General features: G+C 37.2%; 4 protein-coding genes and 2 long non-coding RNA genes across 50 annotated transcripts in view; 5 read left to right on the top strand and 1 right to left on the bottom strand.

Annotated features, from left to right (window-relative positions):
- Positions 1 to 1,178, bottom strand: part of dennd1b (DENN/MADD domain containing 1B) — a 90,567-nt gene extending 89,389 nt beyond the window's left edge. Inside the window, exons 1-2 of one of the 3 annotated variants that reach the window (XM_052539278.1) lie at positions 870 to 1,178; positions 223 to 287 (exon numbers count right to left, since the gene is read on the bottom strand). In XM_052539278.1, the coding sequence (XP_052395238.1) occupies positions 223 to 228 (6 nt within the window). In that variant the 5' untranslated portion in view covers positions 229 to 287; positions 870 to 1,178. The remainder of the gene's footprint in view (positions 1 to 222; positions 288 to 869) is intronic. The other 2 variants (XM_052539276.1, XM_052539277.1) reach the window with 2 other exon arrangements.
- A 1,734-nt stretch (positions 1,179 to 2,912) lies between these two features.
- Positions 2,913 to 3,903, top strand: LOC127943094 (uncharacterized). The gene is made up of 3 exons (XR_008149542.1): positions 2,913 to 3,062; positions 3,341 to 3,564; positions 3,802 to 3,903. It is a non-coding gene; the product is annotated as an uncharacterized LOC127943094 (long non-coding RNA).
- Positions 3,904 to 12,434: 8,531 nt separating this feature from the next.
- lhx9 (LIM homeobox 9) lies at positions 12,435 to 21,308 on the top strand. 3 transcript variants are annotated; one of them, XM_052539281.1, is made up of 5 exons: positions 12,435 to 13,010; positions 14,029 to 14,231; positions 14,881 to 15,236; positions 17,942 to 18,144; positions 20,431 to 21,308. In XM_052539281.1, exons 1-5 carry the CDS (start codon positions 12,837 to 12,839, stop codon positions 20,485 to 20,487), a joined length of 993 nt encoding a protein of 330 aa, XP_052395241.1. In that variant the 5' UTR covers positions 12,435 to 12,836; the 3' UTR covers positions 20,488 to 21,308. The 3 variants fall into 3 exon arrangements, with proteins under 3 accessions (XP_052395241.1, XP_052395240.1, XP_052395239.1); XM_052539280.1 differs by lacking the exon at positions 20,431 to 21,308 and adding an exon at positions 18,530 to 20,096 and having other exon boundaries at positions 14,884 to 15,236; XM_052539279.1 differs by lacking the exon at positions 20,431 to 21,308 and adding an exon at positions 18,530 to 20,096.
- Positions 21,309 to 27,931: 6,623 nt separating this feature from the next.
- Positions 27,932 to 92,914, top strand: nek7 (NIMA-related kinase 7). 2 transcript variants are annotated; one of them, XM_052539283.1, is made up of 11 exons: positions 27,932 to 28,087; positions 28,349 to 28,513; positions 45,532 to 45,622; positions 53,389 to 53,526; positions 56,535 to 56,597; positions 59,987 to 60,097; positions 62,671 to 62,779; positions 68,557 to 68,664; positions 75,316 to 75,410; positions 87,775 to 87,888; positions 91,104 to 92,914. In XM_052539283.1, exons 3-11 carry the CDS (start codon positions 45,569 to 45,571, stop codon positions 91,212 to 91,214), a joined length of 903 nt encoding a protein of 300 aa, XP_052395243.1. In that variant the 5' UTR covers positions 27,932 to 28,087; positions 28,349 to 28,513; positions 45,532 to 45,568; the 3' UTR covers positions 91,215 to 92,914. The 2 variants fall into 2 exon arrangements, with proteins under 2 accessions (XP_052395243.1, XP_052395242.1); XM_052539282.1 differs by lacking the exon at positions 27,932 to 28,087 and having other exon boundaries at positions 28,231 to 28,513.
- Positions 92,915 to 104,253: 11,339 nt separating this feature from the next.
- Positions 104,254 to 105,551, top strand: LOC127943095 (uncharacterized). Its single transcript, XR_008149543.1, has 2 exons — positions 104,254 to 104,512; positions 104,612 to 105,551. It is a non-coding gene; the product is annotated as an uncharacterized LOC127943095 (long non-coding RNA).
- A 6,759-nt stretch (positions 105,552 to 112,310) lies between these two features.
- Positions 112,311 to 143,723, top strand: ptprc (protein tyrosine phosphatase receptor type C). 40 transcript variants are annotated; one of them, XM_052539233.1, is made up of 39 exons: positions 112,311 to 112,476; positions 112,565 to 112,659; positions 117,954 to 118,010; positions 120,361 to 120,381; positions 120,506 to 120,568; positions 124,156 to 124,245; positions 125,114 to 125,134; positions 125,259 to 125,321; positions 126,221 to 126,286; positions 126,509 to 126,583; positions 126,840 to 126,929; positions 130,108 to 130,170; positions 131,331 to 131,348; positions 131,459 to 131,689; positions 131,832 to 132,026; positions 132,441 to 132,545; positions 132,681 to 132,812; positions 133,466 to 133,600; positions 133,721 to 133,867; positions 134,491 to 134,705; positions 134,821 to 134,881; positions 136,353 to 136,455; positions 136,555 to 136,586; positions 136,675 to 136,778; positions 136,853 to 136,943; positions 137,050 to 137,117; positions 137,325 to 137,361; positions 137,567 to 137,664; positions 137,950 to 138,075; positions 138,152 to 138,309; positions 138,554 to 138,689; positions 139,261 to 139,407; positions 139,528 to 139,618; positions 141,349 to 141,479; positions 141,636 to 141,770; positions 141,863 to 141,985; positions 142,081 to 142,247; positions 142,332 to 142,467; positions 142,880 to 143,723. In XM_052539233.1, the coding sequence occupies exons 2-39, from the start codon at positions 112,605 to 112,607 to the stop codon at positions 143,162 to 143,164; spliced, it is 4,071 nt and encodes a 1,356-aa protein (XP_052395193.1). In that variant the 5' UTR covers positions 112,311 to 112,476; positions 112,565 to 112,604; the 3' UTR covers positions 143,165 to 143,723. The 40 variants fall into 40 exon arrangements, with proteins under 40 accessions (XP_052395193.1, XP_052395194.1, XP_052395195.1 ...); XM_052539234.1 differs by lacking the exon at positions 126,509 to 126,583; XM_052539235.1 differs by lacking the exons at positions 126,221 to 126,286; positions 126,509 to 126,583.
- The last annotated feature ends 456 nt before the right edge of the window (positions 143,724 to 144,179 follow it).

Genomic DNA, 144,179 nt, shown 5'->3' with positions numbered 1-144,179 from the left:
TGGCAAAACCGGTCATACATCTTTGTACAATACAAACACACGATATTATCACTTAAAAGCCATGAAATATGAGCAGTGTTACATAAGCATATATAAACATGCCCTTTCAAAGCATACAGACAACAAGTTAGTTACTAAAAGAGAGGTCTCTCTAACTTAACAGCTTATGAGTTTTGAATTTATACAAAAAGTCAAACAAAACATTGAGAGATGAAGGCTCACCTTCATGTTCAGATGATGGACATGCGACCTGAAGAGCCAAATCAAACGTTCTCGCAGGATTCTCGCTGAAAGAGGAAATACAAGTAGAACTCACTAACTAATCAACTTAAACAACAATCATATGAGACTGTTCAAGCAACAGAAAAACAAACATTTTGTTTTTCTTTACTCTGTAATAACAAAAAAAAAAAAACACTAAACAAGATGTTGAGCAAAGTGACGGTCTCTGTCCTAATTCACTCTCATTGCTTATTTTCCACACAACAACAGCGAATGGTGACCAGGCACCTGCTGCAGAAAAACATAAGTTTGAATGCTAATATTTGGCGTGAACTCCTACGTTAAAAGCTCGACATGTCATATGTCAGATTAAAGTAGTCAGTTTGCTTTATGAGATATTCTTTTCAGTGTGCTACATTCATAAATGCTAACGTCGTCTAATAAAAAATTTGCAAGCTGTCAAGTTTAAATGGCTGTAGAGGAATGCGGCTAAGCTAGTTAGCATGTCTGAGGTAAACAGCTAACTGATCAGCTGTACCAGCTCCCAAATGAGCTCACTAACGGATTTACTATGAGACTAAGCCGACAGATAACGCATAGCGCGTCAAACTAGAGCACCGTGCAAGATAAACAAAGTGTGGACTTACTTTATCCTGCTGTCCATGGCTAAAGCATCGCGTCAGCACCAGCTCGCGCCGACAGCGAGGAAATAAAAACACCGTCGCGCACTCCGAGCCGCGCGCGCTGCCTGCGAACCTTCTAGTTCCGCGGCTGCCAGACCGAGAGTCGCAGACACTGCTGCATTCCTCTGTCTGTCGGTGTGCGCGCTCCCCGGTGACGCTTCCTGGAAGCCCTGCTGACCGTTTCGGTTCCCCTGGCTGTGATCCTGAAATAAAGCACCAGGAAGCACTCGGGCGCTCGCGCGCGTTTATTTAAGTAGCACAGAAATTAAAACGTAGTCATCATTTATTCGCCCTCATGTTGTATGAGTTGCTTTTTGCTGAAATGACAGACAGAATGACAGTCCCAGTCTCCATTCAGTTTTTATTGAATGGCATACGATTCTGTGGGAGTGAATGTTGATTGATAATATTCTCTTTCTCTCTCTGTGTGTGTGTGTGTGGGTGTGTGTGTGTGTGTGTGTGTGTTTCACAGGTGAAACAAAGTCATTCAGGTTTGGAAAGACCTGAGGATGACTAAATGTCATTTTTGAGTGAACTGTCCCTTTAATTGCATCCTTCAGAGCATGCACAGTCATGTCTACTGATGCTGGCTTGCCTGCTTTCATTGTTACACAGACCTTTTTTAAATATTATTACAACTGCAAACATTTCTGAGGAATTTGAACACAGCTTTTGTGTTTTGAAATAGGCCTGTAAAAAAAAAGCAAGGCCTGTTTAGAAGATAAACAGTTTCTAGTGGTAATGCAAAGGAAGTATAAATTCACACCGCCCACTTGTTTAAAAAATAGCTTGTGTTTCTTATGGGTCAACGCCTAGTCATTAAAACCTGTTGCAATAACCTGCCCTATACGGACATGCATTTGTATTTGTTTCCTGCGGAAAAATACTACAAGCTTTGTGTGAATGTGGTAAATGAAGAGAACTCTCGGTACTTTACGTGTCACTGGTTTGTCATTTCAAAGTGAAAAGAACCTCTGTTGTTTTGCAGTGTTGTTACTCCTTCTTGAGAATCCTCTCAAAACCACTTCAGTAAGTTGCACATGAGTAATTTATTATATTCTACACCGAGGATTCGAAAATGCTAGTCTGTAGGTTAAAATGCACAGGAGAGTCAGCTATATAATGAAGGCAGATGAACTGTAATTACCTGAATTATTTACAAAGATGCTTTTAGAAATGTCAGGGCAGCACAAGTTATCACATTATTGGGGCAAGCTGTCATGTGTTTTAAATGTTATAAATATATTATTTATATAGTATGCAATTTTTAAATGAAATTATTGATCATTCATTTTATGTATACAATTAATAATTGCGACATTGTATGGTTTTTGTATTTTACCTTTACATTTGCTATGTCAGGAATTGTTTTATATATTATATTTTATTATATATATATATTATATTATATTTATTGATTTATTTCATGATTATTTAATGTATGCAATGTTTAACTTTATTTTAAAAAGTTATAAGAGGAAAGATTTCATTGAGACATCTTACCCTATATGGGGCATGTTGTCACACAAGATCGATATATATATATATATATATATATATATATATATATATATATATATATATATATATATATATATATATATATATATAGTTAAAAGTGTGCAAACTACTCCTCTGCCATTAAAATGCATTTTCCCCACTACTGCAATTCCACAGTCCAAAAGAGGGGGCGCTGAAATGCATCTTGAACATGAAACAGAACACGAAAAGCACAATGAGGAAGTAAACAGCGGCGATTTTTAACATTAATGATAGCATAGGGCGAATATAATTAGAAATCATTATAAAACATCTACAGCTTTTTGTTATGTAGGCAGTGGTGGTGTGAACTGTTTATAAACGTCAGAAGTGTGCAAGGAACGTCGTGACAGGACTTTTTCGTTTTTTTTAGCATGAATTATGCTGCTGCTCGGTTCAGTTAGGCTTTTAACATTAACGCGTTTTAAACGCAGTCCAACTAATATAATAATGTCAAATGAGACGTATAATACGAGGACGCCGCGTCCACATTGCAGCGCGCGAGACGTCGAACCAAATTCGAATTCTCTCGATAAAAACACAACCGCGTCGCCTGACACGAGCACGCTTTCAGATGAAGACAGATTAATTCATAAACTCCATCTGGACGCATGCAAGGTAAGAGCAAAATCAAACGCTTATAAACTGTAGGTTTAGCAGATGGTGTTGCACTTAAGAGACTCGTGTGAAAACGCCGGAGTCTGAATCGGTGATCTATGTGAGGAAAACTAGCCAACACAGATTGTTCAGTATTAGGCATCAATACACTTCTAAGGACATTTTTACATTCTAAGTTAACTAAAAAGAACACACTAGACATCTTACTTGCAGACTAGTCAGGCTACTTATGTATATGGAAGACTGGCTCATTTTTGTAAGTTTTTTTTGGCTGTCAGGAGCGATGTAGTTTGATGACCGAGGGAAAGCAAAGTAAACCGTCTCTGGGGAAAGTTATGGAAGACACGTAGAGTTGGAGGATGCAGTGTCTGCTTCACTATGGAGCCATAGGATGGCATCTGAAATGGCATGCCACAAAAAGTGCCCCGAGCCTTTTTGGCATCGAAGGCTGTCATAAATGTAGCCCCCACTCTTTGAGGAAGAGTCAGGATCAGAAATTATTGTACGTTTGTATTGTGTTTCTGCTGTATTACCATTCATTCCAAAAGCTTGTTAAATATCCAACTTTTAAAAAGCAATTGCCATTATAAAATGTGTGTATTTATGTGATAATCACATAGAAATTGGATATTTTATCCATGTAATATGTTCTGTATGGAAAACTGATCCTTATGAACAGTCTTGTCATATTTGAACATTAAAAAGCAGATGATTCTTTGCAAATTGCATCTGTTCACAGAATCAGAAAAGAACATACGTTGACCCTATAACCGGCTACAATGTGTTTACTGAGTTTGCCCATAGGAAAAGAGGAAGATGTTGCGGGACTGCCTGCAGACATGTAAGCTTATTTTCTTCTGATGTATATCTTTTACACGAGAGCTGGAAGCAAATGTCAGCCAGTATTGTAGCCTATATATTTTGTAGTAAGCTTTTTTTATTATTAAGAGTAAAATGTAGTTATATGTCCATGTGTTCACATAAAAAAAAAAAATGTACTTTACTGTACCCATATGTTAACTCTAAACTTTGTGTTTTTCCTGACAGTGTCCGTACGGGCAAATTAATGTGGAGGATCCTTCTAAGAAGAAAACGTTCAACTCTTTGTTTTATGTATAGCTGTAAATGTTAAGATGGGCTGAACAACTCATTTTGTGTGCTCTCGTACTGAATTTGGACTTCACTGAATGCACATTCTTCTTACACTCTGTTTAAAATGATGAAATGCGCTACAGCAGATGTGCAACCCACACTCCAGGAAACGGTTTGAATCCCATCTATCCACTGTGGGTTGACTTACAGGAGTTGGTGTGCTCCTCTGTCAGATGGATTCCACAATCGGGAATTTTCGCTGTGTTTGAATATTCATACGATTACAGGCAATCTTAATTTTGACAGCTGTCAATTCAGACTACATGCTTCCTCCCTGGTACATTTTCGACCAAGAAAAAACCATGGAAAATAAAGTCGTCTAGTAAATGTGTGTCGATGTAAAATACATAGGCTTCTTTCTGTATTTAAAAAATGTTCACAGGAGTATTTATTATTATCATTATTATAATTTGTCCTTTTAACTAATTAAAAACACATTTGTAAAAGTTCAAAAATGCAAATTGGCTTTTTGTTGTTTTGACAAGTCTTTACATTTTTTGGTAGCATATTATTTTTTTCATAAACAACAGGGTTGTTGTCGAGGCCCTGTTTGCAATGGTCTTTTACCTTACATGTTGACCCATAAGCGTGCAGGGGATTTACCATAAAAAAATGTTCTTGTTCCCTTTTAATCTTGGCGATGATCTTGTTTTTTAGGATTTTTGTGTAAGTTTGTGTATTGCGTCATAAAGGATTGTTTAATTGCATGTAAAGATTAAGTTATTATTCATAAAAAGAGTACATTGTATTCAAAGTACATCATAATCAGTTTAGTATTTAGTGTCTGCTGCCTCTTAGCCATTATTTGCACTTTCATATTTTCCTGTCTGATTCATATCGCCCTGTGGTTAACTGAGATTGATATTCTTGTCTTTTTTTTTTTAAAACATTGTAAGTCCACAGATCACATACTGATTTTTAGAAATCTCTTCATTTATAATCATGTGCAGTCTTTGTATTTACATGATGCTTTGTAGATATGCAAAGCCAAGTAGGATTTTGCCCCTAGGCACTGGCCATCCGACCTGTCACACAGCATCGCAGGGCAGGAACAAGGAAACGGTCTCTGAATTCGGGAATGTGTATGTAGCAGAGCCCTGTCCTAGCTTTGCCGACAGGCGCCGAGCACAATATCAGGTGCCGGGAGGGTCCCAAGGTGGGCGCACATTTATCAGGAGCAAGTCCCTGTGAACATCATCAAGGAGATTCATGATTTCAACTGTTTTTTGGGGGGGACAGGCAGGCAAAGGGGTTGTGGCATCGTCAGTCCGGATGAGAGGCAAATTTATTTGGGTAAAACCTAAGATGAGGCAGCGGAGCGTACGGCAACAACATTTCCAGTGGAATGGGGAAGGTGTCACACTTATCAAGTACCTGGGCCCGCCTGCCACGGGTCTGCTTGTTTTGCCTAGGGACTTGTCTGTCACATTAAAGTAGATGCATTGCCATTCAAGACCCTTCCCAGTCCTAGTGCCTGACCATGAAATAGGCCAACTTTCAAGTCTGCCTTATTACTCTGCATCATATGATTTCAGAGATAGCATAGTGTTGTCATTCCTTTTTTTTTTTTTCTTTCTGTCCTTCCTTTCTCTGTTTCTCAGTATTTGGTGACTGAGACGCAAATGCTACACAACGCTCAGTCCCTCAAAGCACAGACAAATTTCAAGAAAACTTGCTTTAGGAAACAACTCACAAGCCATGTGCTCGCTAGTCTTGTCATGCACCGCGATCAGGTGTGGGAATCATATCTGAACTGAACAAGAAAACATGTGAGTGAGGAAAGGGAAAATGAGTTTAAAACCTCAAGGGACTACCTTGGAAAAGAGAGGAAACTGGTTATGCTTGAGTAGCATCTCCATCCAGGAGATTCCTTTGGTATCGAAACTGAGCATCTGGTGAGATCCGTTTATTTCCTCTGTCAGTTAATTATGCATACAAGCCAGCCGAAGGTTACAGATTTTATGTAAAAGCATTGGTTTATTGCATGAATCTTTCTGCCTATGTTAGCCATCTTGTTTTTCAGATTGTCTTTCTGTGCTTATCAAATTTACCTTTGTTTCATCTGCAGGTCATTAAGGTCAGACACACCTATAAGTTCTGGCTTCAGTCACACTAAGCTGTCTCACCTATAATTCCCTCTGAATTGAAACCCACCCAAGCTGCCATGGGGGCAACAGTTCCTGCATCTGGAGAGCTTTGGAGTCCATCACCTGACCTTCAGCCAGAGCATATGCTACAGCAGAGTCCATGCACTGCCACTTCTCTAGAGGCAGAGGGACAGTGTGCCTGGTCCAGCATTCAAATGTATCACTGGTCCAGGCAAACCATACTCTCCAGCTCATGGGGACTGGGGGTAAACCCTTGCCCCCTCAGCAGCATCATGGACTGCTGCCGTTCCTACCATTCAAGTGCCCAGGCCAGGCAGAGGATGACATGCATTGGCTGCAAGGAACGGATGTCAACCGAGTGATGGCTGGAAAATCAGTTTCAGCATCTGGGCTGTCCCTCTGAGTGGGTGTGGGTGTGTGGTCCATAACGCCGATGTTGGCAATGTTTGTGTGTGTGTTGAATCAAGCTGTAGCCGAGCAGCCTGTCTGGTCATGCAACAAAGACAATGTCATTCAGCCTTGGGGCTGAAGCGTTACCAAAGTGGTCAGATGGACAACCGGCTTCCCTGTGGTTGCACCAGTGCTCCTGAAAAAGCTCACCACATCTGACTGACAGTCACAGGGCCAGATTCCTTTGGACAGGGCTGTAAATAGCTGCACAAAACAGTAGGGCATCTCCCCAAGACCTGTTCCAGTGTTCCAGCCAGACCGTCTGGCCATATCATGCCATATGTGGCACTGTTCAGGATGGATCAGGTGGTCAACTCATTCAATGAGAAACCTTTACTTTGCCTGTTGCGAAAGGGTAAGGAATGGTCTCAGGATCAGCCAGCGTGATCTCAGCAATGTGGTGTGAACCCCTTAAATTCCCATTATAGATAGATTGCCAGTTGTCCGGATGGCCCAATCCAATTGAAACCACTAAAAAACACCAAAATGTAGTGTGATGTGCTAAATGGTTTATGCCAACAGGTAACTACCAAAAGAACTGGTAGTAAATGTTTACTCTGATTGTAATCATTCCACAACAAATTAAAATGTATTTTTTTGGTTAAAGTTCCTATTCAATTTAATGTAAATTAATACAATTTATTCAGGTCTTGGAGTCTTTATAATAAGCTGATGACCTGGATTTGATTAGGGAGACATTTAAAATGTGCAGTGTTGATGAGACTCCAAAAACAGGGTTTAGAACCAGACTAGTACATGATTTAGATCACTGCTTCCCAGACATGTTCTTGGAGTAACCCCAACAGTACACATTTTGGATGTGTTCCTTATCTGACACACATTTCAGTTATTGGAGCCTTTGCTAATGAGCTGGTGAGTTGAATCAGGTGTGTTAGATTAGGGAAAGTTCCAAAATTTCCAGCGTTGGGAATCATGGTTCCCTGTCCTGAATTAGTATATTGTGAAAATATTCAGCCAATAGCGAGAGTCTTGATCCACTAAACATTAGAATGTGCTGACTCAATCGCCTGGTAACGATTAAACGTACATGAAAATATCGCTCATTTTATTCATCAACAAAATCACTGTATAATGCATCAGAACTGATATCCTACTGGTATCATTTTTGTTTAGCGCATGTACAGTGATGTCATGAAATTTACTTAGCCTTCATTTCTGTCTGCTTTAGAGACTGAAGAAAACATCAACATTACCGGAAAGGGTATTAAGTACTTACTGCTCACTGGTTTTTACAGTGCATTATGGGAAATTCTAGAAAGCAATAATTTCATTATACTGGAGCGATTTTGACAATTGGACCGGTTTTGAAATGCCTGACTCACTGGCAATTGCATTGACTACTAAACTAGCTAGCTAACTGAGATGTTAAAATTAATAATTTGACTGTCCTGAAGGAAGTGCTTTTAAGGTAGCAAAATTATGTTTTTGTTTTTGAGAATAGATGGGTTGTTTTAACACTTATGGTCTGGGATTTGGAAGCAAACCAAACCAGAATGTTTGAGGAATTTAAATACCTTCCTGCCTGCAAGCACTGTAATGGAGGTGGATAACTTCATTGGGTTGAGTAAATTCAGAATAGTGGTGCAGGAAGGAAAAAAAGGGAAAAAACTGTTGGTTAGGCAGCAGTTGGGATGGGCTATGTGCTGTGGAGCCATCCTCCATCTGTCAACACAGGGAGTTGTGATTCTTGCATCAGCAGAGCAGGGCTCAGCATCAAGATAAAAGGGGTGAGGAGGGAGGGAAAGTGAGAGAGAGAGATTTTAACAACAGCTAAATTCTCATCAGGCATGTAGACTGAACGTCCCCTCTTCGAAGCACAAAACACCAGTGAGCAGCATCTGCTCTGTGGCTTTGTTGCCTTTTAAAAAGTGCACAGCGCCAGCTCTGGAGAAATCGTTGTCCATCTTCAGTTTGTAAACATTTGTTTTGTGGTTCAGCCATCACATATGGTTCATAAATGGACATGGTTACTGTGTAATTGTCTGTATCCCACCACCATAGTTTTTTTTTAAACATTATGAATGAGACATGCTAATGTACTATGATTATTCTAGATGATATTGGCTGGGGTATTTTTTACATTTGATTGTTGTTGCAACGTAACGGATTTGGCCAAAGTGGTCAACAGCAACTGAGCCTGGGAAATGTAGTAGTGCCACTTTTTCTCTTACACCGATAGCTCATTTAAAGAAATCAAAATGCTTTCCATTCTTCAGTCAGCCATGTTTCTGAATCAGTGGACAGAGTTGCGATGTTTAGGACGTTATGGCATTTATGGCTTTGTGTGTTTCAAAGTGTTGGCGAGCAGATTTATGATCTTTCACACTTTTTAAAGTTTAAATGTGTTTCCACAAAACAGAGCAAACAATTCCCTACTAAAGCTTAGTGTACTAACTCCATAAAAAAAGAACAAGTCACAGAGGGCCTTGAGCATGTAGGGGTGTACCTTAGATACTTTAGTCTTTTTTAACAGCAGATTTCAGAGTCAGCAAGATGTTTTCAGCTGTTAAATTAAATGACTCAAATCTGTGCATTATATTACATTTGTGTTGTTGTCTTTGGTTGATCTATATGCTCTTCCAGTTGTGCATTTTAAAATACATTTCAATTTAATTACAGTTGGCGCTCTTATAAATGTTCTGTTTTTGTGCTATGCATCAAGACTGGGAGTGCTGTAACATATTTTGTTTCATCTGTAACTGTAACCTCTTTTTTTTTTGTGCTGTTTGCTCAAAATGTGATATAATATTCCCATATTTGTCTTATCCAAATTAAAGCAGTTCAGAAATCATATACTTCTTCTTAAACAGTGTAAATTAATGTCTGATCCAGATGGGCTGTACTGAAAACATTGACATTGCTTGTTAAATTTTGTGGCTGAATTCATGACCATCAAATTTGCTTGTTTGCTTCTGCACTACCCAATTTAATGCAAAACATTTTCATTCAAAATGGCCAATGTAATTCAAAAGGCCAAAAAAATTAGAAAGTGTTACAACACTCTCTGGCTATTTAGCCATGCTTTATTTTTCTTTTCTTTTCTTTTTTTCCTTTTTCTTTTTTTTAGACAAAAAGCTGGCATGGATCTTGCATATCAATTTAATGGGGATCCTGCTGATTCAGATGATATCAGTTCTGTCATTTCACATTCATTAGCATGAACACAAACAACCACATTATAAATCAGATGTGAAATTATATTTCCTCACCTCAGAATTCTGTGAAAATATAAAAGAATTAAAGGATAAAAACAGTCTTACAACTTCTACTGTCACTTCAGAGGTTGGTGATCATGTATGATGATGATGATGTCACCCGTAGCTCATTTCTAATTGGTTAAACTGATGTTGTTACAACTAACCCGTTTTAGAACACTAGAATTGTGCTCAATCTATCTATCTATCTATCTAGCAGAGAAAATTATTAACCTAGCTTCCTCTAACAACTTTCGAAAGGGGCCAAGTGCATTTGACAACTGATGTATTTTCAGTGCACGCGCTGGATTTGTCGTAATTGACACTCACGCGAGAAACAAGGAACAGCCCCCATCTGCTGGTAGGATCGCTCGTGTCTCGCCCTCGTCATCCCTCTCTCACCGCAGCACTGCTGGGGCTTCAGGACGGCGCTCTGCGGCTCACGGTAAAATACCACTATATTGCTTATGCACATGAATACACTGTTTTACCATTAGAAACGATCAACTGAGTTGCTTTGCAGAGATTCGAGAAGATTATTTATGCATAATTGACGAGGAGAGACCTTCAGTTTGCACATGTATATGGCAGGTGAGACAGGTAAAAGTTCTTGCAGATGTCGATTGAAAATCGAATTAAAGATTAACGTTTATATTGAAGCTTGATCCAGTATGAACAGTATTTAGCCGTTTCGCTAGGCTATTCAATTAAAATGCTATAAATAAACCTAAATATCACAAAAGGCTAATTATTAAACTGATTTTCGATTGTTATAGACAAATTTGATGGTCTTGGAAAAGAGCAAAAAAAAAAAAAAGAATTGGTAGAAATGATTACAACCAGATTCGATTTAGCTTGTAATAAATAATTTGCTCGCGTAGAGCTGTCTACAGAGTAAAACAATTAGATGGTTAAACATATAAAAAGTGAAAAACACTTTTTTAGTATAAGAGTTTAATATAATAATAGCCTATTACTTTTTTTTAAAGCAAAATAAATGTTTAATATAGCAATTGCAAGGCATTATACAAACAAACCCAATAAGCTGCCTCGTAGCCAAAAGCAGCAGCTATATTGCATTTTAAATCATCACCTTTTTATAAGATTTCTAAGATTTCGTTTGAACCAAATGAACTCACATAAAGCTCATTTGGTGACTTTACAGACATGAAGTTATTAATCTTTTCCGTCGATTTTATGAAGTTAACCGCGCGACTGTTAAATAGCCTTACATAGCCTATCTCCAAATCGGGACAAATTCATGAAATATTGTCTAATGGGTGAAATAATTCATGGAAATTGTTTGAGAATAGGGCATGGAAAAGACAAATATATTCCGAAGCTAATAAAAACAATTAACTAATTGGACTGAGGAGAAAAATAAAATGACACAAGAAAGCGGCTGTCTGTCTGAACTATAGACTTATTACTGTACTAATAAAAACGAGAAAGATGCTCACTCATTCCTAATTTAAAAATATATCAATTAATTAATTTAACGCAAGGTGTGTGTACATTTAAAATTCAACCCTTGAGCAACAATTCATAAAATTAATGAACGAAAGGAGTGAGTGAGTAAATAAAGAGATGCATAAATATCGCCTACATAAACCATGCTGCCTTTGATACCATTACTTTCACGACTAATTGGATTTAGGCTGCTACCAAGGAGGTAAGCCTAATTGTTATCATTTTCCAATTTATTTCTAGACCATTCCTCGCATGTCTTGGTAGACTACAGATAAAGAAACGGTGGCAATGAGATGCATTTGGCGTTTGACATCTGAAAATCAAAGCATGTAAACAACTGCTTATTCCTCCTCCCAACAGCATCGCTCCCCCTTCCCTCGCTCGCTCGACGAGAAAGAGACCCTCACACACACACACACACACACACACCTTGATAAAGCAGTCTGACAACTTTTTAAATTATACCACCACTTTAGTCCACTTTCATTTTATATGTGTCATACATGACTCAAATAGTGTTACATGTTCTACAAGGTGCAGAGTGATGCATGCAAATATATAATAGCCTATATAAGCGAGAAAATTAACAACAAAATATAAAATACTGTATTTAAGGTTTTAATTGTAAATAACATAAACAGGCTTTCAAGTGCACATATTGGCTGTAATTTGCAATAATAAACTAAACCAAACCAACTCTATGAAACAATTTCCCAATTGCAATTTTCCACCAAAACTCGAAACTACAGAGAGATCAGATGAATTTCAATGTGAATCACAAATTACAAAGTAATTCACTTACACTTTGACTATTCCGTTACACGCATTTGTAGAAGCGTACGCTGAAAACTACAAGAAAGCCTCACAAAAAAAGTGTCAAAACACCAGCTAAACAGAAGTAAAAGGTCTGTACCAAGTGCTTTCCGAGCTCGGGTTGCCCATCAGCATCGGTTTGAAGAGAAAGTGACAGGTCTTTGTTGGTGAATAGAAATCAGTGGCATTGGAGAGAGGGAGGACTCCTCCTACCCAATTACCCAAGCTGGGCAGGCGTTTGCTCTCTTCACAAATAGGACACAGGATCTCTAACACACACAGTCCCAAACCTGACTTTCAAGCATTCGGATCCCCAGTAGGAGATTGGGACTATCTGAAAATATACGTTTAAAACATCCTCCAGACTTCAACTTTGCCTTTTATCGTCCGGACTATACTTTTTTTGCACCAGCCCAACAAGACCGTGGAGAAGTGGACTGGTTCTCCTGCTGTTCCTGCGCCACCCATCAAATCCAACCGGCTTGATTTTTAAAACATTGATTGCATCTGTGTGAATTTGTTGGTGTAGATCCATTCGGATGCTTTAAGGATCCGGAAAGCTGTATATGGAAGTTGTGGGACGCAAGGCGAAAGAAAGCAGTTGCATATTGCGTCCAGCAGCCATGCTTTTCCACGGCATCTCTGGGGATCATATTCAAGGGATCATGGAGGAGATGGAGAGGAGATCTAAAACGGAGTCTCGGCTGGCTAAAACCGTTCAGGTGAACGGACGAGAGACGGTAAGATCTTGTATTTTAGCGTGCATTTTCAAAGCAGATCTCAGCACGCCAAAAACTCTCTCGTCGCACACTTCAGTTTGTAACCCACTTAAAAACACAGCGACGAAAATTAGGTTTAATGTACGATCCTCGTTTTGAAATATTAGCAGGCCTCGAGAAACACAAGAAGTCATATTCAGAGAGATTTCAAAAGTAGACTATAATTAGGCTATCAGGCTACAATTACAATTTAAAGGCCTAAGTAAAATGCATGCTATTTGATTCAAATGTAAAGGGAGGAATACATATGAAATCGTTTGTATGCCAACATTATATTTTATATTTTATAACTAGCTTACATCTTTTTTTTTTTTACACAAATATTTGACATTTTATTTTAGCAGTTCCAACACAACAGGATAATTGTTAAATGAATAGGGCCACGAAGGAAAACTATAAAATAAATAGTATCTGTATAATTTAAGCATGCATTTGAAAATACATTAAACTGGCAAAAACTAATATAATAATAATAATAATTTTTGTTGTTGCTGTTAGTACTATTATTTTTGCATGCACATTTTAATGTGTAAAAGTAACATTTTTAGAATAGTCTACACTGTTTTATTGTTGTTATTAATACAGTTATTATATTTGCATAGCATTTATTGTGCAAATTATATTTTATAGAATAGACCACAGAGATACACTGTTACATCTAAGGAAAAACAAAACAAACGGTTATGTACTATATATATAGAGAGAGAGAGAGAGAGAGAGAGGGAGGCTGTAACTTAACTTAAATAACAAAGCATTATAACTAATTTTGTCTTAATAATTCAGCTCGCACTCAGATAACAATTGCACTTTTTTAAAAATACATAGGCCTATAGACTTTAATTCAACAACAACAACAAAAATTATTCAGGCGATGTTTTTTTTTTTTTATTTACTTGTAGTTATTTATTGTGGCATCAAAAGCTGAGAGCAAAAACCGTCCACTCACTCCATCCATCTGTCGCTGTTTTATTTTTTGAAGAGCATGCCCTCTATGAGCCCAGAGAAGCCTGCGCTGTGCGCCGGCTGCGGGGGGAAGATCTCCGACAGATACTACTTACTCGCCGTGGATAAACAGTGGCATTTAAGGTGTCTCAAGTGTTGTGAATGTAAACTGGCCCTTGAATCCGAGCTGACGTGTTTCGCGAAGGATGGCAGCATTTACTGCAAAGAGGATTACTACAGGTAAGCTTTCACGCATCGTGCATTAGGCCTGTTTAGTAGGCCCAGCATAATAAAAAGAGCTAATTCCACCTGATTTAGCTCCTAAAAAATAGTTTTGTTGGTAATAAATTGATGTAGGCTATATAATCTGGTTCAGTAATGTAAAAATAATATTTTTAATTTGAATAAAACCAGTTGGTTTACATGCTACAATTTATTCAGTTCGGTTAGTAACTTTTTAAACTGGTGGTGACATCACAGGCAGCCATTGACCAATTAACTGACACGCTTAAATCAGTCTAATAAGTCTAATTAATTCATGCTGAATGCATGTCTATGCATTGTGTTTTTGTTTCTCAGCTTAAATCTTAGCCGTTTTTTTATTGTCACCTAAATGTTAAACTAGCATTTTATATATATTTTTATATATAGGTTATATATAGGCTAATGAAAAATCCGATATAATTGTGTTCTGGTTTCAGTAAAAACACATTCAACTTTGTTTATAAAGTTAAATAATATATTTTTGCTTAACTAGGCCTACCTTGATTTGTTAACCGATGATTCTAAAGTAATAGCCTATCTTCAGTGAATATTCCATTATGCACGTTCACGAGTTATTTCTAATCTAAGTGATTGGTTTGATTATAAATGGCGTGTGCTGTTCCAGAAGGTTCTCCGTGCAGAGATGTGCCCGCTGCCACCTCGGCATCTCCGCGTCGGAAATGGTGATGCGCGCCAGGGACTCCGTGTACCATCTGAGCTGCTTCACCTGCACCACATGCAACAAAACACTGACCACGGGCGACCATTTCGGCATGAAAGACAGCTTGGTTTACTGCCGGGTCCACTTTGAGACGCTTATTCAGGGAGAGTATCACCCTCAATTAAACTACGCTGAATTAGCGGCCAAAGGCGGAGGGCTCGCGCTGCCTTACTTCAATGGCACCGGCTCGGTGCAGAAAGGAAGGCCCAGGAAGAGGAAGAGTCAGGCGATGGGGATAGATATCGGCTCGTACAACTCAGGTGAGATATGCATTAAGATGCTCAAATGGAAGCCTGACATTTACATTGGTTGCACTTTGATTTTGCAGTTTAATTAGCTACATAATGTGAATAATTGAGCTTTCGATAAACATTGCTTTGATTTCTACTAGCTATTAGAATTAGGGGGGAAATTGACTTTAATTTAACTGGCGTTTTAATATCAGCAGACAACCAAATGCACGAATCAACAAAAATCAGAAGAATCCCTTAACAATAATAAAATGCATTCTCGAAGGTATTCTTATTGATTTTACATATTGCAAAATACTGCAATGTTGCATTGCATAATTTGTGAGAATCTAAAGTGCCCTAAAGGCGTTTCCGTAGCGATGCAATAGCAGAACAATTTTAAGTTCCCCAAAGAACCTTTTTATTTTCTTAGTGTGAAGAATTTTAATTTATGTTTGAAGGTTTTTGTGGAACCATCAATGCCAATGAAGAACATTTATTAAGAGCATATGAACGGGGTCTTTCAGAGAAAGCGGGACACTTTTAAAACTTGTCCTGCGAGATTATGATTATTACTCTTCACACTGTTATAGGCTAACATAGCATAAACCATCATACAAGTATAGGAGCCTGTCTATTTTCTATAATAGCCTTCAGAATGGCATAGACATGGGAATACACACGCGTTACTTCTCTTTTTGTTTCACGTTGGACCATGGCCCATTAGTTGGTCAAAGATGGTCTAGATATGGAGTCAGATGGATTATCAGATGACAGGGCCTTGGTCAAGATTGCAGATCATCTTGGACTATAGTAACAAACCTGCTATGACGTTCTAATAACCATTTGAAAAAGATTTAGCTTAGGTTTTTTTTCTTTCTTTTTTTTAAACTATAGCCCACACTTAATGTACACTTTCGATTTAAGTGAAAAGTCTCCTTTTCCGTGTGTTCAGACGCATATTACAGACATTAAATATCGTTTTATTATATTTAGCCTGGATGCGTGTAGCAAAATACGCGCTGTATCGCAAATTTACCGAAAAATGTACATCTGCATTGTTTATAATATAGTAGCTATAATTGTATTATAGGCTAATAAACTAAACGGGATTCTTGTAATATAGACAGTGTAAGCTAATGTAAAGTGTTACCTTAATTTTATCTCGTCACTGTGTGATATTAATTTTGTGTTCGGGTTTTATTTTGGAGAGAGAGAAAAAATATTGCTCCTGTGTCTTGTTGACGATTGGATCTGATTAATTATGCATCGCTCATTAGCGCGTCATCAAACATCTCATTTGAAAATCTCAAAGGAGTGAACCCGTAACCCAGCCCCACGTGCAATGTAGATCCCTCACCTACAGGCCTGTATCTGTACTCAGATTACCAGTAATTTTTTCTTTCATTTTTATACTTTTTTAATTCATACCTACGTCATAATGCATCCCCGCTGTGCCTGTTTTGTTTTGGCTGTTACAATTACTCTCTGTTTGGAAAAATGTGGCTCTGTGTGCCAAGTTTCTGCCGGTTCTTCATGAATGCAGAGAAATAAGGGTAATCTGCCTGTTAATTGTCCTCTGTTAATTGAATGTGACGTCGGAATCTCTGGCTCTCGACCAGTTCCACTTCAGCCACTTCAAGGTCATAGCCGTTCTCAGGACACGAGCACGCGCACGCTTGGATCACTTAATCAGAACGCGTTGTGAACGTTGTAATATTTTACTGTAGCTAGTTTGTCTGAAAATGAAATGGTTGTCAGTTGTAATCATTCTCAAATTATTATTGATGTTTTTTTTGTTGTTGTTGTTTTTTAGATTATTATTATTTAATTTTTCGGTCATTTCAGCATCATTATTTTTGGTGTAAAAGTTATTCTTTCTTTTTTACTTTAGCCTACTTATCTTTAGTCTTCCGTTTTATCCCTTTTTATTTTTCTTCTGCTATTGTTTTACAATACGGGCTCGAATTATTTCTTTATATACAAACAGTTTTTTATTTTGTATTTCAAAATGTCATCTCATTTTAAATGGCACCGTAAATTTTTGCATTCGTTAAAAAACCCCAATTCAACAGTAGACTTGTTGCATAGACATTTGTAGATAGAGACCTCTAGTGGCAAAAAGAAAGAAATCTTGCCTCTCGAAGCAAACGCGTGAGAACATTTTGTTCTCCTCACAGCTGAATAAATTCAGATTATTCCTATTAATTAATGCTTTTGTTGATATTTTACGATGTAAATACAAAAGTAAACGGTTAGATGAAACGAGCATCGATTGAATCAATTACCAAATATATTTTACATTTTAGCTTTTTTTTCTTTTTTGTGCACGTAGTTTGCTGTTATTAGTGTTTATACATTTAAACGCAATAAATTAAAGAAGTTGCTTTGAATTTAGTTATTATACGTAAACGCTTTTTGGTGGTGAATTGCCCATTTATTTACATATTAATTTAATTTAGTCTTGTGTCATGTAATTGTAATGTTTTTTTTTGTTTTTATTTCATTGTAAATATTAATATGAAGTTAAATTTGCCTAAAATCACATTTCCACCAGATGATCTATTTTTATTGCAGTTAGGCTGTGTATTATTATATCATACCTTGTACTGCACTGTATTTTAATCACCAGTTTAGAGTTTGACCGTGTCATATCCAAGTCAAATGTCATCCTCACCTGTGTGAACTCTTTCAGAAATGTCTCATAATTCTCAATGCCTTTTTCTCCCTCTCAGGTTGTAACGAGAACGATGCGGACCATTTGGATCGGGATCAACAGCCCTACCCTCCGTCCCAGAAGACCAAGCGCATGCGTACATCATTCAAACACCATCAGCTTCGCACCATGAAGTCCTACTTCGCCATAAACCACAACCCCGATGCCAAGGACTTAAAACAGCTCGCCCAAAAGACAGGACTGACCAAAAGAGTTCTTCAGGTGAGCGTCGCCAAACAGTAAACTTCATTCCACATCCACACCGACACCTTCTCATCACCTTGCTTTTCGTTTCAATCCATCAATCTTTTTTTTGTTGTGTAATGTCATGTAGTTTTTACTAAATAGAAGCATAATTCAAGGGGCATTACTTATGCACCAAAAAAAAAAAAAAAAAATCCATTAGGGAAGCTTGACATGGTCCATGTTTTCCAGTAGAATCCCTAGTAAAAGTTAAGCCCTGTTACTGGCTTTCGGTTCTCTTTGGCATTGTTTAGTAGTGATTAAGTATGTGATGGTAAATGATATGACTTATAACTAGGCAAAAATATGGCAATAATTCGAAGCAAAGCTCAAAAAGAGTAAAGACACTGGGATTGGTTTGCAGGTTTGGTTCCAAAACGCACGGGCCAAATTCAGAAGGAACGTTTTGCGGCAGGAGAATGGGGGTGTTGATAAGGCTGACGGCACGTCACTTCCGCCGCCCTCGTCCGACAGCGGTGCTCTGACCCCACCCGGCACGGCCACCACACTAACAGACCTGACCAATCCCTCAATCACCGTAGTAACATCAGTCACCTCTAGTTTGGACAGCCACGAATCCGGGAGCCCCCCACAAACTACCTTGACAAACCTTTTCTAACACAGATTTGCTTCTTTTTTTTCTTTCTTTTTTTGTCTCCACCCCCTTTATTTTCAGATTCTATTTTTATTTTCCAAAACGGAAAACCCTTTGGCGACCACAGAAAGACTTTTGGAAATGGAAGACGACACCTACTATCTATAGCATTTGTAACCGCGTGGCAGCTGAGTTTGTAGAAACTTGTCACCTGATTTGTTTTTGTGATCAGTTGCGATTCATTTTATTTATATAATTTAAGTTTTTACCCGCCATGTTTATTAAAATAAAGTGTGTCAGCATACAGCACATGCTATGTTGGCTACATATTTCGGAAGTGGAATTTAAATATATTTGAGGATACTTCCAGAAATATGTTCAGGAGGCACATTGGGAATGTTTCCCATGCCAAGTGGATGCTGTAACCTCAATTTAGATCTGTTTTGTCACTGACGCTGTACTCTAATGACAATTTGAAACATTAAATTTGCCACGATGTGGTGCGAATCAATATTGTTCCCAGTAGGAAGCATTATTAAATTGAAATGTATGCTTTTAGCAGACGCTTTTATCCAAAGCGACTAACAGTGCATTCAGGCTAACATTTTTTACCTATGTGCTGCCTGGGAATCGAACCCACAACCTTGCGCTGCTAACGCAAAGCTCTACCACAGGAACACTATTATTACTGATTTGTGAATGCTAAGCAGTAAGTTAATTAGGGACGACACACATCACCCCGTTTTGATTTTTTTTACGTTTTGCCACCAAACAGACCAAAAAAAAGAAGAAAAAAAATCGGTTGAGGCTCCTCGCTAGGGTGAAACATTTCCTTCTGTGATGACAAATTTGTTCTGTTGTGGAGCAAAGTGGTCCACTTGATCTACTTCATGAAGTAGATGCTTAACTCAGTTCTACTATGTGCCTTATGCGACTTGGACGAGAGTTTGTGAAATTCAGGAGATACACGTTTGTTTGTTTGTTTGTTTGTTAAATGATTTCCATCTTCTGAAAGCCTCACTAGTTTTGTACTGTTCTGTCTTTCATCTGATTTCTTTGCTGAAGATCTTTTGAATGGTGTATTCCGTTACGGGGGGGGCGGCGATGTCATAGACGGCAGTTGTGCACTCTTTCAGAACTAGTTGGGAAATCCGAGAATCATATATATTGATCTTCGTGTTAATAGTACAGTACGTGTTCTATCAAGATTGTCCATGTTTCCTTGTTTCTTGAAAAAAAGATGGTGTATAGAAACTATTTCCCCTTAAATATTTATGGACCAAACAGTTGTTATATCTTATTAAATTTGTGTGAATAAAACTACTTTGCTTTACAAGCGTTTTCTTTTTCATTACACCAACCATTTTTGTGTTGCTTTCAGACTTCAACTTCTGCTCACACAGACAACAACCCGATTTGACAGATCAAACGTTGTCTTGCTTTCATTCTGACATCGATTTCAGACTTGATTCTGTTATTAAAGTAATGCCCCATGGATTTGAACCAAAGCCCTGTAGTCAAGAAAAAAAAATGCTTTTTAATGCATGAACATGGCTATTTTATACAGAAATACCAAGCACGGGAATGCTAGAACAACTAGTAAACATAAACCTCTCGAAGCAAGGTTGCTCTGTAGTTTAATATATTGTTACTTTATGATTTTCTTTCAGGGAGAACAAATCTTGGGGCATTACAGCCAAACTTCACGACGTTTGAAAATTCCCTAAGTATTAAAAGAAGCTTTGATCGGAATTCTTCACCATTGAAGACAAAGACAGTATTAGGATCAGATTTTAGAGTGATTTAAACAACAACAACAACAACAAATATCGACCAAAAATGTATTCCAAAATGTCTTTCTCTTTACCTTCAAACAAAAACAAAAAACTGTCCTGACTGTTTAAAAACCAGACAATCCACAACAAACCGGATTTTTTTTCTTACCACCCAAATGAGGCAGAAAGGCAAAGAAAAATCAACTGTACAGTACTGTAGATACAAAACAGAGCAACCTTGCTCCAAGAGGCGACTGCAGGAGACGGGATCTACACACGCATGCATGTCTACACACACACACACACAACCTTGTAATTCTGCTTGCTGTAAAACATTCCTGTGCAACAAATGTCACTTATTATGAACACACAGCCTTCCTAAAACCTGGCAGCAAAATGTCCGACCAAGAAAAGCTGGAAAGGAACACCATATGGCTGTATTTAAAATGAAAACAAGTAAAAGAAAAAAAAAATGTGCATGCACTTCAAGTTGTTTTTTGATGACAATTTCAGATGGATGTTATTTCATATTGATGTATCATTTGTTGTCTCTTGTATACTATAAACTTTAAGGGATTTTCCTTGTGAATCCAAAATCTTAACACAAAACAACAGTGAAAAAAAAAAAAACAGAAATCAGTAAAAGCATGCTTGATTTGACAATAAAAGCTGGTTATCCTAGAAAACAATATATATATAGTTTTTTTGAGTTCTCTAATTTTCCTAGTAACACATTCTTTTACTGTGGTGTTAGTTAATAAAATAAACGAATGAAATACTCCCTCATTTTTAATTGTAAGTTTGATGCAGTGGTAAATGTTTTAAAACATTATGTAGAATTTTTCTTTACTGTATCCAAAAAGTACGCTTTATTAAACGAAGCTTGTGTTATACTCTGTTAAGTGTTGCGGGAAAAAGCATCGGGCCACATGGGGGCCTATAGTAAACAGTAAAGTGTAGAATTCCTGCGATGCCAGACATGTCAATGAAGCTCCGAGCTCCATCAGTGATCTACACATGCTGGATGACCACAAAAACAGAAGTCCTTTTAGTCCGTGCACAATTTCTGAGCTTCCTTTGTAAAAATGTTCAGTCAGGCAAGCTGAAATGTGCTTTATGGGGTAACATCTAAATCAACCGAGATGCATTAGGTCACATCAATTGAAGGTACATTTTCCGATTTTATAAGCTTATATGGTTATTATGCACTATAGGCATTTAAAAATATAGATTGCTCACGTTCATATGTCACATTCAGTAGTCGGCTGACTACTGTGACCGCAGGGGATTCTTGGGAATCGAGGGACCTTGAGAGTTCAAAAAGAGGCGCTGATGAGTCCCGCTGGAGGATTTGTTACACACTCGGAGGAGTGGACGGTCACCATAACCTGAAGCAAACAGGAAGCTGGATGCCATCCTCCCTGCATGCAGACTGCGATTATATGGAAATCACTCACACACACACACACACACACATAAGGAACTGCATGAGGAATCCGGAAGGTTTGTGGTTATGATGTTTACATACTGAGCAAGCTGTACTATTGTTTTTATGTTGCAAAAACGTATGACATGTCTTTTTCTTTTTTTAAATAGACTACATCACTACCAAAAAAAAACAAAACAAAAAAAAAACATCACACTATTAAAGAGACAGTACACCCAAAAATGAAAATGATGTCATCATTTACTCACCCTCATGTTGTTTCCAACCTATAACTTACTTCTGTGGATCATAAAAGAAGATTTTCTTCTGTGTTCCACATTGGACACTTATGATGTGCAAAAATGATGGACGTAAACACAGATGAAATAAAAACATATCTGGATAGCTTCTCCTAGAAATGAAATTGAGAGAAACTGCCTGTCAAATAGAATTCAGACATCTCAATATGAGCTGAACTGTTTATCAAATTCTTCCATGAATTTATGCTTAAGCTACACTAGTGTGACGGCATCCCTTGTGTAGAAGATAAACTACTTTTAAAAATAGCACTTAACTTAATACTTAAGTGTGAAATCAATGTAATCTTTTCAGACACTTCATTGCATGTTATTTACAATTAAATAAATGTATTATTAAAAGCAGTTTTGGAGTGCATTTTGTCCTTGAAATATGGTTAAACTATACTTCAGAATGTACTGACAAGCATTTATGATAAACTAAAATATACTTCATTATAATTTCTATTGACACTAGTATTTACATACAGTATTGGCCATCACACATTTTTAATGAAGTCACAATGTAATAGATTTAAAATATATACACTTTAAATTAAATATCAAATAACACACTACAGTTAAAACGTAACAAATACTTTACATGCTTATATGTTAATCAACACGTCAAATTAAGTGTATTTCTTTAATTAAATCATAAGAAAGGTAATCAAAACATACTTTACATTTTTGATTTGCTTTTATTGTCCTCGTTTGTAAGTCACTTTCGATAAAAGCATCTGCTAAATGATTTAATGTAAATATAAAATGCACTTTAAACTTTGAATTTGCCATTATCATAAAGTGGATACACTTTTTAAAAGTGTAGTTAAATGTTTTTAAGAAACATGAAAGTGTCTATTTCTAACTACTTTACACTTAAGTGACCATTTATTTAATTAATATTACATTATCTGCAATGAAAGTTTAAAAAATATAAAAAATTTAAATTTTTTAAATTATAAGTGGACTACAAGAACCCTTTTGTCACAAGTAATGCAATTCATATCATGTTAGACCTCTGTATTCTTACTGTATGTCTCATTATTTAAATTTGTTTTTCTTTTAAGTAATTTTAGGCAAAACATCTGAGTCAAAGTTGATGCTTAAGTGAATCTTAACTCCATTAAGTCTCCTGAGCCATGAAAGAGAAACCTCTGAGAAATAAAATATTCCTCTGGGGATTCTCAATGGTGTCTCTCTGTGGTTCAGAACACAGGATGGTGTGTAAACAGCTGATGTGTGTGATGTGGACTCAGGTGCTCGTGTGACTGACACGGCAGAGTAAGCCTGAGAGGGACACACACACACACACACACACACACACACACACACACACACAGACAGGTACATTGCACATACAGTACACTGCTGAGACGAGAAAGCAAGAAGCCTGGTGTCAGATGATGTGTACAGTCAACTTGGTGCTCTGTGTATGTGTGTGTGTGTTTGTGTGTGTGTGTGTGTTTCCAGACAGTGGCAGTTCCACACCAGCACCTTTTATCCCAGGAAAATATGCATATCACTGCCTTCTACTCTGTCAAAAGTACATGCTCATGTAGCGGTCTGCACTGAACACACACACACGCACACACACACACAGACTCTGTGCCCCTGCAGCAACCGATGCAGAAAACATAGATTTGTGGATTTGTGAGTAGAAGGGTCAGAGGTCATTGACTTACATGCAGGTCAGGTAAGTCACATGTACATCAATCCACATTTAGACAGGTGCTATCAATCTATCTATCTATCTATCTATCTATCTATCTATCTCTCTGTCTGTCTGTCTGTCAATAGCTTTTTTTATTTAGTATTTGGCCTTTAAAATAGGCTCTTGTTGTTGTTTATGTTTTACATTTTGTAAGTTGAATATACTGTTCATGAACAAATTACCTAAAATGCTATAATTCTGAAATCACACAGCAGGTTAAGTGGCAAAACTTCTTGAAATAACATGATCAAATTCATATAAAGTCTGTATTATACATACAGAAATTATACACAATTCCAATTCAATTTTAATCAGGACATCTTAAATCATATAAATTATTAGTATTAGTGTTTTATTTTAGCAACTGCACATTTCTAACAAATTTGACATTTATTTTAAAGCTTTGCATATGTTTTAGTCAATGCTGAATTTTGCTTAAAATTAAACAATGGATGATTAAATATTTAAGGAAAATGTTGTAATTAAGAAAAAATGCACAATATCTAAGAGCTGGCCCTCAAGTGATGATGAATAACTAGATGTATATATGTGTACATTTAAGAAAACATAGAAAACAAAATTCCACAACTGCAGACACACAAGCAAACAGAAGCAGACAAAAGGTCACACATGTAACAGTATGTGTGTGTTTACATACATAAAGATGTGAAGACTTGATTTGAATAACTGTTTTTTTTTTTATTGACAGTCACATTAATAAATCAAATCAAGCTGGCTGTTTTTTTTCTACTATGCACGACCCTTTCGTGCAGTGCCAAAAAAGCTCATCGTCTGGGGCTAAAGACAAACAAGACCCGAAAAAAGACACATGGAAGCTCATCTACATTCCAGAAAAATATGAAATCAAACAAGGTTTTTGGCAAAACAAATATCTAAAAAAATAAAAAGTTAATATTACGGAACCGCCGCGGTTCTACTTTTAGAACAGTCGACACAATCTGATTATTACACAGATTTCAAGACAACAGACTGCGGTGTTGAACCAGAGCTCCCGTGTGCAGTCACAAGAGCTGCCTCTTATCCATCGATCTAATTATTCCCTCAGAAACCAGAAATTTGAAGATACTAAAGACAGTCCCTATCTGTCATGGAGCAGCATTGATCTCATTGAGAGCAAAATGTGGGTGTTGAGGGAGCCCAATATAACTCATGCCATTAAATTCCAACTTGCCGTTATTCGCCAACAGAATTGACAGATTTTGCGCAGACGTTTCTTTTAATCTTCACCGCTTGTTCAAGAAGAGGGGAAAACACACAGTGTGTGCTTTACCTTTCTCATATGGTATTTGTGAGGAGGTTAGCAGAACTGCTATTGAAGTGTCAAGACAGAAAAAAAAGAAAGAAATGCGGCGCACAACACTTGTTGATTATCAACTGTCAAAATGTAGGAGAAAACATAGTTACTTTCCTCATAAGGAAGAGAAAATGCTCCCCTCAAATGCTCTGACTGAATGAAATACTACTGTATAGTATCATGATGAAATTTTACTGCTGACAATACGTAATTTTGTTTATATGAAGTGTTTATGCTGTAAGAGATGTAAACAACAATCTTTTTTAATTTATTTGACACTAAACAAGTTCATATATATTGTAGATATGCTGATATGATGAATCTTTTGAACCTAAATACAAAGTTATGTTGTCTAGCATGGTTCACAAACAATCTTTGACCGTGCACTCAAGGTAATACAGGCCTATCAATATCAAAATCAAGGAAAGTTGGTGGATAAATAAGGGTGAACTGTGGCTTTGGGTATAATTAAGGAAATCACAATACATCGTGAGGTTTATGCTGTTTGTTCTTATAAGATGAGATCATATTAGGTCTGATATGATCCAGCTGTAATGACTTTGGGGAAAACTGAGGGTGTTTTAGAGCGAGACATTTATAAATGAAACAAACAACACAAAATGAGTTCATATCTACACATATTTAAAGACTATATGTATTGGGAAACCTTTGATGACTTTGCATTCCAAATACATAGACATTAATATGGAGTTGGTTCTCCTTTGCAGCAATAATAGCTTCCACTCACAAGATTTTGGAGTGTTTCTGTGGGAATTTTTGGCCATTAATTCCATAGAGCATTTGTTAGATCAGGCGCAGATCTTGGACGAATCTCCAATGCAGTTCAAAGGGATTCAGTGGGGTTAAGGTCAGGGCTCTGCGTGGGCCAGTCATGGAAGACCTTGCTTTGTGCATGGGGCACAGTCATGCTGGAATAGAAAAGGGCCGTCCCCAAACTGTTCCCATAAAGTTGGAAGCGTAGCATTGTGCAAAATGTCTTGGTATGCTGAAGCATTCAGATTTTCCTTTACTGGAAGTAAAGGGCCCAGCCCAACCCCTGAAAAACAACCCCATACCATATCTCGCTTCCATCAAACTTTACAGCTGGCACAATGCAGTCAGGCAAGTAGCATTCTCCTGGCATTTGCAAAAAACAGACACACCCATCAGGCTACTGATTCATCACTCCACAGAACAGGTTTCCACTGCTCCAGAGTCCAGTGGTGGCTTGACATCACTTTACACCCCTCCATCTGAAACTAGGCATTGTACTTGGTGATGTGAGGCTGGCATGAAGCTCCTCAGCCAAGGAAACCCACTCCATGAAGCTCCCGCTGATATTAATGCCTGTGGAAGTATGCAACTCTTCAGCTATGGAATCAGCAGAGCGTTGCTGACTTTTACACACCATGCACATCCGCATTTGTGACCCTGCTTTGTGATTTTTTTTTTTGTGGTCTTCCACTTCATGGATAAGTTGCTGCTTCTCCTAAAAGCTTTCCAATAATACCACTTCCAACTGACTGTGGAATATCTATCAGGGATGAAGTTTCACAAACGGATTCATCCTGCAGTACCACACTTGAATTCCCTGAGCCTGAAACATTGCAGTTTTAAATGAAAGTGAGTGTTTCTGGATGTGCATTGTTGTATTTGCACCATGACAGCAGAGGGACGGCAAAACTAAGCAATGTGCTGCTAAAGGTGCTCTGCTGGGCAGTAAAAGTCTTATGGACCTCTTTAGATGTGTTATTTACCTTTATACTTACCTTGACAGTATGTCCATGTTCCCATATATATATATATATATATATATATATATATATATATATATATATATATATATATATATATATATATATATATATATATATATTACTGTGTGCTGTATGAAACTTCTCCTTCAACAAGTCTTGCATTAGATGTGTAGGATAATGTTTCTGCAGGGTCAGTATTTAAGATGTTAATTCCAATAAATGTGTCTGTTTTATCTACAGAATATCCACATCTCAGCATGAAACTTAGATTGGAACAGATTAATTGAAACAGAAATAAAACAGTCCTGGAGTAAAACTTGAATAGAAGTGAGGTGAGCATAGCCTTTAATAAAATAGAAGTGAAGTGAAACTTACAGGACAGAATAGAATAGATGTCAAGTGCAACATACATGAAGTGATGTGGAAAAGAATAGAATATTAGTGAAGTGAAACAGAATAGAATAAGAAAACAACAAAACCAACTGATTTACGATAGAGATGTGGTTACATGAAAATGAACAGAAATGAAATTAAGTGAATCTTGTAAAATTGAACAACATTGAAGTGAAACAATAGAGCTGTGACTGGGGCAACTCTTCTGTTACCATTGCACCTCATCTAACCCATAAATTAGTACCTCACATAAAGTGAACATATTAGTTCCCAAACAATACACAGTAGGCCTATACTTTTTGAAAAGAATTGTCCCAAACACAGCTTTATTTCCGAGAGTGCAGGACAGAAGTGAAAATAAAAGAACACTGAAGCATGGCCATAACCACGTCTTGATTATTGGTGGGGGACTTGGTGGTTACGGCCCTGCACTGAAGTGAAACTCACAAAATAGAACGGAAGCGGAAAGAACAGAGTACAGAAAAGTGCAGTGAATTTAGAAACGGATTCAAATAAAAATGAGGTGATGCGAAACAGAATAGCAGTGCTTCCAAAATATAATAGAACACTGGTGGAGTGCAACAGAACCGAATAAAATAGAAATCATGTGAACTTTCCCTGGAGAATGGTGCAGAAGCGTACAGAAGTGAGGTAAAAGTTGTAGAATGAAGTAGATTAGAGGAGTGTGAAGGGAGATAAAACAGAATTGAATAGCATCCTTCCGTGCTTCTTTGCTCTTTCTCTGTGAATGTTAAAGTTACTGGCCTGTGTGGAGTTTCCCGCCCCTCTCCAGCGAGCATGCTGGGACTGGGATGTGTGTTTAACTCAACACTGGTCAGGAATGGCGTGTTAAGGAGCGCCACACACACACACACACACACATACACACACTCACTCCCTCTCTCTCTGTAGGCGCGTCAACAGCTCGCGTGTGTGTCGCGGCGTAGCTCAGGAACTCAACAGGAGCCCGACCTTGACAGACTGAGAGACCGTCCTCCTCATCCTCATCCTCAGCGCGAGGTCCAGTTCAGCGCGCGGTCCAGTTCAGCGCGCGTCAAGCTCAGCTGGCACTTCCTGGTAAGAGTTTAGCTTCATTCCCTCCTGTCAACTTCAAAAACTTCACTTTTACAGTTTACTGTCACGCGACAAGGACTTTCTGCGTCGACGAGGAGTTGTGTATCCGACTAACATGTTCTGACAGCAGAAAGTGCTGAGGAAAAAGTTGACATAACTTTGGGCTAGTTTGTGTTAGCGCGCTAGGCTAATGCAGCTGTGGCGGTAGTTCACCCAAGACAAACATCTAAATGATTTGATTTCACGCTCAAAGAAGCGTTATTCACTCGGACGGTAACTTACACCGTTGAGAACGTTAGTTTGAAGCTGTTTTAGAGGGTGTCGGTTGTGGTTTTAGCAGTGACATGGCACTGTGCGTTGTGTTGTGGCTAAGCTAACGTCTGTCAGTGTGACACATGCGCTAGAAATGTGAGTAGAAATTCATTTTTAATTTTTAATTACTCTGACACTGACCAAATAACTTTAAACCCAGATAGCAAAGGTATTTAATAATGGTTTTCTCTAGAAATGTCACAAAAAAAGCTGTTTATTTGAGAGTGAGGCATTTCGTACTTTGGCAACACTTTGCAGCTGTTGACAGCAACGCGTTGGTACTTGTTTGCGATCTTGATGAACCCTGGTTATAATAGTAACTAACAATGACATAAGTGAATTAGGAGGAAAGTTCATCATTACGTCTTTTTGGCACTCACGTTTTATGTTAGAAGTGGATATTGTAAGTTTAAGCAATATTCTACCTCAAAAACCCAGTGGAAGGACAGTGGCTTGCTGTTTGGTGAATTCTGGGTTTGTCAGATTCACATTGGACATGAATCAGCACAAAAATTTGAAATAATCATGGCTGTGGCTTAGCTTGTTATAGCATATCATTCACTCTGAAAGTTATCATTTACTCACTCTCATGTCTTTTCAAACACGTGTTATAAATTTGATATTAGAATGGGAGACTGAGTCATCTTTTGGTTATCGTTGTTTGACGGATGCAATGAAAGTAAATGGGGACCACAGCTGTCAGTCACAACATTAATATTTCATGTCTAATTATTTACTTATGTGACAAGTAGCCATGTATTAAGTGGTATAATGTACATCCAGGTGGTTGTTATCTCAGAATAAACCCCTACAGGTTTATTCTGAGATAACACCTGGCTGGATGTACTATATCCCTTACTTATACTACAAAATGATTGATACACAATTGATTCCATATTCCTTTGCAAAATTGTAATTTGTGTAAATTTATAATCTTGGTGTTGCTAGACAGTGGGTCTTAAATTCTTTTTAAAAGTCTTAATGTCTTAAATTGAATTTCCTTATTTTATAAAAATACTTTTTAAAATGATGATTGTGTAAAGAAATTATTAAATTAATCGATTCTCACTCAACATATAAATTGCATTTTTTATGATATATCAGCCATTCAACCCTCTAGATATCGATTAGGCCATGGCAAAACTCATTTTGGTCGAATGCTAGATATTTCAAGGTCAAGGATAGATATTGTATGGTCTTAATCATTGAAGATTATGATGATATTTGAAAATATCCATTCATTTTAGATTTAGTTGACTCACATATTTGGCCTTGTATGCATTTTCTTGATATTGTCTTTATCAGCATGTAATTACAACTTATTTTAGGCTGATCTGGCACAATTTGAGTTTTCTTCTATGCACATTTTCCCGACCTTTTTCGCCTCTCTCATTGCTTTAGATTTCCCAGGGGAATGAAGTCTTTCGTGGGATAATTACACGATGCATATGCCACTGTAGACACAGTAATAGAGATGCTGACAGACTGCATTTATCACAAAATATGTGAAAACTGGAGTAAATATGCACTGTGATCCAAAAGAACAACCTCAGTGTCTTCGTACGGACTGCTGTCGGCATTTCTTATGTCCTCGCTGCAAACGACACTTAATATTTCACACAGGATGACACCGAGAGAAGGCAAGAGGATGTTTGTTTTGAAAGCCTGTCTCTCTTAATACGTAATACCCAGAGTGTTGCAAATAGCCAGGCACGCCAGCTTGGCATACTAACACTCATCAGCTTTCTGCCGAGTTTCTTTGGCTCAAGGGATGTCGTGGTCTGTGGCTGGAGTGAGACGTAACACCCCCTTGTTCTGGGATCTTGCGCGACAGGACCCTGCTCTCTGCACTTAATCAGTCAGGGAAACAAACAGCTGGCTCGAGAGCCGCAGGAGGAAGCTGTGGCGCTTCTTTTTTTTTTCGTGCTTTTTTTCAGAAGTCATGCCAAGTTAGAACTTGAAAACCTTTGGTGGTGTCTTTGCAGGGCAGTGGAAAAAAAAAAAAAACTTTACACGTGTCTGAAGCCAAGCCTGGAAGCTCGCGGGGTGTTTGAACTGCTCTGGAAGGTCTGGAGATGTGGGCCGGTTCTTGGGCCCCGCCGCGAGCAGGCAATGGTGGGGGGCCAAGGGGGCGTAAACCGAGGGCAAGTGCCACCATACTGTGAAGGCTGGGCTAGTGGCCAACATTGTTGACAGTTTAACAGTGAATATTTTACAGCACAGCATACTGCATGCTGTAAACAGTGGTGAGCTACATAAGGCTCTTTATCGTACTTGGGAATCCTTGAAAAAACCAGCATCTTTAAGCCCCGTATTAGAATAAAGCAGATGGCTTGGGCCAGTGCGGCTCGGGAAAAAGCAGGAGATGAAAGCAGGCCAGTTTCTTTGAACAAGGAGTCTGTCACGTTACTATCTCCAGGTCTCCGGGTCAAACAGTGTACTGTGCCATGCATTTTTTTCCCCACATCGGCTTTGGCCAAAAATATCCCAGGGAATCTCATTAATATTGATGTGTGATGTTGCAAGCATTTTAACAGGCCAAATGTGTTTTTAATGGTTAAGATCTTTTGTTATCTTCGAAGTGTTTTTTTTTTTAACTGTGTCATTTGTCTTGACCATTTGTCATCTTTGACCATGAAAAGTACAACAGTAGTAGAAACAAAAGACAGTATCTGCTGACTTTACTGGTGGAATTGGGTAGAATTTAAATGACTTTTAAATAAGTAAATACAAAATAAAAATACTTTTTATTTTCTAAAAACCTGAACAAAATTCAGCAAAAATAAGCATAAAGGACTGGCATTTTGGCAAAACTGTTGCACTTTGTTTTTATTTATATATATATATATATATATATAAGGTAACAGCTTAAATCATTTGTGGATTAATGCGTATTACAGATGCGAACCGTTTAAAACGATTCAGTTCGATTTGGTGAACTGAATGATTCGTTTGCGAACCGGATATCCAGTCTGCTTTGATTTGAACTCTCTCTCACAACAGACACGGAAGAGAAGACAATGATGAATAAAGTCGTAGTTTTTGCTATTTTTGGACCAAAATGTATTTTCGATGCTTCAAAAAATTCTAACGGACCCTCTGATGTCACATGGACTACTTTGATGATGTTTTTCTTACCTTTCTGGACATGGTCAGTAGACCGTACACACAGCTTCAATGGAGGGACTGAGAGCTCTCGGACTAAATCTAAAATATCTTAAACTGTGTCCCGAAGATGAACGGAGTCTCACGGGTTTGAAACAACATGAGGGTAAGTTATTAATTACATAATTTTGCTATCTGGCTGAACTAACCCTAATCCAGATTTTTAAAAACAAATAGGCTAGGCCTACTGGAACGCAAAAATTCAAAATCTGACATTTTCTAGAACAGAATCCAGCAGGATCAAATTAATGTGAGCAACAGTGTTTTGCTGCAGCATTGCCGATGGATGCGGTTCACTCACTGCGCAGTGCAGTCACATGCGCGCCACAGTTACATTTGGGATAATTTTATTTTAAATGCCATAATGTCAGTTGAAAACATTGTAATTGTGTTTTAAAATACAACAACGAACACCAAAAAAACATTTAAAGAGGCCCGTTCAGCTGTCAACAAAGTAAAATGTGTGTGTGTGGCTTTTGAACATCCTGTCATGCCGGTGACTGCTGCCTGCAATAGATGCATTTTGCAGCATTATAGTTAACGATTAACCGATTAATTGATTGTTAATTTAATCGATATTTTACATCCCTAATATATATTATTTAAAGCTTTTTGTATCAACATACAGAACAAACTATTACAGTTGCCATACACCTTGGAATCGACAATGTAGTTTGGGCTCAAATAAACATATACCTACCAATTGTATAACATGGAAAACTCAAACAACCAGGTTTAACCCTTTCGCACGTGAGTTTAAAATATTCTATCGGAGACCCCGGCATGAGTTTCTTTAGGCAACTGTTATTTTAGAATGTACCGCCATATTGTTTCCATGGCGAAGCGTCATGCTTGACGTGACAACACAGCCACAATAGATCTGTATGACACATGATTCGCTTTTATTTAGTTTTTCCAGTTTATTTCAAAATATTTGCAAACAGACTCACTATATTATGATATATCTGATATTCCGATTCTGAAATATGTGCTAGTAAATATATTTGGTAGCTTAAACACTTTTATATCGCCAGTGTTAGTTGATCTATACCGGGTGATGGGCGTCGCCATGTTAGTTCGCGCCGAATTCGAGCTGTGGGATTTACAACACGTTGAAGTAGGCCTCCGGTAAACTCCGGTAAACTTTGTATCGGTAACCCCGCCCCCAGCCCCTGGTGAAAGTGGTTCTTTCTTCTGACCACTTTTCCTGGTTTGGAGCTGGTTCTTTTGTTGTCAAAAGACAAAGATCTAATTTGAAAGTAGGCTCTGGCTCCGAACCAGCATTCAAACTGCCTTGGTGGAAAAGGGGTAATACAGTACAAAGCAATCCAAGCCTTACGATCTTCGTACAACTACAGCGTTTTTTCCAGCACCTTTATCTCACATGAAAAGGGCAGATCCTTTGCACCCCATTAAAGATTCACCAAAGATATTCTTTTTAAGTTGTGCTCTGTGTTCTGAGGAAGAAGCGTTGGCTGATAGTGCTATGAGATGGTTTGAGTTTTACAGATGTATTTTCATGAAAGAGGTGAAGGGCAATTGATGACTAAGTGTAGAAGGGTTTCAGAGAACGGAAGTTTCTAATGGTAGGTGTGGTAGAGAATAGTCCTCTCAGGGTTTCTGTGAGCACCTCACGGCAGGAACGTCCAATATCAATAAATGGCCCCATTGAGCACACCTTTGTGACTCCTGTTCAACATCCATTCCATTCTGTTGAGTTGCGTTCACCGTTTTAATTGCCACTATTTAATTAGTAAGGTTGACTCCTCATCCTGAATATATATATTTTTTTACTTGCAAATTCTGCGCAGGATACACATGTAACTGCTAATAATCAGCCCATACGGCAACAAGAAACCCAGCACTATTTCCAAAAAGTGCTGCAGTAAAGACGAGTTGTTCAGACAACCTAGATGATTAATTGATTAATTAATTGAGACTTTTCATTCAATACTAAAATATTGCACATATTGGTTATAATATTAGATTTTATGTATATAAATTATATATAATTATGTATTCTGTATATAACCGATTCATTTTAGAATAGAATAAATGTTGAACACCAATATTGGTAATATAATACATTTTAATGTAGATTGATCTTTTTAATTGTTGCACACAAATATTAGCCAAACTACTAGAAGTTTTATGTAGATTTCATTTTTATTTGATTCTTTTTCATTTCGTAAAAACTTTTGCACTAAATCATTGGGTAAAATAGTTTTTTGCAATTTTTGCACTTTTTTTATTTAGGTTTTATTTCTATTTTTTTATTGAATTAAATATTGCAAACACAAATATTGTGTTAAATGTTTATTTTGTACATCCCTGATTTTGACATGGTTTTTATAAAATCTGAGATATTACATCTCTTTGCATTTATATCCCCTGTATCATTCAGACTTAGAGAAAAACATGTTTCTTTCCTCGAATGAATTGTGACGTTGACGAACTGTCAAAGGCCGCAGAAGAAATGGTGTTATGATGATATGCGTCTGATTATAGCATCATGAATATTCCAGAGAAATGAAGCATGATCAGCATCTGTTGTTTTGGTTCTGAGGGATACAGAGCATAAAGGTAATAATGTAGCGTGTGTTCAGTGTTTGCTGGGACGCCAATGAAATCGTCGTCAAACTTTTAGTCACTCCATACGCTGAGGAGAAAGGGCTCAGGAGCTAAAGATGGAGGGATATTCAGGACTGTAGGCTCCTGTTAGTGTGATTGCAGCTGGTGGGCTTGACATCTGGCTGCAGCAAATAAAAGGTATTTAGCCCTGAAGTGGAAGTTGTCACATGCCATTGTGGTCCGAGGTTAGCTGGAGAACGTTGTTGGCAGTGACATGTTTTAGTCCTCATTATACCACGTGAAATGGCTTCAAAACACTTCAATATTTTGTTATATAAGTATTGAATGAAATATTGCACAAATATTGGGTAAAGCATTGGTTTCTTATTTACTCTTTTTAATTGAATTGGATTTAAATGAAATAGGAGTATGCTTATCAGCATTTATTTCCACTGAACTCACTGTAGTGCATTCTGGGAAGAGTACACGCACTGCTTCCTTAGAATTGGGGATAGATGAGGTATCTCATTCAGTATCAATTTTTAGATCAGAGCTTTTGTGTTTCAGTGAAAAATGCTTTTTTTCCCTCATATTCTGTTCTTGATGACACTTGTTATTTATGTAGAAGACACTGTCAAAACAGGTGCCTGCAGGTGCGTGCCATCTAGCTGAGATCTATCAGATTAACATCTTTATGCTGTGCTTTCTTCAGAAGTCAATCAGGAAGTAACATTGATTCATTTGACAACTCATTGTTTTTGTAAGTCCATTATGTTACAGAATGACTATCAAATGGGTTTTGTAATGAGGGTTTGAATAGCTTTTGTGGCTCTGCAGCTTCTTTACTGTGGCGCAGTCAGATCAACCTGTTTGTCCAGGTATAAGGTTGTCAAGTAAAAGACAATCATTGTTTGTTTAGTGAAACAGTATATTTGTTCTATGTCTTGGCGTTAAGACTGTATATCATCTATTCTCTGTTTCTCGGTTCAGTGACTTTTGTTAATGTATTTGTATCACTGAATGGCAATCTGGTATGTTCTTTCATAATTTACTTTCAAATAAAGTGTTCATACAATATACTGTGAAAAATTGTACTTGCATTTAAAAAAAAAAAGAAAAACTTTCTGTCGGTCTGAAAAGTGGCAGGTGGGGTTTCAGGTTAAACATCATATTGAGGCCATCTATTAAGGTTTGCTGACACTTCACCACTCACTTTTTCCACTAGTGCCAGACAGTTGCACAAGCTCATTTTGTATTTAAACTATGATGCAGTGTGTGTGTATTAGGGATGGGATGGTTCATAAATAATAAATAATCTTTCATTTATACAGCAATGCTGTTTTCCATTTGATTACTTTATTCAATTTATGTACCTAAAAACTAATGCTAGATTTACCTAAAAAAACCAACCCCCCCAAAAAAAACCTAAAAATCATTTAAGCAGAGGGTGGTGCTCCCAATAACGCAACTTAAAGCTGTTAAACACAACCCTTATATGACCCCTTTAAAGCATTTTCCTTGTATTATTTCTGAACATAGAAGATATTTAACAAGTGATTTGTTTAACATTTACATCATGTTGACAGCATCATGTGTGGTGCACATGGAATCAAAAATGTGTAACTTTTGAATCATGTTGTGGTTACATTTTCAAGTTGACTAGTTAAAAATAATAAAAATTGAGAATCGGTCAAACTTTTTTTTTTTTTTTTTAATTGTTTTATCTTTAGTTTCAATTAACAATAATTATCCCATTACATTTAAATGAAGAATAGGTTCTAAAATAATTGAAGACAGATATAAAAAAAAATACATTACAATGAACATTAAAAACATCTTATTAACTATAAGAGGTCTAAATGTTTTCCATGCATTTTGAGGAAATGTTTATTCAAATCGGTCATCTTTGCGCAGACAAACAGGCTAGTCAAGTTACCTCTAATGGATTATTTGCATCACTTTAGGACTCCCTTCACCGCGCTCAAGCTCTGCACATCAAACAGCGTTCAGGGAGATGCGTGCCCCTGCAGGATAATTAACTGTTCCCTCTCAGACCCTACACTATAAAGCACCTGCAGGCTTGACGGCACACTCACAAAAGCTCGAGCCCAGAACTGAATCATCAGACTGGCCCTCGAGAACACACACAATAGGCAGTAGGCCGAGGTGGCCCGGGTCTATTGCTGCCCTGCCAGCTCTTCTGAGCACCGTCCTTTTGACTCAAGGATACGTAAAGTGGATCATTACACCTGCACGCACTCCAGCCTCCTACGCCGTGCCGAATGTTTGTCTGTGTGATGATTGAAGGAGCCAGACTTGGATGAGATACAAACACATGCACTCCGTTACTGTAGTGGGTTTCCGACCCCAAAGCAGAGAGGTAGGGCATCTGTAGTGCTCTCAAAAGTGTGCTCCTCTGAGACCTGCCGTAAAATAGAGTCAGGTATTAAAGGCAAAGGCCTGTGCACTACTTTGTGTGTGGGTATAAATCAAAGCCGGCCCTCACATGCAGAGGCCATTTGTGCTGTGCTATTTACTTCCGCTGAGAAATAATCATTACCCTATAAAATGTGAAAGTGAAAAATGTAAAGGAGGCCTATAAATAGGCGTAGAACAGGAATATGGATGGCCGGGCCAGACTCCCTCAAGACCACAAGACTTGGTTCCTTATGGAAATACAATAGTTGCAGGCTAAAAGAAAGAAGCCCTTTAGATGAAGCAGTGGGGATTTGCAGAATATTATTCAATTAGGCTGCATTTGTTATTTTATATATGTAAAGCTTCTGGAAAGTTAGAGATTAATGCAATTATTTGTAATATTCTTACATTAATACAAGAGTGTAAATGAGCATCTGGTGCAGCATGCATTTGTGTAAAGCTTAATTAATACTGACATTGATTAAATCCTACATAGTTATAATTAAACCACATACATGATGTGAACCAGTAGAAAAATTACCTAGCAACAGCCAAAAACAGCCTATATTTAAAATACTTATCGGATTATAGTTACTGTTTTTTGATTACACAATTATGTATTATTCATGCAACATCAATAAATTATCATAATTTATTGATTCTCTCTGATTATTTTGAATTTTCCTTTCTAAAATAGCCCACCACTTGTATGCAGGTGTAATGATCCACTTTAAGTCTTCCAGTTTTGTGGACATTCACACAGGATTTGACTACTGGACTTACAAAATTTTTTAACACTTTCTCTTTTAAACTCTTTCTGCTGCTTGTAAATACTACCGTGCTTTGTGCACATCCTTTTTTGACGGACATTAAAGTTGTTATATTCTAATAATATGATAAGGTTTTTGTTATGTCCAGAAAGAATTCAGTAACTTGATCGATATGAAGTTTGTTATGCAATATGTTTTTAGTTCTAATATTCCGATTGACAGACAGCCTAAGTTTTTGACAGATGTTATAATGTGCGTGAGGGGTAAACTGATTTTTGAGTGTTAGAAAATGAACCGTTGAATAACCAAATTGTCCACAGTGATAAATATCTGAATTGTCCAGTTAGTCAAAAAATACATAAAAATAGCTATTGGACAAGTTTAAATTCATAAAAAGGCATTATTAAATAGCTGCAGAATCTATAGGACTTTATCCTGAATCTTCAAACATGTCTTGATCTCCTTCATGACAACTCAAACTTCTAGGCTCATGTTTCTTTTCGGCGCTGATTAAAATAAATGTGCGAATGTCAATCCTTTTTAATTTCAGACTGTTCCATCATTAATGTCATGATGGAAAAAAAAAACCTCCTTATAATCATGGCCATTGCTTTTACTGTATTCACAGGCTCAAAGCGGCCTTTCATGTGCCGTTCGTACCACGCTCTTCTACTGTTGGCTTTCGTTTCCTTCATCCTCTCTTGGATCAGTCTGCATACGATCTGGTCCATGTGAACACCTGTTAGCAAAGGCTAATTTAAGTCCAGAGCCAGTTAACATCCAGACTCCTTGATCCACAAAAGACCCTCCTCCCTTTCTTGTTACGTCTTTCTTTTTTCATACTTGAAGAAGAAAGCAGCCAAGAATCTGGGAATAAAAGACATATAGGGCAGCCTGCCATCACATGCCCACTTATGTTGCCCTGTTGTGCTATCGGTTCCGTTATGTCTGCTTTTATCATGCTGGACATGGGAGCATAGGGTGAATCTCTTCTTTGAATAACTTTTCCTGCTTTTAAGAATGCAGTCCATGCTTACTTTCTGGAAGTTTGAAATGAAATCACTGCAGCTTTCTGGAGTTGATGCCTTGTTAAATTGCCAATTACTCTGAATTTCCACATAATTAAAGGTGGCATTGGTTCATAATGGACACCCACATGAATGAAGACATCTAGCACTTCAAGGATAGGAATATGAGTTAATCAATATTTAACAACATATTTAAAGAGGGGAAGCTCATAATGTGAAGGTTAGTAATTCAAATATGCAAATTTTGAAGATAAAATTTATAATTTCTAGCTGTATAACTGTTGCAATGCCAGCAATGTTAATTTCATTGAAAAAAAATGAAAAATGATTGTAGGTCCCTACTAAATCTGTTTTGTTTTATTAATTTTTTCATTTTAAAATTCTCTCTATTCAGTTTTAATGATTTTAATGATGTAAATCAAGACATCAAATTAATTAAAATCATGAAATGCATACAGTTTAACAACTATTTATTAAAGTTTAACAAAAGTTGCATTGTTAGGGCCCTATGTTTCCCAAATTTCAAGCTTTCGGTTTTAATTGATGGGGCTGGGTTTCAAGCTCCATACTTTTTACTGAACTGTGTTTCATCCCTGTAAATGTTTTTCTGGAAGTGTAACACAGACTCATCGTCTGAGATGAGAATGCATAATACGATTGACAGACGAGCAGCAAATGAGCTTCCTCTAAATCAGAACCACGATCGTGGTAGAGCAATGCTGGAAGCAACTAATGCTCATCAGTGGAAAGTGAATAGAAATTATGATTCTGTCTAAGTAACAGTATGTGTTTTAAAATTAAACGCACTAGTGTAAACGTAACCTATGGACATTAGTCCTGGGGACATCATCAGTCTGTCTCCTGTCACATGTAACTTTTTTTGAGTTACACGTGTAATGTAATCTTGTTAAAATGGATTTCATAAAATTGGTATCGAAAAAAGTCTTGTTCAGGAACTGGTATCAAAGTCAAGGAATCTGTATCGGTATCGATATCAAAATTTCTTGAACAATACCCAGCCCTATTTATTGTTCTTGATTCCATTTGAATGATTTAGACTGATTAAGTTTAAATCCGTTAAATTTGAATTTAATTGAAAAATATAAAAGCTTGTCTGATCATCAAATTCATTTATTATTTACATGTGTATCTTCAAAAATTATGTTTTATTTGCATTTTATTCTCTGTTTATGATTTAATACAAATTTATTATCTAAACATTGTTAATCTCGCAGCTTTGGAGATAAAGTTCAAGTGAAATTCTGCATTAAATTCCATTTTTAGAACTGGATTCTTCAATTCTTCAATTTTCCCCATTACAGAAATCATAGGGCCCTAAGACTGGGATTAAAACTTCCAGAAACTTCTATTTCCAGCATGAGCACAATGTCTCCAGGCTCAGAACCTCTAAGCATCAAGCCACAGCCCTAACTTTTTTATGTTAGATATAAGAAAAATAGGTTGTTCAAAAATGTTAGTGTCATTGAATATGCTGCAGGTGATGAAACTGTTAAAAATGTAGCATCAGTCTGTGCGACTATGCAGCAAATCGAGTTGTTAGTCAGCTCCCAAGCCTCCATTCCAAGTAGGTTGCCTACTGTCATCATGGCACGTAATGGCCCTTTTGTCATGCTAAGCTATGTATAGCTACTCAGTAGTTGCCGCGGCCCCTTTTCAGTATTTTAATTTTACAAACAACGCAGCTGTAAACCACATGTTTCTCGCAGATGCCGTAAATAGCCGGTGGAAAAAGCACAGATGAATGTTTCTGTAGACAGTTGGGTGCTTTTGTGTGTGTGTGTGTCTTTGTGTGTTTACAGTTTTCTCCAGAGGATGCGGCTCCTGTAATCATTCTTGTTTGGGTGTTTGTGTGCTGATATCATCTGGCATGTTTAATTGATTCTGTTAATGAGGGTGTTGGATGGAAACCGCTGATGCCCTGAAGTCATTTTGACACTGAATAGGTCAATTAAAGGAAGCCTTGCTGCCAGTCTCAATCTGAGCTGCTTGAAACTGAAGTCGAACTAACCAACAGGGCAACTCATCTCGTGCTGCCACTGGCAAATGCAAGGGGTCAAAATTAACTTTTTGACACACCTGCTAGTGCAGAGTGAATTATCGACCATAAAACTAGAAATTTACTTCATAATGTTAAATATATAAAATATATATATATATATATATATATATATATATATATATATATATATATATATATATATTTTTTAATTTTCAGTTACTTAATTTTTAATTGCTATTATTTGACTAATCTATATTAACATTAAGACACTAAATTATATTGTTTTCATTTCTACAAGCATTATAACATTAGTTTTTTATTTATGCAGTTTAATATATGACAATAATAAGAAATGTTTTAAAAACATTCTTAATAATAAATAGTATTTTTATGTTTTAAGTTTTTTTTAAGTTTTATTATACAATTGTTGATTTGCTCTGAAATGTCACATTAGAATGGTAAAATGCGTTACAAACAGCATTTCATGTTCACTTTAAAAGTCAACAGATCGATTGAAATCTGATTTGTCACTTTGGTTCACGTAAGTGCATAAAATTGGGTTCGTTTTTTTTATCATAAAAGAGGGAGAAAACAGCAGTGCTTGTACAAAGGCAAAAGGAGTGTCATTTGACTGCTGTCTCAAACTGCTAATTATTGCCCAGAATTATTCACCTGAGTCGCATTTTGAAGCTTCGTAAAGAAAGAACAAAGAGAGGGTTTCGTAAGTATCCTTTTTGGGAGCTCGGGTGCAGTTCATTAATTTAAAAACATACTGTTCCGGTACTAATGACATACTTGTAGAAAGGCTGTTTAAATGTGTGGCTTTAACGACTAGTTCTTCCCCAGAGAAAATGCTTCATACAGGCAGTTTCTACAAACCTTAATGCAGAGACAAATTTAGCTAAACTGCAAAAATGGCAAACAGGAACAAATCTTTGGCAGCAACAAACCCTTTCCTGCGCGCACTGTCACTCAAATCTCAGTTGTGGGGTTGGTGCTTAATTAGTGTTATTAACCTTCAACAAACCGGGCTGATTTTATTTGGCCTTGGTGACAGCTTCAGCTCCATTTCTCCGTTCACCGGCATGAGGTATTTTAATTGGCTCGAGCTCCTCGATCCACTCAGCCCTGACAACGCACGGAGACGGACGTTCAACGTGGTGAGCGACATGTAAATGGCCTTTCTATGAAAGGACTGTTTTTTTTTTTTATAACCCTCTCTCATATTTTTTCAGTACAGTGAGGACATGGTGAGCTCACCCGAGCTGCATGTCGCAGTGAAGTGACAACCAAGCAATCATTAAAAATTTTGATGGCTGCGGCACGCACAGGCCCATCTCCCGGCTTGATGTAAAGAAAAGTGCGCAGCCATCTTTTGTATTTGCTCACTGTCACAGACGAAAGCTCGGGCCTAATTTATTCCTTCTCATCGTCAGCTCTGCAAAGACAACACATCGTCAAGGTTTCTTATGTGTGCGTATGCTTTATTATGCCCACATTAATATCTTGGTTGGCTTTCCAGGAGCACTAGACTAGATTCAAATACTAGGTGCTTTATGGGCAGCTGTTATTGAAGGTTTTTGTTAGGGATGCAACGATACCATTTTTTCGGAACCGATCCGATACCGAAAATTCAGAGTATCTGCCGATACTGACTCAATCTGATACCGGTGGAGTTTTTTTAATTCAATGTAGAATTTCTATACTTCACGTTGACCTGATCGTCACTCTTTTGTCTGTTAAACACAATCTAATACATATAAACAATTTCATTTTAATGAGAAATAACAAATGAAAAAAAAATATCTATCTTACTCTGACAAAATACTATTATAAACTAGGTTCATGGATAGTTCAGCAGCAAAAGATAGAAACCAGTTAAATCGAACGATTCATTTGCGAACCAGACATAAATATTACAAAGGGAAGAGATTTTGATACGGAATGTATTAAATCAGTGCATTTGTTTATTGAGCCTTTTCTTTGAACAGTTTTAAACCTCAATTAATGTGCGCACTTGAAGAGAGTTTCATGGTTTTTACTGTAACCAAACACAACATGCAGATTCTTTACTGAATGGAGGATAACAGACAGGCACAGTGGAAAGTGTTTATGTGAACTTGAGTTTAATGACTTCAATATTTATCTCTACCTCACATTTGAACTATGGAGCAGCTTCAGAACACTTGAAATATGTGCAAGAAAACATTTTGGTGCTTTATAATGTTTTTGTGCCTTCAATTGGGGTTTTGGGCTCGACAATAACCCAGAATAGTATATCGGATTTGGATCGGTCTTGTCTGATCAATACCCGATCCGCAGAAAATGCAGGTATCGGAGCCGATACAGATCCCGAGTATCGGATCGATGCATTTATAGTTTTGTGTGTGTGTGTGTAAAAGTTAGTTTGTAATTAAGCGATATGTTTTCTTTAATTTAGTGGCCCAAAACATATCTAGAGAGCAGGCATTTTATTATTTAATTATACAGAATAAAATGTGAAAATTTTTCTGAATGTAATTTGAATTTGTTCTAAATTTAAAAATAACAATTTAAACTATTCTTATACTGCCAAAAATATTTTAAAACCAAATATACATTTTTCTTTGAAAAGGTTCTTGTATGTTGTTTCTGGTACTAGACGGAATGACCACTTGTTGTTAATTAGCTAATTGGCAGATGCCGATTATTAGAGTTGCAGTTAATCTGTAAATGTGCACTAGGTTTGGATCACTTTTTGTTTTGCTGATAATCTGCTTCGAAAATGTTTACTTTACATTTTAGTAGACATTTTTTACCAGATTTTTAGTGAGAAAAACATTAAAAGTTTTGCCAAAATTCTTTCAGTTTTAAGCTAAAATAAAGTATAAATAAAATAATAATATAAATAAAATATAATAAAAATATAAAATATAAAAAGAATAAAATATTAAATATTAAAGTTAAGATGCATGGATGTGTCTTTTTGAAGTATTTACTAATTAAATTTTTCTTATTTTCATTCCAAAAATCAAAAGTGAGTCCACATTTAAGTCCAACTACATAATGAATGTTAAAAGCACTGGATTTACTTTTGGGTCACTGAAAGAGGCATGAGTCTAAGTTTGAGCACTTTAGTATTTTGCAAAACCTGACTTCATTTAGAGGCAGAAGGAATCCATTTCTAGTTTATAGTGCTTGCAGAACATACTAAACAATAAGTGCTTCTGTTGATGTAAATGTTGCCTTGATATCTAAAACAAAACAATGCAAGATGTTAAATGTTTATAATAAAAAAACCTTCAGAATATTTGCCAAAACAATTTTCACCAAAGAATATATTTTGTAATAATGTTGGTAACCAAACAATTGATGGTAACCATTGACTTAGTATGGACAAAAATACTATGGAAGTCAATGGCTACTGTCAACCAAAAATTATGATATGGTAACAATATTTAAAATGTGTTCAACTGAAATATTTAGAAGCGGTTAAGGCTGCATTATTAATCGTGATTGTCATGCGCATTTAACCAGTAAAGAAGATTCTTTGATTAACAGTAAATTTCCCATCACCTGCTTTCAGTTGGACCAGCATTTACTACACAGAGCCATAGTTTTTTGACAAACTATGCAAAACGCGTTATGAAATTGAAGAAATAATTTGCGATAAGGACAGCTGTTTGCGTATCTTCTCAGTGAACTGCGGCTCTGTGTAGTAAATGCTTCTTCATCTGAGAGCATGTGAAAATACCAAATTTAATAACATGTTTTTACTCCAAACTCACTTCATAACGTCAGTCGAGTGTTGAAATAAATCTTTCTGTGAGATGATGTGGCTTCGTAAACAGAATAATTAAGGCACACAATACTTCATTATATCTGAAGCATTAAGTGTTGATTAGCATTTAATTATAGATATACTTTATTATGTTAAAAAAATGATTAAGAACTCAGATAAACCAGATATTGCCATAGTTGTGTGTTTATTAGTCACGTTGAATCAATGAAGCAGTTAAGTTTTCTGTTTATTTGGCTGCAGCAATAGGCACTTCCTGGATTCCTTCTTTGGAACATATGTTTTCTCAGCGTGAGAGCTCCCTCTGGCCTTTAAATGGAGATTTACTGCTGATCACAGAACTGCTTCAATTGCAGCTTATGCCTAATCGCAATTTATTGCCATTGCGATGTAATTTTGATTAAATGTGCAGCCCTAGAAGCAGTTCATTATTGAGAAACTTCACTAGAAAACACCCTGAATAGCAAACAGTTTTATTGCCTAGTTACTTATTTAATTACCTAAAGTTAATTTTTAATTTCCAGTTTGGAATTTGGTTAAATGAAATCTTTAAATGAGTGTCTTTTATATTCTGACCACATTGTGTTTGGTTACAGACATTCAGAGATTTTTTTTTTTTTTTGCAATAATTTGCCTTGGTGCTCGATAAATGGGCTACAGGTTTTAATTGAGTTTTACTGTTCAATTTGAAGGGTCTCCAGTGTCGTGGCTCTTTGACAGGTCTCATTAACGTGAAAGGTGTCGTTCTCAGTGGATTGGATTCCTCTGGTGAGGTGACGCTGGCCGACTGTTTCCACGGCAGTGTATGATTGTCAGGAGCGCTGCTCTGGACCCTAATTCTATTACCGGGTTCACACATCCGCCTCCACTGGAGATCATTAAAGGAGGGAGGATTTGTTCTTGTAGCCGTGCCTGGAATGGTCGATGCATCTTATTTTGTTTGTTTGTTTGTTTCACAGGGGTGTAAGGGACTGCTGCTGTTACGCTGCTGTTACAATGGACGCCCAATCACAAGGCCAGCAGTCTCCAGTGCCAGTGTTTCAGCCACAGGTTTGTGTACTCATACATAAACACAAACACACATACAGTCTAGCCAAACGTTCTTTGTAATCTCTTTATATAGTCATTCTACAAGGCCACTTGAGGGGTTTTTTGGCGTCTACCATCCTGACTCACCACCTGCTTGCTTAGCAGCATGTAGCACGAGCCTGTCGCCCTCTTTCACATGCACATCTGCCCCCGTCAAATCTCCCCGTGTCTGTCAATCCACCCGCAGAGAGACAGGCGGTGGTCTGCTCTGGCTGTCTCTCCGCTGTGCCGGGTGAGAGGTGATAATGAGATTCTGCTCTTTCCTCAAGCACACAGGAGCCATCATGTGTTTCCAGTGCCAGAGACAGAGGTGTTGGAAATCTGCTGCTTTTAGCAGTCTTTTGCTCTCTCTTTCTTCCTCATTCGCTCTCTTAATCTCTCTTTTGTCAGACTTTCTTTTCATACCCTCCAGACTAATTCCCTCCAATCACCCGACTCATTTATTGTAAGTCGTCTTGTGGTAGGTCATGAGTTATGTTTAAATTAGAGGTTGAACATTTTTAATGACTGCCGATACCAGCCTTTGGAGTCTTCATTTGATTATCAAATACAATAAAAGTTTTATTTGATCTATTTTATATGAGGAGCATCTTTCTTGTATAAATATATAAATAATAATTAAAAATAATAATTATATAATTAATATATAAATATTTGTATTTATTTTATTATAGAAGAGCAAAATATAGAAACTTGCCTTGTGAAAGAGAAACTTTACTTGCGTTTTCCATCTGGTGAAAGTATATATTTGTTTTATTTGGTCAATATAAAAACATCATCTGGTGATTGCTTGGGTCTAGGCCTTAGCGATTTCTTTGTCATTGCTTAGACATGAAAGTTATTGGTATCATATGATTGAAACACTGGGAATTAATTTATCAAGAGAGATTAATAAAAAAAATTATTATTATTTTTTTTTTTCTTCAGTGGAAGAGAACAAAAAATGTTCAAGAACATTAACGTAATCAAAGCCATTGACAAGTCTAATTAAAAATTATTTGTTTCTGGTATTTCATTTTCTTAGTTCTAAATGAGAATCATGTTCAATTCCGATTTTTAAGCTTTGTTTTTGTTTTTACTTGGAAAAAAGCATTTAGGTTTGACTTTTAATTTTTTGTTGTTTAGAAAGTAAGAGTAATCATTAACCTGACATGAAGTAATCTATAGCTAAACTTACACTGAGCGTTGCGTTTAAACTTCAAACATCAAATGTCTTACATACATTGATTTATGTTTAAACATATGTTGACTTTTGCAGATAACGAGGGGAAAATGAAAAATCCAGTCGTTTTTTAAAATCAGTATGTTTACATACTGTTTAAATATTTTGTTTAAATATTTTAAATGGGATGGAAAGACCCAAGCATAGAGAAATTCCAGTATTTATGATATTCCAGATAACATTTCTAAATACTGGTTTGCAGGGATGGATTGCAGCAAATGCGGGTGATTTTGTGTTGTGGCGGGTAAACTCACTTCACCTACCGGCCACCGTGGCGGGTAAATAAAAATCGCATACTGTTTCACCCGGCTGTTGGACAAAAAAGTTAAATTCCATCCCTGGTGTGTGTACGACACGCAATAAAGTGTAATATCATCCGAAGCAGCTCTGTGGAGAGAGGCAGTGTAAGCCGAGCTCGAAACGGCGGCATTGTTCCCAGTGCAATGTTTGCAGCTGAAGTCAGTGGAGTTGGCGGAGTGATATAATTGTTGGTTATTTACAGTACGTTTTATAGCACGCGCTCATGATATACAAGATCGCGTGAAGAGTTGAATTTGTTATCGCACACAAATTTCCGCATACTGTAACGTCTCTGTCAAACCCCGGTGAGTTCATTCTCCTCCAGCATTCTGCAGCATTTTAGATTATATGGACAGTTTGTATTTATCTTATTGTTTTTAACGGCATAATAAGCAAACTAACAAACAGTATTATCGGTCGCATGTCTAATAACTGCTGTCCGGGGGATGCATTTTATTTCCAGTCTTCAAGTACTTTTTCAGAAGTTAGCTCTGTGGCTAGTAAGTTGTTACGCTGTTCATTTTTGTTTGTAGAAACAACATTGTATCGCTACACATGTTTGACAGCTCTGGCGTGACGAGTGCGTTAAAACAATGTATTAAAAACGTGCGTTCGTTTGTCGACGGCGTAAAAGTTTGCGAGCCGAGAATTCTTTCAGTGATAGTTTTGAACTGACTTTTCCCCACGTGTTCCTTCAACCACAAAAAATAAAATAAAAATCCTTTCCTTTGGAATTAAATACAACTTTATTAATGCGTACGAAAAAATTTCTGTGCATTAAAAAAGTACATTGAGACTTGAGATTAAATAAACTACTTAAGTATTGTAGATCTTGTAGTTTTAATTTTCACATGCAGTTACACATCGGTTAAAAACAAAAAAGTGGCTGGTAAAAACATTGAGTGGCTGGTAGATTTAGAAATAAAAAAAAAATAATAATAAAAAAAGTTAATTTCCATCCCTGCTGGTTTGGTTCCAATTATTTATGGGAGTTTTGATTAAACAATTAACTGCTTTTGGAAATTCATAAGTTTTGGGCTCATATAGTGTCTTGAAATTTTTAAACATACTTATTTTATTATAAGGTATTGGCCAATAAATTGGAATATGAATTTTTTAAAACATTAGTAATTAGGCAAAATGCAGTATCGCTTGACCTTCAGTAAGACATTGAATGGTCTTGTTGTACTAAATCTGATGATTGTTTAATACAGCCAGGCGGTGAAAACTACAGGCCCACCGTCATCAATAAAGCATGAGAGACATTTGACATAAGTTTGAATGCAACACTCAAGGTAACTCTGGCAATGGATTACACCTTAACAGCTTAACCGCTTAAGAGAATGACATACAAGACTCTCAACAAGCATCCAAGATCGGCTTGTATTCCCTTGGAAGAAAAAAAGCAACCAAAAATGCTGAATTTTGTATGCAGCCAGCATACGCTGATATCATATCTTCAAGTCCCCAAGGTTTGATGGATATGCATAGGAGATGCCGGATGAGTCGGTAAGGCGTGCATATTTGATGGCGCATTTGCTCTTGGAGCGAGTAGGAGGGCGAGATCTTCGGATCCGATTTTAATCGTCACGGCAGATTTTTTGACGAAGTGAAATCCCTTGTAAAGCAATAGTTTTAAATAGTTGAGCAGATTGAAGAGGAGTGGGGTGAAGAAGGTATAAATATTGCATGGGTTGGGCCTGAAGAGAGATGTTGATGAAAAAGATGCGAACAGGATCTCCTTCCTTGCCCCCTCCCCCACCACCACCACGAAGATCCCCCCTCCAGCACCCACCAACCAACACCACCACCACCAAGCAACATCTTGCAACTCTACCACCTCTTCAGCACTTCGGTTGTCCTTTCCTTGGCAGCCGCTGGCAGTGTTGTGCTGTCAGCTTACACCTAGTCTCCACATTGCTGCCGCCCCGTCCTCAGTCATTCTCCTCCTGTCTTGCATCCCCTGTCATGTGGCCACACGTCTGCATTTCTCTTTTTACACTTGTCACCAGTGGCCAACCCTCCATCCTTTGCTGTTGCTCCTGTGATGTGTTGTCCCTTTCAGTCATTTACCCAGCATGCTCTGCTGCATCTTCCATCCCCTCTGACCTGTTTTTTTTTTGACTAAAGTGACACTTCAAAACTAAAGCTTAAAATATACTTTATTTTTTACTCAAAGGTGGCAACACTGCACATACCTGTTGATTCACAGGTAAAAAAAAAACAACACAGATGAGTTGGAACAACAACTATAACGCAATAACAATTGTGGCTTATGTTGACAAGCTATTATATAAGGGTAAAAGAGATTGCATAAATCTAGTTTAAATTAAATATACATCTTTTTTGATCATGACCTCTAGAGAGAAATAGCTCTAAACAAGAAACAAAATGTTTTAGTGTGCATTTTTCCATTTACCATTGCTCATCAAAATTTTACTTGGGTGGAATCCAGTCGTTTTGAGTTAAGGCGCAAAATGTTCCCTGCACAGATTTAAATTGGTCACGTGAATTTGCTGCATTGACCTAGCAAAAGTTGCTTGGTACGCGAGTGGCTTCTGCATGAGCTGTGCTTTATTATGCACTGCTATGCTATTAACAATAGACCGTTTCTTCGTGTGCATTTCACTTATCTGAGTGTGTCAAATCAAAATTAGCAAAATTTTGCAAGCAATATTAAGTAATTATAGAAATCTGGACGATCAGCAGTTTTGTGTGAGGGAGAAAAAGTTCCCAATGCAGATGTCGCTCATTCAAGTTGGTCACACAAATTGCAACACTGACCAACAGAAAACAGCTTGGTTTAAAAGTAACTTCTCTGTCAGCTGTACTTCATGCATCACTACACTATTGACAACAGGCAGATTTTTTGCTTGCACAATTTTGCTGACATTTCACTAATGTGACTGTGTCTTATTGCAAAGTTTTGTGTCAAAGTTGTTTGGCTTCCCAATTCAAGCCCCTTCCCCCTGACCTCCGTGGATTATTTTTGTTTTCTCCGCTTCACGCAGAGTGGCAACGAGCCCTTTGAGCTCTCGCCCCTCCTGCAAGCTGCAATCTGTACAAACCGTGTCACGCCGCTGTCGAGTGACCCCGGCGGTCATGGAGATCCTCGGCTGCTGCGGTTCATCTCGTGTCAGCTCAGTGCTCTAAATTGTGTGACAGTGCAAAGCCACGGATAAGACAAGCTGTCAGTCAGGGCGCCCCTGCTGCCCTTTGAAGGCGAGGCCAGGGGGCAGAAAGGTGCCGCAAATGGCCTGTGAAGTTTACATACACTGCCCACTGCTAAACAGATTACCTCTAATGAAGTGTCTGGAGCTCAGGCCGCGTCAGACCTAATCCTGGCTGGCAGTGCGTCCCTTCGGCTGCCAAAAAAGCCGCCACCCTCTGGCCTCCTCCCGCCGCTATGCCGGCCTCCCCAGCGCTGGGAGGTGCCCGTCGTTAATCAGGCCGGACAGTGCGCGAGCTGACATGCAAATGTAGGTCATTGCATATGTAAATGTGTGATTAGTGAGCCGCATGCCAGAACACATTAGCTCGACTTTGCTCTCAGCATGCGCTTGTCATGCCGCTTTAGAGGCTCATGCTAACATTTGTCAAGCGACTATGCAGGGAGTGAAAGCAATGCCTTGGCCCTCTGCGGACCATCCGCTGCTGACCAAATCAGCACCATACATATCTATCAGCTGTGGGTCAATGACAAAATAGTGTCCACAATAAACAAAGGCAAAATCTTTTAAAAATCTATTGCAAAGTTCTTAGAAATGCACTCTTTGTGTTTATGTGGGCATCATATGGTTTCGAAAGTTATGTATGCTATTTTCAAAAGTTACAATTTCAAGTCCAAAATCATTTGGTGTAACTCAAGTATAATGTAAATATTTATAAGAAAATAGGTTTCTAAGGTAAAGTTTTTTATTACATAAATATTATGTATTATTAATTATGTATTGAATTAATTTTTATATCTATTATTAATTTCACCACATGACGTTTGTGTGGGTCCACTACGATGTAATTTCCTGTTTTGTTTTTCTGCACCCCCTGGTTTTTATAAATATATTTATTTAATGTCATTAAAAATAAGTAATTTACATTCTTTAACTAATCAGTGTTATTTTAGCATTATTTATATACTGTTATAATATTTTAATGTTCCAGCATTTCTCGTTTTCATTATTTATGTTTTAATCTAATATTTGCTTTATTTGAGATTTTAATCTACAAAAACTATTTTTATAATTTTAGCACTATTTTAATAGTTTTAGTTTCTAATAGTTTTAGCATAAGTAAACCATAACAACACTTTTTTTTAAAGGGGGGGGAGGGTGAAATGCTATTTCATGCATACTGAGTTTTTTACACTGTTAAAGAGTTGGATTCCCATGCTAAACATGGACAAAGAAAAAAAAAAAGACGACATAAAGTGGAACTTTGTCATTTTCCAAAACCGCTAAGCAAATATATACAGTTTCAGTACATACAACATAGAGATGTTGTTGCTGATGCTGCTCTTGTTAAATTTCAGCCTCTGGATCTGATTCTGGATCATAAATATACGTTGAATCTGACTGTTAGCCGTGGTTTGTTTTGGATGTTTTTTTCCTCACGGTAATGTCACAGCTTCCACATGCTCTCAACGCAAAAGCCTACTGGCGCTCGTGATTCTTTAGCTCCGCCCACACGTCACGCCTCCAGACAGTCGTGTTTTTCTGGGAAAAATTGGTACAGACTATCTTTCTCTTATGAATATAATAAAACTAAAGACTTTTTGGAGATATGAAGGATGCAGTACTACTCTATAGGTACTCAAGATTAACAGGATATTGAGTGAAAACGAGCATTTCACCCCCCCTTTAATGAAAACATGTGTCACTGACCCCATAGGTGTTTTATTTAATTTTTTTCTTGGTTTGTATAACCATTAAAAAAACATGAATTTTTCAACTTGTTATTTTGCTCAAATAACCATTTTTTTCATAATCCTCTTTGGATTTGACACCAAAAACCTGGTGTCTTGGTATCAAGCTAAAAATATTAGCTTGATATTGTTAAATTTAGTCAGATCCAGCTTTCTGTCTTCACTGCGGTGGCAGAAATAGAGCGCTGCTTCTGCTGCGCCAGATGTGTCCCTGGAAGAAGGGGCTGAGAGCGTGTTGTCACATGGAAAAACAAGCTACCTCAGTGTGTTAATTGGATGGGGCAATTCTTTGGCTCACACCTTTTTTTCCCCCCTTAAACCTGTCAAGTTAGAAAACAATGAAATTCTTAAATTGGTTTGCCCCTTGATCTACATCCACCCCTCCGGTGTCTATTCAAGCTGCAGTGCTTCTTGCAACTCATTTATTTCAGTTCAACCCATTATATATATATATATATATATATCAGACAGTTTTACACAATAATATTGATGGATTTGACAGATCGTCCAAGTATTCTGGTATTGTAAGACAGACATGGATGCCATTCACATCAAGTTGTCGTTTGTTGCTATGACTGGATATCCTAATCGCTGAATGTTTCGGGGAGTTGAGCGAAACTTAAGCTTGATTTGGAAACATAACATGGAAATATATTCCATGACTATAAATAAAAGAGATTCAACATGTTTACAAAAATAGGTTTGTGTCATCCTGCCCCTCCCTTTCACATCTTCACAATGTAATTTGCCTTCAAGGCCATCTCATGCCCATCCTCGGGTAGTTCGCCATGACATATTGCATTCCACTGTCTGTCACCTCCAGTTGCCAGAACGTTTGTGGAATTAAAGTTTACACTCGAAAAGCCTCTAAAGGTCAGAAGGCTAATTAATTAATTTATTTGCTCACACCATCTCCACTAACTGGTCCAGCATAAGTCACTTCAGAAGTAGGGATGTTACCACTCGCCTGATTCATCCAGATAGTATACAGCAAAGATTCATGTTGTGCTTTGGATTCAAAGTGGATGCTTTGTTGATTCGTTTCCACACTCTCTCGCCCTGACACATCGCCCTAATGACACCTTTCCCAGATGCCCTCCAGAGTTTTCTTCTTTCTTGGCGTATAAACAAACACAATCATGGAGTTTGCCTGGCAATGGCCGATCTGTGGGGACATGTTTGGTTTGTCGTTTTAAGTTTACGATGAATGAAAAGCACAAATGAAAACTGTGTGATGTGCATTTCGCTTTCTTGAAATGTTCTTGTTTTGTTCTTCACTTTCAGAAAATCCAACAGGATCTGGGCTATAACAATTTAGCCAATTTTCACATTGAAAAAAAGATTGGAAGAGGACAGTTCAGCGAGGTTTATCGAGCTACATACATGCTAGATCATACACCAGTAGCTTTGAAAAAAGTGCAGGTAAGAACTTTTCATGCTCTGTGTCTTTATTTGTGAAATATGTATATTTTACAGTATCTCTGCAATGAAATGTCTATGTTTGTTTTATGTCAGTTAAGTCTGGTGTAAACATTCCATTACTTTCCATTACAAAAACATTTTTCATTTTCATTTCAAAGCAAGTAAAATAACTAAGACTAATAAAAAAAAATATAGATAGTGAGTGAGAGAGAGCGAGAGAGAGAGAGAGAGAATAACTAGTAAAAATGACAAAACAGATATACATATATATTATATAATTTTTCAATGTATTCTTCATATTTTGGACAATGTGTTTGCTCTGAAATTGCTTGACAATGCCATTTTTAAATGTCGTTTTAATTTATTAAATTATTAAATGTTAATATTGTGATTAAATATTTACTGTGTATTGATTTGCAATAATTTTTATTTCACAATTTAATAATGTTGTTAAAGGTGTCGTATGTAGGATTGACAGCGAGTGGTCAAACTAAGTATTGCAATCCAAATTAAAAATATTGGAGAGGGTTTATTTCACCCGGCTCCTCCTCCTCAGACTTGACAGCGCGTGGGTTGCCAGATTGGCGACACCAACAGTAACGAGCGCACTTGATGATGAATGAAATTAAATATGCTGTTTTCCGCCAACTGGCAACCCATGGTGCCGAAATACAATTGGGTAAACTGACAGTGGACGGGTTTCACAAACCAAAACAGAGACTGACTTCCAGCCTAGAACACACATTTTCGAAAAAGGATAACTGACTATAGCATTGTTATTTCAGATAAACAAGTAACATATTTTTCGTACTATAAGTCGCACCTAAGTATAAGTCGCATCAGTCCAAAAATACATTATGACGAGGAAAAAATATATATATAAGTCGCACTGGACTATAAGTCACATTTATTTAGAACCAAGAGAAAACATTACTGCAGACGGTAATTTTTTCTCTTGGTTCATTTCTATTTGGTTCATGTCAAAATAATTGCAAATAAATATATAGGAATATTTGGTATGTGATCTGATTCTAATGAATGCTGAAGCATGACGCTGCTTTGAGAGATTCATGTTTGGATGGCAGTTTGTTGTAGTTTGTTACCTTGATTTATTTGTTCTGCTGCAACACATGATTATACAGCTGAAGGAAATTGTAAACATTTTTTATGATTTAATCCAAAGTTGTTTTTTTGGGGAACATTAAATCAGAATGAGCATAAAAATATTACACTGTAAAACATTACTGAATTGACTGATTGGAAAGCACCAAAACACTCTTTTTATAGAAGCAGCCATTAATACATTTACAAAATTTAGTTTAAACGGAAGCAGGCATCTGATTGGCTTTTTGCGCTGATAATCACGATTGAATCGGTTTCTTTTTCTGCCATAAAACATATTCATAGACATAGCCAGCACAAAAAAAGCTCCACATTTTCCTCTGGATGTGCAGAGCAGACGTGCTGGAAGAAATAATTGGCAAACTCCAGATTAAAAGACTGGTGCCCGGTTACCATCGCTTCTGCTTTCTTAACACACACAACAGTCGACTCTATCACTACCACTGACTTTATTAACACTAATGAGGAGCCCACAAACAATGGACATTTTTGTATATGCCATTAAAAATGACAGGTAGTGACAGTCTTTATTCAGTGAATATTTCCCATAATGCAGTTCATTCATGCCACTTGTTGTGTTCTCATAGTATTGAATTTAAAATGCTAACTTTAGAGCTCCAGTTACATAATATTTCATACTTATTGCAATGCAGATTTTTGGAGATCAACTATCAACTTCAATCTCTATGATTTTGTACGTGGTTCAAAGCTGTCCGGTTGGAAGTCCACTATGGGCAACGTTTCCACCTTTTGTGATTAGGATAATTATTATAGGAGATGTTTCCTGACGCAAATGTTGTGCAACCCTGATTGCACGATTGGAATAATGTCATATTCGGACTAGTTTCACTCTCTTTAGGTTTCAAAGTTTTTTTTGTTTGTTTTTTTTTTACTTTTGCCTTGAGATGCTCATAACATTTTCTGTTTGCTCTTTACACTTGATCAAAACAGTGTTTTAACAGATACATCGAACATACTGTCGGCATAATCAGCTTTGATATTCGAAAACAGCATAAACAAGCTCGTTTTACAACAACTATGACATAAGTTAAAGTCAGCCCGTTATAGCAAAATAAATTATCATCAATGCGAGCATGAAACTTTTATTTGAAATTTAAATAATAACAAATATTCATGCAATTGTATTTAAATAGTAATACAAAAATTAAATATGAGATAAATGTATTAATACAAATAAATAAGAAGTATATAAATATTCATTTGTAATAAAAAGATAAATACATTTAAATAAATTAAATGTATAATAATGTGTAATTTTAATAAATTAAAAGATAAATAAATACATGCAAAGACCAATACATTAATCAATACAAATAAATAAATAAATGAATAAAATAGAAGTGCAAATAAATACAGAAAATCAAAAGATAGAAAATATAGTATTTAATTAGTAACTAAAGTCAAATTAATTATTTGAAAGATAAATTAATTAATATGGTTAAATAAATATTGATTTGAGTTGCAAGGAGGAGGAAAGCATGAAGTGATAAGACTACTAGTACTGGTTAAACTGGTTAAAACCAAGTGCTGTGATTGACCAGTTAGAAGCATTTAAATGTTAAGTACAATTTGAAGTATTTTGGACAAACATTAAATAAAATTGGATGACCTAAAAATGAGCTCTGTCTTCTCGCACAGTTTTCCTGAGCCATTAACACAGGTGAATCTGGGAAAATAGGGACGCTTGAGGCTGCAGGGGTGTAGATGTGGTGGGGCAGGAGTTTGGGGGTCCTGGGTTTCAGTGAGACCCCCTCCTTCTTGCTTTACCACCCTGTACCAGTAACATTTTTTGCTTGCTTTTTCTTTTTCTGTCTTTATGTCTCTTACTCTTTTCTCTTTCTCTCTCCCTTTTGATCTTTTGATAGATATTCGACTTGATGGATGCCAAAGCTCGGCAAGATTGCATCAAAGAAATAGATCTCCTGAAGGTAAGAAACCAGAGAAAAGAGACCGACACCATGTGCTGCTATTAGGATCTCTAAAGGTGCCTCTGCCGAGACCTGATACCAGAGAAACAGAGCGAGCGAGAGAGAGAGAGATTGATCTGGATTAGACCTTCAGCTCTTTCTCCCCACCCCTCTCTCTCTCTTTCTCTCTCTTCCCCGTTCTCTTCTCGCTTTCTGTTGCAGAACACGGTCCTTTTTGTGTCGTTCCTTTAGGCCAAGATTTTTTTATTTTCTTTGCAGTGCCACAAAATACTGTTTTTCGACAATAAGCATTTAAGGCAAGCAGTTTTTCCACTTTGGAATTTGTGTTCATTTATTTGGGCACAGAGACTTAAATATGATAAATGGCTTTATATAATTATCCATATATAGTTTTATTCATTCATTATTAATTATAATAGTAATAATAATAATAATAATAATTTTTATTATTATATTATTGCCTTCACATTTAAAATATGTATGACTACTTTTTTATTATTTATGTCTGTGTATTTATTTTGAGTATGCAGGTAACACTACAATATAAAGGACATTTAGCACGTTCTCCCAGGAGTCATTTGATGTTTCTTAACAAGGTTTTTTTTTTCTTTTCTAATAAAAAATGATTTCATCAAACCACCATCAAAACACCTTGAACAGGCTGCTGCTTGCGGTAGCACAAGCACTAACGAAAGTTAATGACAACTCCAATAAGAGCTGACGTCTAGCTGATCTGAGGTGTCTGGATTCTCACTCTGCTCTGTTGTGTCTTTGAATCGGTTGTCGGATAAACCTTCCTTGAACACACACACACACACGCAGGCGCACACACTTCTCTCGGTGTTGTCATGCTAATTGTTTTGGCTCTGATTGCATCCATTGCGGAGCCAATTCTCCATCTTCTTTGAGACGAGATAATTGCTGCCTTTTTTCTCACTGCTATTTTTTATATGCTTGTTCTTTTGTACTGTATATACAGTAGTTATCTTACAAAAGGGCTGTTCACACTTACGGTGATCTCCCGCAACAAAGTGACCCAAAGTCATGTGTTTTCTACAAAAGTTGACGAATTTCGGCCAACTGGGTGGCAGCAACGACAAAGTTGAGAACTTCAAATGAACTTCAAAAACAAAGCTAATGATTCAAAAGGCTTTGTCTTTGCCCACATGCTGGATATCATCGACTTCTGAACAATTTTTGTGGCAACTGACAGTAAAGTGACCCGGCGACCTCCAGACTCTTTATGAGAATAGAGAAAGAAGCAAGGTGGTACTTTCAAGCCCCCTGAGATACATTTATTCCCACTGGAGGAAGCGGAGGTGGAGGGTGGAGAGGTCGCGTTGCTAGCGGAGTGATAAAGGTCAACGTCACGCTTCTTAACGACACTTTGCCAATCGAATGCGCTCGGGTCAGAGAGTACCACAAATCTGGTCTTCCTACCATGTTACTCCTCCTCTTCCTGTCTCTCATTCCCCCCTTTTTTGTCTCCTTTCCACATTAATTTATACTCTGGTGCTAATGAATTCAGTCATTATAACCAGCTCTCCTCAAGCCACTAACAAGCCGTTTGTATAGAACACAGGCTCATGCCTTCTACCTCAGTGGACAAAGCTGGGGGAAAATAAGAAAGAGTCACAAATCAAAATAATGAGGGAAACCGCCCCTCCCCGGCCTATATGTCTATTTGTTTTTCTGTCACTTTGAAACCACTCCCGTTTCCCATCGTAAACAAACGTTCACTGTTATGCAGAAATGTTTTGGTCTTTACGTTCAGAAATCGCAAACACTTGTATCATACCGATTTCGTAACCGCCCTCAGTTGATTTCTTCCTCTTATATTGCAGTCCATTCGAACCCTCAACTATTAGCATTTCAAGACTCGAGAGGAAGCAACGGGATTGCGAAATCACTAACAGAACGCACAAGTGTGGCTTCTCATAATATAGTTGTCATTCTAATTGGCGTCATCGTAAACAGAGGGTTGGCTTAATATTGTTCCCAATTGAAAACAAGAGTGAAATTATAGTGTTTAACGTGATTAAAGTCAACATCATGCTGCGTTTCATGTCCGCCACATTGGATGTGCCAGCTAAGGGGGAGCAAGAATGGGGTTGACACACTCACTGAAGCTGTGTGATCCAAAAATACATCTAACGAAAGTCACAGGATGGCGACAGAGGCGTGCACGTCCTCCCCTATATCAGCGTGGGGCATGAACATTTCTTTAATAATCCCCTCTGCTGTGTCACAGCGCGTAGCGTGGGCACGACACCCTCCCACTCACGAGGGTCTTTGCCTGTCTCGATACACTTGTTTCCTTTTATTTTGCAACCCCCACCCCCACAACTGTCTTTAGTGCAAGAACCGAATGCAACTTATTGACCAACCAACAGGAAACAGCCAAAAGCTGAAGGCTTGGGCGGAGGGGACCATTTCATCTGCCAAGCACTGCTGCTGGCTAGCCTACAAAAGCAATTTAGTGCTTTTGTTTTCCTCTGTTTATTAGCTGTTTTTTTTTTTTTTTAGGACAATCATCACTTATGCTATTGCTCATATTTAAGAGATGTGAACAAACCCATCTCTCTTAGTGTTAAACTTCATCTTACACTGTTTGTGCTACATATGTAAAGGATATATCAAAGCATGTGGCTTGAGCTGTGCTGTTATTGTCAGATACATACTGTACATTTTGCCTGGTTGATGATGAAATCTGTTGGACATAAATTAAATGAGTGCACGGGCCAAGTCTTATGCAGGGACTTCAAGATGGGCTTTTTGAATTTGGAGCACCCAGAAGACCATTTGTTAAGAACATAATTTAAATTGTTTTAAGATGTTCAGAAGGTAATTAGAGGTAGAGCATTGATGTCTAGATTAAAATGTTGTCTCACTGATGATGTATTTTTGTAAAATAATATATATATATATATATATATATATATATATATATATATATATATATAATTGAATAATAACTATATAATATTTATCTATGTTTATGTGTGTGTATGTATATATACATACCCACATACAAATGCACCCACACACACATTATTTGACTGGACATTGTTGGAGTTTATTTAGTTTATTTAATTAAATTTTATACCATAATTAACACTTCACAAATTATTTGACAACCCTAATTGTTACCCTTTTTTCAGTTTTTTTTTTCTGATATTACCACAGTAGTCATAAATGTGTTCCATTCAAGTCATTTGATTTTGAAGAGAGCAGACTAACTCTAATAATATCACGTTTACCTTCATACAAGCATCTGCTTTGGTTTGTGTCGCAGTCTTATTTGCAGGCTTTCCTGACCCACAGAGTCTTGTTAATATTTAAACAGTCACTGACATTCTGCCATTCTCCTCTGTCCCTGTTCTACACAGCAATTGAACCACCCCAATGTAATTAAATACCACGCGTCATTCATTGAAGAGAACGAGCTAAATATAGTACTGGAACTCGCAGACGCCGGGGACCTCTCACAAATGATAAAGGTAAGGACACATGCCGATTTGTCAGCGGTTTCCTTTTTCCTCCTCCAGAGTATTCCCACCATACCAGCTGCTAGTCTACCGACCAAAGGTAAAATGATATACATCCGACCATGTTTTAAGATACCTTTGCTTATGTTACACCAATCGTATCATGCAGCTTCCACACGTTCGATTCGCTCAGTCATCCTGTTTCCTCCTGACAACCCTACAGCTCGCATTTACAACCTGATGCTCCACATTTAATGGTCTGCATGTAAAACCCCTCACTTCCAAATCTCCTCCTGCATAAATCATTACCAGCACAAACAAAGCGTTTGCAGTAGAATTGTGTCAGTAAATGAGGAACAGGACAGATTCGTGTGATGATGCCTTCGACATATGCATCATAATGCACGCTTGCGCAAATATCCCGACTTCGGTCTGCTCCACCGCGCCGCTGGATTTCTCAGCCCTTCTGCTCTGCAGAGCTTTAATTAGTTTATTTTTTTATTAAACAGTGCAACTCCAAAGGTGTATACAGCAGCTAATCCGCTCAGCATTATACGAACGAACATTGAACCATATGTAAAACAGAAGCTTTTTATTCTTTTTGAATTTTTTTTTTTGTCAACCCCTCCCTAGTTCTCTCTGTCCATCTCGGAATTCAAATGAAATCAAATGGCCCCTTCATTTGCATGTACTTACAGAATATTGCATGTGCCGTGTTTGCTTTTTAAAGGCACAGAGGGGGCTGCCGCTCTCCCTCATTGACATCAAACAGCCCTCTGATATGCAAATAGAAAGGCAGGGGAAGAATAGATCCACCAGCTTTGTTTGGATGTGGGCCAAGGTTTTCTGGGGCTTGAGTCCGCTCGCTCGCTCACCACCGTTCTGATCATTTCTGCGAAGAGGTACGAGTGAGGACGATGCTCAAAATGACCAGAGTGAGCATTCGCCCAGTGATGTAATACGTCGCACTAAAATAACCTTTTTTGTTTTGTTAAACAATTCCCAAACTCTTTTAACTGCCTCGACAAGAAGGTTTACTTCATTGCCGGAGCCTCATTTATTGAGACTGCATGTGAAAAGGTCATAATTACGGAGTCGTTTTGACTAAGCAAGCTTCATTCTGTCTTAATTAATAACGTAACGTCATATTAGTTTCTGCTTTGAAGCGAGGTCGTGCACTCGTGGACCTCTAAAGCAACTGCGCTGGACAACACCGTGCTAAAAGCTTAGAATCACTGCAGAATTTTAAAAAGGATAATTTGATGCTGTATCCCACTCAGTGGTATAGGAGAATAATAGATGTTAGCTTGATTAAGTACTGAGCAGAATTGTCAGTGATGCTAAAACATCTGTTTAAAAAAAAATAAAAAATGGTGTGCTCTGTTGTGGAATAGGTGAAATGTAATGCCAAACACACTTGAAATCTGTGTTTAAGAGAAACCAGAGATGATTGGTCTGTGCAAATATGTTTTTTAGTGAAAATCCCACTATATTAAAAACATGTTAACGTTTAAAAGGACTCGGGTTGGGGTTTTTTGTCAAATTTTTCTCCGTAAAATCTTTCTTTCGATAATTTTACAGCAGTCATGGAAAATAATTGTGCAGATATAAAAATGTTAAATCCTTGAATCATATATATTTTATCTGATTTATGAGCAGATTGTTTGAGTTGGTGCTTTGAATTAAATTCATTGGTAATTCATTAGAGAATTGTTCTGATAATGGATTCACAAAGAACTAGATTGAAAGTCACGCCACATTATCAGTGTTAGAAATACAATGAATGTTTTACAGTATTTTAGTGAATTTAAACATATATACACACTGCTGTTCATTTGTTTAAATAAATAAACATGCAGAATGATTTCTGGAGGATCATGTGACACTGAAGACTGGAGTAATGATACTGAAAATACAGCTTGGAAAAATGGATAAATAATATATTGACCATGTATTTTGAAATAATATTAATAAAGGTTTGAAATTAAACTGTGATCTTTAGCATACGTTTTTTGGCTAATTAATACTTTGTATTGACTGATAGAATCACAAATATCAGCCAGTAACTACTATGTTAAGATATATTGTGCATTTGTAATGTAACGATCTTGTTGCCGTTATTAAAATGCATTGTATCAGATTCATGGAGATGTTTCTCAGTGCTTGTTGTGCATCTTGAAAGCCTCCCCAAATGTTTGTTTCCCCATGAGGCTCCTGCTGTACTCACAATTTTCAGATGTTTTCCATTGCAGTTGCTTCAAATGAAAAGGGAAGGAAAGTTTATTGAGGGGTTTCAATCTAGTGCCTGCATCAGATTATAGTCGAACCCAGAGCCCTTCACATTCATGGTCATCCTGTTGTGCTATTTTTAGAGTAGCAGGGGTCCATGCTGAGCTTTTAAGACACTTTACATATTAAGACATCGTAATTCTTCAAATGCTCATTTAGGTAGGGTGAACAGTTTGACTGCTAAACATTTAAAGTAAAATGTTGGTGTTCTGGGTTGACGAAGATTGCATGTGTCTATGAAAAGTCTATGCTGTCATCACAGCATAATTATTTATTTATTTGTTTATTGCCTGCAGCATTTCAAGAAACAAAAACGGCTGATTCCTGAGAAGACAGTATGGAAGTACTTTGTTCAGCTATGTAGTGCACTGGAGCACATGCACTCCCGCCGTGTCATGCACAGAGGTACACGTGCACACACACACACACACACACACATCTAGTGACATGTACATGTAGAAACAGGCTTTTAAGGGAATTTTAACAAAAAAAAAAAGTTACCCTTTCACTGACTCTTAACCCCTTTGCGTGCAAACATCGCTGACGGCCCCAGTTTATTATTGTTTCACTTTCACAGCACATTAAACATCACTGTCTTACTTCATCTGGACAAACTGTGCATCAATGGAAAGTTTAAAGACTCAAGCTTCGATATTTGACCAATATTTTGATAAAACATTGTTGCAGTGACAGATATTTAGTGATTTATGTCAGGAGTGCAAAATAATAAATCCGTATTATGCCACATTTTGAATAGAAATTCACAACTCACTCATATTCAGTCACGTCAAGAGCGGTTTATTTGTGTTCACATAGACTCACTGAACAGCGTCAATAAGGATTTACAGACCAAAGATGCATATCTGCGGAGATATATGGATATATTTACTGATGTTTACTTCATATTTCTTCAGACAGAATCGTCATTACTATTCATTTTCCACGGATTTACGCGATCAGATGATAAACAGCCTCTCCCAGCGATCTCTGTGTGCGTGCAGTAGTCACAGCTCGTGCGGTGTGTGACTCAGACTCTGATTGGGTCTTTCAAACGTCAATCTTAGAGTTTCATATCTGGACACCGCCCCATCGTGTCACATGCTTCCTGCACACTTCCTGGTAGTTATCTGGCCAAAACAACACTAAAACACCTCTGTACACACAAAATATCCGAATAATAAACCCGCGATTACGATAGTAAAGCTTGGTATGAGAATTTCTTGAGATCTGGGGCGTTTTTATAAAAAAAATCGAAAATGTACATCGGAAATGCTAACTTGTGCAGCGATGAAAAAGGCTACAAATAACATATTTTTAGAACAGTAAACGACCAAATTCCACCCCTGATCGCTAAAGGAAGTTATTATAAACACTCGATTGGGGTTTAAAGTGAGTTTTGAGTAAAAGTGTACTAATAATTTCATAAATTGTCAGATGTAGCTTGATGCTAACGTTAGCACCAATGCTACTAATAGCAGGTGCTTTTCTTCTTCATAATGCATTTTTGTCTCAATAATTCACGTAAGGTCGTAAGAAAATGTTTTGTTGTATTTTTATAGTAAGACTTTTGATAAATAAGGGCTAAATGCAAAGAGAGACTGAAGTGAGATCGCTGCTTTGTTGCTTTGTAAAGCCTGAAAAACCACAATCAAGGCTAATAAAGGTGGAATAAAAACAAAAGAATAATGATAAAAGAATAATGCAGATAATGTGTCATACTTGGCTGAGGTGTGAAAGAACCGTTTGGTGAGAACAATACAATCATGATTCGGGCAGTTTTCAACAGTTAAACATACACAAAGAGCACAGGAAAGTTTACATGTGAGATCTTACAGAGATGACAAGGGCCATAAATCAATCTGATTAGCCTTCTCTAAAAACACACATGACATGGCCTTAGAAAATATTTCATAAAATTCACAGTTTTACGATTCGAATATGAAATTTTTTATGAAGTCTTGGAAGACTTGTGGCCTTAGCTACACTGTGTTTTCAAACTCATTTCCTACATCAAAATTTTTTTAAATACATTTAAAACATATGTTTTTAATATATTTTTTTTTTTTTTATGTTTGAGCTTATATATCTCTATTATCATAACAGTCTGAGTGATTCTGATTCCTGAACAGTAAACTTTAAAGTGTCAGCTTTGTGAACAAAGGTTGATTATGTATCTAGTCATAAAGAATCATGAGCAGAAACCTTTTTATTTTGGGTATGTAATTTCGGTCTCCATGCCAAAAAAGGGGGGTTACTAGTAAGGGGTTAAATGAATAGTTCACCCAGTTTTTCTTCATCTGAACAGATTTGGAGAAATTCAGCATTCCATCATTTGCTCATCAGTGGGTCCTCTGCAGTGAATGAGTGCCATCAGAATGAGAGTCCAATCAGCTATTTAAAAAAAAATCACAATAATCCACACCACTCCAGTCCATCAAATAACATCTTAAGAAGTGAAAAGTTGCATGTTTGTAAGAAACAAGTTCATAATTAAGGTTGCAATTTTAAACAGTAACTTCTTGCCAAAAATACAAATCAAAATACAAGTCCATAATAATACCAGTGGAAAAAGTCCATCCCCTGTTGTCCTCTCACATCAAAATCCACTGACATATATGTTTAAAACCATTTGGAATGTTTTTACTTGTAAACAGTGCTTGATCTGTGTATATTTCTCTCCTGAATCAGACAAGGCAACCTTTTCACTGGAGTAAACAATATTATGGATAGGGGACTCATGTTTTCGCCAGAAGCAATGGTTAAAAACAATTTAATGATGGATTTGTTTTTTACAAATATGCAGCTTTTCACTTCTCAAGATGTTATTTGATGGACTGGAGTGGTGTGGATTATTGTGATGTTTTTATCTGCTGTTTGGATTCTCATTCTGACGGCACCCATTCACTGGAGAGGATCCATTGGTTGAGTCAGTGATATAATGCTGAATTTCTCCAAATCTGTTCCAACGAAGAAACACTCGTCTACATTAGATGGGTTGAGGGTTAGTACATTTTTTGGCGAACTCTTCCTTTACAGTTCTCTTCCTGCTAAATTTTCTAGACTAAAAATGTTATTTTTTTTATTCCCCATTGCAATAGTGTAGCTATGTGTAAAGCACACAATCCACATTACCAACTTGAAAAAATATTCAAGATTCCTGATCTTGTGAATTCCTATTAAAATTGTTGGAAATTTGGCGGCAAAAAAAAACAAAACAATGAACACTGGTAAAGTTGAAGTCTGACAGAAGATGGTTAATAGATGGATAAATAAATGTTACCATGTATTTCTGTAAACCGAATTTACAATTAAAAAACTCACAATGATGTTCATCAGGGTGGACAAGTTGCTAAAAGGTTGATGTCCATGTGTTTTCTGGTGAGGAGAACTGTCTTTTTCAATATTGACTAGTCGTTGGGTTATCTAGGAGATAATTGTGACTAATCTGAAGTTTTACAAAGTTCAACTGTCAAAACAGTAAAACTACCAAAACAAATCTAAATAAAAACATACATGTATAAGCTGGTCAACCAACTTATTATACAGGTTCATCTCAATAAATTAGAATGTCGTTGAAAAGTTTATTTCAGTAATTCAACTCAAATTGTGAAACTCGTGTATTAAATAAATTTAGTGCACACAAACTGAAGTAGTTTAAGTAGTTTGGTTCTTTTAATTGTGATGATTTTGGCTTACATTTAACAAAAAACCCACCAATTCACCAACATCATCTCAACAAATTAGAATATGGTCACATGCCAATCAACTAATCAACTCAACAACAGCAAAGGTTTCCTGAGCCTTCAAAATGGTTTCTCAGTTTGGTTCACCAGGCTACACAATCATGGGGAAGACTGCTGATCACAAGGAGGGTAAGCCACAAACATTAATTGCCAAAGAAGCTGGCTGTTCACAGAGTGCTGTATTCAAGCATGTTAACAGGAAGTTGAATAAAAGGAAAAATTATGGAAGAAAAAGATGCACAACCAACCGAGAAAACCGCAGCCTTATGAGGATTGTCAATCAAAATCAATTTTAAGAATTTAAGTGAACTTCACAATGAATGGACTGAGGCTGGGGTCAAGGCATACAGACGTGTCAAGGAATTTGGATACAGTTGTCACATTCCTCTTGTTAAGTTACTCCTGAACCACAGACAAAATCAGAGGAATCTTACCTGGGCTAAGGAGAAGAAGAACTGGACTGTTGCCCAGTGGTCCCAAGTCCTCTTTTCAGATGAGAGCAAGTTTTGTATTTCATTTGGAAACCAAGGTCCTAGAGTCTGGAGGAAGGGTGGAGAAGCTCATAGCCCAAGTTCCCTGAAGTCCAGTGTTAAGTTTTCACAGTCTGTGATGATTTGGAGTAAATGTCATCTGTTGGTGTTGGTCCATTGTGTTTTTTGAAAAAAGTCACTGCACCTGTTTACCAAGAAATTTTGGAGCACTTCATGCTTCCATCTGCGGACCAGCTTTTTGAAGATGCTGATTTCATTTTCCAGCAAGATTTGGCACCTGCCCACACTGCCAAAAGCATCAAATGTTGGTTAAATGACCATCGTGTTGGTGTGCTTGATTGCAGTGCCACAAACTGATCACCTCCATGCCACGTGGAATTGAGACAGTAATTAAAGCAAAAGGAGCCCCTACCAAGTATTGAGTACATGTACAATAAATTAACATACAATTCACAATTATTAATATTTTTTCGTATTGGTCTTATGAAGCATTCTAATTTGTTGAGAGTTTTGTTAAATGTGAGCCAAAATAATCACAATGAAAAGAGCCAAAGACTTAAACTACTTCAGTTTGTGTGCATTGAATTTAATACACGAGTATCACAATTTGAGTTGAATTACTGAAATAAATAACTTTTCCACGACATTCAAATTTATTGAGATTCACCTGTGCAGTCATTTGACCCCCCCACTTCATCATCATTGTACTATATTGTATGTTGTGAAGAAAAAACTCGTTCCACTTCCCATCTGCTTCTCATCAGCTCAGAGACGATACTCTAAGGTCTTTGCTATGCACAAGCTTGACCAGACACACTGCAGAGCTCATTGCATCAACCTCTTGCCATTTGAAAACAAGCAAGATGACGCAACTGTCCATGGCGACCGAGACCATCTTCTCCAGTTCCCATGAATTTATGCAACTCTTGCCGAAGTATTGTAACATACAAGACCTGTGTGAGTCTGTGTATTAGCAGAACTGGTAAAGGTTACAGCAAGCCACGGGTTTACATTTCAGATCATTTCCCTTGTTGATTGTAAACTCTTGGCGGCAGTCAGTTCGGATCTTGTTCTTCTTAACCACCTGGCCTGTATGTATATATTACTGTTGGAAAAGTTCATGTCCAGAGGTGTCTGACATCAAACACGAGCACATGCTTCCAGAACCGTTGTGTATTGGCTGGTCTCCTGAAAGTCATCGTGATGCATAATACCTTGCTAATGCTAACCTTTCCGTTAACCTTTCTTAAACATTTCCTAACATTTATATAGGCCATCAACAGGTTCTCACACAATCTGCAAAGATTTGCAGTTTTCCGCAGTATTTGAATGCGTGTCATTCACAAAGTAGTGTACTTGCCCCTTGTGTTTGTTTAGGGCTCAACAAAAAGTGCTGTGTTGCCTCTGAAAATCGTACCACTATTGATCTCTCACATCCATTTTTTGCACAAAATAAGAATTATGTGTGTGTATGTATAAATTTATATATACACATACATTTTGTAATGTGTATAATTTAATATCTCTATAATTTATATTATGTATATAATGTTATAAAATAACAACCAGAAATCAGAATATCATTTAAAATTATTTTTTTATTGTTATTTTGTTATATAAATATAATATAACATGGGGCGTTAAATATTATAGAATATTTATATAATGCAATATAATATTTATATAATAAAATAACTAGTACAATAGAAATAATTATTGGAAGTATAAAAATGAAAAATGCATAATTTTCCTCTGTTTGGGACATTAAAAATGTTGGTAGGTCACATAAAATCAAATCAACTGACCTGACTGGGCCAGCAGAAGAAAAAAAATCCAAATTGTTAGTAACAGCTCTATTAACCTTCATTGTACAAAAAAAAAAAGGTTGCAGATTTAGTTTTGTTATGGTGATCAGTCGTTAAAACTCTCATTTACTCTCTCTCCACAGACATTAAACCCGCTAACGTCTTCATCACAGCCACTGGAGTGGTGAAACTGGGCGACTTAGGCTTGGGACGTTTCTTCAGTTCCAAAACAACTGCAGCTCATTCTCTAGGTAAGCGCTCCCGACTCACACCTCCTTGTCTGTTTCTTTCTGTCCTTCATGGAAAATGGGAAAATGAGCATTGAATGCAGCAGAAAAGGACCTTTAATTACTCAGTAGAGCCCGGATGTGTTTCATTAGGGCTGGCTGCGAGCAGAACCATGTGTCTGTTATAAAAAAGCGCCTTCCCGACGGCCCCTGGGGCCAGTTGAGAAAAAAGCATGCCAGCGGCTGTATCCATTTCATTGAGCAGTTGGCCTTTCCTGTTGCCTTGACCCCATGACCCTGCTCCGCACATATGATGTCTGGATGAGGACAGGGTCTTGAATCCCTAACTACGCTAGGCCAGGACACCCTATGGTGACAGAGCAACTTTTGGCTACGTTGCCCGAGGAGGAGCTGTTTTTTTTACACGCCTTATATTCCTGATGACCTGTTGTTCAAAATCTCATTTCAACAGTATACAAATTAGTTAACAGCTTGTCTTCTGCTTTATAGCAGTTCATATTGTAAAAAGATTCTTTTCACCAAGATCATATTGTTGGTGACATTATCATAGGTCTCCATTTTGGATATGCATTAGGAAATGCTAGTAAGGTCGATAATCAATGTTATTGTTGGTTATATTTGAAGAAGGAATATATATATATATATATATATATATATATATATACACACTATTTATTTTTTATTTATCCATCTTTTACCATCACTTAACGCTCAGTTATTCAGTTAAAAATACTAGTAATTTAATAACTGTAAAATATAATCTTTAGCCAAAATAACTTGTAATTAAAAATCGAATTATCTATTTTTCACCTTTTAAATTATCTGTTTTTACTGACCATGTTTTATATATATATATATATATATGTATATATGTATGTTTTTATTACTAGTTAAAATTAGTTTTAGGATTTTTGTCTACTTTTTCATTTTAATTCAAAATAAAAATTTTCAAGAATATTTCAATCTTTTAAAATATTCTAATAATTTTTATTAATTATTTATATTTTTTTGTTTACTTTGTGATTATTTTTTATATTTATTATACTACATTAGGTTAAGTGGAGAACTGTGGACCATATCTATGGTCTAAAATATCTAGAGACGATCTAGCATTATGCCAGTGAGTTTTGATCATCTATCTGACTGACTCAAGTTTTCCTTATAAAATGTGCAAATGAACTTAAAATATGTATGACAATTTTTATCTAATTATGTTAACTGGACTGTTTCTACATTTACAATTGATAGGCTGCTGCTGACAGGTTACAGTAAACACAACACTGTTAGGACACAAGAATAGATTCTAATTACTCCCTTGTATTCAAAAACTACAATATGAAACGTATATAAATGGCATATATTAATCCAGTATGTATATGTGAAATGGTCATCTGTGTTTAGGAGTATAACATTATGTATTATAACAGTGCATGATGACTATAATGTCGACAAATAAGAAAAAAAAAATGTTTAGCAAGTGTCTATAAATAGCTAAGTTTGCAGCATGTCTTACATTGCAAGCTTCCAGCATTCACCTCAACTGCAAACAACACTTGAGTCTAGAAACGCATTAAAAGCTGAACTCACAGCGCCCTCTACAGGATGCTCCGCTCCCTCGTGCAGAAGTCCGGATTTTTAGGATAAGCTACAGTCTCCACAAGGGCTTAATCAGGGCTGTCCTTAATCATGTCTTAATGGTGCCTGCGTCACCCGGGGACCAGAGGAGCCGGTGGATCCGTGCGACCACATCATCCATTCGCTCCTGCTCTCGGGGCCTGTGCCACATGGTATCATTTACAGACTGCCATGTTAGGGATCCCTAACAAGGCTTTTTTAAGACCCCAGCATGATTTATAACCGCTAATGCATTGGCGAATCATACCACCGAAGTAGCACTTGTCTTTTGTAGAGTTATATACCTAGCTACCTTCCTACCTACTTATTTATTTATCCGAGCGCCTGGAATTCTTCTCTCGGGATGTTTTAGTATTGACAGTAGGAATGTACAAACGAGCATAAAGACGCACAGGTAGGTATGACGCACACATATGCCAGAGAGAGTCTCCTGCGGTTCTCTGTCACCTGTCCTATAGGCTCTGGCTCTCCATATGAAGGCTGAAGCTTGAGCCATAGCAGGGTATGAAATTCATGAGTGTCTACATGGCAGGTTAAATTCACCCATGGGCAAAGAGACCTTCGATCTGTATCTCCCTCAGGGCGGGCAGACCAAAGCTTCCCGCTCCTGTTTTCACTCGCTCCTCACAGTCGCTTCACCTCTCCCCCTCTCTGTTTCTCTCCCTGCATGGGGGCGGTTTGGGGTGGAGGGTGCAGGGTTGCTTCGGTCTGGTTTGGGGGTTGACAGTTCAGCCTGTAATGAGACGAACCACCACGGTAGAACTCTGGGATGTGCGTTGGATGGAGGTCCGGGAAGTGCTGTTCCACGGCTGTCAATTCTTCTCTTAAGAAGCCGAGCCCTAGCCTTTTAACTCCGTCTCCGAGTGGCTCCGCAGTCCACAGATACAAACAAAGAGCAAGTCTGAAAGAAAGGAAAGATAGCTCCTCTTTATGTTTCCCGCTAGAGGCTTCCTAGCCTTTAAATGAAAAAGAGAGGTGAACTGAAACAGGCTTTTTGAGAAAAAAAAAAAAATTGGATTGGAAAGAAAAATAACAATTAAAATAATCCCAAACCCTCGTATTCTAAGAGCTAGTGCTAATTACATGCTAGCGTCTCATCCGAGGGTTTGGAGGTGACTGGGAGTGTCGTTCTAACTCAGACATCTGAGGAGTTAACTGGACTAAACAGATTCTTCTATTAATCCTCCACTTTTTTAGTAATTAAGCATGTTTGTGGATTTCTGCGTAATTAACACACCATTGAGAGTCAACGGTAATCTCTTCCTTTTGTTCAATAAAGTATCTGACCCGTTTTTTCAAAGAATGTATTGTAGTGTCATAATTTATGAAAATTGAATGAATCCTAACACAACTCCGATTTATTTGCATGAATAAGTAATGCACTCTTAATTTGACCTGCTGCTGGAGTAGTTGCTCTGTAATGCTAGGCATTTAAGAATCTGTTAACATGAGAGGAGATGCCACATGGATGCTCTGTTTTTTTTTGTTTAAAACAAAGTGTAAATATATGTCGAAAATGTATCCTTGTGCCACAGCTGACACAGAAAAGGGTATGCTGCTTTCGTGATGCGGAGAGACGAATTGTTGAATAAAGTTGTTATTTTTGTTCTCGCGTTACAAAAAGTATTGTCGTTGCTTCAAAACGTTATGGTTGAACCACTGATGGCAGATGGACTACTCTGACTTTGCTTTTCATACTTTTCTGGACCTTGACAGTGTAATTTACTTGTCTATGGGACAATCACAAGCCTCCCAGTTTTCATCCAAAATATCTTAAATTGTGTTCCGAAGACAAATTAATTTTTTACTGGTTTGGCACTTTTGGCCATTGAAGTCAATGATATTGACCAGTCAGATTTCACTGATGCTATTTGGAATCTCTCATAGGCAGCTCTCACTATCTGTTTGACCTTCTTCTACTTGTATAAAAGAAAATGCTTTTTAACATAGTTTGGTTTGACACACTGATTGCATCAATAGGCCGAGTCTTTGCTTGTGTTTTTCTCAGCAAGTGTTTCAACCTCAGCCCTGCTACCCACCCAACCATCCTGACAGCGTTTGGTGTCGAGACGTTTCGCTTTGGCTCTTGTTCTCTCCACCTGAGACTTCTTAACACTTTGTCAGATCTGAGCTGTTTGTGCCAAGGCTAAACTTTCATAAACTGCGAGCATTTGTCATATTGCTTTTTTTACTTTATTCTTTTTTCTTTTTTTGTTTTACCCCTTTCTGTCATCAATCTTTCATGGTGCCTGGCTGGTTGGCCACAGTCACTGAACAGTAAGGAGCTTGTCACGGCTTCGGGGAGTACAGCTCGGGGAGTTTGACTGGCCTCTTGGGTCCCGCTCTTTTGTCTGATAGCTATTAGTCACTGCCAATTACCCACAATTCTTTGCAGGGCCACAGACTAATCAACCTGATGGTCTTCTCAGTCTCACGTCTGTCACAGTGCTATTCTCAGTGCCTTCCAAAATACAATATACAACATCACGGCACGTAATCTTTGTTTACCTTTGACGGGTTTCCCAAACTTTTCCATTGTCTTCCATTGGTCAAGCCAACAGATAATCCCGCCCCCAATGCACTCTCTTGGCTATACTTCAAAATAAGCTACACAAATGATATTTAGGAAAAACGTTTTGAAGAGCATCGAACGACAAAACCAAACCATTATACATTGGTGGTTAGCTGTCACGCATTACTCTGCACTACAGTGTGAAATCATCAGATAGGACCTAAATTTTCCTGTGGTGAAGCTGGTAGAACCATCGAAGACGGTTTTGCTACAGTGGCTGTTTTGATTTTATTGAATTTCAAAGACCGTCAAAGAGTAGAGAGAGAGGGAAAAACATCAGTGAATTGATTAAAGTTTCATTTGGCCGTGTTGAATGGCTCCTGTTGTAAATCACTGAGGTTCTTTTGTAATGAGAAGTGAATGAGAAATTTAAAATCTCCTCGCATGTAAGCTGAGATTTCCATTCCCCAGTACACATACTTGCAGTCTCTCTAAACCACCCACCTACAGCCGTTCATGAACATTCACATTCGGCTCCATCTGTAAAAGTTGTTCTACAAGTCATAATCTGAACGTCAAAACACTGCTGTTCCCAAATTACACAGGTTGCTTTCTTTCTTTTTTTTCTTCTCCAAGATCATGTTAGTTGCATCATACATACCAAATGAATGTGGTTTTATTTCATTGCCATTGTTCAAGTAAATTGTGTCTGTATTTTTTTCTTCTTTCTGTTTTATGTTATAGCACAGTAGCTCCTTTTCTAGGTGTTATCTAGGGCTGGGCGAAATATCTAATCATAAGATCATGCACATCTAGTCAGTAAATCTGGTTCCGTGATTACCGCTAAATCGCCATCACCTGCTTTTAAATGGAGCAGCATTTCATTATCGCAGATGAATCGCCTTTGATAATGAACGCAATATTGCGTAGCTTGTAAATGATCTATGGCTCTGTCTATTAAATGCCGCTCCAATTATAAGCAGGTGATGGCGATTTAGCGGTAATCACGGAACCAGATTTACTGACTAGATGCACATGAGCTTATCATTAGATATATCACCCAGCCCTAGTGTTATCTTTAAATAATTAGTCTAAATACATTTACATGTAATGTTTGTTGTAGTAAGGTGTTCGAAAATAGTATTGTTGTTATTCTGAAACATTTTTTTTAAGTTTTCAGACGTACAATACAGGTTCATTAAGCAGAAATGTCTCTGTTTCTGTGTTTTCAACTGGTTTTTCAGTTAAATTATGGGAATCAAAATCCATATGTCTTTTTTTATGAATCAGTCAAAGAGACTCACCTCAGGTTTTGTTGTAATAACAAAAAGTAATGTATGTTAGGATAACATTTAAACAATTATTATAAATCAGTTATATTAAATAACATAGAAATATATTTTACTGTCATTGTTTACATTTTGGTAACGCATTATCTTCTTGCCAATCCACCAGTTTACATTTACAACTGCATGTTTGCAGTGTAAAAACATGGGATGATTATCACATTGGTCTGAACAAAAACAGCAGAATGGCTTATTGAAAATGCAGATTCGTTCTCTGCCAGCAGGAGGCCCTTTTGGAACAGCAGAACTATAGCGGTTTCCCCAGAAAATGGAGTTTGAGAAATGCAGCGCTCATATTTAGTTTAGTTTAATCCTAATATTAAGCCATATCACAATTCTTGTCTTTCCATCCCCAAAATTAAGACCACTTGAAATCATAATTAAGACTTTCTTGGACCTTGCTGTGCCTGATATGAATTTGATTTTACTAGAAAATTGATTTGGACTGGAGTCTGCCAGTTGGCGACCCCTGATATATAGTATATATGCCCAGTCCTAATATTAAGCCACTCCTTAGCAGTTTGAAGTTTGAATGCATACTTTACTGTCAATATACACCACAGTTAAAATCTGTAATATCATATAATAGTTTAACAATGTAAAATAACTGCATTCTATTTGAAATTATTTTAAAACGTAATTTATTCCTGTGGTGCAAAGCTTAATTTCCAGCATCATTACTCCAGTCTTCAGTATCACATGATCTTCAGAAACCATTCTGATAATGCTGGTTTGCTGCTCAAGACAAAATATACGTATTGTTTTTTTTTTTTTTTTTTTTTTTACATGTTCAAAGGAACAGCATTCAGTAGAAAATATAAATATTTTGTAACATTATAAATATCTCTACTGTCACTTCTGTTCAATTTCATATACCCATACTGAATAAAATTAGTTTTTCTTTAAAAAACAAAAAACAAAAATAAAGTCCTACTAACCCCAAACTTTTCAACGGTAGTGTACTAATGGTTATAATGTGTTTCCCTACATACTGTACACACGCATCGCTGAGTTTGTTGATAGCAATCTCTCTTTAGTCATCTAAAACTCCTCAGTCTGAAACCTTTGTCAATGAAGCATCCATGGATGAACTCTTCACAAAGCAAACCAGACAGCCTAACTCTCTCTCTGTCTCTATCTGTCTTTTTTTTTCTGTTCCAGTGGGCACCCCATATTACATGTCTCCCGAGCGAATACACGAAAACGGATATAACTTCAAATCTGACATCTGGTCGCTAGGCTGCCTGCTCTATGAGGTAAGGTATAGAAACCCATCCCATCACTCCCCCTCCTCCGTTTATACACCCCAACCCTCCCTAACTCTCCCATTCTCTTCCCGAGCTTCTCCCAGAGCTGTTTGTCTCCTTTTGAGAGACGCAATCCTACACCTTGCAGTCTGTCGAGAAAATTACAATATGGTTTTGTACTCTGAGGTTAATGGCTTCCACAAAGCATACCTGGAGAATGTCCCCGAGCTGATGAGGAAATTTGAATGACATTTACATGTGTTTTAAATAACATCCACTGCTCTTGCTACAAAATTATACTGGCTGCTTTGATTAGGCTTTAATAGCATACGCTTCTCCATGACACAGTGAACCAGATTTCTCTTCAGCTATCAGTCTAAATTGAAGATGAAGTTGCAAGGAGGTCAGCTGTGTTTTTTCGGCTGTGATAAATGTTTAGACCTTAAAGGGATAGATCAACCAAAATTGGAAGTTTTGTCATCATTTAATCACCCTCATGTCATTCCAAACCTTTTTGAATGAACCACGAATGGTATATTTTTGAAGAACATCTGTGCCTCTCTTCTCAGTATAATGAATGTGAACTTGAGCTGTCAAGCTTTAAAATGACACAAAAGCACCATAAAAGTGGTCTATTTGACTCTATTCCAAGTTTTCTGAATTCATACAGTAACCTTTTAATTTAAGTTGCTATTCATTAAGAATTTTCACCTCCAGTGAGCTGTTATAATTAAAGTTAGCAGTGATTGAATCTATGAGTCATTTTAGGGCTGCACGATGTGTCGTTTAAGCATCGATATCGCGATGTACGAATCCACGATAGTCACATCGCAAGGATGTGCGATGTAGGCTGTCATAGTTGATCCCTTATTCATTAACTGTACGGGCCAGCTGCTCCCCGGCCCTTGACGAATGTGAGAGAGAGAGTGCGCGCGCGCGAGAGAGAGCGTTTCAAACAACACGAGCGCTGTCTTGCTCTCTTTCCCTCGCGCATATTAATCAATTGACACGATGGTGTCGATGTTTAAATAATTTAAAATGAGAATGTAAATCTGCTCACCCCATTTTTGTTTGTAAGAAAAAATTAGATTAGATTTCATATCGCAATATATATCGCAGAAAAATAAAATATCGCAATGTAATTTTTTCCTAATATCATGCAGCCCTAATTTTAGAACCAAATCAACCAATTTGTGAACGAGTCATTCACACAGTTTTGTGAACTGGACTAATTGATTTAAAAAAAAAGATTATTACATTCATTAAAAAGAATTATAAATCATAAATTACACATTACTAACTCTTGCTCTCATAAATGTACCTAGAAGAGCTACTGTGGATGGATTTTCAGTTAATAACTACAGATTGTGGTCTGTTTAAAAAAAAAATGCAAAGCTTCAGAAAACTTGTAATACATACAGTATGACTCATACGATACAATTTTTATTATACTTTAACATTCTCTTTTTCATTTTGAGGCTTGGAAGCCGAAATATCTAAATACAAGAGGTAAATATGTTTGGACTGAGAGTGAATGAATATGATTCATAAGTTACTGTTTTTTTGTTTTGGTTTTTTTTTTTATCCTCAAATTGATTTTTGCTAATTCTGATCAATTTGGTTCAATATAGAGTTCAATTAGGTTTAACAATAAACTGAACTGTCCTTTTAAGCAATCGACAGCTTAGGATCTTACATACCAGATCTAGTGAAATCGCAGAGGCCCGTTCAAAAGTGGGCATTTTGTGTTTAGTTTTTTGGTCCTGGTTTCCTCTTAACCAGGTGACTTGGGCCACCTGGAATGGGTAGCAGCAATCCGTAAATGACACAATGCTTGATCCCATGGGATGTACTAGTTACTACCAAAAACTGGTGTGTAAACACATACAAGCTGGCGCAAATTCACACTGGCACAGTTTGGAAATAGACACATTGTTAGTCCGGTACCCATCTATTCCTTCAATCCCCTGAGTGTTTGTTTTTTTCTTTTGCTGCTTTTTTGGGAGGAAGCTTACCAGTAGCTACACCTCCCAAAATGCCCGGGGGCTGAGAAACAACAATCTGAGTTCACCGCTGCTTGGAGACAGTGTTTCTTGGCACTAATTAGTCTCCCATAAAGCACCAGGCCCATCAGTGTGATCAGTCCGCCCTGCTTAGCAGTGGCCATGGGTCAGCCAAGTGCAGGGAGAAGGCAAACGAGGAACAGTTGTGATCCCTTAAGTTTCTGTTAAAGCCAGGTCCGAGCTCGGCCTTGAGCAGATCGGCACTGTTGCGCTTTGGTACACGAAGACTTTCATCTTATCCCGCTTCCAGCAGGTCACATGACCTAGTGGAGGTGGATAGCTGGGAGGTGATGAATTGACATCTGTTTGAGTGACAGATCTGATGATCGGCAAACCCGCCGGCAGTTGCTGTGATGTTACAGTAAAGGAGGATTTCTTTTTCTTTCATTATTGCAAAGTTTTCAAGCTTTCAGTTGATCATCTCAATGTGTATTAGAAATGTTTATAAGTAACTCTAAAAATCAAAAGGTGGCAACAATTTTTTTTATATATATATATATTTATCAGTGTCAGTGGCATGTCCTCAAAGAAAATGAAGAAAAGTTGAAGAAAAAAATTACATTTTACAATCAAATTGTTTTTCAAGCTTTACATTATTTTCATATTTTATTTATTTAAAATAAAATGTATTATGTATGATATTACATCTATATATTTTTTTTTATTTTTTTTATCTAATGATAAAGAAAATAAGAACAATTAAAGAAAACCCCCTTCCCCTCCATTTTTATTTGTATTATTAATTTATTTCTTACAACATTTTATGATTTTTTTTTCACAGTTTTGTAAAGTTGCATAACTTGACATTTTACAACCTGATCTAATATTATAAGTAGGGCTGGGCAATTTTGGAAAAAATTAAAATCTCGATTTTTCCAGAATGTAAACTACATTTCAAGTTACTTTTACTTTGTTAACCATATAGTTATTCTATTCAAAGTGCAGTGCAGTGCAAAGTTTTCAACATGATGTAAATAAATGTTAATCAAATCACTTGTTAAATATCTTTTCAGAAAAGAAGCAAAAACTACAACTGCATATTGTACAAACTAATATGTCTTATACATATTATGTTTCAGAAATAATACGAGCAAAGTTATTTTAGAAAATCTCAGCCTGTCATGATGCAAACATGTAATATCAGACATGCAGTAGTTGTTTTTTTATTAGATCATGCTACTTTTCCATTATTTTATCTCTGTAAACATGGATGTGGTTGACTGTTGCGCTTGCGTCTCTTGTAGTGTCTCATGCATGAAATGCCATTCTAAAAACATGGTGCCCAAGTTAAAAGAAATTCACTCCTATCTTCTTGCATGTTTTGCCTATTCCACTGCCCGCGTCACATCTTTGTCAAAATAAAAGTACAGTGTGTATGATGCCTAGCGCTAAATTTATGGTCCTTCACAAAGCATCACACATGAGCGGTTAATTACATGGGTTGACATGCAGTTGAATCATTCTTTTCTCTTCACTGTTATCACCGGCATATTGTCAAAGTGTCTAATTCTAACATTTGGCAATATTTCAAATATCGCAATTCCTCGATTTAAAAAAAAAACAAAAATTAAATTGTGGCAAAACACTCAATTCAAAATAAACCATTAAATAGGGAAAACCGCCCATCCCTAATTATAAGTTTGTTAAATGTTATTATCACAAGGTTCTGTGGAATACTTGACTCTGATTGGTCAGTCTTGACATTCTGAGGTCTGTTATCCCTCTGTATTTTGTGCCTTATTATTTACTAAGTGGCAAGTAGCCATGTAATAAGCGGCATAATGTACATCCAGCTGTTTGTGATCACAGAATAATCCCCTTCAGAGTGATAAAAGCCCCCCCCCCTTCTACAATAAAAACCGTCTGGATGTACATTATCCCTTACATAATCTGTGAGGCAGGTTTTTCCAAGTTTTTTCTCCATTATAATATGAGAACAGCTGCATCTCTCTGACATTTTGCCTTTATGCCACCCCCCAGAATATCAAAATTAATTGTAATTTAGAATAGTAATTTATGTTCATCATAGTAGAGATATATTCAAGCCATGAATTCATGAAATCAATTTTTTATGTATTTTTTTTTATAATTTAATAGATTGGACAAAAAATATTATGTCATTTTATTGACCTTAATTTCACTTCATTTATTTTTGTGTGTGTAAACATTGTCTTAGTAGACAATCGAAAGCTAGCTGCAGTGCTGAACTGCTGAATTCGTAATTTGCACACTTGTGCCATCTTCCATTGATCCTCATTGATCTATTTTGTATGAAAGGCCTATATGTGTGCATGTAATTCCTTTATTCTGAGAGCATGAATCTTTCAGTCGATCGGTTATGGGGGATTCGAGGAGGGTGGGGGCAGTGCAAGCTGTTGAGGTCACGAGGCCTCGATTGAAAATCATCAATACCTGTGCATTGTATTCCTCGATATGCATCTGCTATTCCCTTTGATGCTGATGCTCTCAGTTGGAGCTCATTTGGTCAGCTGATCATCCTGTGATTAAAGAGGAGGGCTGCAGGACAAGGCCAGAGTTGGGGTTGACTCCCAAATGGCCTTCACGGCAGGCAGGACACGTGCTCTCCACTGTGCATCTGTCAATAGGACTCCACTGTACTGCATGGTCCATCTGAATTATTGACAGCTCTCTGCGAGAAAAAGTGTGGTTTTGTGGTGGGTGGAAGAATTGAGGGTCACACCGTCTGTTTGGGTGTTTAGTTAATTTTTAACTTTTTTTTAAAGTAATTTTTAAGTAAAATACACAATAAATGATTTAGTGTGCTGAAAGCTAACTACTGTTAAACTTGATTCCAAGTTTTGCAGCCATTCCCTCATGTGCACACTTGTATGATTTTTTTTTTTTTTTTAAATAAATCAAAAGTGTTGTTCCAGATTTGTGACTGATTTCTCAAAAACTGAGCTTTCAGTAAGATTTTGTTTGGGTAAATTACCGGACATTTCCACTAGATGAAATTAATTTCCTATTCATTTCTAATATATTCACTTTTGACCATAAGGAGTTTGGACTGTTTAAACTTTTTGAACCTTTTTTGGATAATTATTATTTTTGTGTTCACAATAACAAGTGGCAAAACCTTTAACAAGTTTTGTACCATTCTGATGAGAAAAACCTAAATAATACACGCACACACACTATATATATTTATAGTTATAGATATATATGCAAATCAGGTAATGCAACTGGTTAAAATTTATTGTAAGTAAACCATGTCACAAATGTAAAAAGATTTTCATACTTATTTAGCTTTTCAAATGAAACTAATTTCAGTCTTCCTAATTTTTAAGTTCCATATAATACCTAGTTTGTTTTTAATTTAATATATATACTACTGTTATCCCATACCTGAATAGTAAACATCCATCAAAACGTTTGAGCTAATTAAACCTGCCCCGCTTCCTATTCAAATATATATTACCCAATATACCTTGGTTTCTTCTCACCACGGATCTCAGATTTTAATTTGATAGCTTAGTGAATTAATTCGGCTCAGCCGAGTGTACAGATCTGGAATACTCATGTTCTTTAAAGATGCTTTGGGAGAGCGGCGTACGTGAACGCTGGCATCTCGGAAGAACTCTTAACATTCTGATGAGCCCCATGTTTTGCTAATGATGCATAAAACCGAGAAGCGTTGCACACTCATTCAGCAAATTTACAAACATAACACGTCTGAAACTTTTCTTCTCGGGGTGTTGGTGCTACTGAGAGAAGAAGTGGTGATTTTTCTCTTCTCATTTGTTCATGAGGAAAACCCAAAGCTGTAACATCACTGTGTGTGGAGGTTTGGCTTTCGTACAAGTCAGTGACTGTTTGTGGCATCAGACAGGGACTTTTCATGTCGCAGAATATGGATTCATAATTAATTGTGTTCCTTCCTTATGCCTGCGCCTCCATTTTATTAATATGTCATTAAAGAAGAGTGCGAGAAGGATGAGCAACATGAAATATTGATGGTTTTCTCACACTTGAACATGACCCTTTTCATGCACTAAGCCCTCTTCCATGGCTCCTGAGAACCAGGACCTTTGCTATTAAATTAATTGGCATACAAAGAGTTAAAGAAAGATCAATAAAGATAATGGCAAGATCTCATTGACTGAGACAAATGATGATACAATAAGCCAGTATATTTCATGTTATTTGTGATAACCGGTAAATGGTTGACATTAAAATTCTATATTATTTTGTCAAAATAAATACATTTAAAATGTAATTAAAAAAAAGAAATCTGTTGTTTTAAGTGCTACAAATGAATTTAGGAATCACAAAACAATGTACAGTTTGAAAAATAGATATCCATTTTTAGATTTGTCAGTGATTACATTTTTCACTAAAATTATCAGTGTTTTTAAAGGATTAAGATTTAAGTTGAATCAATCTGAATGTAAAAATTGCGTAAATAAGCATGAACAATTATTGACCAATATGATAAATATAAAAAATTCAGATTTCCAATGTTGCTCCAATAAATATAGATATATCCATCTCTACTTGAAAAAAAATGTAACCTGAAAATGGCATCTAAATGAAATGTTTTTGATTTAAAACCGTTATAGTCTAAAATATTGTTTAACATCACTTAATCAACCAAAATTAATTAATGTATACCAACAAAGCTTATTTTATGATTTAAATCGGGTAGATATTGCTCTATATGGTACAATTGTAATTACCACTTCTATTCGATATAAAAAAAGTATATAGAAACCGTTGACACAATGACAGAAGACCTAAATTTAATGTTGTAGTTGACACTTTTTGCAATTAAGTAAATCATAGCAGCTAGAATTGCAGTCTTTTAGGTTGCGATTGATTTGGGTTTTGCTATGTTTGGTGTGCCAAAATGCGTCATAACAATTCATAATGCAAGTTCAAGTTGCATTCTCAGTGCTACCACAAGGTGCGCTGTGTTAGTATTCTGAATTGATGTCTGCATTTGCATCGAGAAAAAATATTCTTAGTATATAGTATTTTATATAAAAAAATCTGTTTTTTTCTAAAGAGTTCAGCAATTAAAAAAAGAATTGTAGCAAGCCAGGGCGGTCGGTTTGTATTCAGGTATGTACTAGAAAAGAGTCTGTTTTTGTCTTCCTATCTGGGTGGCCTTATGTTTTTGTCTTTTTTAGTTGTTTTAGTTTGTTGTGATATTGTGAGTATCTATGTGTGTGTGTGTTTCTGAGCAGGCGTGGCTGTTTTTACGTGTCTGGTGTGTATTTGTGTCAGCACACTTATGTGTTGGTGGTTGAGATTCTGTTTAACTATGTTCCTCTGAGCTTTGGTGTCTGTGTGTGCGTTTTTCCCTCCTCTTTTGTGTGCGTCTGTGAGAGTGTAAACGCGTGTGTCTTTCGCCACCTTGCACCGGTAGCCGAAGCCCCTCAGACAGACAGCAGGCCAGCGTGGTGCGGGGTGGACTCCTCTGGAATACCAATGAAGAGAGCTGCTGGGCTCCGGGGGTCAGGGAGCAAGTCAATCATCTTGCCCATCGCCTGGGCGCCCCGAATCAAATTAGCCTGTAAAAATTCAGGGGCCGGGAGCACGGGGCGAGCAGCTGTCAGGGCCAAGAGCGCCCAGGCACTAATGAACCAGATGAATAGTGCAAAAACTCCAAAATAAAAACAGGACAGTTGACATTTTTCATCTGTCAGAAGCAGAAGATGCATGAAAATATGGTGGTCCTTGTTTAACCCTTTGCTGGCTACAGCTGCTACTCGCCCCTGACCCCCCTCTGTGGCCACACTTCCACAGGTACACACACAGCATGTAAACAGTCAAAGCCACCACCGCATTTTTATCTCTCTAAGTGCCATTCTATGGTACTGCATGTCGCAATTATCCAGAGGAACTTATTGCAAGAGAGATAGATGTTGCTATGAAATTACACTATAGGCATATAATCTTCTTATGGAGGAGAACATCATCTAGCCTTTTGTTTTGTATACATACATATATATAAATATACATATCTCATTAGCAAAAGTATATTTCAAACTTTATACATTTACACACACACGCATATATATATATATATATATATATATATATATATATATATATATATATATATATATATATATATATATATATATATATATATATATATATATATATATATATTAGTATTCAAATATGTATGTATTAAATATGTACATTATTAATATATAAATATGTACATTATTAATATATAAATGAGTTCAACCATCATATTTAAATTAATTGAAAACAGCTTTGAATGTTTTGGAACTGTTTTAGTGGAAGGCAGTGATTGGATCTTATTCTGTTAGATGACGTTACTCACATTTTTGTTTTTTATTAATGTATTTCAAATAAATAATTTTAACCACTTTTTATGGTATAGGTACAATACTCAACAATATAAAAACTTTATAGAAAACATTGACATGATGACAGTAGACTTGAATTTAATGCTGTAGTTGACACTTTTCATGATTTAATAAATCACAGCTGCTTGAATTGCAGTCGTTTATATTGTTGTATATTGATTGATTGTGTTTCACTTTGTTAGCTTCATTCGATGCGCCAAAATTTATCAGAACACATTTCGTATTGCATGTTTGCTTTTTATTCTCAGTGCTACCACAATGGGTGCTGTTAGCACAAGACTGTCTTTTACAACCAGTTTTCTCCTTTCTCCTTTATGCGTGGTTAGTGGAAAAACTAACATTTTGAAGTCACTGAAATAAAGTCATAAAACACATACAGAATATTTTTTCACAAGACTGTCAAGGAGCTTGAAGTCTAAAATATTTTGCTTCAAAATGGGGTGAGAATCATCTTGTTTACTCAATCACAGAAAACAATAGATTGATAAAAATTTTCTAAGACACTTTATGTTGGTAAAGGGCATATGCGAGTAGGCGTCAACTATCATGAATATCATTGTGATTTACACCTGAGCAGACAAAGGCCTGCATAATGAGCTGCAGTTATTGTTATTATTATAATTAATGTTGAAAAAAACTGAGATAAGCATTGAGAACAGCATTGTTTGTAACATTTATCGCATTAACCGTTTTTGTTTATCATCATTTGTGTGCTAAATAGAATGTAGCTTTAATCACAGGAATACATTAAATTGTACAATATATTCAAATAGAAAGCAGTTATTTTAAATATTAAAAATATTTAACAATATTACCGCTTTAGCAAACTGGTATTGACTGGTATTGTGTCATGTTGAAATATGTAAATGAACATCACATTTTGTTTCAAAAGGGTATATTGTTTATGTGCTCTTAAATAAACTAAATGATAAACTAAATTATTAACATTATTTTGATGGTCACTGATACTAGTAGTTCAGTAGAACAATTAGATTATGCGAATGAAACTTCATAATGTTTCACTTGATTATACATTTAGTCAGGAATTATAGTTCGGAAAAGTCTGGAAAAAGTCTAGCTAGTAAAATGTGTACACGTTACGTGAAACCTAATACAACTATAGAAATTTAAAAAAGAGACTTAGTTATGTTTATGATCTCTGCTGGATTAAGAGCTTCATTATTTTTCTGAGGAAATCCAAATCTCAAATCCTGAGGTAATCCTCATCACATCTTTTTCGGGTGAATTATGTCTTATTCTTCTCATCGCGAAGCAAACAGTAAAATAAAAACACTTGAACAGTCTCACTGCTCTGTTTTCTGTAGTGTGAGCGTATTCAAGCCGTGTGTTTCAGTGAAACATTAGAATCTGAATAGCGGGTGGGCGTGGTCACATTAGAAGATAATGAAGGGAGACGTGAAAGACGGACATCGTGTTTCTTTCATATGGATTACTTTATCACAGAATATTTGTTTTTAATAGTAACTTTTAACCTTGTTTAGTTTAAAAGTAGACATGTCAAGCTTTCTATAGATATCTCTCTCATGTCTCTTTGTTGCGCATTCACTGAGATACAGTTCATTTTAATGACGTGTTTGTAAATGAAGATCAGCGCAGACCAAGGCTGCAGACAGCACACCTTGTTTATCTTTATTTTATAAATGCACAAAGATTTGTTGTTATTATTTGTGGATACGAATAAAAGTAGACCCTTTACAGATTCGATTGATGTATTGCTCTTATCTGTACGATCAAAACCGAAAATGTAATTTTAGTTCTTTTCAGGGTTATCAGGAGAAAACGCCTCAGCAAGCGTATATGCGGGGAACGACTCCAGAGGGTTAAATGGCTTTTGATGGAAGGCTGTGATTGGATCTAAAACTTTCAGATGACATAACTCACATTTGTTATTCATCTCTTTCTGCTTTAGCAAAGTCATGCCTTATTTCACAGAGCATCTGCTGAAATGTCACAGTGTTTTTGTGTGTGTGTGTGTGTGTGTGTCATTGTGCTTTCTTGGGATAAGAACCATACAAGAAGAAGAAAAAAATGCAACACAGCACAGGCTAACCAAACTCTTTCTCAAATACAGGTGTGATTTTGGTTATAGTATTTAATTATCACTCTCGTTAATGTCACTTATGCAGGCGTATGTGTGTGGCACATTTATATTAGAAGTACTGGTTGCTCTGAAAATGCTACACATTGCAGAATCATCCCAGTTCCAGCCCTGCCGGTGATTAGAGAGGGCCTCCCCGTCCTCCTCCCATTCCCATCTCGTGCGGAGCAGCGATGAATTCGGCTTTGCTCCATGAGTTCTGCCACTCTGTGCTCCTATCCTCCGCTCCTCCTCTGACAGCCCAGACGGTCGTTTTTGCCTCGCTCTATCACACCCCCTCTCACCCCCACCCCCTTAACTCGCTTGCCATTTCCTCTCTGTCCTTCTATGTCAATTTAATTGAGTTTTCGTCCAGTGTGCGTTTGCGGTGTAGTGGTTTCGTGCGAGTACTCTGTAGCTTGCATGCTTGGCATCTGGAAAGCTTTTTTCTGAAAGTGTCCTCACCCACAGTCAGTGGATTTGCTTGGGGCTTTTTTTGCCAGTCTGCTTTTGCAGTATCATAATCTCATAACGTCATCAAAGCATTGCCTTCCTGGCTGAGCGGGATTGCACAGCTCCAGGCTACCAGGATGCACTGCATGTCTTCGGTATCGCCATGATTTATGTCCCGAAACTGTGACGTAGACAGTGTTGTTCATCTCCTTCTGCCTTCTTTTCCACAAACCATCTACTGAAATGCTGAAATATCAACATCTTGATATTTTTTACGGCTTTATTGGGACAGAACATCCATAATCGTCCTTGCTAAGTTTCAGACCAGAAATAGAAAGCTAATTGGCTATGTGTTGTCAAATGTGTCCAGATTTATTAAGACCAACTTATAGTTCATGCACATTTTTAAAAGTATTTTTATTACCGTATTTTCCGGACTATAAGTCGCACTTATTTTATGGTTTGGCTGGTCCTGCGACTTATAGTCAGGTGCGACTTATTTATCAAAATTAATTTGACATGAACCAAGATAAATTAACTAAGAGACCTGAACCAAGAGAAAACATTACCATCTACAACCGCGAGAGGGCGCTCTATACTACTCAGTGCTGCTGTAGTCTAAACTGAAGACATAGAGCGCCCTCTCGCAGCTGGAGACGGTAATGTTTTCGCTTGTTTCTAAATAAATGTGACTTATAGTCCAGTGCGACTTATGTATGTTTTTTTTTTCCTCATCATGGCGTATTTTTGGACTAATGCGACTTATAGTCCAAAAAATATGGTAATTAGCGCATCTTTGATGACTTGTGTCAATGTCCCTTTTAACAACAACGTAGATATGCAACAACACAGAAATATGTGAGCAGTGTGGACACACTTCACCTTGATCTACAATGATGCATGAGTAGCAATATGTAAAATTTGTTCACTTGAAATATCTGGAAGCAGCTCATCGCCCAAGAAATTTACTACAACTAAATTTATCACCGGAGAACATGAAAATCTGAATAGTATGGAACATGCTCTACAGACTTGACTCCTAGCTTTCTGACATCTTATTGCCATCTGTTGCAGGGTTGTGTATGAGAGATATGGGTTACTTGCATTGGAGTGAATGAATCACTCAACCTCCAAGTGTGAACTCTGAAGTCAATTAAATGGCACAACCATGAAAATAACAGTAAAATGATGTAAAGTCATTTAGTTTTTTCTTCACAGAAATCAATTTTTTATCACTTAAACCTTTGAAATCACAAACTTTTAATTGAATTAAAACAATATTAACCTTGCCAAGTAGCTTCATAAGAAAACTTTTTTTTAAGCTAACAAGACGTCTCGAACCAAAAGTCCTTTTCTCTAAACAGGTATTTCACATTTCTTTTCTTGTCTTATAGATGGCCGCCTTGCAGAGTCCATTCTACGGGGACAAAATGAACCTCTACTCGCTGTGTAAAAAGATTGAGCAGTGTGACTACCCACCACTGCCGTCTGACCATTACTCTGAAGAGGTATGTTTCAAGCACAAGAGATCTGAACTCACTTTCTTCTGAAGTTGTGGTCACATTTAACATTGTTCGACGGGTTCTCACAGACATAATCCAGTCATAGCAATAAGAATCTATGCAAATAGGAATGCAGATTTCACAGTAAGTTCAAATTGTGCATCCATGTTTGAAATTTCGCCAAAATGTGACCTCACCTTATTATTTGTGAATATATCACATAGAGCGTCCATTCTGTGGTTGTCCTTCAACAGGCTAGTTCACCCCAAAATGTCAATCTTGTCATTATTTACTAGTTATTTTAAAGAACATTCCAACTGTTTTTGTCCCTACATTATAAGTCAGTGGTGGGGTCCAGACAACAACTTTGGTCCCCATTGACTTTCATTGTATGTAAAAAAAAAAAAAAAAAAAAAAAAAAACTGATTTGGAACAACAAGAGGAAAAGTAAATGATACATACATACATACATACATACATACATACATACATACATACATACATACATACATACATACATATATATATATATATATATATATATATATATATATATATATATATATATATACAATTTTTTTTTTTTTTTTTTTTTTTTTTTACTTATTAGCAGCATCTTATTTGTAGTTCTCAAGTTCATAGTAGTCCATCAAGTTGACCAACAGCGAACTCATCCTCAGTTCAGCTTTTGCAGTGCTGCAGGGAGGCCTGGCTCCCTCCCTGTCTACATGTAAACAATGCTCCTCAAGGTGAAAGGCAAAAAAAGTGTCAGCCGCTCATCTTTGGTGTGTCATTTACCATCTCCTTGTATCTCACCTGACAGTCTGCCCCCCTTAAAACCGGGGGGAAAAACTGTGACCATCGACACCCCCGCATTTCTCTCATGCAAAAGCATGAATATTTTACATATCTGCATCCTTACTTGCCCCTCCCCCTCCCCATTTCTTCTCCACTAATTCTCAGACTGTCTGCATTTGCATTTCACATGCCGGCTGATTAGGAGACGCCGCGCCATGCAACAGCAGCCAGGCCCCGGCAAGAGAGGCGGTTGCCATGGCGATCCGACACAGGGGCATCTTCTTTCCTTCCGCTTTTTTTTCCTCTTTCCCCCCACTTTTAATGATGTTGCTGCTGCTTGTCTGGGCTCAGTTTATTTCTCAGTGCAGCATCACGACTCTCAATCCCGTCTGTGAATTGCAGAGACTGTTTCTGTACAGTTTTTTTTTAAAGACTAGTAGAGAATTAAGAAACGTTTGCAGGGCCAGAAGGCTTCTTGGTAGTAGTTACATTGCTTAGAGCCTATCCCTTGTCTGTCCTGTTCACTGAGCTCTGAAACGCTTGCCATTGTTGTCAATCATTTACCCAATGACTAATACAGGGCTCCAGACTACAACTAAAACCGTTGTACATGTGATGACAGATATATTTTAATATGTTTGTTTTGTTTGTTTGTTTGTTTGTTTGTTTATCATTGTTATATTTTTAAGTATATTTATCAAAATGTAAAAAATTATTTTATGTAAAAAACGAGTTAAATTAGCAACAGTCCGGAAGACTTTGTGCACATTTATATTATATTATATTATATTATAAAAATAGAAAAATATATATTATTTATAATTATAAATATATTATATATTATAATTATGTATACTTTTTTACAGTTTGTATACTTGTAATATATAAATGATATATAAATTGTATGTTGTGCACACAATAATTTCTTTTATATTTAATTTGTATATAATTTATATATTATATCTATACATATATCTTAAAATATATCAAATTATATCTTCCAACATTTATTAATAAATTATTAAAATTATATTTAATGGACCTGAGATAAATGGACTAACAATTGTATTTTTATTAAAATTTACTTACAATAAAAAAAAAAATAGAGAGAGAGAGAGAAATATATATATATATATATATATGTGTGTGTGTGTGTGTGTGTGTGTGTGTGTGTGTGTGTGTGTGTGTATATATATATATATATATATATATATATATATATGTATATATATATATATATATGTATATATATATATATATATGTATATATATATATATATATATATATATATATGTATATATGTGTATATATATATGTATATATATGTATATGTATATGTATATGTATATATATGTATATATATATATATATATATGTATATATATATATATATATATATATATATATGTATGTGTGTGTATATATATATATATATATATATATATATATATATATATATATATATATATATATATGTGTGTGTGTGTAATATATATGTATGTATGTGTGTATGTATGTGTATGATATATGTATGTGTGTGTGTGTGTGTGTGTATATATATATATATATATATATATATATATATATATATATATATATATATATATAATAGATAGATACATATATTTACATGCATGTTTGTGTGTGTATATATATTATGTATGTATGTATGTAAACACATGCACATACTAGGGCTGTGCAAAAAATCTAATTCGATTTCCATGCGCATCTCGTCACTAAAGGCGCTCCTGTAATTAGTTGTATATCTCCAGCACGTATGTTCAGATCAGGGTTGCCAGGTTTTCACAACAAAGCCTGCCCAGATGCTTCTTAAAACTAGTCCAAAACTAGCCCAATCACGTTTCCAGGTGATCCCCGATAAAAATTGCGTCCTGGGGTTAAAATGCACAATTTTTGGCAGGGTTGCCTTGGTAAAATTTGCATTTTAGGGGTTTAAATATTATCTTATTGGGATGCACAAGCTACACAAAATTGCAGGTGATTCATTGCCTATTGTGTGTTAATTGTCAGTGAACTACGGCTCTGTGTAGTAAATGCTGCTCCACCTGAACCAATTGGACAGGTTTTGTTTTGAAAACTTGGCAATCCTGATCTGAACGCACGTGCTGGAGATATACTAGGGGAGCCTTTACTGACTAAATGCGCATGAAAATTGCCTTTGATTTTTTGCACAGCCCTAGCACATACATATAAATGTATATATTTATATGGCAGAAAAATAATAAGCAGGATGACCACATCAAATGGGACATAAACCGCTTTTGAGAAACTTTATTAAGCAATCCTGTAATATATCAACTTGTCAATGGCTCTCTTGTCACCTTTGTTTTATGTGGAGCATTGTATAATGGATCTGTATTATGAATTAACATTCTTTTTTCTCTCTTTTTTTTCCCTCAAGCTGAGAAAACTGGTAGATATGTGCATCAACCCAGACCCAGAGAAAAGGCCCGACATCACCTACGTATATGACGTCGCCAAACACATGCACGCCTTGACGATCGCAAACTGAGTCTGCTACCCGATTCCTCTTGCTTCTACTTTTAAGACCTTCGTCTGGCCCACAAATGTCATTTAAAGCTTGTTTTGCTCCATCGTAATGCAACCTGACAGCTTTCAGTACAAAAAAATACAACGAGTCACAAAGCAAGGCCTTTTGGTTTACTAGAACTACACTCAAAAAGGCTATAATGACCATTGCCCTTTACATATAGCACTTCTAAGAAGAAAAAGGAAAAATAAGCAGTGTTGTAAACTGGTTTGACTTGATTTTTGCTCTTTCCGATGTTGATACTATGCGATGATTGCATATTTACCTCCATTTTTCCCTGTCATTAGCATGAAATGTAAATCTGACATGCTTTTCAAAATCCCACAATGCCCGTTCCAAGAACATTTTCACAGCAAAACCTTACGAGAAAAACATCTCTATAAAAAAAAAAAGAATTAAAATTCCCCTTAAAAGGCAACTTTGTTGCATTCGAAATGTCAGAGGTTTGTCGTTCTATTAAAAGAGCGTGAGATCATAGTAATATTTGTCGCAATTTCCATGGACGAAATAACTAGTCCAGATCTAAACCTCAGCAGTTTGTTCTTGCATCTTGCTGTGATGCTATAAAAGCATGCATTCAATCCAAGTATTTCCTGTCCGTCCGCACCTGAATATATTTATTGCAATACTTCTTGGTTTTCAAGCCTTAGACCTTTGCCGTTTAAAATGTGTTAAATAAATCATAGATCATGACAATACGTGTGCGTTCATGTAACGCATTCAGGTTGAAGTCTTCCTAGTATCCGCACCTCTCCGGCTGATACTTGAACTTTAATAAATGATTAATGCAAAGGCTTCACTTGCAATGCAGTAACTTATAAATATTCACACAGTGCCTTGTTCTGCACTTCAGAAAGCGCAAAAGCAGAGCCTTTCTTCCTGTAAACCAAAACACGGTCTTATACCGAACTGGCAACAATTACATCATTCGGTCGCTTTACATGAAACACAACCAGTGTGTCGAGCGTCCTGAGAGAGGTACGTTTACAAATGACTTTTTGCAACGCGTCGTGTGAGTGCGTTTGACCTCGGACAATTCCGCTACGTTTAAACTGAAACGTTTTGACCTCTTCCAGGCTGTAATCTCTGTGCTCCTGTGCTGCTTTTCCAGAATGTGGCTTGTGATCTTTGGCAGACTCGGCCTAATATGAGTTACACAAGCGTTATGAAGTTATACTATACAGACAGCAGCTATTACGCAGCACCTTTTGCAGACAGTAGGATTTGCTGTGATTGTACCAAGTATAAAATGGTATGTTTTTTTCTAACTTTAGTCGAGAGCGTTTTTAGTGTTTACTTATATTTTTTGTCGGTGTTTTGCAATAATCACCTTTTTCTTTCGTCTTTTTGTTAACACGATAACAGATTATGCTTGTTGCTTTATAGATGATAGTATGTATTTATCTTGACGAGGCACGCGAGGCCTGTTCCAGCGAGATCTGGATCCTTTACCGCGGTAAAGCACACATGAACCGAACGCTCACTGTCTGCCAGACTACTTTCACCCCAATCGTTTGGGAGGAGAAGAGAAGAAAGGCAACTTTTTATTTATTTGTCTTTTTTGACGGTTTATTTGAACATGTTTAACATTCAAGATGCACATTCATTCTTTATATGCTAATTGAAATGGAAAAAAATAAAATTAAATGACTTAAACATTTTACTTTGGTGTTGTGTTTATTAAACGTTTAAACTGACTCATCATTTAGCATTTGCAAAATTAGCAAAACATTGAAACTTTTTAACTATGAATCTCTGTTTTGCTGCTTTCGGAGTCATTTTAATTGCCAATCAATCCCCCAAAGCGTCTCCCACTCGTATTTGCTTGTGTTTATTTGTATTCTTTTAGCGACTGTCTCCACTTAGCCCTGAGCTTTATTAGCTGCCAGCGTGTCGCGCTCGTGCCCCAGGGACCACGTCCGGGTTATTCCCTCCAGGAAAGACATCGACAAGGGGACTATTTCCCCTCATTCTAATGAATTCCTCAAGGAGAGCTGATTTCTTCACTGGAAATCACTCCCTTGAAACTAGCAGAACAACGAAAACAAACTCAAGTAAACATCACAATTGATATCAGGCTTGTTGTTTTTACCTCTTGTATGCTACTGTCTTTACCCAGACTGGTCTGGTCTGTTGTCGATATTAAATATATATATACACTGTAAAGGGTGATATTGTAGTTGTATTTGTTTTCTGTCTACAGTGTACGTTCTGCTATTAGAAAACAGATGCAGGTATCCATCTAGTGGCAGCACAGTCTAACTGCACTCCACTGACTGTAATGGAAGATCTTTCATTTGTACAGTACAGCTCACATAGAGCTAAACAACAGGAGTGTCTAGACCATTTATACAGAGCAATTGAAGGGCTTGAAATCACTTGTTTCAGTCATGGAATACCAAAAAAATTAATAAAAATATGTGAGGAATATGTAAGATATTTTTAATATCAGTGTTTTCTATCCCTAGAACAGTAATGGGGATTTTATTTTTTTTATTTGCTATTTTGACAATCAATAAATGTCAAAAAGTTTGGGGATTTCTTTATTTTATTTTTTTTTTAAAACGACTTAAATAATAATTACACTAAAGCAACAAGGCCCCATTTTTATTATGGTTTTATATATATATATATATATATATATATATATATATATATATATATATATATATATATATATATATATATATATAAATAATTTTATTTTTACTGTAATACTTAACCTAAAAACTTTTAACTGTAGTGTGTTTTTGTAGCTACACACTCTTTAAAAAATATTTAGTGGCTCTCAAGCCAACTTATGACTGAATAATTCTTTTGAAGGAAAAAAGTCATGTTGATTTAGTTCTCAAATCTGTGTGAATTATTCATTATTAGCATATTGTCCTGAATCAAAATCACACAAGTAACTGCAATGAGCCATCCACAAAACAAAGCATGTTTCAATGCTGTTATTGAACAGTATGCTAGCTGTTACCCATTGATCCCTTTCACACTTTGTTGGCAGACTGCACAGACACTGAGAGATGTCACTACAGAAGCCCAGCTGACTCATATGTCTTTTACCTTTTGCACCAAGGCCAAATATATTCTCTTTCCTTAAGATCCAGGTGCTTGGTTCAGCTCTCTATATCCGTCTGTTTCCAGAGGGACCTGGACTTGTAACGTGTCCCTTCGCCATCGGCAGCAGATTCAGCTGCTGGAAGCATTTTCATAGATTTTTTTTTTGCCTGGATTTCGGCAAGAAAAACGTGCTGTATCTCTTTAAGTCTAGTTCTTGAGGCGAGTTTTACCTTGTTCTTGGCGTCAGAAGTGGCTGGGAAGCTGATGCTTTATTGGCCAATTGTGTGGTCAGCAGACAGTGACAGTCTTTGAGCCAAACTTTGTCCAAGTTTGGAGTTGTGAGTGGAGATGGGACAACAAATACATCATAGTTGAGGCAAAAAAAATCCCTGTGGACATGCATAGAGGAAAATAGCTCGAGCATCTCAGGATTATTTATTTTTTGCCTTTATTGAAAGGATTTGTGGTTCAAATCATGAAGTATCAATAGCATGAAATGGCAACTTTAAACCAATTGGTTTGATAGGGGAAAAGAATTATCAAGGGATGACATCCAAACATCCACTATTCAAACCGTGGCTCTTTTTTTAATTATTATTATTTGTAAAGTGTTCTCTAAAATGCTATATCTGACAGTATCTTAGAACGGCGGTTTCTAATGAAAAAAGAACAACAGTGAGTAAACTCTACATTTTGTATTGTGAATGATTCTGTTTTTACTCTCCTTTTGTTCTTTATTGGGTCATTTTACAAAACACGTTTCCCTCATGTACATGCATGTAAAAATGACTTCTCTAGAACCTTTTTGGGTTTTTCATTAAATAAATATTGGAAGCAAATGCTAGGTGAAGAAATCAGATCCAGAGAGTGTATTTACAGGTGGTTTTACCCACAGCTGCTTTGAATTCTGAAGCCTTTCCAACCAAAATGTCACATCCCATCCTGTTGCCTCCCTCCATCAAGCTGTGAATGAGAGAGAGAGGGAAGAAAAAAAAAGTAAATAGACTTGCTTGAGTAAGCATGAAAAAAGAGAATGTTTGCCATTATTTTCTTTTGGACTCCAATCTGGAGCGTAAAGTAATTAAAATCATTCTGAGTCTGAAAAAAATAAAATAATTAACAAGAGATAGACAGGGTTCATCTTGTAAGCTGTTGATATGTGATTTTTCTTTTTATGCAAATTAAGTCTGCAATGCATTAACTGATCATACTTGTCTGGTTATTAGGATTTTTTTCATTTCATATAGGTTTATGATACTTTTCTGAATGATTGAATTTTGTGAGTGCACTCACAAATGAACATTTTTCATGTTAGTTTTCACACATCTTTTTGTTTTATTTTAATGAATATATGCTTTAAAATGTAGTGTTATTGTAATATTGTGTTGTCGCATTTGTTCATTTATGTTAATTTCACTGTTAAAAAATATTGATTTCCATGTGTCAAGTTAAATTCTCCATAAATATTCACTTTTGTTTGCATTTGTTTACTTTATCAAGAAACTGGAATAATTTTGAATCACTTTGTTTTCTTTAACGATTTTAATGATTTGCATGAATTTAATCACTTGTTGAACTTCAATTTAAAAAATAAGCTTGCTCCAGCCAAGATGTTCTGTAGAATTATTATGCATAACTTGTTTTCTTTTTTTCTTTTCACAGCTTGTAATGCAAAGATGTAAGTTTATTGTTTGTGTGTCGCCATGTCATTAACATGTCAGATGTGATAATGTGATATTCTCGTTTCAAGTATTATTACACTGACATGAGTTCTGCTCCCACTGGAAAGCTTGTTTTTTTTCTTGCATATTCATACAGAAACTCATTTAATCCAGTGCATTTCATCATGCTCCTGGATGCCAACCACTTCGACCGAATCCGACTGTGTTCGCCTACGCATTAGAGCCCTTTGGACTCAGGCTCCCACCGTTTTCCAGTGCTGTAATGTTGTGCAGGTCCCTAGTAAATCAAAAAACGCTACCAGATGCAGGCGTCCTCTGAGCTTTGCCTCCCCAACCTCGCTGAATGAAATGCTGTGCTTTGGGGCCTTGATTTACGCGGCGAGCGTGCAACCACAGGCATTCCTGCATAAACCTGTGGCCTCGCTGCACGCTGTAGCGAAAGCCAGCGTCTGCCTGTACGTTCCCACGCTTTCTTCAGTACTGTCTGCCAGCCGAGGCTGTACCGCTGCTCTCCGGTTATTACGAGAAGAAAGACGGGCTGCGATGCAGGGAAGGCTGGAATTGTCGGAAGAGTCGCCACCGAGATGCTTTTCATTGGCTGATGACCTTGTGAGTCCTTCGTTGAGAAGAATACAGCACGTTCATAGTGGTTTGGAGTTGACGGCAACATAGCTGAAGTTTGCAAGTCTCTCCCTCCCTCTCTCTCTCTCTCTCTCTCTCTTTCTCTCTCTCTATACATATATATATATTTAGAGGTGAAACATCTGTTTTGGACAAATTCCTTTGCCCGTAGAGAATGCTCAGAGCGAGCTGTTGTTGGTTCGATTTGTTGACAGCTTTTAACGCAAGAGAAGACATCCTGTGTTTTAAAAGTAGTTTGCTTTGACAGCAACGAAACGACATGACCTGCCGCATCTTGAAAAATTAGGCCCCCTTGAAAAATTAGGCTTAGCCCCACCTCCATGTGGCAGAGCCAAAAAAAAGCGTGAGGATGCCGGCCTGGAGTTTTGCTGGTGATAAACAAGCAGACAGCATTCATTTTGAGGGAAAACGGCAATGGGAACAGTTGTGGGAGGATGGAGCTGCCTTTCCCTCGCCGTGTTCTTTTCCCAACTCTCTGCAATGTTTTTTTTTTTTTTTTTTTTAAACCACACCTGTCATACTGTTACTGTAAAGTCCAATTAACACAGTCATCCTAGCCCTCCCCTCCTCCTCTGTACCTGTTCTTGTCAAACAGAGCTCAGGCTTTGTCTTGAGACCAGCCCACCAGGAATAAGAAGTGTTGGGGGTAACACATTACAAATAACGCAAGTTACGTAATCAGATTACTTTCTTCAAGTAACTACAGTAGTAAAGTAACGCATTACTTTTTACTTTACAAGAAAATATCTGAATTACTTTTTTTTTTTTTTTTTAAGGACCGCCAATTACTTTGTTTTCCCATTTATTGATTGACAAGTCTCCTGTCCCAATGTTGGGAGAAATCGGAAGAACTGAGGCATTGTGTGAACATGTAGTTCTAGACTAAATGTGAATGTGCATTGATTCATCCAACTCGCAAAAAAACATATTAAGTATTCATCAAAATGAATGTCGAAATGCAAACTCAGAATATGACGCAAACCTGCAATAATTCAATTTGTAAACAAAAATGTATCTAATCCCATTTTCTTAACTAATGTCTTTGCTGTTGACCTCTGATGAGCCAGTTCAACCATACTAATAAGGAAAAATGGCTTTAGATAAACTAACAATTGTGCTTCATAGTTTTTGTTTTATATTATATTTATTGCTGAAGAGTGTTGAACGTTCTTCTGTGTTTACTGTTCAGACGTGAATTTACTTTTCCTTCAGCTCATATTTAAAAAGTAACGTAAAAGTAATGTTAAAGCATTACTTTCCATAAAAAGTAACTAACATATTTAGTTACTTTTGTTAGGTAGTAATGCAATATTGTAATGCATTACTTTTAAAAAAAAATCCCCAGGACTGGGAATAAGGAAAACAATAATGTGTTGGATCTTCAATGCAGTTGGTGACCAGTGAAGAATCATTGTCAGGTAAAATGCCTTTGAAAATCTGTCAACGATAAGTTTTTTTTGCATCAGTCGATTGTTACTGTAGTTACTTATAGAATCACTTTATTCTTTAATATAATTGTTCATTTCTGTTAAACAGATTTAGATACAATTTAGCAGTTAATGCTAGTATTACACTTACAGTATGATGTCACTTACATTACGAAGTTTAATCACTTTGATGTTTTTTTTTACTTAATTGTTATGTAAATGTAATATAATCATATGTATATAAAACACCTTAGAGTATAAATGTGCAGCAAGTTAACGCATTGGATTTGAACTAAATTTTTTATCACTCTTTATGACATTTTGAGGTGTTGAGTGTGAAATGCACGTAATATGCATTTATGCAAATACACGGACATGGAAATTATTCCTTGAATTCATTTAAAGGCCAGCATTTGCATACAGAGTCATAATTAACTATTTACAACTTCGGTCCCAATGAGCATGAATGTGAATATTTCTCGCAATGGTCCACCAACCCCCTTTCCAATTAAGTATGCCACATGAAACCTCTTCCACCGCAACAGAACCTCGGACTCTCCCTGTGTTTGCCTGAAATTATCCAGAGAGTTAAAAGTTTGAGGCGAGGCACCAGAACTGACTCTCAGCACCTAACCTTTCTGAAAATTTCCCATGTGTGCATGCGAGAACGGGTAAAAAGTTGCCCTGATTAGTTTACGGTTTGCTCAAAAATCAGCATAATAAAGCATTTGAATAGGATGAAGAGATCTAACATCCTCTACTTGTTTACGATCGCTCGGCAGAGATGCCACGTCGCCTCCTCTCTGACCCTGAGGCACGGAGTCACTTTATGCGCTGTGTTTCCATCCTGCTCTCCCATTTCGCCGGCATCCAGCAGCGCAGGAGTTCCCGATGGAGGCCGGATAGAGCGCAGCCCCTCCAGGCAGTCCTGGGGTGCAGTTACCCCCGGCATGTGTCTCTGCATGGTAATGAAGATGGGATGCACCACCATAGATGGAGATGGAGGAGCAAGGCTACTGACCAAGAACCGATTCAGAGGACAGGAGACTGGCGCAGTGGGAGAGCCCCTTCGCTCACTGATCAGAGGAACTGCGCCTCAGATGCGACGCTGAAGGCAACTCTGAAAAAATAAAAACCTGATTAGATGTTGCTGTCGTCGCCCATGCAGCTAGCTGGAAAGCCTTTTTCTTATTCCGGGGCTTGTTTGTTTCTTGCCCCCTCTGAGCCTTTTGTCATCCTCAGACAGCGACGGATGCAAGTTCTCTGTGGTGTGGGGCTTTGCTCGTAATTAGCTGAAAGTTCTCCGAGACTTGACAGGAAGAACGTGTGGCAGAAGCTCACAGTCTTCGCTTGTTTATTGTTCCTCCTTTTTCTTTTTTTGCCCCCGAATCTTTCTCTGAATAAATCAAAAACCCTTTCGCTGCAAGACGTTAAGACTGAATTTGAACTCTTTGTTTCATCTGAAGCGTAGAGTTTTATGGTTAGTTACAGTATCAAAAGTGTATAAACTGAGCAGTCCTCTTCGGTCCAGAAAACAAACTTTCCTTACAAGAAGTTTTGGTGCTCCAAACTCCATATGTTTGATTGTGACGGTATTTCCTGCATTTCACACCGTTAACATGCAAAACAAGGTCGATAGTATAGCACTATGAAGATGAAGTGTTTACATCTCTCATTATCTGCTTCTTCGGTTATACAAAGATCTCTAGTTGTCGGATGTGTTCATCCCATCTGAAGTTTGCTCAGCGTTAAAGAGTAAAATAAACTAAGCTTTTTTAGTTATTTTTTTATCATTGCTCATATGAACCAAGTCTTTGCCCTATAACTAAACTTGCTAGCTTTTATTAGAGGATACTCCCAACTGAAGCAACATGCTGGTCTTTGAGTCTATCCTAAAGTGCCCATGCAGTGAGGGATAAACTTCTTTCCCCTGAATCCAGATCTTGAATTCAAAGTGCTTCCATATTTATAGTCAAGGGTACGTTTTAACTCCTCTAAGGCCACTTTAAGCAGCTTAATGTCAAAATAACAACATTCATCCAGTCTCGTGTCTAATAACATAGGGGAATGTCAACATGCGCTATTTGTGCAAGAATTCTGACACTTCCAAAACCAAGGGCTTCAATTCTGCTTAAATAGGCACTGGTGTTAAACTTCCTTACACTTGTGCTGTTAAAGAATAGACTATCCAGGGTCTAGAAGGTGCTCCAGGCATGTACATTAAGAGAATAAGGGGCAGACCTCACTGTGAATGCCTGATACTATGGCCAGGCTCGCCTACCAATAGAGGCCAAACCCGTACCCCGACAGTGCAACCTCCCGGCACAAAGGATGGTCCTGCCGCAGCTTTCCAGCCCCATTAGCACCCGAGCGTCAAGGCAAAGCTCCAGAACCTCATTCATTATTCATCTGTGCGCAGGCAGAGGTCCTGATAAATTCTCGCTTTAAGTGACAATGAGTGACAGAGCCTGGGGTTTTTTATGGCCATCCCCTCCCTGCCGCCAGTGGTGCGCTGGCCAAAGGTCCAGCCTGATCCTCTGCTAATGACCGGTATGATGTATGTGCAGCGATGCGTAGGCTGACACCGGTGCTCTACCGTCCCGCTCCCCCAGTCCCACGACCGGGGGTAAGCTCCATCCCATCCCGGGAGCTCACCAGGCCACGGAAACTCCTCATTAGCTGCGATATACAGGGTTAACCTGGAGGGAAGGTGATAAGGTAAGGGGATGGAGGGTGAAAGTGGGATTTCGGTCGTGCTGGTGGGACAGTCATCTAATTTTACATCATTTTGCCGTTGGATTGCAATGCACATTCACATAGGCCACCTATGCTCTAATTTTCAGTGGATGTTAAGTCATTAAAGTCCCAACAAATGTTTAAAATACCATTTGTTGTTCAGAAATGCACGCATGACCTTATACAAGTAGACAGCATTTAACATCTCAGTGTGAATATGTAGGTAGGACTGTTTTTCTGTGGATTCCATGGTATCTGAAACAATACGGTGAGTATTGATTCGCTCAGGGTTTGGTATTGAAACTTCAAAGGCATTCCAACATTTTATTCTATTTTAACTTTCAGCTGGAGAAGGGAGGGGTCCTTAGCCTCTGTTTGTATCTGTACGTCTCCAGTGATATCGATTGGATTGGATTTTAACCCCTCTTCTTTGAGCTGCACTGAAGACAAATGCTTTCAGTGGAACAAAAGCTGCATACTGTGTGTGGCTAGCTTTTTAGAGCCAAATCTCCGGGGTGCAGCCAATCTATCTAAAAAACAAAACAAAAAAAATGCTATTTCTCTGAGGATTCCAAGTTTCTGATTTAGGCCTTGCTTCTTATTGTTGTCCTTATTGTAATGATATCATTAAACGGGTGTTTTAATATGAGAACTTGTTTCCTAGCATGTCTAATTGGTAAAAAACTCAAGGCCAAGGCCAGACAATGAAAAAATGTATCTTATTATGAGATATGAACGTTAATTTAAGTTTGATGTAGTTTCCATATTATAAGAATTTCGGTTGCACTTTATTTTACAGTACGTGTACTAACATGTACTTATAGTGTACTTACAGTGTATTTATCTAAGAAAGTTCTGGTAACACAAGGTAACTATATGGGGTAGGGTTAGGTTTAGGGGTAGGTTCAGGGTTAGTACCTAGTTATTACATAGTTATTGTAATTACTATAATAAGTACATAGTATGTACATGAGGAACAGGACTGTAAAATAAAGTGCTACCAGAATTTCAGTTGCAATTTTGTTACAGTAGGTGTACGTACTTACAGTGTATTTACTGTATCTAAGAAAGTTCTGGTAATACAAGGTAACTACATAGGGTAGGGTTAGGTTTAGGGGTAGGTTCAGGGTTAGTAACTAGTTATTACCTAGTTATTGTAATTACTATAATAAGTACATAGTATGAACATGAGAAACAGGACTGTAAAATAAAGTGCTACCAGAATTTCTTAGTTTCATGTGCAAATCAAGGTGGTGATATAAGCTGATGAATGTTCGCTCTAGCCATGACAAAGAACAAACACATTAGTTTCTTCTAGTCTTTAGCAGAAACTCATTAGGTCGGTGTCTCGGTTTCATCTCTATGTCATCCAGTCAAGAGAATTCTGTTACCAAAATCCGCTGGGAATGGGAATGTTCTCCCGCTGTATCTCGCTTATTTTGTTGTCTTACTCTACTGATTATTAAGCTAACAAACAGTGTTAATACAACAAGCACGTTCAAAGAACAGGGAAAGGCTGCCATCAAGTAATTTCATCATCTCGATTCTGATTGGTTGGCGAACGTTCAATGGTTTACTGATACTGAAGATTTCTAATGATCAGTGGAAGGTGTATGGATTATTTGCAATAGATAAAGTAAAAAATAGCGTGTGAATGTTGTACTGTGTGCTTGCTTTTGACTGACACATTCCACTTTTACTAGAGAGAGAAATTGGGAAGAACTGAAGGAGTCGAGCTGCCTTGTCAGAAGATACAGATGATGAATACCTCAGGAGAGTCCGCTAGCATACCTGCTGTTTGCTGTTTGGTCAGGAATATTATAGTGAAGCCCAGGAGAGCGCAATTGTATGTATATATTTAAAAATAGATGTATGCATCAAAGTGCATTCAAGATGTTTGGAATCCCGTGCAGCGTATTCTCTGCTTCTCATTCTTTTTCACATTCAATTGCTCTTTCTCCATTGCTTTGGTAATAGAAGAGTTAGAAGTTGATGTCTGAATGCTTTGTTGCATTGGCGCGAATCTTGATTAGTGTCGCACATGAATAAGGTTTGTAGTTGTGTAGGGAGCCGACATGAATGTGTCCTTTGATCTGGAATTTTAACGACCACCTTTTAGTGTTCAAATGATTTTCCAAGGCATGCCGACAATGAGGTACTCTTCTTGGTACTCTTCTTTCCAACTGGTGAGCTGTGTTTGTCCTATTCATGTCATGATTCTGCCCTCGTGTCCTTGATTTTTCCTAGTCTTGAGGCAGGATCATGACAGACCCATGTTTTGTGTACAAGCGCATGGCCTTGTCTTTGGGCCATGTGCTTGTGTTGTCTCGTTCCCTTGCCCCGCCCCCCTTGTTAACCTAGTCGTGTCTTGATTGTCCTATCTGTAACACCTGTCGCGTCTTGATTAGTACCCCTATTTAGATCTCCTAGTGTGCTCTGTCTTGCGTCGGTTCATTGTACCTGTGATTGTGATTGTTCCACTCTGTGATTGTTCCTTAAGAAGTGTTTGTATTACCGTGAGTGTTTGTTTATAGTTAGTATTTAGAGTCCTTGTTTATCTTGTCAGTCCAGTCCTGTTTTAGTTATTTAGTCTTTACCTTGCTCCGTGTTTTCCCCCTCGTGGGTTTTTGTTTCCCCTTTTTGTAATAAACCCTTTGTTTGAGAATCCCTGTCTGCACCTGAGTTCCTCCCTTACCAATACCTGACAGAATGAACCGACCACCAAGGAACTCAGCAGACAGGAGGCAATGCTGGATGGCATCAGCCAGCCAGCGAGATTGTTTTGAGGGCTCTCGCCTTGTGGTGTTCCGGGGGACCAGGGGAGGTCGTTCCGGAGTGAGCGGGCGAGAGGAGGAGCCCCAGAGGTCCCCACCTACCCAGCTGCCGGCGATCCCGGAGGGTCGTGTCCTGGCCGTGGCAACCCTGGGGGGTCAGGCAAGCCCCTCCCAGAGTCCTGAGGTGCCCTCCTCAGCCAGCAGTCTCCCCATGAAACGAGGGAGACGGTTTTCATGGGAGTCAACTTCTGAGTCTTCGGCGTCCGAGACTGCCCTGCCCGAGACCAAACTCCCCCAACCCGCCTCTGACCCAGCTGTGGCCTCTGCACCGCGCCCAAGGAGGAAGAGGAGGAAGAGGGGGCCTGCCGGTCCTGTGACCCTGTCTCCTCCAGTGCCAGCAGCGGAGAGCGCTGGCGTGCCCGTGCCAGCAGCGGAGAGCGCTGGCGTGCCCGTGCCAGCAGCGGTGGGCGTGCCCGTGCCAGCAGCGGAGAGCGCTGGCGTGCCCGACCCAGCAGCGGTGAGCACTGGCGTGCCCGTGCCAGCAGCGGTGAGCGCTGGCGTGCCCGTGCCAGCAGCGGTGAGCGCTGGCGTGCCCGAGCCAGCAGCGGTGAGCGTGTCCGAGCCAGCAGCGGTGAGCGCTGGCGTGCCCGAGCCGGCAAAGAAGAGAGCTGTATGCAAGTCGGCAGTCGTGAGAGCGCAGGAGAGTGCCGCGGCCGACTCTGCAGCAAAGACTTTAGTTCAGTGTATCTCATCTCGTAAGGAGATGCCAATTGTCTTAGCGGCTAAAGCCTTTTCTGATTATTTGTCTAGTCTTGTCCGTATCCTAGAAGTCCCCGTCAGTCCTGTCTTGTCCTCAGACCCTGTCCCCAGAAATCCCGAGTGTCCTGATGTCGTCTCCCCGTGTCCCGTAGATGTCGTCTCCCCGTGTCCCGTGAGTGTTGCCCCGTGTCCTGCTGATGAAGTCATGTATCCTGTTGATGTGGCCCCGTGTCCCGTAGATGTCCCGTGTCCTGTTGTCCCCCCGTGTCCAGTAGATGTTGCCCCGTGTCCCGTAGATGTCCCGTGTCCAGTAGATGTTGTCGTCCCATGTCCAGTAGATGTTGTCCCCCCGTGTCCAGCTGTCGTTTCCCCGCGTCCCGTAAGTCTTGCCCCGCGTCCCTTGTCTGCTCCTATCATGTCCCCTGTCAGTTGTCCCGAGACCCCTCCCCGCCCCTCACCACCCAGACCTGCCCGTACCCCCCGTCGTCAGCCTTTGTCCTGTCCTCCTAAGATTCCTACCCCTCCCACCCGCCCTGGTCTGTCCCCCATGAACTTTGTGGTCCCACCCCCTCCCCTTCCCTGTTTGTTTTTTTTTATTTGTCACCCCAACCCTGCTGTTGTGTATTCATGTTTGCCATTGTTATTATTTGTCATGTCCTGTTGGTTTGTGTCTGTGTCCCAGTCTGTCATGTCAGTCGTGTCCCGTGTTTGATGTTCCCTTGAGGAGCGTCTGGAAGCCGCTCCTTAAGGGAGGGGTTCTGTCATGATTCTGCCCTCGTGTCCTTGATTTTTCCTAGTCTTGAGGCAGGATCATGACAGACCCATGTTTTGTGTACAAGCGCATGGCCTTGTCTTTGGGCCATGTGCTTGTGTTGTCTCGTTCCCTTGCCCCGCCCCCCTTGTTAACCTAGTCGTGTCTTGATTGTCCTATCTGTAACACCTGTCGCGTCTTGATTAGTACCCCTATTTAGATCTCCTAGTGTGCTCTGTCTTGCGTCGGTTCATTGTACCTGTGATTGTGATTGTTCCACTCTGTGATTGTTCCTTAAGAAGTGTTTGTATTACCGTGAGTGTTTGTTTATAGTTAGTATTTAGAGTCCTTGTTTATCTTGTCAGTCCAGTCCTGTTTTAGTTATTTAGTCTTTACCTTGCTCCGTGTTTTCCCCCTCGTGGGTTTTTGTTTCCCCTTTTTGTAATAAACCCTTTGTTTGAGAATCCCTGTCTGCACCTGAGTTCCTCCCTTACCAATACCTGACAATTCATCACTTGTGGATCTGTCACCGTACGCTACAGATGTGTTCATGTTGTACCGAGGAACTCTCCAGCTGATTGGACATTTCTTGGCCCTCAAAACTGTGCCATGGCTACCTCTTTAGAAAACTCAACTCATTTTAGAGATACACAAGACTCGACACTCGTGCTGATGAGATACTCAACCCCTTGGGAACCAGTAGCTACACAATGTCAGTGCTATCTATCTATCTATCTATTTAAATATGAACACTATAGCATCTTTGCAACACAATACTAGACGTTCAAAAGCTGTAGCGGTAGTTTTTCCCCAATCCCGTCATCAACTCAACACATTTTCCTTTATCAGCTGTTGGTATTTACCACCTGCCTATTTGTGTACATGAAGTGTAATTTACCGATGTTAAAATGTGTAAGCAGGTCTGTATACAGAATGACACTTTGACAGGTCGGAGCGAGTTTTTATCGGTTTCATGGCATGCAGCCAGTCAGAGGACAGGGGAAGGTGTTTTAATGGCTCTTTGTCATCACATCCTCCCTGATGAGAAACAGTGAAAGTTCATATTTGTAGTGTCACACATATATAGCCCTCTGACTGTGTGTGTGCAGGTGGAACCGGATAAAGACAAGCACATCACACACAGCCCTGTGCCCTCTGGTGCATCATGGGAGAGAAGAGGGGCTTCAGGGCGCTACTCCGTCGCTTTAGGCTGTCCTTGTTAGGAAGCTGTCAATCAAAAAGAAGATCTTGCGAACTTGCCTCACCGTGCTGTAACCTTCAGGAAAAGAGAGAGCAAGGAATATATATAATATGTATTTCCTTAAGAAGCCGGTTTAAGCCCAGTCCTACTGCACTAATAATCACAGGCCTTGAGATGGGATAATGGGGCTGATGACCCTTTAAAGGGCGGATGAGGGGGTTCATGCAGATATGTAAAAAAAATCACAGGTCACCCACATTGGCAAAGAGGCTAAATTAGACATTGACGCAGTCATGGAAGCACACTGCCATCAAGTGGTGGAGGGCTAGGACTTCACTCTGTCATTTCTTATGTCTGGTATTAGGTTTTGAATGGTAGTCTCTCACATTCCTCATGTACAGTGCAGGATGTTTTCATACGGGTGGGCAGCAACCAGTCTGTGGTTGAACAGAAATCTTGATTTCATCATAAAAATCTGTTTGACTATAATGTAGCCTACTCGACTGTTTTAGTGCCTAAACACAACGGAGTACAATTATTGTAGGCTATTCTTAACTCTAATTGAGATATTTGTGAATTAGATCAAGTAGCTAACACTGTAAATATGACAGTTTTTTTTTTAGCATTATTATTATTCACCTCCAGTTATTTTTGGTAATTGTATGACTTAGCTGACGACAGAATTAGTTAGGCTATGTATTCTCATAGTTTCTTGTGTGGGTTAGGCTATTTAAGATGAAGTGATAAGGCGTGCACCACATGCTTGCGTAGGCTACAGTTGAAAAGTGTGTGCTGTGAACACAGTAAAACGGCTGATGCGACAGGAATGTGTTTTACTGACATACAGTCTAACAACATCTCATCAGACCACAGTTCACAGTTGTTCTACTGAAGCTCATTAGCTTTCCCGCGCTCGTCTGACTCGCGCCTGACGCTGAGGTGACGCTCAAGTGCGCGTCTGATTCTGAAAATTATCCCGTTTGATGTGGTAATAAAAAGATAAAGAGAGCTTAATAAATCAATAAAAAAGGGACAAACTTTTTTTTTTTCTTCTCTCTCTCGGTTTTGCAAACAACTAGCCTAACCGCGAGGTGGTGTCACATGCCATCGCAGATCACTCGCAAGGGACGTATAGCAGTTGTAAAAAGGTGGTCCTAAACCTACCTGATGGGATTTAAAAAATAATAATAATTTAATGCGCTGAGAATGTCATCGGCATAGTTAGAGACAGCTGTCCACATGTAGGAACTTTTGGTCTTACTAAACGATTTCTTGTGTAAGGAAGTGAAAGAACAACTGCCCTCACATCACCGTCCGTGTTCTTGTAAATGAACAAAACCTGAGCTTCTTTAAAAAAAAAAAAAAAAAAACTCTGTGAAAGCAAATCAGCGTCCACACATCTTTCACACAAATAATGGTGCAGAAATCGAAGGAAACTTCGCACACGGTACATCTCACCCTCGCATCTGTTTCCTCATTTCTGTTAACTTTATTCTTCTTGAGAAGGCCCTTGCTTTGCATCAAATAGCTCATATTAAATAACACAATTTACTACACAATGAGAAACGTTTGTTTTATGCAACAGTTATTTTGCAGTTTCTCCATTCACAATAAAGGGAGCCTGGAAAAGGTTGAAGAGCTCATTTTTAAGATTTTATATTGTTTGTGATGTTTTACGATCTGTGAGAATGTTATATGACTTTCTTTGAAAAGGTTTTCTGCATATCTGTAGTGTCTTGGTGCTCTGCTTGTGCAGGCCGTCCCAGTGTGTTTGACACCTTCTCCACATCACCTCATAATGACGCCATCTAGACTGTCAGGAGCCTTCAGATGTCTTCGGGACACATGAAATAAAAGATCTGAACACATAAAGATGTCCTCATTTGGAATAATTCCCCACGGGAAAAAGTAGCTTTTTATGATAACATCTGAACATTTTCACTTTCAATTTAGAGATTTTACCATGGTGAAGCAGAGTAAAGAGGAAGAGACCACGGTTTTGCGTAACTTTGTGGTGCGGAGTTTCTCAGGCCTGTTCATACTGCAGCTGCAGCACTCTTAGGCCACGCCTCCTCAGTGTCATATACTTAAATACTTGATGGTTTAAAAAAAAAAGAGATTTCATCATCCACTGACACACCACTGATCCTAGGATGTTCGTGCTTTCTTCAAATAGATCGACAAGAATAGCCAAACTGGTGTGCTGTAGACCATCAACTGACTACGACATACAAGGAGGCAATTAATATATGTTTTTAACATCACTGATAATTAATTTCCCATATTTACACGGCACACTAAAAGTGTATTCTTCTGATTGATTAGCAGGAAAATAGTATGCTCATTTTGATGCATACTACTATATCTGAGTAGGTACTACATTTGACGAAGAACAAACTTTGTGACTGTAATAAAAAAATGAATTTAATTTGTACGTAACTCACTGACTAGTAGGGTGCCTATTGGATGTGCACTTCAGAGTCACTGTTTTATGAATACTATACATTCGGACTGTACTATTTTTTTTTATTTTTTTTTTGCCTGTTGTATTCACAGGATATTCTTTCAAAATATATTATTATTTGAATAATGCTAATATTCGAGTATACTTCTGTTTAACAAAGTTTGTCACACTTTTTCCAGCATGCTATGACGTAGGCCACATTAACCTTAATCTAGCATACCATACGGCCCAGAAATGGGATGCAGCCATCAGTAGCACTATGCCCCAGAGATGTTTATGCAAGCAGGCGGTACAGCATCGCGTGGACCGGTGCCAGACAGCCACAAAACATGAGAAATATGGTTGCAAGTGCAACAAAGATTTCTTTCAGGTCAGAGGTGCTGGTTTCGTCCTGAAGCAGTCCCTCGAAAGCTGCTGGAGCAGGTTGAAAAGGTCGGAGAAAAACAGGGAAAGTAACCAGCAGGATTAATTAGTACATGTGTAGTTGATTTCTGTCCACACACAACAGTAACAGCTTTCAACCCCAGTCAACCTGCTTAGCCTAGCATTATCTGTGCTAGCCTAGAATCTCATTTGTTTAAAAAATAAATATATTAAGATTATTTCTGTCAACAAGGTACTTAAACGAAATATTAAAGGGTCTAGATAATAAAATATAGTTCATAAATCTGTACAGAGAAAATTGCTATAGTAAACCATGTGAATTAGCGGTGCTTGCTAAGGCTAGTCTCACTTTAATGTTTTGGTTATTGTTAAATACACAACTAGTCAAAAATCTAATTATGACATTCAAATTGCTTGAATATGTTGCTGTATTCCTGCTGGAAAAAAACAAACAGCTAAGCTGGTTGGCTAGTCTCAGCTGGTTTGAGCTGGTTTTAACCAGTTTTAGCTGGCCTCCTAGCCTGACCAAGCTGGTTTTGGCTAGTTGGTTAGCAAGTTTCAAAAAAGCTAACACAATGTTCATGAGCAGACTAGAAGACTTGTTTATTTCAGGAGGGTCATCAGGCATTAAGTTTGGTTATATCTCTATGTGAAATGAACTTTATGGGGGACACATTTCTCACATTTCTCTGAATTTTAATTCGGTTTCTTGTTGAATACTCAGTCAAAAATCAAATGACAGCGGTGAAGTGAGTATTTTCTGGTAACGTGCCACTTTTAAATTGTTAGTAGCAAGTACACTTGTAGTGGATTGACAGGTACATTTATTTAAGGCTTCAAACTTCAAAGGTCTGATTGTGTATTTGCTTTTGCAAAATTGCAAATGTGCTTTGCGTGCGAGAACAGCCTTCAGGAAGTGGTTAATCACCCTTTTGAGACAGCCAACTACCCACCACCTACTATTTTATTGTAATGTCTATTTGAGGTTTTATACCCTGTTTTACACTGTAATAGCAGGGTTTTATTGTACATTTTGGCCAGTTTTGATGCATCCAATGTGAAACCATTAAAAAACCTGAACCTCATCAAAGCAGATATATTTCGCCCATGAACATTCACACTAATACTTGGTATCATCGCCACAGGTTTCGGCAGGAAGTTCATTTTATTGACTGGCATGCATCATCTTTTTACAAAAAAAGGGGAAAATGGTTCATTTTACTTACAGTTTCTCTTAAAGTGTTAAAGAGAAGTAAAGAATAGAGGAATTTACATATGCATGCAATTTTGATTCACTATATCTTTGATACAGAAGAACTCTTTGAATTCTCATCTCGTATAATCAGTCTCTTTGTATTCTCTTCATTGATAATTGATATTTGAAGTTCATTACTATCTTGCTCTGTCATCTGTGTTCATACAGTCAGTAGGTTGTCACTTTGAGTTTTCATCTTTGCACGCCTATCTCTGTGCTACTTCCTCAAACAGGCGGGAAACCAAAAAAAGAGGGGAGAGAAAAAAAGAGCAAGCAAGGAAGTGGTATCTTGCAGCGCTGCCTACATGCAGAGTGCCTTTGGAAAGTGAGAAATAGGCAAGAAGCAATGAAGTTCAAGTTTGAGAAGCAGTGTGAGAGAAGAAAATGTTTGCGTTTGATGTCACCGTTGAGTCATTTATGTAAATCGAGGATGAGAAGTCGAAACCGTTTTAGTGTGTACATGTGCCATGTTTAATTCATAAATGTCACTTAGACAATCAGGTTTGGTCGTATTAAACATGCAAATCAGTGCATAGAAGATGATAATATCATACTTGAAATACAAAATATGGAAATATACATTAGCAATGTTTATACTATTAAACTTAAAGGGATACTCCACCCCAAAAAGAAAATTTTATCATTAATCACTTACTCCCATGTCGTTCCAAACCCATACAAGCTTCGTTTGTCTTTGGGAACACAATATAAGATATTTTGGATGAAAACTGGGAGGCTTGTGACTGTCCCATAGACAGCCAAGTAAATTATACCGTCAAGGTCCAGAAAAGTATGAAAGACATCGTCAAAATAGTGCATCTGCCATCATTGGTTCAGCCGTAACGTTAGGAAGCGACAACTTTTAGTACTTTTAGTACGTGAATAAAAATAACAACTTTATTTGACAATTCCTTTGTCAATAGTCTCCTCTGTGCCTCTCCACATCACCGTATGTGGTCACAAGCCTCCCAGTTTTCATCCAAAATATCTTAAATTATGTTCCGAAGATGAACAAATCTTTTAAAGGTTTGGAGCGACATGGGGGTAAGTGATTTTCATTTTGGGGTGGAGTAACCCTTTAAGTGATGGGGTACAGAGCCAAACCCGTATATATATATATATATATATATATATATATATATATATATATATATATATATATATATATATATATATATATATATATAAAAATTTATTTTTATTTATTTATCATTATATTTTATTTTTATCCATTAGATATTTTGTTCCAGTCCTTGAATTAGACTTCAAATAGTGCTTTAAAACTACATTTATCAAACTAATATTTTGCCTGGCTAATGTGGGTGATATTTTGATTCATGTGCTGCAACACATCGTCTTTGACATTTATCACACTGGACCACAAAACCAGTCTTAAGTCGCTGGGTATGTTTTATGCAATAGCCAAAAAAAAAAAAAATAATTTTTAATGCCAGAAATTATTAGGATATTAAGTAGAGATCATGTTCCATGAAGATATTTAGTAAATTTCCTACTGTAAATCTATCAAAACTGATTTTCTGATTACTAACATGCATTGTTAAGAATTCATTCAGAAAACTAATCATAAAATTTCTCAGTATTTTGATTTTTTTGCACCCTCAGATTCCAGATTTTCAAATAGTTGAATCTCAGCCAAATATTTTCCAATCCTAATAAACAATACATCAATCGAACGCTTATTTATTCAGCTTTAAGTTGATATATAAATTTCAATTTAGAAAAAATTGACACTTCAGACAGTTTTTGTTCACACTTTACACTGGAGGTGATTTTAACTTGAAAAGTGCATCTTCTGAAGGTGCGGCTCTCGCTTTGGATGCAGGTCGTCGAAAGCAAAAATGAGATCATTTTTTCTCTCGTTTCACATTTGAAGGACATGACACATTAGACGGCAAGAGGTGTGTGGCGTAGATGAAAATGCAACTTCCTGTTAAAAAAGGGCCTTAACTCAAAGCTGAAGGAGAGAGTGTCTCTGACACTGCTCTGCTGTCTCTTAACGCCAAAAAACTGCTTACGGATTTTTTGTTTTTTAACAGAACCGACTGATTAGACACATGAGAACACGTAAGATTACATGAAAACAGAGCAAGAGAGACCAAAAAGCCATTACGCTTTCTGATGGTTAACCCTGATCTGTGTCTGTTTCAAATAGGACATATGGTGTCTTAGAAGCCGCGTTTGAACCTTTGGATATGGCAAGATTTTTTGCGCTAGGACCCTTGGTTTTGGTCCTATGCTTGGTCTTATGTAAGTATACATTTAATATATATTTATATATATTTACAGGTGAATTTGCAGTTGTATAATCAATATTATTATACATATTTCATTATATTTACTGCTGTGGTTTATATTGCGTGACATTTTGGGAATTAATTGTTTGCATAACTTATCGAAGGTCATTATCGTGGTGTAGATTCATTCATATTTTGGTCCCGTTTCTGTGTTGTGTGACATAGTTAATCTAGTTTATTGGGACTTTTTTATCATCATTAGTCCTAACACTAAAATGTATTCGTTATTATCAATGGGTACATACAGGACAGACTTATTTTGGTGTCTTGAGTCCTCAGTTTATTTGAAGTGTTGTTTGTTAGAAATACTATTTATTTTAATGAGCATCTCCACCGTTGTTCCACAAGACGAAGGGGAATTCTCTTTAGTCGGCAGAAGTGAGAAGTTGTTGCTTTGTAAAGCATCGGAGTAAAGCCAGAGATTGGGCAATGTTGCAAAAGAGTGCTTTGCAGAGCTCCTAACGTGATTTTTTGGAGCGCTCCTGTGGCGGGACACTTTTCGAGAGAGGTGTTGGCTTCTAGTTTGTGTTACCTGGCGAAGGAGCTGTCAGAGATCAGGCTGGTTTGGGTGTGTCCCCTCAAACTCGCTGGAGGTTCTGCTAGGGGCCCGCGCTGTGCCTGCTTTCACAGGACACAGTCTGATGGATGCTGATCATGATCTCTTTGTTATTTATAGAGTGATGTCCGGCAGTCTTGAAAGTAAACGTTCATGGGCTCTTCTTGTGAAGAACCATATTTGATGTTCTTGACTTCTTGAGTTCTTTTGAAGTCTTTGTGGGGAAATTGTGTCAGGCTATTGCATCAGCAGCCTTCTGCTTGTTTAATAATATAATATAATATATTATAACATTTTGAATATAATATGTTTAATATATGTACAATTTTAAAATTGTATACAACATATTTTACTTTTTTTTTTTGGAATTTAATAATTGACTATTAAAATCATGTAATGTTTTAGTGCTTAAAAACATGGAATTTAAAATAAATAAATGAAAACATTAGTATTGCATTATGATTGGTCATCGCTAGGTACTGTACATTTAAAAGGGGGGTTTCTCCAGGGGCTGTACCTCATCCAAAAAAATGATCAAGCCAGAGGATTAAGCATAAATACACAATTTAAAATCTTAAAAATATTCAATGATTTTTATTGAATTAATTTAATTTATTTAACATCGTGTCTCTGGGCAGGATGTTGTTACATAAAATGACAGCACTCCATTACAATAAAATACAAATTAAAGAAGTGAGAGACTGTAAAGTGTGAAAGAGAGTTTTCACAAATTACAATATCAAACCACAAAAATAAATAAATAAAATGACTAAGTAAAGTTGAGTAATTAAGTAAGTTTAGATGCTTAGTAAAGTTTTAGTTTAGTAGGCACCTAAGTTCCTATCTTTAGAATCTAATCTTGTTTAATCTTCATGTTATATTATGTTATGTTATGTTATGTTGTATTATTCATTTGAAAGTCTCTTGAGCCAGATGCCTTCCTGCACAGGCCACTGACCACTTCCTTGTTCCATTTTGAGCCGGTTTCTGTGCCTCGTAAATTTGCCGGCTAAAATGGTGCTCGCGTGAGCCGCTGAAGAAGTGTCATGAAACCTGTTACAATGAAGTCTATTGACTTTATATAAAAGTGTTGTGGCACGATACCGGGTGAGAATCCTTGTTACTACGCTGTCACATCGAAAAGGAAGAAAGCCATAAAACGCTGGGCCTATGTGTGAGATTTAGGCTTTAGAGTCAGTGCCCAGGGGGATATTCGTGAAATCACTATTTGATGCTTGCTTTTAATTGTTCCTATGCTTATTAAAACTGAAAATGAAAATGTTGTCGTTAATTACTCGTCCTCGCGTCATTCCAAACCTGTACGACTTTCTTATCATCTGTAAAACTCAAACGTAGATATTTAGCCAAATGTTCATGCTGCACTTTTCCCTACAGTGAAAGTTAATGGTGAGCTTCGAAATGATTAAATGCATCATAAAAGTAGTTCATATGGCTGTATTACAAATCTTCTTAAATCTTCTTCAACCGTTGATGTATTCAAATCTGGGATGTTTTAATTATGAACGTCGTTTATACTTAGAAATATTCAAAAATATGATTTAATATGACCAAATTGATTAGGTTACACTGACAAAAGTCATTTGACGTGTCAAAACTCCTAACTGCACAATACGTGCGAAACCATTGAGCTAACAATTAAATCATTGTAATTCTCGCAGTAAAATAACTCTGTACTTTATCATCACAGCCCGTCAAAACCTGGTTGTATTGCATCAATTCTTATAATAATACATTTTTTTGTATCATTATCAGCGATTGATTTGATTGATGTACGTAATTGATGTACGTAAACGCAGTTAATTTCAGGTCAAGTCTTGTCATTGGACTGAAGGTTGATTTTACGTCTGCGTTTCATGAATAATAGCCGTTAAAGGATTCCATTTAAGTCATGAAAACTGTACATGCATGAGCTCTGCGGTATATATTTAGGCCTTTTGTCACATTAAATTTATCCACTGTGCATTATTTTCGGTTGTGGGCGACTGCTTTGGCTTCTTTAGTCAGGAAGCTAAAAAAAGAGGCACAGTTTTATTTTTGCTTTTGTTTTTCATCAGTTATTTAGAAAAGAAGATTGTAAAGTTGAATAAATATATATTTTTTGACCAGAATGTTCAATTAACTCGCCCTCAAATTATCTGCAGATCTTTAAATGTTTTTCAAAGATGGGAGATGAATGTCACAGCTTTGGGGTTTAAGTTAAAAGAATACTTAAGTCTGAAATGTCAGGAAAGAGCTAGTAAGGACTTTCATGGTGTTTTCCTGTAGTTTCATGACCTTTAAATAGTTTTGAAATTGTTCAGTCTTTGGATTTTGCGGGGAAGATTTTTTTTAAAATAATACTAATAACTGTAAACGTACTGCCTTAAAATGTTAAGTAGTAGTGCCATAGTCAAACATTTTCCCCTTTAAATAAAGAAAATCAAGTTTACGCTCCGAAATTGATTAGAAATTGATTCAATATATTGTAATAAGCTAAAATAATAATAAATAAAAAAATGCTGAAAACAGCTTGTGCAATGTTGGGGAAACAATTTGATAGTTTTAAAGGAATTATTCATACTTCTGAAAACGTGAGTCTAAATGTGAGCCATTAAATGTTGTTTTTAAAAGCGGTGTATTATATTACGATGCGCAATTACTGAATATGCAATATGCATTTTTTTAATAGCCAGTGATTGTGAATATAGCACAGTCTGGAGGTTTAGATCAAACTTTACAAGCAGGTTAAATGTCATCTCGCTGGAGATTGATGTTATATGCGAACACCATTGTGATTACTGTGAGAAGACAGTCAAACTGAAATATCATGTTTTTTAAAGCAAATCTCTCAAAACGAGAAGAAAACTTGTTAAAACTGGACGTTTAAAGTCACTTTTCTCATTCTGTCATATGTTCCATGTAATGGGAGGACCTGCTAAGCTCAAAATGCATCCGCCTCAAGTTGTGACCTAAGTCATGCAAAACCACATCCGGCAAAGACAAAAAAGTGAAAAGTACTGGCAATCTGAGCCAAAACTACAGTTATTCAAAGTCTACATTCAAGGAAACGTATGAGATTTTCAAATCTATAAAATCTTAGTGTCCAAAAACTCCAAATCTTTCCACAAAGTAATCCTGACATTGCATTAGACTACACTTTTCTTCTCTCATGTACAAGATTTAGTAGAGTTGCATGGATAGAATTTGCATTTCTACAGTCTACAATCTCGAGTTATCGTCCCCCACCCACAGAAGTACATTTGGCTCCTCCCCCTTCCGCACACGTACTGTGTATGAGATCTATGTCTGTACATTTGCGAGAACCACATGAGCCGGTGTATACTGAGCCGAATAAAAGAAATGAAAGCAAAGTGTCTGAGCCTTGAGAAGGGGGAAGGGTTTTGTCGTGCTACAGGAAGCTGTGGTTAAGAAACTGAAATATTTGCATGCACGCTGCGTTTCCATGGCAGCCAGGTCGCGCCACATACAGACCACTGCTAGTAACTCCCTTCCCCTTTCTGACCAAAGACGACCGTTTTACAAGGAGCCTGTCTGGGGTTTCAGAGGAAAGAGATGCTGAATATAATGTGAGAGGATTTTTGGTGTGCAGTAGTTGATTTGTTTTTAAAATAAACAGAGCAATTTAGTTGTCAGGGAACTCATTTATTTTAAATAATGAAAATAAGACTTTTATTAGGAAAATTATTATTTGTAAATAATTGGAGATATATTCAATGCTACTCTGTATATATATATATATATATATATATATATATATATATATATATTTAGTGAGTGAAGTACTAAGTCGATTCAAGTTAATTTAATGTGTTACTTGCGGTTTCTTTATATATTTATTGGCTTCTATGTTTCTACCTTTTATCATGTAAAATATTGGCTTCATCAAAAAGAGATGAAAGTGTATTTACCAAAAGAAGCTTCTTTGGTATTTTGTATAAGTTTGTTGTTTGTATTTAAATCCTGTACTGGACCACCTAAAATTAACTTGCTTTTTGCTTTTTTCGTCATTATACAAAAACTAGATGATCAAATGAAGTGATTTTTCTCATGACATTTCTTTTGCGTATACTAAAATATCATAAATTGATAATCCCATAAGTAGTTTATATATCCTTCCATTAGCTCATAAACATAAGGTGCATTTTTGTCTCAACTGTACCCATATGGTGTACAGTTGAAACAGTACCCCACTGACATGCTCACACGTTTCTCCAGATTATGTAAAAAAAACTTGCATGGCACAATGTCATAAAATATGTCTATTTTTAGAGCAAAGAGTAACGTTTGCAATGATAAATGTTAAGTTTAACAATCATAAAACAATAATACGCTATTCATTGTGGAACAGACATGGTGTAATGAAAATCAAAGAGAACCCTAATACACATGTGTGGAGCAAAAATCACGGCATTTCAACTGTACACGTCTCAAATGTACCCAGTCTACTCCTAATGGCTACACCAGGCTTCACATTTAAGATCCTGCGATGTAATTAGGAATATTAAGCATCATCTTTTGTTAATCAGAAAGAAACCCAGATCATGTGCTTTGAAAGTGTGTGACTTGCTAGAAGAAAGTGCTTTGGTCTTTTGTCTGAATTTGTAGTTTTAGTGTGTTTGTCGTTAAATTCTGTACTGGACTACCTGAAATGAACTTGCTGTTCCCTTTAGCATCAAGCCCCTCACCCACACACATGACTCCACAAGACACAGAATCAAAGGAAACAGGTAATACTTGTCCTCTTTTGGCATGCTCTCTTGCAGCAGTCAATGAAAATTAAGGATGAGATGATGAAAAGGAAAAATCTTATTAAAATCTAGTTTAAAGTGTGTAGCAAGTTCTTATAAAAAATTATACAATTATAACAAAATGTGAAGTGTCTACATATTTTGAAGATTTAAATAATATTTAGTAAATTTTAAGTGTTTAATGAATATCAAGCTGTTTTTCAACTTTTACTTCCATTATCCTTTATTGTTGAAATTGAAGGTTGTGCACTCAATCAAACTTTTTTGTGTTTTGGTCCAATTCATCTATTCTTGATAAACAGAAATAGCAGTTTCATTAATGTTTTACAATAATGTCCCATTAGTTAACATTGGTTAATGCATTAACTAACAATGAGCATCACATTATATAGTGATTTCAGTATATATATATATATATATATATATATATATATATATATATATATATATATATATATATATATATATATATATATATATATATGGGTTTATTGGTTTTTCTGTAACACAATATTTAGAAGTATTTAGTTCATGTTCAAGGGGTCATATGATACGATTCAAAAGTCTCAAATCCATAGAGGTATTCTTTATCAAAGTTAAGACTCTGCCACACCCCCTAAAATGGCTCGTTCAAACACGCCCCCACATATCTATGTCACTATGTGGAAATATTTGTATAATGTCGCCCAAATGTTCACGCAAAGAAAGATTTAGGAAGCGTTTTTTACATTTATTCTTGCCGTTCCACCACTGCCATGTTGTGGAAATGCTGTGTGTTTCGTTGGGTAAGTGAAGCTACTTTGTTTGGTCTTCCAAAAGAGGACACAACTAGAAATCAGATGTCAAGTTGTATTAACATCACTGTTCTGGAATGGTTCAACCCAAATATTCAGATGCGTGCAATTTATTTTACGGAGGATGATAGCTGTTTCCTGAATCAGTAGCATACAATGAGTCTGTGGCGCCAAGGCTGTTTCTATAAAGTGGGGCAGTTCCAACTTTGAAAGTACAGTCTAGCACTTCTGACTATCAGTTTGTAAGTACATTTACATATTTAAAGAATCTGCCACTGATGATTCAAACGCGAGTTTTGAGCAGTGTAGATTAGCGCTTGTTGTTTGTTGTTTCTCCAATCTTATGAATCCAATATAATCAGCAATTATGTCACCACTGGATGTAACAAATGCCTTGTTTATAATGGGTTTTATTGGTTTTGTCTCATCGCGCTGGGAGATGGCATCACCGTATGGTGAGGAGCGTAACATTTCCATCACAAACTTGAGGTATTCAGCCAATCACAACACACTGGATAACTGGCTAATCAGAGCACACCTGGCTTTTCAGAAAGATGAGCTTTGATTTGTGTTTCAGAAGGTGGGGCATAGCAGAGCAACAATAATGTACATTACATGGAAAATAATGTTTTTTTTTTATTTTGTTTTTTTTTTTACCTTAAACCGCATAAACACATTGCATTACACCAAATACACAAAATAATGTTCATTTTAGCAACGTCATATGACCCCTTTAACCAATTAAAGAAGTGCTTGGATCACTTGCAGGTGAATAGATGTAGCTCATCTTCCAGTAATCAATCCTATTCATTCGTTTCTGAAAACATTTGCATTTTAGAAAAGTATTTTTAAAATATAATCTATAACAAATTAGAATTTTTATTGCATTTTTTAGTAACTTCACAGATAGGTCTGGACAAAACAAATTAGCATTATTGATCACGGCATCATTACTTGAGAGTATTTATTGAAATCGCTTTACAATACAATAAATGTTTTAGCAGTTTAGTTCTTTTATATGAGTGACGTGTGTTTTTCTGGGAACACAGAGCTCAAAACAACACAAAAAACTCCTGCACTCAGCTTACAACAACAAACCACACAGTCTTCATCTCAAGCAGGTAATGAATAGCTCAGGTTATTTGTAACTGAGTAAGTTTGAGTTTTAGAATTATTATTTTTATTATTATCATTTGAATAGGGCATTTAAATAATAGTTTTCTTGTATTCTCAAAATCCCATTTCTAAAAATTCTTTAACATCATATATCTGTTCTCTATCACTCTCTATCTAAACATTCCTTTGTAAAAGTGGTTTTCAACTAATAGATCACATGTCTGTTCTGACTGAAAAAAAGAAAAAAAAAACATTTATCTAGCCACATAATCATGTAACATTAGGATAGCAAAGTCTAAAAGAAATAAATAATAACAGACAAAAAACTAGAGAAAATGACTTCCTTTTGGCTCAAAAGCCATTGACATAATGTAATTCTAATGAAAGTAATCAATATGGTTTTATCTCACTTTCCACAGATGCAGGAAAGAATGGTGCTGGTAAGTGTCACTCTATTTGTGTTATGCTGTTCCTGATTTGAACATATCGATCAGAAAATATATATCAATGAAAACTTGATATGTTTACATAATATTTCTTCATGCTGTCTATCCATCATTACAGACTCTCAAACAAATCTCCCCACTCCCACCACTTCACCAAACACATCTGCAAATACCTCTGGAGGTAAAGCTGACATCAAACACACTCCTGCATTATTATACTTTCATGCACAATCTCACACACTCTGACCTCCAGCTTCCCATCATGCAGTGCTATGAGCACAACATCACTGAGCAAGAGGTGTTATTTGTTTGTTTGTTGAGTCCCAAGCAAGCCCTTTTAGGCTACAGCAGGCTTCACAATGAAAAATCTTGTAACATAGTTACTAATATAAAACATTTAAAAAAATATACAGTTCCTATACTGCAATAAGCACTTGGTATTTTTGTATTTAGTTAGTTAGTTATTTCCAAAATGTAACATGAATCTATGTAACATTTTGGCCTTTTTTTCTTAATTTTGAACATTTAAAATCAACATTAAACCAAAATAGACAGACTATTCCTTAACCTCTCTCTTAACAATATGGCATGATTCCCAACACGTTTGTATTCTAAGTATATCTTCTCTAAGTCACAATTTCGTAAGGCTGGTCTGGACCATTCGTAGCATTGTTTGAGCTCAAAACGCTAGTCGCTGCCACTGAGCAGTCTTTAGAAATCAGCGCAGCGCAGTACAAGTCAAACTATGGTATGTTGACAATATTGTGGCTCAACAATGATTTTATGTTATGGACATTTTACGACTAATAATAAAATATGTTCGCAATGGATACAGGCCTATTTATGAAGTTGACTTTATTTGGTATCAGAACTAATATGGTGGTAATAAGCCTAGGCCATTTCGTAATGTCATTAAAGTGTTTAAATTGGCGTTTAAATCACTTTTGATAATTAAAATCTGGCAAACAATTTGGCTCTAGATGACTAACATCTATAAATGGGTAAGCATGGTTAGTGTCCAGTAAGCGATCCAACGTGTCCTTGTGTTGAATCAAAGATGGCGCCGGCTGCGGAGCCGTTTAGTCCATGTCAATTTTTTTTATTTGGCAAAACTTAAGCCCTTTTGACATTGTACCAGACATGGCTATATTAATTTTTATATTATTTGCTGGCATCCCCAGAGTCTTGGACCTGGTGGATTGCACACTCAACCCATTGCCAATCCATCAGTGATTGATCAGGCGTACATATCGCGAAAGGGATACACGGCAAGTTCAAGTTCCTCTGATGAGAAGCTTGGTGCCCTTTTTTACGTTGCTTCCCCACCATATTCTGTATCTAACTCTCTCTCTCTCTGTTCATTGTAGATAGGTTGCTTTTTATTGAAAACATTAACCAATGGCAATCAATACCACATTAAACAGAGGTAACTGCAGCTGCTTGCCAATCATTTCTGATTGTAAAGTACCTTACCATTAATATAAAAGTGTATTACATCATTTTTAGAAGTCGTTAAACCCATGTCAAGAAGCGGCACAAGTGGCACAATGGGATATGGGTTAATCATCCAATGGGTGGATGATTAACGAGGGATACCCGGTTTGTCTAACAATCACGACATATCGTGTGTACATATTTCTGACTGTTTGTTAATTTCATTTATAGTCTATATTTTACTGATAACTTTTTTTTACTATGTTAAAAGAAATGTTACTGGAATAATTTAAGGAATGTTTCATTTGCATAGAACGTTTTGTTTTTCTTAACGCTGTAATGCACATTCGCGTGAAGTGGAAAATCGATTACTGAGCAATCTATGCCAACTAATTCAGCACCTTCACTTGGGACAGAGCCTTTGTAACGTCGAACGTAAGAGGCAGCGTGGTAAGAAGCTTCCTAAGGGACACTTCGGGGAACACACTTAGGAACATGAACAACTTTGATAAGATATATCTTTCGAGTCTTCTTAGCGCGCTAAGAGTGTGGAACCGGGTCCTGGTCCTATCATACACAATTTGTCAGTGTATGCTCTTCTGAAAGGAAATAAGTACATGCCTTGATAATTCTACATAAAAATGTCACAATCTTTTCCATCTCTTGAACTTTCAACTTTGCTTTTCGGCTGATGTTATCTGCTGTAGGTCACATGATAAATAGATATGAGGAATACATACAGGCAGCAAACATATTATTAACCAATAGCCAAGTCGAGTCGAGCCATGGGCTGCCAAATAAATAACACTGTCAAGGTCCAAGAAAGTTTGAAAATGCATCATCAGAATAGTCCATCTGCCATCAGTGATTCAACTGCAACATTATGAAGAAATGAGAATACATTTTGTACAATAAGAAAACAAAAATAATAACTTTATTTAACAATTCCTTTCCTCTGTGTATCTCCAAATCAGCGTAGCGCCATTTTGGCAAATCTGAGCAGGCTGCATATGCTCTTTTATGTCAGCCGCACCACAGTGTATAAACAACCCGCACCTGACTGACATTTTCAACTAACCCGCCCGCAACTCGGACCGCAAAAAAAGAAAAAGAAAATATTTTACCCGACCCGCTTCCTGACCTGCATTTTTTTAAAGTAGTAAATGCTCATCGTAGCGTCATTGGGCCATAGACATAGGAACTAGGCAAAAAAAAAAAACATTTACAATATATTCTAATTTTGTCAAGAGTTATAAAAAATTGGAAATAAGCTCATAATTTGTACTAAAATAGTGTAGTCTGGCTATGTCTATTTTGACAGTGAGGATTGGTTTTGTTCCGAAGCTCGTGAGCCTAGAGCGCATTTCGGAATATTCCGCTCCGCTCAACCCAGAATGGCTGAAAATATGTGGAATAAAGGCTGCCTCTGACAATTTTTTTTTCTAGTCGACTAGTAGTTGTTCATTTAAGCCATTTGTGCACATTTCAAGCTTTCTGTAATATATAGCCTATATTTCTCAAATCTGTGAGGCATAAGCTGAGTTTCTGCGCCCTCCAGTTCACATGCAATGCAAAAGATCTTGCCGCGCCTTATTACATTGTCTGCTAGGCTATATATTTGCTTCTTATTTATTAAAAATACAGGAAATTGATTGATAAAACATTAATCAAAATTAAGATAAAATTTATTCAAAACAAAAATCTTTTAAAAAATAATTTTCTATAAAACAAAACTTAATGAAGTCGTCAAAATCATGTTTTACCAAAAACAACGATGTTGCTCCCCATGCAGTCTTCTTTGCCGCCTCCATCTCTATGTGCAGACTGAGCTCGTGTGTCATCTTCATGCCAGTTTTTCAGCCAATAAAGTCTAGGCCTATGTATTTCACAATTGTGTCTAGTACTATATAAATGACAAAGGTTTAATTGCTATCTTTATTTCAAATGACCCGAACAACCGCGACCCGAAAATCTTTAAAAATATTTTTGGATGACTCGTAACCGCGGGTAACTTCAGGTGACCTTGATCTCATTTTGGATCAACCCGCACATCACTGGTGTACATACAGTACATGTTTTACTTATATTTAAAAGTACCTGCATATAATTACATCTTTAATACATTTCTGTAATTACTTTAAAATTACAGTGAAACTTGTTCCTAACCTGATCCATATCCCACCTCAAAAACAGCAAAAGTGTTTTGCAATACAGTATGAGCACAATAAGTACATTGAACCTAATAATTATTTTATTTTTATTTTTTTTTTCAAATATAAAGTGGGACCAGATACTGCAAACATTTCATTTGATCAAATAACCATTATCTTTTAGGAAACAGTTCTGAATGTAAAAACCCAAACTGCACATCAATCTCACCCACACGCACCTCCTCACAACAACAAATCACCAGCACCACTGCAGGTAACAGTGTGTTTAACACAAGATTTTATGTTTTTATTAGTATTATTATTATTAATTTACAAATATGGAATTTTCTTCTTTCTAAATCTTTAAATCTTTAAAAATAAAATAAAAATCTAGATGCTAACATAATTTATTTTACTATTTTATATGAAATATGATTTTAATCATGTCTGTTGTACTGTGGTAACCTTTTTTCTCTGGTCTTTTTGCAATAGTTTCTTATATATATATATATATATATATATATATATATATATATATATATATATATATATATATATATATATATATATATATATATATATATATTATATCAACAGCACAGGTTTCTAGTAGCTTGTAAGTGAATAGATATACTGTAGGTCATCTTCAAGCTATCAAACATATTCGTTTTTCTGAAAGCATTTGTAAAATATTAAATTTGTTTTTTAGTGAATATATCTATAACAAACTACATTTTTAACAAATCAAATGGGCATCAGTAATCACACTTCTGACATTACTTCAGAGTATTTGTTGAGATAGCTGTTACAATACTTAACATGTTTCAGCAGTTTCTATTCATCACCCTTTGAACCACATGTCTGTTCTGACAGCAGAAACACAGTGCTAAATGTCAATAACAATTAATATAGCCACATATAAAATACTTATAAAATATATATATATATATATATATATATATATATATATATATATATATATATATATATATATATATATATATATATATATATAAAATAAATAAATAAACCACAAGAACACTTTGACTCAAAAGCCATTGACTCTCTGCTGATTAAAGGTTCAGTTATATAATGTAATTCTAATGAAAGTTATTAATATGGTTTTATCTCCCTTTCCACAGATGCAGGAAAGAATGGTGCTGGTAAGTGTCACTCTATTTGTGTTATGCTGTTCCTGATTTGAACATATCGATCAGTAAATATATATCAATGAAAACTTGATATGTTTACATAATATTTCTTCATGCTGTCTATCCATCATTACAGACTCTCAAACAAATCTCCCCACTCCCACCACTTCACCAAACACATCTGCAAATACCTCTGGAGGTAAAGCTGACATCAAACACACTCCTGCATTATTATACTTTCATGCACAATCTCACACACTCTGACCTCCAGCTTCCCATCATGCAGTGCTGCACACAAATGTCACTAAGTACATTCTATGAAATATTGATATTTGTATTGTTTTCATTTGAAAGATATTTAGACCTATATTTAAATATGAAAAAAAGTCTCACAAATATCAAACCATATTAAAGGCTGCAGTAGGGAACTTTTGACGCTCTAGCGGTTATTAAACAGAACTGCTTGCGTCTTGCGGAAGAACATCGTAGCCGGAACTACTTCTCCCTGTTTATGTCTATGAAGAATCACAAAGGTACTGGGTTACTCCGCCGCGGTACCCCCGAAGCAATCTAAAATAGTCCGAATATAAACACTTATTATAGGTGTACCCTAGTGATTCAGGACAAGCTAAAAACACGGTTTGGAAAATGGATTCATGGTGTACTCGCTTATTATATACATTTTTTCTACATTTTGAACACAAACAAAGTTACGGACCGCAGCTCTGATTGGTTGTTTTTTACCGGGAGCGCATGACTTTCTGCAAATGGCAATAGGAGCACTGGGAGGAGCCAGAGGAGCTTGATTTTTTTTTTACAGATTATCTGTCTCATATTCTACTGTCAGGACATAATGACAGGTTTAACAAAAATGTAAAAAATATATTTTTACAAACGTTCCCTACTGCAACTTTAATTCGTAGTTAACATCAAACATTGTGGTATTTTTTTGCAAATTCATCTGTAATTAAACATTACTAATGGTAATGCTCATAAAATATTGAAATGTTTATTAATTGTATATTCATTTCTTAATATGTATTATTAGTAACTTGATATGCTTAGATATTGTTTCATGGTGTCCATCCATCGTTACAGTCACTCATTCAAAGCCCTTACCTTCCACCAATGCATCAAACACACCTGCAAAAACCACCACCAAAGGTAAAGCTGACATCAAACACACACTCCTGCATTATTATACTCTCATGCACAATCTCTCACACTCTGACCTCCAGCTTCCCATCATGCAGTGCTTGTACGAGTACAACATTACTGAGCTATTTATTTCATCTGATCTCATTTTATTTTATTTTAAGCATGTGAGAATCCCAAGCAAACAGTTTTACATATTTGGCATTATATCTAAGTTGACATCTGTCTTAGGAAATGCTACAAAAACAGACACCTCTCTTCCAGTCACTGCACCACAAAACATTTCATCCACACAGTCTACATCAGGTAATGATGCTCTCAGCTTACTCGTAGGTGAATGTAGCAGGTGTGCCACCAGTCTTCAAATAAACGTATAACAGTGAAACTTGTTCCTAACCTGAACCATATCCCACCTCAACAACAGCAAAAGTCTTTTGCAATACAATATGAGCACAATAAGTACATTGAACCTAATAATTATTATTTATTTATTTTTTTCAAATATAAAGTGGGACCAGATACTGCAAACATTTCATTTGATCATATAACCATTATCTTTTAGGAAACAGTTCTGAATGTAAAAACCCAAACTGCACATCAATCTCACCCACACGCACCTCCTCACAACAACAAATCACCAGCACCACTGCAGGTAACAGTGTGTTTAACACAAGATTTTATGTTTTTATTAGTATTATTATTATTAATTTACAAATATGGAATTTTCTTCTTTCTAAACATCTTAAAAAAGCTAGATCCTGTGGTAATATAACAATTTATTTATTTTACTATTTTGTATGAAATTTGATTTTAATCATGCCTATTGTACTGTTGTAACCTTTTTTCTTTGGTCTTTTTGTGATAGTTTTCTTAATTGTTTTTCTTTATTTTATTTTAGTTTGTAGATGAAGAGTAAGAACATTCTATCAACAGCACAGGTTTCTAGTAGCTTGTAGGTAAATAGATGTACTGTAGGTCATCTTCAGCTATAAATCATATTAGTTCCCTTTTAGTTGGTCACTCTCGACGCCATGTCGTGACCGACGAAAATGGGATATCGCTACGATAGACCAATCTACTTAAGAGTGTAAACTAAATGAGACAGTGCACATTGTTATGCAATTATTGCATCCAGCTGCTGCTGATCACAGCATGAGTATAAGAAGGCAGCAGGTGCAATGCATACCATACCTTTTTGCTTTGGAGAGCGTTAGTATCTTTCTGCTCAACTGTGTCTGCTGTGAACTATGAGTTCAGCACGCTTCAGCTTACTTCATTGTATCCAAGAAGAGCAGTGGGTTACGACCGAGCTTGGATCTGGGAGTTTTGAATCAGGCCCTTCATTGGATACCGTTCAAGATGTTGACACAGAAACGCATTTTCAGGTGTGTCCGTCCCCAAGATTGGTTTGCAGCGATCGACCTGAAGGACATGTACTTTCATGTATCCATCCTTCCTCACCACAGACCTTTTCTACAGTTTGCGTTCGAAGGACGGGCATATAAGTACAAGGTCCTGCCCTTTAGGCTGTCCCCTCCCCGTATCTTCATGAAAGTCGTGGAGGCGGCTCTTGTTCCCCCCAGAGAACAGGGTGTTTGCGTTCTCAACTGTCTAGACGATTAACTGATACTAGCACAATCTCAGAATCAGTTCTGCGAGCACAGGGATTTGGTGCTCTGGCACCTGAGCCTGTTGGGCCTTCAGGTCAACTGGGAAAAGAGCAAACTCTCGCCGTGGCAAAGGAACTCTTTTCTCGGTATGGAGTTGGATTCGGTCGAACAGACAGCAAATCTCACAGAAGAACGTGCGCGGTCGGTGCTAGCCTGCTTGAATACGTTCAAGGGCAGGACAGCGGTCCCATTGAAGCTTTTTCAGAGTCTCCTGGGGCATATGGTGACCGTGGCGGAACTTACACCGTTCAACCTGTTACATATGAGACCGCTCCAGCACTGGCTTAACGGCCGAGTCCTGAGGTAGGTATGGAAGCACGGCACCGTGTCCAAGTTCCACCAGCCTCTCGCCAAACCCACACCCCGTGGTCAGATCTTGCATTTCTCCAGGCAGGGGTGCCCCTAGAGCAGATCTCCAGGCATGCTGTGGTTTATACGGATGCCTCCACCCGGCTGGGGGGGCCGTGTACAACGGGCATGCAGTCTCAGGGGTTTGGACGGGCCTGGAGCTGCAATGCCACATCAATTGCCTAGAGTTGTTAGCAGTGCACCTTGCCTTGGACCGTCTCAAAGGTCTCTTACGAGGCAAGCATGTGCTGGCCCGAACGGGCAACTCGGTAACCGTTGCGTACATCAACCGACAAGGTGGTCTGCGCTCCCGTCTCATGTCACAACTCACCCACCACATCCTCCTTTGGAGTCGGAAGGTTCGAAGGTCATTTTGTGCCATTCACATTCCAGGCCTGCTCAGTTGTACAGCCGACGAGCTGCCACAAGCAATACTCCTGGGAGAATGGTGACTCTGTCCCCTGACAGTCCAGCTGATTTGGAGACTGTTCAGAGCCACACAGGTAGACCTGTTTGCTGCTCCAGAAACCTCTCACTGCCAGTTGTTCTACTCCCTGCCCGAGGGAACTCTCGGCATGGACGTACTGGCACACAGCTGGCCACTAGGCCTATGCAAGTATGGATTTCCCCCAGTGAGCCTTCTCACACAGACACTGTGCAAAGTCCGGGAGGACGAGGAGCAAGTCTTGCTAGTGGCACTGTATTGGCCCACTCGGACCTGGTTCCCTGAACTAGTGCTCATCGCAACAGCCCCTCCTTGTCCAATTCCTCTGAGGAAGGATCTACTGACTCAGAGACAGGGCACCATTTGGCACCCGCATCCAGACCTTTAGAAACTCCATGTCTGGTCCCTGGACGGGATGCGGAGGTTCTAGGTGACCTACCCCAGAAGGTAGTGAACACCATCACTTCGACAAGAGCACCATCTATGAGACACGCTTACACCTTGAAGTGGAACCTGTTTGTCGACTGGTGTTCTTCTCACCGAGAAGACCCCCAAAGATGCCCGATTGCGGTCGTGCTTTCCTTTCTGCAGCAAGGGCTGGAGCGAAGGCTGTTTCCCTCCACCCTCCAAGTCCAGGTTGCCGCTATTGCTGCGTACCATGACCCCATGAATGGGAAGTCTTTGGGTAAGCATGACCTCATCATCAGGTTCAGGTTCATCATCAGGAGGTTAAATCCTTCCCGGCCCCCCTCTATACCTGGGCTTTTTTAACAGTATTTGCTCCCGAGACCTCCTTCAGGAAGGATGTGGCTTCCGCAGCGTCCCTGTTCCAAGCTGAACAGGTATGTTTTCCCAGTGTTATCCAATCTCACCCAGTTAGGTAGTGCTTTGACAATGGTGAGTGGAACTACTTGTTCCGAGCACCGGCCTACACCTAATAGGGGCGCAGGCGGCTCGCACAGGGCACTAAAAGGGGCAACACCCATGGCATTTTGGTAGGGATCCCATTTTCATTGGTCACCGATGTGGCGTCGAGAGTGACTGACTGAAAGGGAATGTCTCAGTTACGTATGGTAACCCTCATTCCCTGAAGGAGGGAACGGAGACGCCACGTCCCATCGCCATGATTGCTGTAACACAGCAGAAACACAGTGCTAAATGCCAATAACAATTAATATAGCCACATAATAATGCATAGTTAAAACAGCAAATTCTTATATATAAAAAAAAAAAACTGGTGCTGGTAAGTGTCACTCTATTTGTGTTATGCTGTTCCTGATTTGAACATATCGATCAGAAAATATATATCAATGAAAACTTGATATGTTTACATAATATTTCTTCATGCTGTCTATCCATCATTACAGACCTTCAAACAAATCTCTCCACTCCCACCACTTCACCAAACACATCTGCAAATACCTCTGGAGGTAAAGCTGACATCAAACACACACTCCTGCATTATTATACTCTCACGCACAATCTCACACACTCGGACCTCCAGCTTCCCATCATGCAGTGCTACGAGCACAACATCACTGAGCTATTTATTTCATCTGATCTCATTTTATTTTATTTTAAGCATGTGAGAGACCCAAGCAAACAGTTTTACATATTTGGCATTATATCTAAGTTGACATCTGTCTTAGGAAATGCTACAAAAACAGACACCTCTCTTCCAGTCACTACACCACAAAACATTTCATCCACACAGTCTACATCAGGTAATGATGCTCTCAGCTTACTCGTAGGTGAATGTAGCAGGTGTGCCAGTAGTCTTCAAATAAACGTATATCCCGTACCCAACTAAATCTTTTTACAGTCTTGTTTAAAAATGTGGCAATTTTGTAGAAATGTACTTCTACATCCCATAAAGGTATTGTTGACGTCAAAGGTCAAGCACCCTCACTTTATGCTATTTTAGTGTAAATTTGTAATTGTGTAATTTACCATGGCTAATGCTAATATTAGTCCAATATTTAATATGTTTGTAAAGAATATAAAGTGATGCTCAATATAATATACTCCACTATCACCAGGTCGAGGTAATGATTTGCGGTCACACTTTATATTAGCAGGCCTTAACGTCGGTGTACTTACATTTCAGTTAATCATTTGATGCAGTGCACTTATTGTGTACATACACATTTTTACATTGTAATTATATTTTTTACATATATCCCACCTCAGTAGCAGCAAAAGTGTTTTACAATATAATTTGAACACAGTAAGAACATTGTGCATATTTTTGATGTAAGTACATAATAGTTAAGGTCACCTAATATAAATTAGGACCTGATTTGCCTTTTGAAATGCATTATTGATTCATCAGTTGAGCTTTGCAGTACATCTGTATTCTAGTCATTCATTTTTAACTCCTCAATTGTCAAGTCGCAACTCAACCAGGTGAAAGGAAAGACACCACCATAACACTTCTCACCTCCACGCACCCCAGCTCAACCTTACACACATTCACCAACGTCACGGGTAACACACACTGTTTGTGCTTTCTGAACTAATGATCAAAGTTTATTGGGACAAAAAAAATGCTTGATTCATGACTATTAACATTTTTATGTTCTTTTCTCAGATACCACAGGAATCAAATGTGAGTATTTGTTTATTTCACCTGTTGTGTGAAGTCAGCTTTAGTTGTTTTGTTCAAGAAATAGTTTTGTTTTTATGAATTTGTGAATATTCATATGCACTTTTACACAGGTCAATACAGCCTAATGGAGAGTGTGAACAAAACAACAGTCCATATCCAAGGCTCTGAGAACCAAAATTACACAATCAGGATAAAGGAGAAGCAGACTGAGATCCATGTCCAAGAAATATTTAACAAAACTGCCTTTGATATACTGTTTGATGGGTTAAAACCATGCACTGTGTACAGCATCATTGTAGATGGCTGCGAATCCAATGGAAACAAGACTTTTATTTCTAGTAGTAAGTTTTACCCTGGCAGAATATTATTGCATGAATTAGAACATATTAAACTAGGTTATTGAACTGTCTACTTTTTATTATGTTGCTGAATAGACATTGTGATGCAATACATATTTACATTTGTCTCCTAATTTTTGTACAGAAAATGGAGAAACGGTTCCAGTAACAGTTGTGAAGAATGTGACAGAGAATAAAGTGTGTTTGGAAGGACAGTTCAATGGTATTAAATGGAATCTGACTGAATGTGTTGAAATAACTGAGCACAACTCTTGCGCATCCAAACACACCATTAAACTGGACCAGTGTACCTACACAATGAATGTTGAATTGCCCCCAGGTTGGTGTCTAATAAACTAAACAGATGTATTGTTATTCAATATAGTTTTCAATATGATAAACGTTCTCAATGTTTACTTCTATTTAAACACAAATGTCTGTTGAATAGTGTTTAATAATTTACCACAAGCACACACTCATTCATGCTGTTAAATTGGCAATTTTTTAGATCATGAGTGTGAATTTGAATTGGTCACAACACACAGAAAGCCAAATTTCAATTTTAATTGTATTAATTTCACATTTATTATATAAACAGAGAAGTTATATGTGAATTTTATGATGTTTTTATGTTACTGGAATTTAAATTCTGCATTCTCTTTGCTACCTTAATTCAAATTCATTGTAGTTATTTCCTGGAATGAAGTCAGTTATGGTGTCTTGTATATTTAGCAAATGAATGTTTCTGTTTCAGTCAAACCTAAAATACGGTTCAATGCAACTATTCCCTCCAAGTTTGAATGGACTAATAAACCAGAAAAATGTAAAGCTTTGCTTAACATCAGTTGCACCCTTGACCGTAAGTAATGCAAATGTTTCAATGCCACTGTAAATGTATTTTTGATTTGAATCTTCTGTTTTTTTTATTGAAGCATCATAAATACATTGATGATTAAACAGATGTTGAATGAGTTTTCTCTTCTTTCTTTGACAGAATGGAAAAAAACGTATGCTTTAAATGACAGTGTGTCATTATTACCCCAACAAAAGTACAACTGCACTGGAGAATACCCTTATAAGAACTACTCCATTAAGAGTAATTCTCTCTCCATTAACATACAATGTGGTGAGTTGCTTATTAAAAAGGTCGGGACTGGTTCAAAGTTCTCCCCTTCTTTCTCTCCTGCACATCTGGGAGTATTTACTAATAATGCTGCATTAAGAATTGCAGTAATTGTATTATGACTGGCTCTGTTATACTTTTCATATACAATACAATGGCCCTATTTAGAAACTTATGGCACACAATTTATATGAATATCTGTACATCGCATTGTATAAGTCAAATATCAAACCAACACTAAAATGTCATCTTAAATCATTTGTCATTTCTACTAATTTGTATAAATTTAAACAAAATTGTTCTTCACTAGTAATATTATTTGAAGTGTTCATAAATGTGCAATGATCTTATCACTCTAACCTAAAGGGATTATTCACCAGGGGCAAGACTTTTAATAAAACTTGGCTGTCTATTGATAATTAACAACTGATGATTAATTTGTATTAAAATAACATACAGACATGTCACATTTAATTGAGACTGATTAATACAATTACTCAAATATGGCCACTGTGTGTGTGTGTGTATGTGTGTGTGTATATATATATATCTCTGTTTTACATATTCTCTTTACAATCTATGAATTGTAAAGCTTTTTTGTTTGTTTTGCAGTGTTTGTGATTTTTTATTTTATTTGTTTATTCCCTCTCTTACAGATTTGAAAAAGAATGCAAGAATTATAGATGTAGCCTACAACTCCTTTATTATATCCTGGAATGCACCAGAGAAAGATAACTGTTCAAATATTATTTGGAGTAATTATTTAGTCGCTTGTGAAACCAATGAAAAAGGTATCAGCTGTTCACATTTTCACATTTTATTTATAAATTCTAACGACTCCATGGACTTTTATGATTTTTATAGGGGTAGTAGATAATATCTAATGCAGGTATATTTTGTCTTTTTAACAGTGGAATGTACACAAGAAAAAGGTGACAGCACAAACTGCACTTTTAAAGATTTAAAACCATTTACCTACTATACATGTGTAATTACTGCACAGCATGATGGCCATCAGTACACCATTTTCTCAGAGGGACATAAAACATTGTCTGCCAGTAAGTGTTTTCATATCTTTGTTTGTGTGTGTGGTCCTAGTATTGTCATGGGGACCAAAAGTTCCCACAGTAATTTTTGACCTTTTGGGTACATTTTTCATGAAGATCAAGTTTATAAATCATGCAAAATTAAGTTTTAAATGTAAAAATGCAGAATGTTTATGTGAGGGGTAAGTTTAGGTGTAGGCTTATTGTAAGGGGATATAAAATACAGTGTACAGTAGAAAAGCCATCACACCTATTGAATGTCCTCATAAAACATGTACACCAGTGTGTGTGTGTGTGTGTGTGTGTGTGTGTGTGTGGTGTGTGCATTATTTAATCTACATTTTGCCAGAAAAAAAAGACTTTTCAGTGTCTTTTTTTCTACAAGAGACATTTCTTCTCATTGGTAGTTTTCATTTGTGGCAATTTCTTTAAAATGAAGAGATATTTTATCGTCATCCCTTTGGAATATTTTTTCTCCTTTTTCAAAAAATCCTTCTGTTAACAGTTTAGTCTTTACTTTACAGCTTATTAGCATTTTATTGCTGAATTTGTAACATTTTTAAAATGTAAATACTAAATGTATTTAAATGTCTAAATCGTGTCTAAAATGTATTTTGTCTTTGTCTTTTTAACAGAGCCCAAATTGAATGCATTTACAATACAAAAGACTTCTCACAATTCTATTAATATAAAATGTAATGATATCATAAATAACTGGAATGGAGACCCTGGCCTTTTTGAAGCCGTAATCAAATACAACGGAATTCCTGTAACGCATCCTGAAAAACCAAAGAAATCTTGCCGGTTTTCATTCTCAGATCTTCACTACCTTACCACCTATGATATTGAGGTATTTATATCTGACTTAATATCTTGCTAAAGAGTCATGTGTTACAAAATGCATATGATGTATATGATTGCAATGTTTTCTTTTGTGTTTCATAGTACACATTTTTTCATTTCAGGTTAAAGCCACAAATGATCAAGGACATTCGACTGTCATTCATGAAACCTTTACTACTAACTGTAAGAACAACCTTTTCTTATTCTAATGATTCAGTTCAATTATGTCCTTTTTATTTGTTCGATGTATCATCTTTCTTAAAGTGATTTATCCCTTAAATGGTCTTCAGGATCTTTTTGACCCACAAATGACAAAAGAAGTTATCTTAGTCCTAAGGGCATGAAACTTTGTACAGTGGTCAACCCTTTCTAGATCTACAAAATAAATAAATAAATAAATAATAATAATAATAATAATAATAATAATGGATTGATATCTTGTTTTATGTTAGTGGGGGGAAAGAAAAAGTCATACTTGTTATACCAGGCAACAAAATGTAATTCAGTAACTTTTTTTTTTTTTAACAATGTAATTTTCCTCTGTTTACACCATTTGTGCAGTTTTGGAAGATTTATGATATATTTTTTATTTATATAAATAAATACATACATACAATGGGTTTTTATACAAAAACTGCTTTTTATGTAATCCAGTTTTTTAAGTAAAAGATTATGACTTTTACCAGTAGGTGGCTGCAGAACTCCACTGTTTGCAATTTGCTTTTAGACTGACTGAAATATGTATTTTCACCTTTTTTTCAGTTAGATGCATATATTCATATTATAAAAACACAATTATAACAATAAAAAAAAATTTTGTCAAAGTTTAGCATTTTTTGTACAAAAAAAAAAAAATCAGTTTTTGATGCTACAAAAATAAAATTTGGTGTCTTTAGAGTTTATCGTTTATTTAAATCATCTGTTTTTTATGTAATTATACAAATTTAATCTACACTTCAGTTCCTAACTGCAAAAGAACAAAAATGAATGGAAATAAACAGTTATATTATAGTACCAATACACGTCATAAACATCAGAATGCATCCTTTCATCTCTCTCTCTCTCCCTCCCCCTCCTCTATATGTGTGTGTGCAAAAATATGTAAAAAAAAAATTTAATAAAACAAATTAATAAAAAAAATTATATAAACATATTTGTATTTATTTATATTAATTTGTAAAACAAAATCATAAATACTCCAAAAACCACACAAATGTTGAATGAAAACATTAATAAACAGAGTAAAATTACATTTGTTTTAAAAAATATATATTATTTTGTTGGAAGATTACATTTAGTTTCCTTGGTTCTCCAGAAACACCAAAGACCATGAGTGTACACCCCACACGAAGACCTTACAGGTGCACTCAGTAATGGATGATGCCAAAATAAGCAGACATTTCGAACTTATTATTACTTTTATAAGCGAACCTGCAATGGCATGGAGATATTGTGAGCAGTATTCAGCTGGCCACGTGATCTCAAAATTGTAACATGCTTCTAAGCAAAAACAATTGTTTAGTTAAAACTTTTTTAATGAGGAAAAATATATACTAATTGCACTTCTAAATGTCCATTAGATTTAGCAAATATTTGAAATACTGTAAACCTTTTATTCAGTCTAATGTAATCTGCTAATATGTTCCTCTCTCAGACAACGACAAGGCTGTCATTGGTATCCTGGTTTTCCTGATTATTGTGACATCAATTGCGTTGCTCTTTGTGCTGTTCAAATTGTACCTTCTCAGAAAAAAGCGGTGAGTGTCACAGTTTCTCCCAGCTGCCCTCTGACCTCTGTTATCACAATACATTCATTAAATATTCATCTATGTTTCTGATGGGTTTTCTCACCACAGGAACGCTGAGGATGAACAGATTCTCCTTACACGTATGTTATTCCGTCCTATCAGGCAGTTCAGTGTATTCTGAAGGTAAACTGATTTCAGAAGAATCATTAGTTGTTTTCTGTCCTCCAGCTGCACCCCTGCGCAGAGTTGAGCCCATCCCAGCCGCCGGTTTAGTGGAGGCGTACAAGAACAAGATCGCTGATGAGGGCCGTCTGTTTATGGATGAGTTTCAGGTGATTCTCTGAACCAAACAACATTTACTGTTTTAATATAATGAGAAATACATTCAGAATCTGCCTCTCCTCAGAGCATTCCCCGGATTTTCTCCAATTACACCATCAAAGAAGCCAAGAAACCGGACAACCAGTACAAGAACCGCTACGTTGACATTCTGCCCTGTAAATATCACTCCAGTTTTCATACAGAAATCAGTTTACCCACAATTCCTTGTGTAGTTTTCACATATCGATCAGAGCGTTGATTGTTATGTGCATGAATTCGCAGATGACTATAATCGGGTAACTCTCTCAACCGGAGGTGAAGACAACTACATCAACGCCAGCTTTATCGAGGTACTGATACTCTATATATCATGCTTGTTTTGTTATTTTAATGTAGTTTTATTCAAATTAATTGAGGGACTTTTAACATAATTTCAATTGCAATATACTTTACTAAAAGAAATGTTTCAATTAAATCATCGAATTATATTATATAATTTTATTTTTATTTTTATATATACAGTATATTTTTAAACATGTACTCTTTTACCCATACAGGGATATCGAGAGGCAAAGAAATACATTGCAGCCCAAGGTAAAAATCCTCTGCACGGTTATGATTCTAAACTGTGATTGGCTAAGACACATTTAAATCAGCCAATGAGGGCACATCCTTTGACCCCACATTCTATATTACTGTTGCCTGACAAGAATTGTTTACAGCAACAATTACGATTATTCAAAGTGACAGTGAACTGAGTTTTGAAGATTTCAGATTTATTGTTGGACATGTTTTCCAGGACCCAAGGATGAGACGGTGGTTGATTTCTGGCGGATGGTTTGGGAGCAAAAGTCATCTATTATTGTCATGGTCACTCGCTGTGAGGAAGGAAACAAGGTTAGAGGCTCTGCTTGGTCCAATGCTGTTCTACAATTGTTTATATAAGAGTATGATATATATTTATAGTGTTTATTTATTTATTCAATCAGCTTTTTGGATTTTCAGTTTAATTTTATTTGTATTTTTTGCAATTTTGTAAAGTGCATTTGTAATTTCTTTTGTTTAATTAAGCTTTAAAAAAAATTGGTAAGCTTTGTTTTAGTTTTAGTAATTTTAGTATTACTTCAACCTTAACTTAATTTAATATTATGATTGATTTTCTCTTTCTGTTTGTCCTCTCAGATCAAATGTGCTCAGTACTGGCCGTCTCCGGACAGAGAGGCTGAGATCTTTGATGAATTCGTAGTGCAACTCCGATCTGAGGAACACTGTCCTGATTACATTATTCGCCGTCTGATCCTGACCAATGTACGTGTGTGCAGCCTGCTCTTTCTTATGTGCTTCATTCAGACGGGTTTAACTCAGTGTGTGTGTGTGTGTGCAGAAGCAAGAGAAGGCATCAGAAAGAGAGGTCACTCATATCCAGTTCATCAGCTGGCCGGACCATGGTGTGCCGGGAGACCCCAGCCTGCTTCTGAAGCTCAGGAGAAGAGTCAACTCCTTCAAGAACTTCTTCAGTGGCCCCGTGGTGGTCCACTGCAGGTAAGACAGGACCCTTAGAGATTATTACATATGCATTTGTGACCCTGTCTCTCAAATCCAGGCTAAACTCACAAAATATAAGCATCAAAGTTTACTCGATAATAAAGATATAAAGGTTATTTTCACAGAATGTTCTTTACATCTTTATGAAGGATGGGTTTTCACTAGCAGGGTCAGATTTGATATCTAAAGGTTCGTTTGGAGAGGATAAAGCTGAATGTGAATGTTGTCGAATCCTCTATAGTGCAGGGGTCGGCCGCACAGGAACGTATATGGGCATTGATGCAATGATTGAATCTCTCGAGGCAGAAGGCAGAGTGGACATCTATGGATTCGTAGCGAAACTACGTCGCCAGCGTTGCCTCATGGTTCAAGTGGAGGTGATTTTATTTTATTCACTGATTTATTGGTCATAAATTTGGTACGTCACTCCAAATTTAAAGTAGGCACTATTAAAAAAACGAATTTGTCTAGATGTTATACTTGAATTGTTTTCTAAATATTTTAAATAAAATTGATAATGCGAATAATTCTGTTAACAATTTAAATATTTATTTAACAGTTTATTTGAATATTTATTTTTGAGCCAATTGTTTAATTAAAAATTAGAAGTCAATTGGTCATTGATTTATTGTCATTTAACATTCATATATAATTTTTTAAAATGTCAATATCTAATAGTAATTTAAATGTCAAACATTTTGTAATATTTAAAACTGTCATATTTTTACATTTACAATTTGCATGTATATAAATCTAAATTAAACCTATGCATGTGAATTTTTTTCCCCAATATATATTTTTGCTTTAATATTGAGCTAAATATGCAAAATAATATTTTAATGTATATTTAAAATGGACATTTTAATAGAAGATTCATATATTTTTTGAAGTGTTGAGAAAAATGCATGTTAATGCATATTAAACCGTGTGTGTTGTTGATTGTGACAGACCCAGTACATACTGATCCACACAGCTCTGATCGAGTACAATCAGTTTGGAGACACAGAGATCCCTCTGTCTGAATTCCACTCCGTGCTCAAGACCCTCAGGCAGAAAAACGGCAGTAACAATAGTTCGCTTGAACTGGAGTTCCAGGTTTGTCCTCCATCTCTGGCTTTCAGCTGATTGCTCATTATTAGGACACTGCAGTTTTCCTGTACTGTGTGTATCTGACTGTTAATGCAGCATGTTTCCCTCTTGCATTCCTTTCCAAAGAAACTCCCTAAATTTAAAAAATGGAGAACAAATAACACGGGAAGCAGTGAGGAGAACAAGAAGAAGAACCGCGACTCAGCTGTTATCCCATGTCGGTTAATATTACTCTGCAGATCTTGGTTTCAAACTCATGCTACAGAATTATACAGTGTTAAATATACAGACAAACATGTATTTATTATATACAGTATTGTTCAAAATAATAGCAGTACAATGTGACTAACCAGAATAATCAAGGTTTTTAGTATATTTTTTATTGCTACGTGGCAAACAAGTTACCAGTAGGTTCAGTAGATTCTCAGAAAACAAATGAGACCCAGCATTCATGATATGCACGCTCTTAAGGCTGTGCAATTGGGCAATTAGTTGAATTAGTTGAAAGGGGTGTGTTCAAAAAAATAGCAGTGTGGCATTCAATCACTGAGGTCATCAATTTTGTGAAGAAACAGGTGTGAATCAGGTGGCCCCTATTTAAGGATGAAGCCAACACTTGTTGAACATGCATTTGAAAGCTGAGGAAAATGGGTCGTTCAAGACATTGTTCAGAAGAACAGCGTACTTTGATTAAAAAGTTGATTAGAGAGGGGAAAACCTATAAAGAGGTGCAAAAAATGATAGGCTGTTCAGCTAAAATGATCTCCAATGCATTAAAATGGAGAGCAAAACCAGAGAGACGTGGAAGAAAACGGAAGACAACCATCAAAATGGATAGAAGAATAACCAGAATGGCAAAGGCTCAGCCAATGATCACCTCCAGGATGATCAAAGACAGTCTGGAGTTACCTGTAAGTACTGTAACAGTTAGAAGACGTCTGTGTGAAGCTAATCTATTTTCAAGAATCCCCCGCAAAGTCCCTCTGTTAAAAAAAAGGCATGTGCAGAAGAGGTTACAATTTGCCAAAGAACACATCAACTGGCCTAAAGAGAAATGGAGGAACATTTTGTGGACTGATCCGAGTAAAATTGTTCTTTTTGGGTCCAAGGGCCACAGGCAGTTTGTGAGACGACCCCCAAACTCTGAATTCAAGCCACAGTACACAGTGAAGACAGTGAAGCATGGAGGTGCAAGCATCATGATATGGGCATGTTTCTCCTACTATGGTGTTGGGCCTATTTATCGCATACCAGGGATCATGGATCAGTTTGCATATGTTAAAATACTTGAAGAGGTCATGCCCTTGAAATGGTTGTTTCAACAAGACAATGACCCAAAACACACTAGTAAACGGGCAAAGTCTTGGTTCCAAACCAACAAAATTAATGTTATGGAGTGGCCAGCCCAATCTCCAGACCTTAATCCAATTGAGAACTTGTGGGGTGATATCAAAAATGCTGTTTCTGAAGCAAAACCAAGAAATGTGAATGAATTGTGGAATGTTGTTAAAGAATCATGGAGTGGAATAACAGCTGAGAGGTGCCACAAGTTGGTTGACTCCATGCCACCCAGATGTCAAGCAGTTTTAAAAAACTGTGGTCATACAACTAAATATTAGTTTAGTGATTCACAGGATTGCTAAATCCCAGAAAAAAAAAAATGTTTGTACAAAATAGTTTTGAGTTTGTACAGTCAAAGGTAGACACTGCTATTTTTTTTAACACACCCCTTTCAACTAATTGCCCAATTGCACAGCCTTAAGAGCGTGCATATCATGAATGCTGGGTCTTGTTTGTTTTCTGACAATCTACTGAACCTACTGGTAACTTGTTTGCCACGTAGCAATAAAAAAATATACTAAAAACCTTGATTATTCTGGTTAGTCACATTGTACTGCTATTATTTTGAACAATACTGTATTATATTTATGAGCATTTCTGTTCCAGACGACTTTAACAGAGTCATATTTAGACTGGACATTGAGGGCAACCAGACCAGTGACCCCGAGGATGAGGACGAGTATACATCAGACGAGGAAGATGAATCAGACGAATACATCAACGCCTCATTCATTGATGTACGAAACTTTGATTTTCTTGAATTTTATAATAGAGTGAATGAGAAATTGTTTAATTGTCATGAATGTAATGGGGGGATAAAATCCTAAAATAAACTTTACAAGCAAGTGATAGGAACATGTAAATCAAATGTGCATGTTATTGTTTTTTGACAGGGCTACTGGTGTAATAAGAGTCTGATCGCAGCACAGGGGCCTTTACCAAACACCGTGGAAGAGTTTCTGCTCATGCTGTACCAGCAACAAACTAAAACACTGGTCATGCTCACAGACTGCCAGGAGGACGGCAAGGTACGAGCTCCCACACACACACACACACACAGAGAGAGAGAGAGAGCAATCGACTGAGGACAGGTTTTCAGGCCATATCTGCATTTTTTCAGGACTTCTGTTTCCAGTATTGGGGAGATGAAAAGAAAACGTATGGAGACATGGAGATTGAGGTAAAAAAGACCGAATCCTTCCCAACGTACGTGAGACGGCATCTGGAGATCCAGTCCTTGAAGGTAACCGGAGTCAGTTCTTCTCCTCAGCATGAATATCTGTGATGTGATTAACTGCAGATTGATGTTTTCTGAATCCACCTTGACTCCTGTAACAGAAGAAAGAGGTCCTGGAGGTGGATCAGTACCAGTTCCTGAAATGGAAAGGCCGTGAGCTCCCGGAAGACCCTCAGGAGTTGATCGAGATGGCACGGATCATCCGAGAGAACGGCAAATACGACAACAGCAAGATGAACCGGAATGTGCCCATAGTGGTGCACTGCCAGTAAGTGCATCTGGTTTTCTTTCCCCGATGGAGACGGGCGGATGAATGGTCGGGTTTTTAAACGTCCGTGAACTTCAATTTCAGCAACGGCTCATCCCGTACCGGAATCTTCTGTGCCTTGTGGAATCTCCTGGACAGCGCCTACACGGAGAAGCTGGTGGACGTCTTACAAGTGGTCAAAAACCTGCGCAAGATGAGGCAGGGGATTGTGGAAACAATCGTAAGATCTTGCTTTGTTCAATAGGTCTTAGTCGGGTTAGATGCCATGGATGAAAACAAGTCTGTAAGGGATAGATTAGCAGTTTTACAATGGCACACACTGTACATTTTCACATTTTTCAAATGAAAATTACATCGGCTGAAATATTGGTTTGTTATTAACGGTACAGTCCCCTGAGCGCACTGTACTTCTATCCCTCACAGCTTTGTTTTCATTCCTCTCAGAAATTATATACCCTGCACTATTCCATTCAAACTTTTGCTAACATGACATTTTTGTGCATAAAAGTGGCTTTAAAGACGTTTTAACCCTAATTAAGTGTCGTTTGTAAATGTATATCACATAAAAGTCAATTAACAAACTATATTACTGATTAAAATCCTAACGTAGCCTACTTCTGAACTCCCCACAGGAGCAGTATCAGTTCCTCTACGCGGCTCTGGAGGGCGCTTTCCCGGTGCAGAACGGTGCCGTGAAGACGCCCTCCGCGAAGGACACCGCGCAGGTCATCAACGAAACGACGGCGCTCCTCACCGAGCCCAACAGCACTTCCGGTGCTGACCAGAAGGAGGCGGGAGAGAGCAGTGAGCGGGAGGCCAAGGAGAGCAGCACTGCTGAGGCTCCACCAGCAGAGGGAGACCGAGAGAAACCCTCACCCGAGGCCCAGACCAACGGCCCTGCTGGAGGAGACGATTAAGACTTTTGGGGCTAAAAGTTTTTTTTGCTAATTTGACACCAAGTGTCAAGGAAAAAGAGATTTTTATTACGTGCTTTACATTTGAGGTTTACTGTACATTGGATGTTAGATCAGTGTTTGTTTGGAGAATTCGGGTTAGGATCGGACTGATCTGTTAAAACGTTTGTTTCACCCTCAGGTTTCGGTTTTCTGTCAAATGATGCTGTTCGTGTGCATACTGATCATGTTTATTAATGTGTAAAGGTTTGCTTTATGATTTGTTTTTTTTAGTCTATCGAATTGCGTTTTGAATGTATTGTAAAATAAGACCTTACCAACGATATTTCTGTTTTGTAAACTATGAGAAAACAATCTTATTGCTTCTAAATTATAGTTTCTGAAAATGTTGATGGAATTGAGGGCCTTTACGTTCGAGAACAACCAAAAAAAAAAGGGCAAAGATGACTTTGCACTACAGGGCTGTCATCAAACTATCCCCCAGCCGTTCGCTGAATACGTATTTCATTTTATGCAGGTGTAACTTAACAAAGAAGAATAAAGGGTGGCTTGAACAATACAACTGTTGTGTTTTACCTCACTAAAACAGGTGAAGCGAACACCAGCAAAAGCGGGTCACTCGTGGCCTAGAAAATACAAATAATGGAAAACAGCAGAATGTGACAAGCATTTGTAATACAAACATTAGCCACAAGAGGGCGCCTGCTAACAGAAAAAGAATACACACATCCATCGAGCCTGTGTGGTGTTTATTATTCTTTTTGTATGAATAATAGCTATACATTTTGAATTAAAAATGTGTGGTATTGGTATTTTGTGATGGTAGGCTGGTATAAGGAAATTATTTCAGTTATTGTCACTATAGATATGTAATAATATAGCTACAATTCTACATATATTTGTAAATGCAGAAATGCAAGCTTTATTTCATTTTACATTTGTATGAAAATATTTTCTACAATCATATTTATGTCTACACACACACACATTCTACATTCTAAAACAAAAACCTCAAATA

Source organism: Carassius gibelio, chromosome A22, assembly GCF_023724105.1.
Source record: "Carassius gibelio isolate Cgi1373 ecotype wild population from Czech Republic chromosome A22, carGib1.2-hapl.c, whole genome shotgun sequence".
NCBI classification, from domain to species: domain Eukaryota; kingdom Metazoa; phylum Chordata; class Actinopteri; order Cypriniformes; family Cyprinidae; genus Carassius; species Carassius gibelio.
The sequence above is the reverse complement of the archived record's forward strand: the minus strand, read 5'-3'. Positions and strand labels throughout refer to the sequence as shown.

What these genes read in the sequence shown, in the direction of transcription:
- lhx9 (XM_052539279.1), top strand. Translation starts at nt 12,837, where the DNA reads ATGGAAGTTGTGGGACGCAAGGCGAAAGAAAGCAGTTGCATATTGCGT. An exon ending in AGGTGAACGGACGAGAGACG is followed by an intron (nt 13,011 to 14,028) that starts GTAAGATCTTGT and finishes TATTTTTTGAAG; the next exon opens with AGCATGCCCTCTATGAGCCC. An exon ending in TGCAAAGAGGATTACTACAG is followed by an intron (nt 14,232 to 14,880) that starts GTAAGCTTTCAC and finishes GTGCTGTTCCAG; the next exon opens with AAGGTTCTCCGTGCAGAGAT.
- nek7 (XM_052539283.1), top strand. Translation starts at nt 45,569, where the DNA reads ATGGACGCCCAATCACAAGGCCAGCAGTCTCCAGTGCCAGTGTTTCAG. An exon ending in TAGGCTGCCTGCTCTATGAG is followed by an intron (nt 75,411 to 87,774) that starts GTAAGGTATAGA and finishes CTTGTCTTATAG; the next exon opens with ATGGCCGCCTTGCAGAGTCC. An exon ending in CTGACCATTACTCTGAAGAG is followed by an intron (nt 87,889 to 91,103) that starts GTATGTTTCAAG and finishes TTTTCCCTCAAG; the next exon opens with CTGAGAAAACTGGTAGATAT.
- ptprc (XM_052539233.1), top strand. Translation starts at nt 112,605, where the DNA reads ATGGCAAGATTTTTTGCGCTAGGACCCTTGGTTTTGGTCCTATGCTTG. An exon ending in TGCAGGAAAGAATGGTGCTG is followed by an intron (nt 125,135 to 125,258) that starts GTAAGTGTCACT and finishes CCATCATTACAG; the next exon opens with ACTCTCAAACAAATCTCCCC. An exon ending in CAAGACTTTTATTTCTAGTA is followed by an intron (nt 131,690 to 131,831) that starts GTAAGTTTTACC and finishes ATTTTTGTACAG; the next exon opens with AAAATGGAGAAACGGTTCCA.